At 40.7% G+C, this 130,000-nt stretch overlaps 2 protein-coding genes across 4 annotated transcripts; both read left to right on the top strand.

The window, feature by feature from the left end:
* The first annotated feature begins 43,874 nt into the window (after positions 1-43,874).
* Positions 43,875-51,877, top strand: LOC124150994 (SAGA-associated factor 29-like). Its single transcript, XM_046523214.2, has 10 exons — positions 43,875-43,927; positions 44,160-44,363; positions 45,284-45,368; positions 46,165-46,237; positions 47,111-47,175; positions 48,209-48,314; positions 48,755-48,940; positions 49,268-49,361; positions 49,597-49,665; positions 50,347-51,877. The coding sequence occupies exons 2-10, from the start codon at positions 44,208-44,210 to the stop codon at positions 50,461-50,463; spliced, it is 951 nt and encodes a 316-aa protein (XP_046379170.1). The 5' UTR covers positions 43,875-43,927; positions 44,160-44,207; the 3' UTR covers positions 50,464-51,877.
* Positions 51,878-58,678: 6,801 nt separating this feature from the next.
* Positions 58,679-117,081, top strand: LOC124150993 (spermidine synthase-like). 3 transcript variants are annotated; one of them, XM_046523211.2, is made up of 9 exons: positions 58,679-58,813; positions 68,978-69,143; positions 95,714-95,834; positions 96,218-96,310; positions 103,105-103,258; positions 104,335-104,418; positions 106,177-106,322; positions 113,432-113,554; positions 116,340-117,081. In XM_046523211.2, exons 2-9 carry the CDS (start codon positions 68,980-68,982, stop codon positions 116,364-116,366), a joined length of 912 nt encoding a protein of 303 aa, XP_046379167.2. In that variant the 5' UTR covers positions 58,679-58,813; positions 68,978-68,979; the 3' UTR covers positions 116,367-117,081. The 3 variants fall into 3 exon arrangements, with proteins under 3 accessions (XP_046379167.2, XP_046379168.2, XP_046379169.1); XM_046523212.2 differs by lacking the exon at positions 58,679-58,813 and adding an exon at positions 67,282-67,339; XM_046523213.2 differs by lacking the exons at positions 58,679-58,813; positions 68,978-69,143 and adding an exon at positions 76,218-76,624.
* The last annotated feature ends 12,919 nt before the right edge of the window (positions 117,082-130,000 follow it).

Genomic DNA, 130,000 nt, shown 5'->3' with positions numbered 1-130,000 from the left:
TTCCATGATTCAATGATTGACGTCGGTACACTCGAATCCGCCCATCGCTGTGGCTGAGGTGAAAACGAGACTCGTCAGTGAATAGAACTTGTCCCTACTGCATGGCCGTCCCCGACGACGTACGGTTTGTGAAGATATTCGTCGAAGGCCAGGGGTGCTTCTTGCAGTCACTGTTGCTGGCTGGAATCGATTTCGTAGGTGTGTTATTCGAATCCAGTTGTCTTGTCGATTATTGGTTACGCGTGGCCTACCACCCCGAGGATGGTCTCTGACTGCAATCGTCTGTTGCCAACGTTGCCATAAACCCCAAATGATGTTTCTGTTGACGTTAAATTGTCTTGCAACATCGCCACTCGATCCTGCTTCCAGCATACCAATGGCTCGCAGACGCTCATTTTCGGACAGCCGTGGAATTTCGTAATGTTGAATAATTGCGTAATTTTGTTGTTTTTCTGAGTGGTTGTTGTCAGCACGATGCTAAACAATGCATATGGAATCCCGTTAACGCACATGTTTATATACCCATTCTTGGGTAGTGAAATGCATTGGGCTTGCATTAAAGTTAACTTTTGCATGGAATGCATACTTTTCTGTAGCAGTTGCGTTTTGGTGACTGGATTCCATACATGTACTACAATATTGAAAAACAAACTTTACTTGTTTGAAATATACACTAAAATATTGCTGTCACAGGAACTTTTGTTGTTGAGTATATTCAGTATAATTTATTTTTTTCAGAAAATACTTTGCCAAACTCATCAATAATGTTTTTCATATTAAAGGTATTGTTAATGTAAATGTCTGTACGTATTTCGTCCAAACAAATTAAAGATAACATAATAAAAGTTCAGTGCTGCATATTTTATTACAACTGACAGAAGTGATTTATTGTTCCTCAGATGCCACGAATGAAATCCGAGTTAGAATGGGTCTCCAGCAACCCATGCTGTCTAAATAGAGTTGATGGCCATGCTCGGGGATTTGGATATCTAACATTGACAGCGTGCTCAGAGTATTAAGCATTGGGTTGTCTGGTCTAAATCAATTATGATTTATGCATACATGAATTATTCCTTAGTGTTGCTTTAAACAACAAATACACACATACACATTGACGCACGCACGCACTCACACACACAGACACGCACGTACGTACACACACACAACTTACGCACCAATACACTCACACGTACACAGACAAACGCACATTCAAGCACACACACACTGACACGCACATACACACAACTGACGCACACACACGCTTATGCACACTGACGCGCATGAACACATTTACAAACACACACTCACACTGACATGCATATATAAAACTAACGCACACATATACACACTGGCACACACACACACACTTAAACACACAAACAATTTTACGCACGCACACACACACACACACACACACATACACTCATTAGACAACAGACGCACACATACACATACACACACACTGACACGTACATACACACTCACATACATCCACACACACAGGCAGGCGCACGCGCACCGGGGTGCTAGAGCTGCTCTTTGGTTAAGCACGACTGTTTCGGTTCTTTTTATTCAGTTGGCTTTATCTCGGTGATAGTTTCATGCATGTTTAGGTGGACATTTATCAAGGAGAACTTAAACTGGTTTGAGGGTCAATGTTGTCATGCTGGTTCCAAACTGACTTGAACAGGAAGTGTCATTAACCCTTGTGATTATCAAATTGTGAATTCCGTCACACCGGGCAGATGGTCAGGTACTCGTCCAGAATGTTCATCCACGTGCACATGTCATCATCAAGTTCCTCGTGGAAGTAGTTTCATCCGAAACAATTATTGCTTGTATAAACTTATCATGGTAAAAATGTCCAAGTAAAAACTGTTCCATGGGAATAATTCCTCTGGAGAAAAATAGTACAAAAGAACATTTTCACTACAGTCACAAATACTTTTTAACATGCACACTCTGAGCCTCATTAAATTGTCCTGATATTGTCATGATATTGGGTGATTTATGTACATTATCTGACAGTTAAGATAATCGTTTTCTAACACCATTACTTAAACTGTCTCCACAGTGTGATCGGTACTCTACATCAAAATGGCAATGTTTAAATTGGTACATGATTTATGTGATAAATGGTAGATATGTCTTTCAAAACTACCAATATGGACTTCATACGTTAGTTGGTATAATCTACAGCATTTCTACTGCATGGTGATTGGTGTATCCCAGAAACACAATTTGGATTGGAAGAGTGTTCCTTTTGCAAATTCTTTTACGGTTACATTAGCTTGGCGACTAACATCACAGCCACTTGTCTCCACAATGGTTCTGAACACTCTCATCTTCATGATGATTCCGTCATTTATAGGTGAGGCATTTTCGTGTGTTTATATAGGTGAGGTGAGGTGAAATTGGGTTTATGTAGCGTGTGTGTGTGTGTGTGTGTGTGTGTGTGTGTGTGTGTGTGTGTGTGTGTGTGTGTGTGTGTGTGTGTGTGTCCTTGTGTGTGTGTCCTTGTGTGTGTGTGCCGACCAGTCCTTGTTTTAATACCTTAATGCCGAGCGCTAGACATGGTAAGCACAAGTACCATCTTTTATCGCCTTTTGGTATGACACTGCCGGGGATGGGACCCCGGACCTTCCGCTCTCCGGGCGGACGCTCGATCACAAGACCACGGCGGCGGTCTTATATTGATGTTATTGTCTTTTTTTGTAACTATACGGAATTGCAAAAGAAATGTCACTTGATGAAATTAAGTAAGGATTTTGTCCTACTTGTCCAAAATGTTATGCACCATTCTTTTGCACTTGTGCTTTTACTGGGAAAAATTTCTTAAGAATAAGGAAAAAGGTTTTGTCGGCTATATCTATTTTAATAAAGGAAATGTTTTTATTGCTTTCATCGTAAATGTTCCATGGCAATCTTTGATACACCTCTTCCGCTTCCCTTTTCTCTCTTCTTCTTTGAACCTATTATCACCCAGTACTTGGCACTGTCTGGCGGAACACAGTGTTCTTGTAATAACAGTTGGGCGATTTTAAGTTTCATTTCCTTTGTTACAAAACAACAATATTCCATCTTTATCACGGCGATCTGTACATAATCGAGTCTTTACCAGAAATTCCAGTGACTGATAGCATAAGCATCGATCTAGGCATTTGTAGCAAGTATGACTTCTTGCGAATATGGAAATGGTTTTCTCGCTTTTATTTTGTGCGGATGTTTTTTTTCTACTGGTTTTTTAAATTAACATAAAAATAACTAAATTCTGTCAAAGGAGTGAAAGTGTTTTTTTGGACCGTATGGTATGCCAATTGTTTAGCCTCACCACCTTTTGAGTGCTGTTTTTCATTTTGAATGTATTCCTTACAGTCATCTTGCATTTGATTGAATTTGAAACACTTCTGCATGCTCCAGATATTGCTGATATTTAACAACCCTGTGTACTTATTAACAGTGACCATTTAACAAGAATGGGTGACTTGGTGTGATCACTGATTTTAAGTGAGCCTTTCATAGAAGTTTAACGCTTTTTTGCCTTTTACGCCTAATCGAATCCGTTGCGTCAGATAGTCTCTGGTGTATACATTTCGTATGTACATACTATTCAATATTCTAATTTATGTGAAGTTTTCAATGATGTTTTATTCAGAAGAAGTCATGACAATATATTAGACGTTTCTTGTTGGAGCAATCTAAAAAACATACATGAATTTTTTTATTTAAATTATCATATCTTCATATCCAGTTATCACGTATCCTTATAAGGCAAACCTAAAATGGTTAGAAAATACATAAATATTTTAAAACTATGTGTAGTATTACGGTTCTAGCAGATTGATCACAAACTTAAAACGTTAATATCATGTTGTTTCATTTCATTTCACGAAGAATGTCATCCAAGCTGGGCAATATAAGATGTTATTAAACCTTGAAAAAGGTATTTGGACATGTTTATTCAGGAACACTTCCATGAAAGGTAGCAGTAAAAACGTCAAATGTGCCTGAATTCAAATGATAAGTTTTATGTAGTGAATAACGTGGGTTGGTTTGTTGTTTAACGCCGCAGTCAGCAATATTCCAGCTATATGACGGCGGTCTGTAAATAATCGAGTCTGGACCAGACAATCAAGTGATTAATATCATGAGCATCGATCCACGCAATTGGGATCGATGACATGTATCAACCAAGTCATCGAGCCTTTACGACAAGCATAGTCGCCTTTTACGGCAAGTATGGGTTGCTGAAGTCCAATTCTACCCCGGAATCTTCAGGGGCTGGTGAATAACGATATAACATGCAATGACTGGAGTCTGGGCTCAACTGTGGAGCTGCTAATGTGCCCGTGGATGTTCCGGACTTCATCAAAGGGATTGATACATGTCTTTCTCTCTGTAAATGTGACTGATTTGATGAAAAGAGTAATTTGGTCAGTAAATAATGAACCCTAAAAAAATAAAATTTATCCTGTCCTAATTTATCTATATCAGTGATACACTATATCCACTCTGTAAATAGTATATAATGTGTTAGCGAGGTACGCCTACACAAAATCATTAAGTTGATTGATATTAAACCGAAATTGCTCCCTCTTTTATCACTGAAGACATGACAAATGCCTATTGTCTGAGTCTTGTCACTATCCAATATTTTACAAGTTGTGATTTTTTATTATTAATTACTTGAAACTTTCCATGAATACTTAATCACAGGACAGGTCCACGCAGTGGAACAGGCAACAGCCTGGTGCAATAACCTCTCCCTTCCCACGAGAATACCAAATGGCTGGCCCCTTATGGCATGTAGATCGGATCGGAGCATAATGTGTATAAGTATTCATGATGTTAAACTGCGGTATGAGTGGGCTCTCAGTGGGTTCGCAATACAACACTAGTCCAGACTACTCCAGACTAGTACAAGCAGCCACAAGCAGCCACAAGCACACACACACACACACACACACACACACACACACACACACACACACACACACACACATTGCGTAGATTGATGTTCATGAAGTCAATCACTGGATTGTCTGATCCAGACTGAATTATTTACAGGCCGTCGTCTTATAGCTGATATGTTGCTGAGTGTGGTGTTAAACAACAACATAACAAAAAATCATATATATTTGTGAACTACAATGCTTCTCTGTTCATTTACACGCCATGATATAACTGGGCTACTGTTTAAAGCGGCGTTATACCCAACTCACTTATTCACTTACTCACTCTGTTCTTGTAGCGCCACAGTGCATGGATCCGGAGGGCATGATGGTATGCTCATCCACGGTCCATGATAAGGCAGTTTCCAAAGACTTACTGGAATGTATAAACGACTGTCTGGTTAAGCGCGGCAAACCGTGCAGATTTATACAGTGGATACCGCAAACAAAGCAATGCCTCGTCAGTTCAATGAACCTCATCTTCCAAACTGTGGGCGACTGTGCAACATTCAGGAAGACATCCTGCAACAACATCATAGGTAAAAGACTTTCATTCTTCCAACATCTGTATTCACTTGTAAGGAGGATAAGAGTAGGTGATATGGGCTTAACGTCGCTTTGAACACGATCTGTGTAAATAATCGGTTGTTTAACGCCGCACTGTTTAACTACAAACTCTTTCATAATCATTATCGTCATCATCGCCATCATCATCATCATGATCATCATCATCATCCATTGTATTACTGAAACCATTTTCTCTGTGGGAGTTTCCAATATTCTCATTAACTGATATTATTATGTTTCATATACTAAATACATGTAATCAATATATCTTGGTTGATGCATGTCATCGATACCAATTGCGTGGATCGATGTTCATGATATCAATCACGGGATTGTCTGGTCAAGACACGATTATTTACAGACCGCCGTCATATAGCTTGAATATTGCTGAGTGCGGCGTTAAACAACACTCACTCACACACTCATTACTTGTTTTGCGCGCCGGGGGCCATTTCTACAAACGACTGATTGATTATGAATTGTATCCTATGGTTCTATTAATCAGATGATGAAAGCCTTGAAGTCGATTCGGGTCACATCTTGTTTGGAGGCCTACAAATGGAGTATGTGACCAGGCTTGAAGAGTGCAAGACCATTTGTGTTATTAGCAGCACGTGTCAGGCGTACACGTGGCTCGCTGAGAGACGTCTATGTACAATTCACGATCAGTCGTGGCAAGGGACCGAACACAAACTCAAACAAGGGGATGTTCAAGTAATGAAGAAGGAAATTCGTCGAAAAGGTCACTTCTTTGTCCGGCCTTTTCTACCTGCTTGTGATTTATTACGCTTTTAGCAATTTGCTGCACATTGTGGTGTCATTTAATCAAGGGTTCGATTTCCCGATACAATGATCCGCAGCACCATATGTGGGTTCGTGGGTCTCACCAAAGTTTCAAACGCTTACGAGCTGTGTCAATCTTTACTTTCATCTGTCATTAAACTGACACGCCGCCAGAGAAATCAAATAATTTTAAACGCGGCGTTATTTTAACCCTGCATGCTTACTTCTGCTATCAAAATGTCAAGTCAATGTATGTCCTTTTCAGGAAGATGTGTCGTGTTGAACGCTGGAGGGAATTCGCCAAATGGGAGAAAAGACCAAAACGCACAAACTCTTATGAAGTGTGTTGGAAATGTCCTCAATACAACCAGAAACAATAAGGTCGATTGGGTTTTTGGTCGTAATGAGTGTTGGTTCCACGACTTCATGATCTTAGGCGAAACACATTGGAATCCAGTAGAAGATCGGATACAGCTACAGAAGGGTGTAGGGTGCAAAATGTGGCGTGGGTGTAAGTTGGTTGGTTTGGTTGGTTTGTTGTTTTACGCCAAACTCAGGAATATTCCAGCTATATGGCGGCAGTCTGTAAATAATCGAGTCTGGACCAGACAATCCGGTGATTTATGTCATGAGCATCGGTCCGAGTAATTGGGACAAGATGACATGCATCAACCAAGTCAGCGAGCCTGACAACCCGATCCCGTGAGTCGCCTCCTACGACAAGCATAATCGCCTTTTCCGGCAAGAATCGATTGCCGAAGACCTATTCTACCCCGGATCTTCTCGGTTGTAAGTAAACTGAAGGAGCGAAATTAGGCAACATACTTTTCTTGACTTCAGTCCAGTCCAGCGAACAGTTGTTGTTTTTTCTGTGAACCCTAATCAAAAGAAAATTGTCCATTATTTTCCAAAACAAATTATGTTTTTTCACGTGATTTCATTAAGAGCAGTTCATCATTGCTAGAAAGTACCCTAACTGTCTGGGTAAATAGCATTACAGACCTCCTCATGTACACTGGTTTCTGTCTTTCATTACTCCAAGATCCTTATCATATGATAACCATTATTTGTTCGTGAGCAAACGGTGAATATGTTTTAGTTGCTGATTGTGCTGGGCGATGCTCTTTGGTTGAAAGATTGAATCTTGGCATAGTGAATTACAGCCTGTATTATGCGTATGTTCGTCGATGTCAAGTAGTCAACATTTACAACTTTACTGTTAGGTGAGGTGATGAGGTGAAATAGAGTTAACCATGAAACTACCAACCTTACGCTCTCAGATCAGAAGCTCTATCCGCTTGACCACGAAGGCTGTCACGTCACTATCCTTCAAGCTCTCTCACTCGCTGTTTCCTGTAGTCATGAAACATTTATTTCAAAGCTGTCCCCCTCAAGAAACTCGAGAATAAAAAAATGACCGGTGGGCTCAAAATTAATGACCTGTCCAGAGAGGAATGTGTGGAGCTGTGTCAACTCGTCTCCAACTGTGCTGCCGTGGGGTGGTCCAGTCGAAATCATGAATGCACATTCCATCACCTAGAACTACCTGTGCACGAACAGCATGGCAACACACTGTACACAGCTGGTGGAGGAGGCATCAGTAAGTATATGATTTTATAGTTGTGCTGTGAATCTAGGGGTTTGGTGTAGGGATGGGTGGATGTGGGGGTGTAGTGATGTTGGAATAAGGGGATGTCACGGATGGCACCGTCGTTTAAGGGATAGTTTCGAATCCCAAATAGCCCAGATTTCTTGGTTTATGAGCACAATGCTCGTGCTCTCAGCCTTCATGGAAATACTAGGACTTGCACCACTTTCGGCTTTCCTCTCTCTTCAAACTGACACTATGTCATATAGCTGAAACACAGTTCAAACCGGTGTTAAACCAAACACACTCACTCGTCAGGTAGCCGTGTGAAATCCTGTCACATGTTGATAGTGAGTCAGTTTGGTTTTATCACGACGAGGCAAACGTGGCACACACACACAACACACAAGCACCGATATTCGTGAATTAATAATCGCGATATTTCGTGATAATATTTCAAGAGGTGAGGACTATAGTTATGGCTGATAACTGACTTTTCACGATACAATCTCGTGATCCAAAACTAAACGACACCAATCACCGATGCTACTATAAGGCCGCTTTCAGCAGTATTCCAGCAAAATCATGATGGGGGACACCAGAAATAGGCTTCACACATTGTACCCATATCGGCAATAGAAGCCGAGCCATCAGCGTGACGATCGAACGTTTTATCCACTAGGCTACCCTACCGCCTCAATTCTGGTAGAAGCAAGTATCCTAGGTAGACGTTGATGCTCTACCGGATAATTCTCTTATTACAACACACAAGTCCGTCTGTGGGTCCACAACGTTTATTCTTGATCTTACTATATCTATATAACTACATAGTAGTATGGCCAAGCAGGATCTCTGAGGCGTAAGAGAGCCAACCTGCCTAGCCGCTGTCCGAGGGTCAAGTCTCGACTAACAGAAAGCGTACTATCTTTAACCCTCACTGTCAGACTGCCATGTATCGTGTTACGTTACATACATGGTCAGCCTGCAGTATCCCGCACCTCATCCACAAAGTTAAGCTTCAGTGGCCAACCGGCCATTCTCTGGCATTAACTACAACCAGCTGACCCGCACATGACTCTGTGCTGCTGGCCATGGTAATGATACCCCAGCTGCTGTTATAATTTGTATTGGCAGCACTCTGTTTATTTAAATAGATATAATCAACTTACTTAATTAAGGGAATATATAAAACGTATATACACTCCCTGTTAAAACATATAGACTCCCTGTTAAAACCTATATACCCTGCCAAACTGCCTATGATATATGCCATTTCTGTAAAGAAGGACGTGTCCCACGTCCTTATAAGGAATTGGGAATGAGGTACGGTGGACAATCAATCAATATAACCACATATTTAAAACAATATGAAATGTATAAACAAGCAAAAAGTACATAAAGCAATTTTCTTTCTTTTTTTAACTGGACAAAATTTAAACTGAGAATTTAATGTAATGTACAGCATTTTGTGTGTGGACCACGATTATTATTTTTTTTTTATCTACAAACACTGCTGTCGAACTGGATACAATTTCACACAGAAATATTTCCAGTAACGACAATATGACTACATACGTACAATGAATACAGTGGTTACATCGGTGCATTGCTATCCATACAGACAAGGAAGTTACACGTTACAAATATACCAATACATGAATATGTACAATGAAAAAAAAAAAAATGAACAAAGACATTGATGCATATAAAAGCGGTTGTTCTGTCTTGTTCTTATTCCATCTTCTCGTTATTTCCACTCCTCACAAATAACGCTTTCACTTATGCTCTGCTTCACTCACTTTCTTTCATTCTATTTTTCTTGTCAGTTGGACAAACACTTCATTCACCCAATTCTACATCTGTTCTTCTCTCGCGCCTACTCTTCACCTCTCTCTGTCTCTGTTATATCCTCTCACCCACGCTATATCCTCTCACTCTGTTTCTGTTTCTCTCTCTCTCTCTCTCTCTCTCTCTCCTTTCCTTTCTCCCTCCCTCTCTCTCTCTCTCGCACCCACACTACACCTCTCTCTCTCTCTCTCTCTCTCTCTCTCTCTCTCTCTCTCGGACCCACCCTATCTACCATACATGTCAGTTTTTCTTTTGTATTCTGTCATTTCTTTGTTCATTTATCCTATCAGCAGCTATCTTACTCCTTCACTCTCTCTCTCTCCACTTTACAGTACATAAGACAAGCCTATTCTAAACCTACTTTCAACACACATTTATACTTCAAACAGGATTGACATTTTTCATAAATAGACAACAGCTCACATAGGGAATATATATGCATTCATTTTCAATGATGTATTAAGAATCACATAGGGACAGATAATCGTAACTACTCATTTCCAACCCCCGCTAGCAAAGGGCCTATAATGGGTAAGAGCAGTTACTAAGGAACACCAAATGAAAGATAATGAAAGATGATACGTCTGAACACCTGTTAATGGCTAGTAGACATGTGAACATTACATAATGATATTTGAACACTCACAAAATGATGCACTATTCCACAGTCATAATCCATATATAACGTAAAAAAATCAGACATCTTGCATAAAATACACTGTTTTTAATGATGTAATCAACTTCAACAAATCGACATCATTGTCACACACTCGCACCAAGGGTACACTTTAATACAAGAACATTAAATCCTATGAGCGTTAATAGACTGTTGATAGGTATGGGTTGAGTTTCGTTAGCACCAGGTTTACAAAAGGGTACATGGTCAAAATGAGGGTGGTGAAAATATGAGCAATACTAAGACATCGTAGCAAGAGGTTTTGATGATACCACATGAACTGGTCAAGAGAACGAGCGTTATCTTCACATTGGAATCCCATGGAGTCGTTAAAGGGCACAGATTGGGGTCCTTGATGATACATGCAAGGTCGGTATTGTGATGACCTGGGTTGATGAGTTGGGGACTGAGACCCGTGGTTCACATGTTGTGCTTGGGGATATGGTGATGGAATGGATCCTGACTGACATGAATGCTCTTTCTTTGGCCCAGTATCTGATCCTATTGCATTGACATGATGGGTGTTGAGAGTATTGACTTTAACTGTGAGTTCATTTATAGCGGTCATGGTTTCATCAGATCTGGAGTCAGTCCACCCTGACATGGCCTCGGCTATCTCCGCACTATCTGTGACCTGTTCTAAGGAGGTGAGGGGGCGTGTCAGGATGAACATGCGGATATTGGGAAGAGCATTACGGAGAATAAGATCTTTGATGTACATGTCTTCTTTTCTTTGTAGAAGCTCTGCCTCATGTCTTATGGACTGGAGGAAAGATCGGAAAGGTTCACCTTCCCTCTGTTTTCTGTCCAATAAATCATTTTGTCGAGTTACAAGACCTACTGCGGAAGGTGCATATCTCCGTAAAAAGGCTTGTCTCAACTCAGACCAAGACATAAGTGAAATATTGTTGATACCATCGTACCATTCAGCTGCGAGATCAGTTAAATAAAGGGGGAATATTTTTGTTTGGTCTTCTTCAGAATACTTTTGTACTGAAGCAAAGTTTTCAAAGCGTTTCAGCCATGAAACAGCAGCAAGGGAATCCTTGCCATCATACATTGAGAGCGGGAGGCGGGAGCAGTTAATTAGTCTTAATAAAGAGGTGCGATCATCAGTGGACGAAGGATTATCAGCGTGGGGTCTCGGGCGATTGGTCAGCTGACATGTTTGAGGTATTTCAGATTGGGAGGGGGGTGGGGAGGAGAGGGAGGTACACTGTGATGGAGGAGGCAAGTAAGATGGGGGAGTTTGTTGGGGGTCCCGGGGGTGTTGAGGCTGTGGTGAACGAGGTCGTGGTGACCCGGATGCATACAAGGTTTCCCATCGGGGAGTGAAAATAGTTTCTTGTTGGGTTGAACCATTTCTAGACTGTAAGGACTGGTATACTATGGGAGGACTCAAGACTTCGGGGGAGGCTAGGGGAAGACGTTCATTGGCATTGAGGGGTTTCAGACCGTAAAAAGTCATTCTTGTTGATTGTAATACAATATATGAAATAATGCTTACCAAAACTGTTCCTACGAATGTCACAAATATGAAGGGCTATAGCACATTAATTACAACAAATATTCACTGCAAATCACAATGCCTTTGAGGACTGTTTCTTTTGAGATAGTGGCTGGCACAAACACACAGGAATTACCGGAATGAAACAAATGTCTTGGTTAAGTGGAACTTGATGTTGTTAACACAGTGGTCGTCGATGAAAATGTCAGTCTTCGAAATCACCTCTTGATGGTTGAGGGAGGGGTGTGACGAAACAAGGAATCCTGGGTTCTTTTTCTGTTGTATCCTGGAAAAGTTGCTGGTCCCCGGGACGGCTGAAGGGGTTGGCCTTTTAGGATGGTAACAATATCTCTGAGTAAGAACAATGATGACAATAATGATGAGCACAGAATAGCTTGAGGATAGACGAACCAGAATGCTGGTTGTTGGTTGTTGTCGTGATTGTTGTGGACCCCAGACGAAATAACGATTCACTTTGTGTTGACAAACTTCTTTATCTTGTTGCATTGGGTTTGAGGTACCGAGGATCGAAGCTCCACCAATATATCCTAGGTAGACGTTGGTGCTCTACCGGATAATTCTCTTATTACAACACACAAGTCCGTCTGTGGGTCCACAACGTTTATTCTTGATCTTACTATATCTATATAACTACATAGTAGTATGGCCAAGCAGGATCTCTGAGGCGTAAGAGAGCCAACCTGCCTAGCCGCTGTCCGAGGGTCAAGTCTCGACTAACAGAAAGCGTACTATCTTTAACCCTCACTGTCAGACTGCCATGTATCGTGTTACGTTACATACATGGTCAGCCTGCAGTATCCCGCACCTCATCCACAAAGTTAAGCTTCAGTGGCCAACCGGCCATTCTCTGGCATTAACTACAACCAGCTGACCCGCACATGACTCTGTGCTGCTGGCCATGGTAATGATACCCCAGCTGCTGTTATAATTTGTATTGGCAGCACTCTGTTTATTTAAATAGATATAATCAACTTACTTAATTAAGGGAATATATAAAACGTATATACACTCCCTGTTAAAACATATAGACTCCCTGTTAAAACCTATATACCCTGCCAAACTGCCTATGATACAAGATTGTGGAAAACCAATATCGACTTATCCGACTCGTTCGTTACATGAGATCACCCGACACATTGAAATATAGGCCTTATTTTTCCGCAGATAAATGTAAAATGTAGCCGACCTTTAGTCAATTGTGATAAGATACTCGAAACAAGAACAAAATGCAGTTTTGAAGAGCGTAAACATAGCGAGTATGACGACTCGAATTGATGCAGTGCATTGTTTATTTACTTCCTTATTCTGATTTCGATCGCGCTTTAGGACACCCTCTCTGATTGGGTGATCAGTTACCACGTGACATCAGCTTTTCAGGAGTAGTGGCAGGACGAATTGGCTGATGATAACGTATGGCTGACGTTTGATCACAGCTAGATTCATTCTTCGTGGTTGGAAATACATTTATGTCTTTCATTTTTGATAAAATATCATTGTGGTTAAATAATCTGGAAAAGTAGAATTTGTCTTCGGACAAGTGATTTTTTTAATGTTTAGCTTACCAGGGAGAAGTTTAAACATTCGATCCCCGGGAAGAAGGGATACAAAGATAAAACATCAACGCCACAGAATAACTAGTCTCAATTATCTGCCAAAACAGTTCCATTTGGGCGTCAAACGCAAATAGCAGTTAAAATCAGCGATGACACCAGGTGTTCACGAAAAACGTTTTGGAATACTGATGTTGTTACTGCTAATGTCTCGATAATGTCGTAGTTAGCATTCAGCGTGGTTGTGAATATATTCATAATATGTTTTATTTATGAACCCAGCGACTTTGACTACTTCAACCACCACCGTATCCACCACCACAATCACAACGTCTACCGAGGTGATCACAACTGCATCTACGGGTAGGCACAAGTTATTTCTTATTCCGGTTGAGAAAAGAGCCTCTGTACCTTACAATTGTAGTAATAGCTGACTAGAATGGGTGTTGGGTGGTCAGCCTTGCTTGTTATCATTCCCCATGCTACGGATAGCTGCTCAGCTGTCGCTATTTTGTCTGATTCAATTCGATTATTTACAGAGCTAAATGACAAAGTTATAATGTTGCATGCTTTAAACGCGTTGCAGTAACTATATATCCATCATAGTGTAAGTAAAAGTGACAATACCCTTTTCATATTGATGAGCGACACATTGGATCAGAACCATATCATCAAGATTACCAAATGACAGTTCAATGTTTACAGCAAAATCAAAGGCTATATGATCAGCTCTAAAATATGTACATACTGATTCAAAGGTGAGGATCCTCCATTTGTATCCCTCGTGATCAGAGAATCACTGTCAACCATGTCCTTCTTGATTGTATTGGTTTTGCCGTCACAAGGGATAAGTATTTCAAAGCATCACCATTAATGGATCTTTTTTTAGAAATACCAAAAAGATAGAATTGAATAGTTCTGGTAGACACAGCACTCCTAACGTTATTTTCATTACCCTCATAACCCTCATTATCATCATCATCGTCGTCATCGTCGTCATCATCATTTTTTGTATTACTGAATAAGCCCGACAAAATCCTTTTAAACATTCATAACAAATCTCTGCCAAAAGCAGAGTCGATTGTACGATTCCGACTATATCATGAGCATGTGTTAATGAATCAAATATCAAATATCAAATTTATCAAATAGTGATGATGCGAGGTGTTCGCGAAAAGGTGAGCGAATCCTGCCCCACTGGTGGCACCCGTCACAAACTCATGCAAAGGCAAGTCAATTGTTTCCCCGAAAAAAACACCAACATGGGCACATATGGCACGAGTCAAAAGAGGGAACCGCATCAGACATCACCTGTTACCGATGTGTCAAATTTGGAAATGTAATGAACTTTTTGAAATCTTTATTGCTAGTTCAGATGGGTAAATCACCTGACGGGAATTGGCTATTTGATGGTTATTGAACGATATGAGATCATCGATACACATGAAGCTTACGTAAAACTTCCTGGGCAAATTACCCTTTTTTACTATGCCAATCCGAGCAGAAACAAATACATACATGTATTACATTAATATTTGGACATTACGCAATGTAGATTAAACATTCAGTGAGTCAAAGATCTATCACAAAACTGATTCATGAGATTTTAGGTGAACATATTGTTGACACAAGTATGTTCGATGGCAAGCCAAAAACAAAGGACCCAAAAAGGTGAAATGTGGCATCAAAGAATCAAGATCAGTTAAGCACACTCCGAGAGACAATACCAATAAGGCACACCCCCAGAAAGACCTTTGTTTTATATTGTTTTATGAATGACATGTCTGTTGCTGACTCCTCTTTGTCTTCTACCAAGGTACATTTCTGGGAACCTTCTTTGTCAGGCGAGATAAGAATCTGCTGACTTCCAAGTCCCTGCGTCGGGCTTGTCTGGAGTGTGCGTTGCTGTGTTTCCAAAGCAACCGTTCCGACTTCACGTCCACCATCTTGAATGATGACGGCACTTGCAGCATCAATGCATCCGGAACCCCTGGCAGTTCCCCGAAAAAGCTTTTCGAGTTGATAAAATTGTAGAAAATACTTTTCATTTTGAAACCGATGACATATTATGTGTTCTTCTTAATGTCCAAAGTATAATTTGCACTCAGAGTGATATTTCAGTATATGACCTATAGCCGTTTTCCAATATGCTTTTCCTAGATGTTTATTTATTAAGTTTCACACCACAGATCAGTCTGATTTACTGAAATATGCTACTCAAAGTTTGCTAAGGATAATTACTTTGAAAGGTAATACGTATTGTATGCATCTGTTAGCCAAAGACAATATTGTGTGAGGACATGCGACTAATAAGAAGTCAGGCTACCTGTCAAAATAGGAGTATCAGAAAATACTGAAACTTAACAAATCACGAAAACAAATTCATTGTCCACAGAAACAACTTACAATGGCGCGTATATAATCCACGTGATCCGATCACAGCCTGACACCGTCGTCACATGCTACAAATAAATATCTGGATGGTTCCCGAGGGAAGATTGTTCCATTCTTTAGTAAAAGCATTGCCGAGTTCCTGTAGAGTTGCCGGAAGGACTTGGCGTCGTGAGAGGGCGATCTGCAGCTTGTTCTACACGTGTTCGAGGCGTTGAGACCTGGTCCACGCGGACAATGGTCTCCTGCTCTAAGTAGGCATCAACGGGGTCGTGCGTTATCTTCCATTAGGATAAGATCCAGTCCGATTGTACCAGTATGCGACCCCACGTACACATCCCGAATGTCATCCCTGTAGCGCACACCTGTCATCGTGACATGAAGATCGTTTTTTCCAGCTCTACTGATCCCACCCCAAGTGATGATTGAGTCCCAAGCGTCCAAGCGATCTTGGTGCTATCAGTTGATGGCTGTTAGGTGGTCGTAACTGTCTTGCAGGTACACAAGGTGCGATAAGATGGGGCATGGTAATATTTCTAACCATATGGGTACTCAAGAGAGTTCAAAGCTATTATAGTTAATATTTAGCCCAAACCGAAGCCAAATCAAGCCAATACACAGGTCACAAGTGAGTTTTTTAGACACGAAAGACCCATGAATAGGAAAGATGAAATGTAAAATGAAACACCGATCAGTGTATATTTTCATACACCCTCAACCTCCTTACATCTTTTGTAAATATCTACAAATGACATTTTCCTCATTTTATTAAAAGGCTGAGACACCACCCATATCTGCTAAAAGTTTATGTAGTCGTTTGAGGTCTACTGATTGGGATTATTATTAGGGTTTATTACAGGCGCAAACAATTCCGGTCCACGTTTTGCGGCCATTACAGACCATCCCAAGATGCCTTGGGGCATGGAATGGTTACTTACTTCCGCTCCGGGGAGCATTAATTTACATCGGTTGTACGATACTTGACAGCTTAGTACAAGAACACTATGTTTGTGCTGCCGGTGGTCCCTAGCACTGGGTGACATAAGGTTCAAATAAGAAGAGGCAAGAGGAAGAGGGTGCGACTTAACGACTGCCATGGAACATTTTCAACAAAAGCAACAAAGAACATTTCCATATTCATAACAATTAAAGCAACAAAACCCTTTCCTTATTCATCAGAAATCTCTGCTAAAAGCAGAGTCGATTGTACGATTCAGACAATATCATGGACATGTGTTTGTGATTCTTTGTGAATATTGATGAAACAAGGTGTTCGGGGAAAGGTGAGCATACCCTGCCTCGTGGATCGATTGAATTTTAACTTGGAATTCAACTAGTAACAATTCAAATAACACTGCTGACAGCAATCGTTGTTGACACGTGAAACTGTTCACTACATATGAGCTACTTCCAATGGTGTGGTAATATCATGTTTAATGTGTTTTGTGTTGTTAAGTGCTTGTCATGAAAAGTCTTGAAATCACCAATATACCTTGAAAAGCATTCACCTCGTATCTAATGACATGTATTTGTTTCTAAAAGTATTTGGACAAAAATTATTTTCTGTTGTCATTCTCTTCTATTAAATATACTGTTTCAACGTCATATTCGTCACTTGGTCATTCTTGAGATCTATTTTTAATTTTAGATTAAGAGTAACTTCCCTTCAATACAAAATATATCTCAGCAAGCCATGTAAATGACGGCACTGTACAACTCCTTCTAGGGTATTCGTGTTCTAAATTTAAGAAATTATTGATTTACTTTGAATATTATCTGTGTTGTAAGAGCTCTTAAACACTAATTATAAGGCTCCATAAAGCACTGAAAAGCTTTCAATTTCAGTACTTGATATCTGTATGAACCATGCAAAGGGTGTCCTGGCCAGATGGGTGACTGGAGCATGAAATAACAGTCACTTCATATCCTTGCCAATTCTATCCACTTTATTCCAAGTGACAATACAGACTTATATCTAACTCTATAATAATATCACCATTAGATGAGAAAGGTCTGTTAAAAACTACCTCAGTAAGTCGGTCACAATGGCAGCGCGCCGGAATACATTTACATCAAGTGCAAGACTTCAAAATGGCCGACACGATAAACGTGACGGGAGAGATTTCGGAAGATGTTAATGAACCTGTGGCGGTTACCCGTTTTAGTCATCCTTGATCAATTGGCCGGTCATTCAAAGGTGTTTAAAGATGTGTCAAATAGACACTGAGGTTAATTCATAGATTGCTGAGACTGTCACTGTCAGCCTAGGATCTAGTTGATATTACGATAGTTTGGATGTGCATTTCTTCGTTTTGTTCACTAGGATCGGCTGTAGAGAGGATATTTGTGAACGATCATGCAGTCAATCTCGCTGACGTTTCTCAATGTATACACGCGTACACACACACACACACACACACACACACACACACACTGAGCCTGGCCTAGTGGCACACAAACAGCCTTATGATCTATTGAACAATTAATTATTACTGGAAGATTGTGATAACATATGTTATCCTTCTTTCTCCAAATTATCACACATTGGTATGTGCAATAACATCTGAGTGATTCAAACAGATACACATAAGATTGTCGTTCCACGTTTCTGAAAGCGATAACTGATAGCGTGTTGTTGTCACGAGAAAGTTGTGTTGCAAGTGTAAAATTTAAAAGGTGTCTTTTCTAGTTCAAGTCAGTAGGGGACAAAGAACTTTATACTCGACCAGTGCATGCAGCTCGTGCAATGTATTCGGGTGACTGTTTTACCTTTAAGAAATTGTGTACATAGATATTGATCATGTTAAAGTCCAAAACTACGTTTGGAAGTCAGATACAAAAACTATCCCCAGGCATGTTATGAGATTTAAAAAAATTCTTTTTAAAACCTCCTTACACCCCACGGATGTGTGTTTGTCAACAACGATCAATCACACAAAAAATGTTGGAAACAATTTCAAAGTAAAACTCTTCCATGGGAATAATTCCCATAGGGAAAATTGCACAAAAGAATGATTTCGGTACAGGAACATGTAATCCTTGACTTTTTATCCTCCACATCAATACCTGAAACGGGGACCCTTAATATACTGAGGGAAACAAATAAGGGAACACACGAAAATACAAGTGCTCCTTTATTATTTGTTTCCCTCAGTGTAGCGGCATTGAATGATTTCGGTACAGGAACATGTACTACTTGACTTTTTATCCTTCACATCAATACCTGAAACGGGGACCCTTAATAGCAGCATTGAATGTCAAGGATATAACGTTTTGAAATAAATATCACCAGTTGGCTTCCATGATCTACAAAGAGTTATAAACATTTAATAATATTGTCATTATGATATTGGGTATCACGTATACGAATCGTAAAACATTTAATGGTGATTGATGTTCATCGTGTTGGAGCTAAAAACAATCGTTTATTGATATGAGCACTCAAACTGTCTCTACTGTGTATTCGGTAGACTACATCAAAATGGAATTGTTTAAACTAGTACATGATGTATGTGATAAACGGTACATTAAAACTACCAAGATGGATTTCAAACGTCTCGATGGTGGAAATAATGAGTCAAATATCTAACAGGGAACCTTATCAGGCAAGATATAAGATTGTTTACACTGCAAATGTGCATTAAGTTTGTAAGTATAATCTTGCTATGAAACATATATATGCATTTCTGCTGCACGCACATTAATGTATCTAAGAAGCCTATTGATTGGAAGAGTCATCTATTGACAATTTTTTGCTACGGTTACATCAGTTTGGGAGCTTAACTTCATCACAGTAGCTTGTCTCCACTATGATTCTGAATATTTTCATCTTGGTGATGTTTCTGCCATTAATAGGTGAGACGTTTTCATGTGTTTATAGAGAGTTTTTGCTTTTACTTGTCATTTTACACTTATCTATTGAGGTGAGATTATGTGAAATGGGGTTTAACGTGGCGTTTAAGTATATCAAACTCATATTGAGATGTGCTCGTATGTGTCTGTTCCTGCTTCTACTAGTCCAAACTTAGGCATGTGTAACACCTCCGTGCACTTAGAACGACAAGCCGTGGTGGTGGCAAAGAATGGTTTCATTATTAACTCAGCAGGACTACAGAACCGGGCGATCAGTAGGTACAGAGTCGAACATGGGAAGACGACGAAGTCACGTTGACACTTGGGCAGCTGAGGGCTGGACTGGCTGGTCAGTGCTCGTCTCTCCTTGTCCCTGGTTTTCCTCTCTCTTCTATTGTGACTGCGCTCCTCCGATGGTTTGCCGGTTCTCCCTTGTTAACACAACCTGCTGCTTTTAAAGGCAGCGGACCGATCATCATTCTGCTGAGCTAGTCAGTTCTGATTAACTTGACAGTCACTATGTCAGCAATTATGCTGTTAACATAAGTACTTGACATTTACTATGTCAGCAATTAAGCTGCTTATATAAGTACGTCAGCTGACCAATTATCATTCTGCTGAGTTGGTCAATTATACAGTGCAGTTGCACAACTATTCAGTGCAGTTGTTAGGGCTCACTAAAATGCCCATGGCAAATAGTGTTACACATGGTTTTTTTCTATAGTAACTGGTTTGTTTATTTTTGACTGAAGGAGAGCGCCATTTTGGTTTCTCTAAACAAGTTGGAGTTTTTAAAAAGAAATGAGATTGACATGTTTTAAACAATCGCCTGTCAAATTCTGTGACTTTAGGCACGTTTAGTAATGTTTTGTTTTTAAAAGAGCTAACAGTGTTTAGGGGAAATATATCTCCTTTTGCTAAAGTTAACTTGTCTATATTTTGTAAGAATAAGCTATTGGGCTTTGAGCTATTATCTCCCTTAGCTATAGGCGTAGTATAGAGCTTTATCAAGCACTGACCTGGCAAAACTGTACATCGTATCTTATTCAAGTTGGATCACTGAGAGTAAGTGGTTACCTCCCTTATCCGAATAGCTCTATTGCTCACTACCTTTGCAATGTATCGTATGTTTTCATCATCACATGTATGGTGCTTGCTCTGCATAGTTGAGCACAGTATTGTTCCAAGTAGTTCACTGTATGTAATGTATGATTCATACCGTTTCTAAGGCGGTTTACGGTTCTGCATGGTTAATTGTTTTTTTTATTAACTTCCGGCGGGGATTATATGTTCTTTGCTTCTTGATACATAGGAAATCAACAGGTTGGTCTTTAGTTTGCAGTTACGTTCCTAAAAGGTAATACGGTTGCATGATATATTCACGATGTTTGGGATGAACATAGTAACATTCTTCTAAACATATTTCAAATCTAAACCGGAAGTAATCTCAACACAAACCCGTTATTAAAAAAACGGCACCGTAATGAGTGAGTGAGGGAGTTGGGTTTAACACCGCTTTGAAAAGTATTCCACTTATTTCGCAGGCTTTCTGCTTGATGTGGGAGGAAAGCTCAAAGAGATGTAGGTCTTAGACGTTCACAACTTTGGTGAAACCCACGAGCACGGGTATAGTGCTGACAACATAATCGGGGCGAACCGGAATTCAAACACACTGCCATAGGTTTTTGGCCAAGGGACACAACTCTGCATAGCGAACTACAGCGCCCTAGGCGATTTGGCCAACCGTTTTTGTTTGTTTGTTGATTAATATTGTTGCAATATTCCAGATTTATGTAAATAATGGAGTCTGGGCCAGCAAATCCAGTGAATTGCATCATGAGCATCGATCCACGGAATTGGGATCGATGGCATGCATCAAACAAGACAGCGAGTCTGACACCCCCACCCCACGAGCCGTTAGTCGCCTCTTACGACAAGCATAGTCGCTTTTAACGGCAAGCATGGGTTGCTGAGGACCTATTCCCCATATACAACTTAAGAAACAATCATGCAGCAAAGATGTTTCAGATGAGATATGTATTGCGTAACATTCCATGAAGAAACAGTGGCAATATTACACTATCACAAACTGCAAAATATATTCACAATAAGTGCAAAAAACACAGGTATATTCATCATGCAAAGGAGGTACATTATAACAATTCCATTTTAAAACAAGTGTATTATAATGATATGGAAACAATATGTAAATTGAGCAAAACTATGGGAATTTGTTTATAATTGTAGATATGATAACAGATCTAGGAATTTGTTTCTGATAACTGTTGCTAAAATTATTAAGAACTGTTCCTTTTAGCAGAGTGTACCAAAATCATGATTGGGGATTATTTGTGATTCTCTTTCTTGGTAGTACAGTAAACTACGGTTATAACGAACACGGTTATAACGAACAAACGGTTATAACGAACTAAAATTAGTAGTCCCTTTGAGTTCGTTATAACCGTAGTTTACTGTGTTTCATATAAAATGTCATCTTCTGAGCCATCTCATCTTTCACAGGTTGGTGTTTTAGTATATCTACCAGTTTCATTTTTTAGTTTGTGATTACTTAAACGAGATTCGGAAACATGTGACCTGTTTCTTTTATTGTGCTTGCCAAAGACAACTACATTAATAACAACCAACTTGTACCTTGCACCAATCCTCTCCTCCCATAGCTTACACTTCCTTCCTCTGCAAATGACATTATATGGCGGGGAACAATTGATGCACTGCAGTAATCTCTTCTTGAATGTGCTTATTTGCTGTCACACTTTGCCACAGTTTAACATTGATATCCAAGTGATACATGGAATGCTGACTCTGTCCCGGCCTGTCCTTGAGTTAGTCCCTTAATGCCGAGCACCAGGGTAACAACAGGACCATCTTTTAATGTCTTTGGGTATGACACGGTCGGTAAAGGAACCATGAACCTACCGCTTTCCGGGCAGTCACTCTGTAATCTTGAACGTGATTTCACCCCACCTCACCTTCAAGAGGACCAACGGGTAACTGTTATCACTACCATCACTTTCAAGTTAATTAAAATGGATAGGCTCAAATGTAGGTAGCAATGATCGTTTATGTCAAGACTTACAAATAGAATGGCACAATAAGGAATTTGAAGTATTAGGAATTATGTTTAATCCAAACTTCAGTGAACTCAGGGTAATCAATACAAAAAGAAAACTTGAAGAAATAAATAGATTGCTTGCAAATTACAGAAAAAGAAATCTAACGCTAATAGGAAAAAATAGTCATAAAAAATTAGTTCATATATTTTCGACACAACCTAACCCTCCTAAGGACTTTGTCTTATCACTTGTCAAAATATTTTACCTGGAATAATAAAAAAGATAAAATCAAAAGGACCACTTTGACAAGACAATATAAGGAAAGTGGATTGCGCATGGTTAACATTATAGGCTTATGTGACACACTAAAACTCTCTTCGCTCAGATTATATTGTAAAAAAACAACATACAGTAACCCTTGTAATATCACATTTAAAGATGTACTCTCTTTTGGTGCTAATCTTGACAAGCAATCTTTTGTTAAAAATCCCTACTGGAAAGGTGTATTGAAAGTTTGGAACAACGTTTGAAAAAACAATATTATTAATGTTGATAATACAGAATAAATTTGGTGCCAACCATTATGGCTAAATCACAACTACAAACAAGCAACATTCTACATTAAGCAATGGGCTAATATTGGAATTTACTCAATTAAATATATATATATATATATATATATATATATATATATATATATATATATATATATATATATATAAACTAGTGTCCAAAAGAAACGATACCACCTGTTTGCAACGACATAAAAGAAAAACTAAACAATGCAGAAGTTTAGGATTGGTGTTATGCTTTTGAGAAATCCTTTCACAACATCTGTACAAAAATTTCATTTCAATAAAATCTGTATGACAACCAATATGACAAGCCTTTAAAGATGGGTGGGGTCGAAAAATGAACAGAAACAACGGGAAATGTCACACCACACGTCTCAAAGTCAAGTCAGTAGCGGGTATGTCCACCGTGAGCATCAATACATGCCAGAACACGCCTACGGACTGATGACGTCAAACGTCTGATGACGTTGGGAGTGATGCGTTGCCATTCCTCGAGGAGACATCGTTCCAAGTCCTGGACGTTGACTGGAGGCACACGGCGACGTCGGATTTGCCGATCGAGTTGGTCCCATAAGTGCTCGATGGGATTCATGTCCGGTGAACATGCGGGCCATGGCAAAACCTGTACGTTGGCGTTGGCAAGGAAGTTCTGTGTCAATCTTGCTGTGTGTGGCCTTGCATTGTCATGTTGGAAAAGGAGTCCACGAGGCTGTTGCTGAATAAAGGTCACCACAACAGGCCGTAGGATGTCATCAAGATAACGCTGTGCATTCAGGTTTCCACGAATTACGACAAGCATCGTTTTGACGTCACCACATATGCCACCCCAAACCATTAACCCTCCACCTCCAAACGGCCGGACCTGTTGGATACAGTTAGGCGCCAAACGTTCACCAAATCGTCGGTATACAAGCTGCCGTCCATCGTTTCTGAAGATGAGGAATCTGCTCTCATCAGAGAACATAACACGTGCCCAGTCCCGCCGTTGCCAACGTCGAACTCGCCTGGCCCAGATCAGTCCGGTGTTGTTCCGGTGTCGAGGCGTCAGGAGCGGTCCGCGGTAGGGATGACGTGGCCGGATACCATACTGCCGTAGTCTCCTGTAGACGGTCTGTCGACTGATCCTGTGTCCCAGTGCTGTAGCCGCCGTGGACGTCGCTGTTACGGTGCGGTTCCTCAGGTGTAATACCCGGATGTAACGATCTTCACGGGGCGTGGTTACTCGTGGTCTTCCACTCCTGGGCCTGTCTGACGTCTGACCTGTCTGACGTAACCGCTGCATCAACCTGGTGATAGTGATGCGTGCGCAGCCCAACCTTCTGGCGACGTCGACGTGTGACGCTCCTTGTTGGACCATTCCAACGGCTCTCTCTCTCTCGATGGCTGTCAAACGTGGCATTTCTTGTGTTCTTTTTGTTGCTGTGATATCAACGTGTCTGATCAGCCGTTTTATACAGTTTTTCTGCACGTGCAGAACATGCTAGAGAGGGAAATGTCACTTTCACGAAATTTACGTTTTTTCCCGGAAGTGATCACGTGTTCCCGGTATTTTTTATCGACTATGCTGTGTTCCGGATGTGCAATACGAATTGGCATGTTTTCATACTTGACAATTTACTTTGTAAAAAACAATTTTGAAAATAAGTTGGTATCGTTTCTTTTGGAATCTAGTATATATGCAATGAAAACAGATTGATGTCATTTGAAGAACTGAAACTAAATTAACCGATAATACAATAGGTTCAATATTAGACTATAGATATGTAATCTGCAATATACCAGAATCATGGAAAACAACAATCCAGAAAACAAGAAAAGTAATTTTATAGAATTTGTATGGAAACAGTTACTTAAGTGATCTGATGAAGCCTGTTAAAGGCGCTAGACATTTATATGATAAATTAATATCAAATGAAAATAATATTAAATGGCAATCAATTTTTCACTGTGGTTTTAATTGGAAAACGATATTTACTGTTTATAGATGTAAAGTGAAGGATGTAAAACTTTTCGATTTTCAGTACAGATTTCTACATGGAATTGTCTACACAAAGAAGGAACTATTAACAATGAATCTTGTAGATAACAGTGTTTGTTGCTTTTGTAATGCTGTCAATGAGGACGTCAGCCATATCTTTTGGGAATGTAATGAAACTAAATAATTTTGGAATGATCTCGAACTTTGGCTTAACAATTATCTTCCACAAAAAATTATATTTACAAAATATCTTATTTGGTTTGGTTCTAACTACTCTAATACTTTAATCAATCATACAGTTTTATTGGGGAAAAGGCATATTCATGTAAGTGGAATTAGAGGAACTAAACCGAAATAAAATATACTTTTAAAACTGTTAAAAAACATATATTCAATCGAGAAATTTATTGCTATAAAATAGGATGACTAACAGAACTTTAACAAAAATGGTCACCTTTATTCTCAGCATTTGATTCTTAGCTCTCTGTTGATACATGCCATGTTTGAGTCTGATTGTGTGTTGCAACCGTTTTGGTTTGAAATAGGACAATGTTTGTTTCCAACCCTTTGATTTTTTAAAGAGTGTATTTTGCCATTCTATACTATCCGAAATATGCTTTGATGGAATACTGTATTAATCTTCAACTCTGGGAACAATACAAATAAAACAACAACAACAACAAAAACAATTTGTACTTTACACCAATCCTCACCTCCCATTGCTTACAATTCCTTCCTTTGCAAAAGACATTTATATGGCGGGGAACAATTGATGCACTGCAGTAATCTCTACTTGAATGTGCTAACTTGCTGTTATACTATGCCACAGTATAACATTGATAGCCAAATGACACATGGCATGCTGACGCCGGGCCGGCCTGTCCTTGTTTGTTTGTTTGTTGTTTGACGCCGCACTCAGCAATATCCCAGCTATATGACGGCGGTCTGTAAATAATCGAGTCTGGACCAGACAATCCAGTGATTGACAGCATGAACATCAATCCACGCAATTGGGATCGATGACATGAATCAACCAAGTCAGCGAGCCTGACCACCCGATCCCGTTAGTAGCCTCTTACGACAAGCATGGGTTGCAGAAGACCTATTCTACCCCGGGTCTTCACAAGATACATGTTGCTGATATGTTTCTTCTGAGTTTGGTGTTGAACAACAAATAAACAAATATATCTTTAATTATGCATTACAATGCTTCTCTGTTCTCACAGCGTCACAGTGCATGAATCCTGAAGGAATGAGGCATTGCCTGTCAATGAATCGTCATGCGGTTACCAAAGAATTGCTGGAATGTATAAACGACTGTCTGGTGAGAAACGGCCAAGTGTGCAGATCCATACAGTGGAAACCGCACACAAAGCAATGCTCTGTCAGTGAGGTTGACATCGCGGTCCGACGTAAGGGCGACTGCGCTACCTTCAGGAGGACACCCTGCGACAACATCCCAGGTAGCATTGGTTGGTTGGTTTGTTGCTTTACGCCGCACTCAGCAATATTCAAGCTATATGACGGCGGTCTGTAAATAATCGAGTCTGGACCAGACAATCCAGTGATTAATATCATAAGCATCGATCCACGCAATTGCGATCGATGACATGCATCAACCAAGTCAGCGAGCCTGACCACCCGATCCCGTTAGTCGCCTTTTACGACAAGCATAGTCGCCTTTTACGGCAAGCATGGGTTGCTGAAGACCTATTCTACCCCGGATCTTCACGGGTCCCGCGGAGAGGAACTCTCCACCATTCCAACTGAACCATCATGAGTTACCTTGGCTCATGTAACATAATTCAGTGGAACTGCAGAGGAATTTAGAATAATTTCAACAACATGCAGTTATTATTACAAGACATAAGTCTATCAGCAGTGCATATCAAGGAAACGTATTTAAAAAATACCGATCAAATTGACGTAAGAGAGTATAATTTGTATCTCACACCCACATTCGGTGGCCTCCTCCGTGGCAACTAGTAAAACCACATGTAGATCTTTCATTGACAAAGCTAAAGAAATCAGACACTAATGTATCAGCAAGAATATAATAAATTACGGAGTACCTACAATACTTAAAAATGTACATTTACAGATGTGCTGTATCCAAGAATGGTGAAGCAGTTGCTAAGCGACACTGTCATTGGGATTAAGAGCTATATCATAAGGATGACCATTGGCAGTTCCGTTTTCACAGTAGTGAGTGAGTGAGTGGGTTGGGTTTAACGCCGCTTTTAACAGTTTTCCAGTTATATCACGGCGCGTCAGCTTAATGTGGGAGGAAAGCCCGAAGTGATGCAGGTATTAGATGTTTACCACTTCGGTGAAACACACGAGCGCGGGTATGGTGCTGACAAACCTAGAAACATAATCGGGGCGAACCGGGATTCGAACCCATAATCATAGGTTTCTGGCGTGCCCAAGGGACGCAACTCTGCACAGCGAATCGCGGCGCCTTAGACGACTGGGCCACCCGTGGTCCCGTTTTCAAAGAAGAATCAAAGGCTATATTAACAGCTCTAAAATATATACATGCTCAATCTAAACTATTTATACTATTTTCTAATTTCGTTTCCTGTCTTTCAAGCCATTAAGAATATTTCCTGCCAACATCCACTTTTCCGTGAAATCATAGAATTACACAGTGATCTTGTCATTGGCCAATACGACATCGTCATTTGTTGGTTACCAAGCCTAGTTGGCATCGCTGGTAACACAATGGGTGATGCTGCACTCAACAAATTTGTTACAGACCCTCTAATCCCATACAGTGATTGTTAACCCGTGATTATATGTTACGTCAGAGATCTAATGCAAAGAGGAGGGATATCAAAGTAGGTATAAATAAATTAGATGAAATAAAACTAACTATCGGTTACGCCTTCTTGGGCTGTCAGTCCTGATTTGAAGAGGTCATTATGTGACGATGTCGTATCGACCATAGCAGATATACACATGAATATCTATTGAAAGGTGAGTATCCTCCATTTTATATTCCTTGTGACAGGAAAATCACAATCAACCATGTCCTGCTTAAGTTTTCCAAAGCATGATTATAAGACTTGCAAAAGTCTCTTAGCCAATAATTATTAGATTATATCATAAGTTCTAGTTTATGTAAATAATAAGAACGCGTTGTCCATTTAAGAGACTGGAGTCCTTACTGTCCACATATCTAGACTTGCCTATTAGGAGGATAGAATTACTACTCATCCATGGATTTTTCTTTCAGAACAGGGGGCGGTCGGGTAGCCTAGTGGTTAAAGCGTTCGCTCGTCACGCCGAAGACCCGGGTTCGATTCCCGACATGGGTACAATGTGTGAAGCCCATTTCTGGTGTCCCCCGCCGTGATATTGTTGGAATATTGCTAAAAATGGCGTAAAATCAAATTCACTCACTCACTTTCAGAACAGCCTTGAAGCAATGCTACACGATCATTAATGGACCTTTTTAGAAATACAATCATTCACTTAATCGTTGTTTTTTTCAAAAGAAATTGACTTGATTCACAAATTTTGACTATTACGTTTTGTACAAAATAAATTACTTTTCAATTGTTGGAATATAATTGTAACTAAGAGGGAAGGTAAGACCACATCATTCAAAATATGTTTTATGGCTGCCATATTGTTTATCGCATTATATTTGTGTCTCTTAATTATCGGCTAACTTGCCAACAGTTGTCAGCACCATAGGTGTAATACTAGCAAGGGAACCACGCAGGAAGCAGAAGTCTTGTAGGTCCAATGGTCCCTAGTAGGGTGCTCTTCTCTTGGTTGCTGGCTCTCTATAGTCTATGGCATGAGTTTTATATTGTGTCGTCGTTGTTTTCAAGCTAGTTCTTCACAACAATCTGTGTTACTTGATCTGGTCACAATGTGGCTGAATTAGTACAGACGTGACTTCAAATTTTGAATCACTCACTCATTATGTGACGCCCTGTATGCCCAGTCGTGATATTGCTGGAATATTGCTAAAAGCGACGTAAAGACTCACTCACTCACTCACTCACTCACTCACTCACTCACTCACTCACTCACTCACTCACTCACCCACTCACTCACTCACCTCTGAATGATTGTACAATTTACCATTTGGTGCGGCGTTAAACAAAAACAGGCGTTAATCCAAGTTTACTCACACATATTGACTACTTCTTTTTCGGGCGTGGTACAACATGCTTTATGTATAACAAACGATGGGCTGATTGTTAATTGTATCCTATGATTCTATCAATCAGATGATGAGAGTCTCAAAGTCGACTTAGGTGGCATCTTTAATGGAGGCCAACAAATGGAGTATGTGACCAGGCTTGAAGAGTGCAAGACCATTTGTGCTATTAGCAGCACTTGTAAGGCGTACACGTGGCTCGCTGAGAGACGGCTATGTACAATTCACGTTCAGTCGTGGGGCCGGTCCAAATTCAAACTCAAACAAGGGGATGTTCAAGTAATGAAGAATGGTTTACGTCGAACAGGTATACATTTGTAATGTCATGTGTAATGAGTGTCAATTCCTTGTCCGTCCTTTTCCACATGCGTCAACAACTTGCTGCACATTGTGGTGTCCCCTAATCGCGCCCGGATCCGCATATCCCCGGATCCGCTAATCCCAGGATCCGCTAATCCTCGGATCCGCTAATCCCAGGATCCGCTTATCCCCGGATCCGCTAATCCCCGGATCCGCTAATCCCCGGACCCGCTAATCCCCGGATCCGCTAATCCCCGGACCCGCTTATCCCCGGATCCGCTAATCCCCGGACCCGCTAATCCCCGGATCCGCTAATCCCCGGATCCGCAGCTGCCCGGATCCGCAGTACCATATGCGGGTTCGTGGGTCTCACCAAAGTGGTAAATGTGTCAATCTTGACTTTCCTCTGTCAATAAAACTAATACGCCGCCACAGAGTGAGTAAGTGAATATGGTTTTACGCCGCTTTTAGCAATATTCCAGCCATATCACGGCGGGGGACACCAGAAATGGGCTTCACACATTGTACCCATGTCGGGAATCGAACCCGGGTCTTCGGCGTGACGAGCGAACGCTTTAACCACTAAGCTACCCGACCGCCTAACGCCGCCACAGAAACCAAATAATGTTTATATGACGATATTTAAACACTACACGTTTACTTCCGTTTGCAGAAAGTCAAGACAATCTGTGTCAATTTTCAGGAAGATGTATCGTGTTGAATGCGGGAGGGAATTCGGTAAAAGGGAGAAAAGAGCACACACCAACTCTTATGGACTGTGTTGAAAATGTCCTCAATACAAGCCGCAATGGTAGGATCGACTGGAATTATGGTCTTAAAAAGTGTTGGTCCCACGACAACAAGCACAAATATGAAACACACTGGAATCCTGTAGAAAGGCTGATACAGCTTCAGAAGCATCAGGGATGCAAAATGTGGCGAGAAAGTAAGTATACCCAAAGAAAGAAATTATGGAACAATTTTTTCATGACTTCCAGCGAGTTCAGCCAACAATTATTTTCTTTGTGAACCCGAATCAAAACAAAATGTTCCAAATCAAACTGTAGTAAACTGCGGTTATAACGAGGTCAATGGGACCACTAATTTTTGTTCCTTATAACCGTAGTTAGTTATAAGCATATACAGCATATGTAAAGCAAAGGTCGGGACAAAACAAAAGTTTGCTATATCAGTAAGTTCGTTATAAGCGTGATCGTTATAAACGAATTTTACTGTATACGTTTTACAGTGACGTGAAATAAGGTTTAATGTCACGTTTAAGTTTACTGCACTTATATAGTGACGTGTTTGTGTGTTTGTGTGTGTCAGCTTGTACAAGTTTGGATTACTGCGTGTTTTAAAATACTAGCCCACTGACACACTGTGCTGCTCCAAACCGACCAGTGCTCGTTGTTGATGCTGTGCGCCAGGTAAGGTAACAGCAAATACCATCTTTTAACGTCTGTGGGTAAGGGGAACGAACCACCGACCTTCCACTCTCAGGGCAGACGCTCTGTCCACTCGACCACAGAGGCGGCCACGTCACTACGAGGTGAAGTGAAATTAGGTTTAACGTCGCGTCCGAGATTATTGAACTTATATAGCGACGTGCATGAATGTGTGTGTGTGTCTGCTTGTACTCGTCCGGACTGATGCCGATTTTTAGTGCTAGCTCACTGAGATACCATGCCGCAGTTTAACATGAATACCCCACTCAGTATACTGACTCCGAGCCGACCAGTCCATGTTTTAGCCCCTTAATGCCGAGCGCCAGACAGGGTTACAACAAATACCATCTGTTAACGTCTTCTGGTATGACGCGGCTGGGAATCGAACCCCGGACCTTCCGCTCTCCGGGCGGATGCTCTACCACTAGACCACGGAGGCGGTCACGTAACTACGAAGTTTTAGCCAACAGTGTGTCGTCATGCTTGGATATATTATTGATCAAGCTCTCTCACTCGCTGTTTCCTGTAGTCATGAAACATTTATTTCACAGCTACCCCCCTCAAGAAACTCGAGAATAAAAAAATGCCCGCTGGGCTGAAAATTAATGACCTGTCCAGAGAGGAATGTGTGGAGCTGTGTCAACTCGTCTCCAACTGTGCTGCCGTGGGGTGGTCCAGTCGATATCATGAGTGCACATTCCATCACCTAGAACTACCCGTGCACGAACAGCTTGGCAACACACTGTACACAGCTGGCGGAGAAGGCATCGGTAAGTATATGATTATATGGACCGCCTCCGTGGTCTTGTGGTAGAGCGTCCGCCCGGAGAGCGGAAGGTCCAGGGTTCGATCCCGGGCCGCGTCATACAAAAAGGCGTTCAAAGATTGTACTTGTTGTTACCCTGTCTGGCCCTCGGCATTAAAGGGCTAAAACAAGGACTGGTCGGCTCGGAGTCAGTATACTGTGTCTTAGTGGGGTATTCATGTTAAACTGCGGCATGGTATCTCAGTGAGCTAGCACTATAAATCGGCATCAGTCCGGACTAGTACAAGCAGCCACACACACACATACACGTGCATGAACGTCGCTATATAAGTGCAGTAATCTTGGACGCGACGTTAAACCCAATTTCACCTCACCTCACCTATATGATTATATAGTTGTGCTGTTTTCGGGGTTATGTTGATGGTGTATGGCTGTGTTAGTGTGGAAGTGTGTCGGTATCGGGTGTCACAGATTGCGTTTAAGGCGCTGCAGTTCGCTTCGCATATTTGCTAGACGTCTGTGGTCCTGGGGCCATTCCACAAAGAGATAAGCCTTTGTTGATGTATGGGTGGCAACTTTGTGGAACGGGCTCGAGTGTCAGATTCGCCATGATGTCTTCGTTCATCAACACAATACTCGTGCTCTTGGTCTTCATCGAAATAGTTGGACTGTCATCACTTTGGGCTTTCCTCCCACTTCAAACTGACACTATGTGATACAACTGAAACATCATTGTTGGTTGGTTGGTTCGTTTGTTGTTTAACGCCACTTCCAGCAACATTCCAGCTATATGACGGCGGTCTGTAAATAATCGAGTCTGAACCAGACAATCCAGTGATTAATATCATGAGCATCGATCCACGCAACTGGGATCGATGACATGCATCAACCAAGTCAGCAAGCCTGACCACCCGATCCCTTACGACAAGCATAGTCGCCTTTTACGGCAAGCATGGGTTAGTGACTATTTCAGAGGCACTAAAAGAAATGATTTGCCGTTACATACTAAGATATGTGACCCGTGAAGATTCCGGGGTAGAATAGGTCTTCAGCAACCCATACTTGCCGTAAAAGGCGATCATTGCTTGTCGTTAAAGGCGACCAACGGGATCGGGTGGTCAGACTCGCTGACTTGGTTGATGCATGTCATCGATCCCAATTGCGTGGATCGATGCTCATGTTATCAATAACTGGATTGTCTGGTCCAGACTCGATTATTTATACAGACCGCCGTCATATAGCTGGAACATTGCTGAGTGCGGCGTTAAACAACAAACCAACCAACCAACCAACTAAGATATGTAGATGACAACATAATATTTTCTTAAATGTTTTCGGAACATTTGAATCACCTCAAGGCAGTATTCCAAAAGATCAAGACACAAGACTCCCTCTAAAACCAAGCAAATGTAAATTCACGTCAAAACAAGTCGCATCTTCAGCAACGATGGCATCACGAATGATCCTTCAATAACAGATACAGTCATACAGATCCCACCCCCTAAACTACTTCATCAATTCTTTTCAAAAGAATAGGTGCAGTTCAAAGTATAATTTTGATACGTGTATTTTCTGAAAAAAAAATGTATTTACTTCTTTTAGTGCGACCACCTATTACTTAAAAAAACTACTCTTTATTTAGAGGTACAGTTTCTATACCAATAGGATAAATGCAGTGCAAAGTTTGATTCTGATAAGTGGGTTTTCTGAAAAAAAATTGCTTTTCTCATAATTTGAACTAAGAGATACGAGGGGCGTTTAATAAGTTTTGCAACTTCAATATAAGACCAAGTCGCAGAATATCTTTGGCACTTATATTTTTCAATATAATCTCCATTCACCTCAATACACTTATTCATTTGTCCTTCAAGCTTTTAATACCACTTTCATAGAAATCCGCACATTGGCCCTCTAACCACGCCTCTGTAAATTCATTTGCCTGAACAGGAAAAAGTCACTGGGGGCTTAGTCTGGGCTGTACAGTTTAATCAGACACCATACAGCCCAGACTTAATCACCAGTGGCTATTTCCTGTTCCGGCAAATGAAATCTGCCCTACGTGGAAAGCGCTTCCAGGATGACGAGGACATAAAGGCTGCAACAGAGGCGTGGTTTGAGGACCAATCTGCGGATTTTGGGAGTCGAAGTGGGGGTATTAGCGAACCCTGCTCACTTTTTGTCTTGTAATAAATACAAAACATCAGCACCACAGTATAACGAGTCTCGATTATCCACCGAAACAGTTCCATGTTGTCGTCAAACGCAAATAGGGTTGAAAATTACACGAATGGATCACTGAAAATCAAGGATGACATTCATGAAAGAGTTATTGAATACAAATGTTGTGGTTGGTTATGGTAAACTTTCAGCATGGTTGTAATTGTATTTATAATATGTTTTATTTATGAATCTAGTGACTACTACTACCACTGTATCCACCACCACCATTACAACGTCTACCGAGGTGACCACAACTGCATCTACGGGTGACGCAGGTAAGCATATGTTAGTTCCTATTCCGGATAAGAATAGGCCTACAGTACCTTATCCTTGTCGTAATAGGGTGTTGGTTGGTTGGTTTGTTGTTTAACGCCGCACTCAGCAATATTCCAGCTTTATGACGGCGGTCTGTAAATAATCGAGTCTGGACAAGACAATCCAGTGATTAATATCATGAGCATCGATCCTCGCAATTGGGATACGATGACATGCATCAACCAAGTCATCGAGTCTGACCACCCGATCCCGTTAGTTGCCTCTTACGACAAGCATAGTCGCCTTTTACAGCAAGCATGGGGGCGGTCGGGTAGCCCAGTGGTTAAAGCGTTAGCTCGTCACGCGGAAGACCCGGGTTCGATTCCCGACATGGGTACAATGTGTGAAGCCCATTTCTGGTGTCCCCGCCGTGATATTGCTGGAATATTGCTAAAAGCGGCGTAAAACCTCACTCACTCACTCACTCACTACAGCAAGCATGGGTTGCTGAAGACCTATTCTACCCCGGAATCTTCACGGGTCGACTGGAGGGCGTGGTGAAATGGGATTTGACGTCACGTTCCAGCTTATTGCACTTATATTGCGGTGTGCATGCACGTGTGTAGCTGCTTATTCTAGTCCGGTGGTAAGGATAGTTGCTCATACTTCCAGTCACCGTTTTGTCTGATTCCTATTTACAAAACGCCATGACAAACGTTTAATATTGCTGACCATGGCTTCAATGCCATAACTAGTAACTATTTATTGATCCAAGAATACAACAAATTCTTATTTTAGTAATAGTTGGACATTATACAATGTAGATCACACATGTAGGAAGTGCAAAATCTATTAAAAATTGATTCGTGAGATCACAGGTGAACATATTGTTAACACAAGTATGTTCGATTGCCAACAGAATACCTCAAAAGGTGAAATGGGGTATCAATATACCATTATCCCTTAAGCACACATCCGAGAGACAACACCAATAAAGCAAACACCAAGAAAATGTTTGTGTAATATTCCTTATACGTTGATGCAGGCTTTATAGATGACATGTCTGTTGCTGACTCCTCTTTGTCTTCTTCCAAGGTACATTTCTGGGAACCCTCTTTGTCAGGCGAGATAAGAATCTGCTGACTTCCAAGTCCCTGCGTCGGGCTTGTCTGGAGTGTGCGTTGCTATGTTTCCAAAGCAACTGTACCGACTTCACGTCCACCATCTTGAATGATGACGGCACTTGCAGCATCAGTGCATCCGAAACCCCTGGCAGTTCCCCGAAGAAGCTTGTCGAGTGGATAAAATTGTAGAAAATAGCTTTTCCTTTTTGAACCCGTGGCATATTATATGTCCTTCTTAACGGTCCAAAGTGGAATTTGAACTTGTAATGATATTTCAGTGTATGACCTATGGCCGTCTATTTGTTAAGTTTAACACCACAGATAACAAGCCTTATTCACAGATGCACCACAGATTCCAGCTACATGGCCGTGGCCTGTAAATTATTGAGTCTGGACCAGCCAATCCAGTGATTGATATTTTCAATAATTACCCACACCGTCGGAGTACGATTATTAACGCCCAAATAATACTCACAAAGTTGCCTCGTCGTTTGAAGCATTCTCCGTTATTCATAAAATGATATGCTTGATAACTGCCGTTGTATAAAAGTCGAGTTCAATGTGTGCCTAGCTATGTTTGTTTGTAGTTGGTTGGTTGGTTTGTTGTTTAACGCCGCACTCAGCAATTTTGTAGCTATATGACGACGGTCTGTAAATAATCGAGTCTGGACCAGACAATCCAGTGATTGATATCATGAGCATCGATCCACGCAATTGGGATCGATGACATGCATCAACCAAGTTACTGAGCCTGACCACCCGATCCCGTTAGTCGCCTCTTACGACAAACATAGTCGCCTTTTACGGGAAGCATAGGTTGCTGTAGACCTATTCTATCCCGGATCTTCATGGGTCCCAGGTGATTTAGCAAACCGAATCATCCTTAAATGTTGTGTTGAAAGTACAAAGAACACATCTGACTCAGCAAGGGAAATATTGCAATGTTGCTGATATTCTTCAAACAAGCGCATTTTTGCAATATCACAGCGGGACAAAACAGAAATGGTCCCCCCCCCCCCCCCCCCCCAAGTTTCCCCCCCCCCCCCCCCAAGTTTCCATTAAGAGACGTATAAGAACGTATACACCCATGTTTGATGGTGGTTAAACACTAAACAAATAGGAAATGGTTATTCCGTGGCGATGTATTTGATACGGTTATCTTAGGCTATAATTCACCTGTAGTTCGCAGTGTTACGGTGATCGTTTTCAGCCTAGTACAAATTTGATAACGTTTGTAATGATTTGGTCAAATCCAGTTTCACGTTAGAAGGCGATGTGCATATGTGCCATATGTAACATGCACATGTTAGTGCAACATAAACCTGAAACTCGTTGACTTGAAGGCATATTTTGTTATACTCTGAAGTCCCGTACGTTTGATTACAGCGGAGTTTGGTAGTTGTGAGATTCCATGTCCGGAGCATGGTTGTAGCGGCCGTCAGTGGAACGTCGGATGAGGTCTGGAGATTATCCTCTACTGACATCCTCTTGTTCCTCGCCTCCTGCACTGTAACATATAAGGTAGTAGGCATTGTAATAAGGGTTCGTGAGGGACAACTCTTCCATGTCTGGACTGGACTATCAGATAATCATTTTATATTACCCACATGCTGCCATTGACAAGTTATGATAAGGACCCTCTATGGCCCACAGGATCTGTATAATTTAAGAAATTAGCAAAAACTAAACACATTGTTGTGAAAGATTTCAGTTGTGTTCAAACATGGTCAGGTAAAACAGCACTTTGGGATATCATCCGGGCAAGTTTAGTCGGCGCCATTTTGGTACAACGCTTGATGCACATGGAACTGATAAATACTGCAAATTAACCGGGATATGTTTCTTTGAACTGTTTCTTTGTTTACTTTGATTAGGTTACTTGGAATCTTGGGTATACTGCTGTGCACACGCAGGGGTATATTTAGAACAGTCAATTTCTGGGTTGTTTGAAATGTAAAAAGTCTTTTAGGCTTTTAAAAAAAATATTTTTCCCATGGCCGATCTTACGTGTATTTTTATGACATGCCCATGCTTGTACATTTCATTGTGTGAATGTTCCTCTGTTCCGATGAATGTTTAGGTTTATTGTCACCAACGTATGTAAAAGTTTTAAATAAAACTGTTGTTTTGTGAATCAGACATCTGATGTGTAAACCACTTTTACTAGTTTTGTACGGTAAAACATCTCTCGTACCTACAGTACAAGTCCTGACAGCTTGTTGCCAGCAAAAGTACCGGACATAAAACGTTCCGATCGTAGATACGGGCGTACCCTATTTTTTACTAGATACGATATGAACGTTATCATGTTCGGTACATTTACTAACAACCAGCTGCCAGCACTTCACCGTTAAAAAATACGTGATTATTTACGTTGCACCGTAAACACGACACACGAGACCGTAAACATGTTTCATTGGAAAGTTTTCCCGGAAATATACCGCTATAGTAGCGGCAGTGACTGTAAACGAGGTTTACGGTAACATACCATCAAAACAGTACAGTAAAAGTGACGTTTGTTGTGCGGTAATTTTTACAGTGTATGAGGGAGAACTGGAAGTTATGGTCATTTCGGATCTCTAACAGCACTCAATGTATAGATAATGCTAAAATGTGTTAAAAAGAGTGATTTCAGATGTTTTCAAGAAGCGGAATATATAAACACGAGCACGCCTTCAAAAGACGTTAAAAGATGGTATTTTTTGTTACCCTGCCAAGCGGTCAGCATTGAGGGGCTAAAAAAAGGACTGGTCAGTATACTGTGTCTGAGTGGGGTATTCATGTTAAAATGCAGCATGTTATGTCAGTGGGATAGCACTATAAAATCGGCATTAGTCAGGACTAGTTCAAGAGCCACACGTACTCACACTCACACGTGCATGCACGTCACTATATAAGTCTTGAACGCGACGTTAAACCCCATTTCACCTCACCTCATCACTAAATTACTAACCTACCAACAAGGCAAGTCTTTCTATCTAGATGCTGCAAGATGTCAATGAATGCGGTGTAACTCTCTACACCGATCGGGGCGGTCGGGTAGCCTAGTGGTTAAAGCGTTCGCTCGTCACGCCGAAGACCCGGGTTCGATTCCCGACATGGGTACAATGTGTGAAGCCCATTTCTGGTGTCCCCGCCGTGATATTGCTGGAATATTGCTAAAAGCGGCGTAAAACAATACTCACTCACTCACTCACTCTACACCGATCACCCTTTCTTCATTTCCTGCGATATGACTCGGCTCCCGAGTGTCCGAGGTCTCAACAACCGCAATTGTCTTCACTCCTTCTGAACGCGCCCTCCCTGCCTCATACAGCGTCCTATGGGGGTCTTGACTCTGGCCATCAATCACCACGATGCAGACTCTTGTAACGTTGTGTCGTGCCCGTTACACCATGATGCTGATATACCTTTCCCGGTGTTGGAAGCACGCCCGGAGTTGTAGGGCATGTTGACAATGGCGTCAGCGACGTCGGTCTCAGTGGTGTACGTGCTGAAGTCAAAGGTATCTCTCTGGTGTACCTCCTGTGCGTACGGAATCGCTGCTACTCACAAATTCAGGGAGGAATATTTGTCCCACATAGAAGTTTTCCTTGTCGATACTTCTAGAGGAGTCGATTAAAAACGTCAGGTTAATAGGGGATTCAACGGCCTCCAAGAACGAAAATCTTAATCAGTCAATGTGTGAAATGACTGAAATGTTTACTCAGGCAATTTACGGACAGTAGGGGATTTTGTGTGGAGATAAGATATTTTCTTCAGCTGCAGTTGTTGAAGAGATATGTCTTCAGTCCAGCCTGAGAACAGAGGGAGAATGATAGATGATGTGAAGTCTGGACATCCGGTAGCAGTTTGTTCCAAGGTACTGCTGCAGAGAAGGGGATTTTGTAGGAGATAAGATATCATATTCTTCAGCTGCAGTTGTTGAAGAGATGTGTCTTCAGTCCAGCCTGAGAACAGAGGGAGAATGATAGATGATGTGAAGTCTGGACATCCGGTAGCAGTTTGTTCCAAGGTACTGCTGCAGAGAAGGGGATTTTGTAGGAGATAAGATATCATATTCTTCAGCTGCAGTTGTTGAAGAGATGTGTCTTCAGTCCAGCCTGAGAACAGAGGGAGAATGATAGATGATGTGAAGTCTGGACATCCGGTAGCAGTTTGTTCCAAGGTACTGCTGCAGAGAAGGGGATTTTGTAGGAGATAAGATATCATATTCTTCAGCTGCAGTTGTTGAAGAGACGTGTCTTCAGTCCAGACTGAGAACAGAGTGTTTTTTATCATAACCATCGATCCACGAAATTGGGATCGATGACATGCATCAACCATGTCAACGAGCCTGACCACCCGATCCCATTAGTCGCCTCTTACGAAAAGCCCGAACTATGGGGGATGGTGCATATCGGATATGTTAAATGTATATAATTGAGAAAGAAATACGGGGAAGTGCATCACGTACATCGGACATAAAATAAACATCACTCAGAATGAAACGCCGGGTGTTGTATATCGGACATGTTATATACATGAATCAGAATTAAAAGCGAGGAAGTGTGTATATAGAATTCGTTATATACATCATTCAGAATGAAAGGCGGATGTGTGTGTATATCAGACGTGTTATATATATCATTCAAAATGAAATCGGGGGAGTTCATATATCGGATTCAAGATTCAAGATTCCAGATATTTATTTACAGAACACTCTCAGTGGGCGAGTACAAATCTATACTACAGATATGGCATGTTTTATGACTTGTTATATGCATCACTCAGAACGAAACGCAGGGTGTTGTATATTTGACATGTTGCATACGTCATTCAAGGTGAAAGGCGACGGAATGTGTATATCGGACACGTTACATACGTCATTCGAAGTGAAAGGCGACGGAATGTGTATATCGGACACGTTACATACGTCATTCGAAGTGAAAGGCGACGGGATGTGTATATCGGACACGTTACATACATCATTCAAGGTGAAAGGCGACGGAATGTGTAATTCGGACACGTTACATACATTATTCAGACATAAAGGCGACGGAATGTGTATAACGGACACGTTACATACATCATTCCAGGTGAAAGGCGACGGAATGTGTATATCGGACACGTTACATACATCATTCCAGGTGAAAGGCGACGGAATGTGTATATCGGACACGTTACAAACAACCTACAGACATAAAGGCGACGGAATGTGTATATCGGACACGTTACATACATTATTCAGACATAAAGGCGACGGAATGTGTATATCGGACACGTTACATACATCATTCAGACATAAAGGCGACGGAATGTGTATATCGGACACGTTACATACATCATTCAGACATAAAGGCGACGGAATGTGTATATCGGACACGTTACATACATCATTCCAGGTGAAAGGCGACGGAATGTGTATATCGGACACGTTACATACATTATTCAGACATAAAGGCGACGGAATGTGTATATCGGACACGTTACATACATTATTCAGACATAAAGGCGACGAAATGTGTATATCGGACACGTTACATACATTATTCAGACATAAAGGCGACGGAATGTGTATATCGGACACGTTACATACGTCATTCAAGGTGAAAGGCGACGGAATGTGTATTTCGGACACGTTACATACATCATTCAGACATAAAGGCGACGGAATGTGTATATCGGACACGTTACATACATCATTCCAGGTGAAAGGCGACGGAATGTGTATATCGGACACGTTACATACATTATTCAAACATAAAGGCGACGGAAAGTGTATATCGGACACGTTACATACATTATTCAGACATAAAGGCGACGGAATGTATATATTGGGCACGTTACATACGTCATTCAAGGTGAAAGGCGACGGAATGTGTATATCGGACACGTTACATACATTATTCAGACATAAAGGCGAAGGAATGTGTATATCGGACACGTTACATACGTCATTCCAGGTGAAAGGCGACGGAATGTGTATATCGGACAGGTTACATACGTCATTCCAGGTGAAAGGCGACGGAATGTGTATATCGGACACGTTACATACATCATTCAGACATAAAGGCGACGGAATGTGTATATCGGACACGTTACATACATCATTCAGACATAAAGGCGACGGAATGTGTATATCGGACACGTTACATACATTATTCAGACATAAAGGCGACGGAATGTGTATATCGGACACGTTACATACATTATTCAGACATAAAGGCGACGGAATGTGTATATCGGACACGTTACATACATTATTCAGACATAAAGGCGACGGAATGTGTATATCGGACACGTTACATACATCATTCAAGGTGAAAGGCGACGGAATGTGTATATCGGACACGTTACATACATCATTCAGACATAAAGGCGACGGAATGTGTATATCGGACACGTTACATACATCATTCCAGGTGAAAGGCGACGGAATGTGTATATCGGACACGTTACATACATTATTCAAACATAAAGGCGACGGAAAGTGTATATCGGACACGTTACATACATTATTCAGACATAAAGGCGACGGAATGTGTATATTGGGCACGTTACATACGTCATTCAAGGTGAAAGGCGACGGAATGTGTATATCGGACACGTTACATACATTATTCAGACATAAAGGCGAAGGAATGTGTATATCGGACACGTTACATACATCATTCAAAGTGAAAGACGTCGGAATGTGAATATCGGACACGTTACATACATTATTCAGACATAAAGGCGAAGGATGTTGTATATCGGATATAAAATATCCATCACTCAGAACGATAGATAACGATAGAGGGTTTGTATCGAATGTATTATATTATACATACTTTAGAATGCTGTTGATGCAGACAATGTAAGCTTAGAAACATGTAAGAAGCAACATATCCAAGCTGGATGTTGACGATTGTTTCAGGGTGGCAATCTACCCTCATATGCAAGTAACTGGGAACCTACAACACCTCCTTAACACGTAGTCCTATCACATATACCTGATGCAGGGAACACAAACTCAGAAGTTTCATGTGTAAATTTAAAACCAACAGATCGAAGAGTAAGACTGGTATGACGGCTCATACACGCATCCACCAGTAAAATCTAGAGACCCTACAGAAATGCGTATAGTTACCTCAGTGTTTTAGGAAGCAGACAGCTTCAATGTGAAATTGCAGTTTGTCTTGTTTGGGAGATTTCGAAATGACATGAAAGATATATTAAGCCATGTCGATATTATATTTTTAGCCCAAAATGTGTGTATGTAAATGTAAATTTTCCTTTTGAAAAATCAGTATGACACACATATGCTCGTATAATAATCACTATGAACATATCAATCATGCATGACCTCTCTCAATATTTGCTAATAAGTTTGTAGTCCTAACCACTATCATCAGCTAAAATTAATTATAAATATTCCACAGTTTATAGATCTTAATTAAAGGTGTTATGCCACTTCTGCATGGTTTAGGGGCGGTCGGGTAGCCTAGTGGTTGAAGCTTTAGCTCGTCACGCCGAAGACCCGGGTTCGATTCCCGACATGGGTACACTGTGTGAAGCCCATTTCGCCGTGATATTGCTGAAATATTGCTAAAAGCGGCGTAAAACCATACTAACTCACTCTGCATGGCTTGATTACCGTAATACAATCATGAATAAATAATCAATAATTATCAATATCAATCTTGGACTATGACCCCTCAGTATATGCTTATAAGATTGTATTGTCAACAGCAAAAAGTATTCCTTTAATTGTACATGTGAAAGGCGTGTCCCATTTCTGGTCCAGTGGATATGAGCAATAGTAAAAAAATCTCTTTAAATTAGCAATAATGGCTCATTGTATTCAGATTCTGCTTACAACTTAGAAATGTGATGTACTATCACCAGTCAAAATAAAATCTTAACATTCCAATAATTGTAGATTTAAAGGCGTTATACCATTTCTGGTCGATGGGAGATGAGTAATATTTTTAATATCGTAGCAAATATCTGAAAATTAGCAAATTTGACCCATTACATTCAGATTCTGCTCACAAGATGCAAAAGGAAGTTCAAATGAAAAAAACAACACAAGAAGACAAGGGGATTTTTCTCTTATTAACTGTTTGTCGATTAAATACATAGTTGTATGCGACACATAACAATTCTCTTGTGTTTCTTATTCTATTTTTCATTTCGTTTAAAGCTTATTTTCCATTTTTAGCAAATTGCTGTTGGACCAATGAAAATTGCCCTTACATACACACCGTTTAGTAGTAAACTTCCGGTCTGGCTTGCGGCAAAAGGAGCCGAGGTAAGCAATCAAAGGCAGAATGCGTTAATATTAACTAACGCTTCATTGTGATTCATTTTGATTCTGCCAGTTAACTACTTTTATATTTGGGCGTTACATCGTACAGTTTTAACGACAAAATTAGCAAGTCGGAGGAATTCACTGTTGAGTAAAAAATAGAAGCACTGTCAACTACAAACCAGCGTCAGTAGTGCGGAAGACATTGCCTTATTCATTCCGTGCTTTATTTCAGAATATGGATTTTTAGAGGTTGAAACACGGATTACAAGCTCAGTTTGAGATGGGTCGGAGCAAGACCTCATCTGGCGGAGGTCCCGGGGGTGGCCCGGGTGGGAGTCCAGGACAGGAGACGCCGGGCGCAAACACAGGACAAGTGGCCGAAATCAGAATCAAGGAGCTGTTAAAAGAACTTTTTGGTCTCATACATGAAGTGCAGGTAACACTATGTGAAATAGAAACGACTTGACCTCAGTCTATCAGGTCGGTGGAACAACTGGGTGTAGTTGTTCGATAAAGTGCCAGGTATTTTCAAGAATTACAAAGTGCTGAGGCGACTAACGGGATCGGGTGGTCAGGCTCCCTGACTTGGTTGATGCATGTCATCGATCCCAAATGTATGGATTGATGCTCATGATATCAATCACTGAATTGTCTGGTCCAGACTTGATTATTTACAGACCGCCGTCATATAGCTGGAATATTGCTGAGTGCGGCGAACCAACCAAACCAACCAAAGTGCAAAAAGAATCGCGATAATTCTTACATATATCTAAACACATGGGTAAACAGTCTCTAGAAAACTTAGTGCAAGCAAACTGAGATTTGCTTGGGTACTTATCAATATTTCAATGACGTCAGAGCAGCATGTCTGGAAAATCGACACTATTTTCGTGGATAGCATTCACCATGTCAAGAAGACACACTACATTTTGTTTGTTGTTTAACACTGCACTCAGCAATGTTCCAGCTATGTGACGGCAATCTGTAAATATTTGAGTCTGTGCAAGGCAATCCTGTGATTGACATCACGGGCATCAATCTACGTAATTGCGTTACGATGACATGCATCAACCAACTCGGCAAGGCTGACCACCCGAAATATGATTAAAAAATATAATTATGCTTCAGCCTTTTGAATAAAAAGAAATTCTCTGCCACCAAAAAACTAACTGTTGCAAGATGCTTTCATGAAACAAATTGTTCAGATACATAAGTAAAAACATACTGGTGACTGGTACCTAACCCCAATGATCGTAAAGGGGTGCTTGATCTCTCTCTCTCTTCTCCCATGAGTATCATTGCAACACCATTGCCTCTGACGAAGGATTTTATGTGATACTTTGTCTTCCTTTTCAGAAAGAGCGTGACCGTAGTGAGCACAATTTGACCAATATTTCTAAAACCCATGAACGGATGCAGCAGGAACAGAGGAACAAATCATGTGAGTTCGCTGATATTGTTGACCATTTTATCTTTCACCAGATGCTTTTCATTACTTGCCAGTGGCTATTATGAGTTATGTCCCTTCTGCAGCCCAATCAGATTCTACCGATAATGTGATATGCATTTGCTTCAAACAAAATGGTAGTCAAGGCTGTCTGATCAATAATCAAGATCTATATCGTAATAGAGCGTGTCTTGCCTAGCAAAGTGCATGAAACTACTTGAGCGCCTTGAGTAAGAAAATATCCGTCAAAGCCGAGTTGACGGTACACATCTCAGCAAATCCTGCAGTCGACTGGAATCTGCTCATGGAACTGTATGTTGGTTTCAGTTCATGATATTGATTGGATGGAACTGGACCTCTTTGGTCAGTTACCTCGGGAAGATGCTGAATATTGTTTATAGTGTTAGTTAAGCTTGTCCAGTTGTTAAACATATTAAACCTGCTGTAGCTTTTTGTCATTGAGTTAAACATGTTGTACTTTTGTTAACAAGATATAACATTCAGCAGAGTAGAAAAAATAATGCTTTCAGATTAGATGTTCCCACTTTTCACCACCCCTTAGCATATGATTGTCATTATCTGGTCTGTTCGTCCATATCCGGAGCATAGATTCATAACCCATGAAAGATGTTTCATCCAAAGTGATGCCTTTTGCTATTGCGGGGGCTGGGGGGATTTGTCATCTTCTGATGACTTGTGTTATTGTCCACATTAAGTTGGTGTCACCGGAATCAGAGTTTCAAACCATACCAGATGTATTATTGTCTGTCAACTTCTCTCTGTGTTTCAGTCACTCCCTACTACAAGAACAAGCTGCGTGGTCTCTACAACACAGCCATGCAGGATGCGGAGGCTGAGGCTGAGTAAGACTGTTTACACAAGCCCCTTGAAAACACCTGGAATTTAAAAATTTATCTTGTAAACGACTTGAATTTAGATTTTGCCTTGAAAGAACTTGAAAATGAATAACCAAAAGATGTTAGGTGAGGTGAAATGGGGTTTAACGTTGCGTCCAAGATTATTGCACTTACATAGCCACGTCTGTGTGCATGAATGTGTGTGTGTGTGTGTGTGTGGCTGCTTGTACTAGTCCAGACTGATGCTGATTTATAGTGCTAGCTCACTGAGATTCCATGCCGCAGTTTAACATAACTACCCCACTCAGACACAGTATACTGACTCCGAGCCGACCAGTCCATGTTTTAGCCCCTTAATGTCGAGCGCCAGGCAGGGTAACAACAAGCACTATCTTTTAACGTCTTTTGGTAAAGACGCGGTCGGGGATCGAACCCCGGACCTTCCGCTCTCCGGGCGGACGCTCTACCACTAGACCACGGAGGCTGTCTCCAAAAGATGTTAAAAGTTTGGACTTCTTACCCTGTCCAGTTCTTGGTATTTAGGGCCTAAAACAGGTAGTGGTTGGCTCGGAGTCGGTGTACTATGTCTGAGTGGGGTATCCACCAAACTGTGGCATTGTATGTGAGTGGGCTAGCACTATGGTCTGGACTAGTACAAGCATCCACACACATGCATGCACGCAAGTTGCTATATAAGTGCAATAATCGAGGATATAATCGCAATTCACCTCATCGGGCAGATGTAAGATAATCATGGTTTATGCAATATACCTCTGTTTTCTCAGGCCCATTATTGATTGTTTACAGGCTGCTGCAATACATCGGTGTCCAACAATATTCTCTCACTGACACCTTTCCCGTTACTTGTTGTATTTCTAGGTTACTGAGAAAGGCACTGGACAAGATCAGTGAGATCAAATCCATTCAGAATGACAAAAGGCATGGTAAGAAAAGCACCCCATAGTATCACTAGAAACTGTAAAGCAAGGAGAGTATGTTTTTATGAATAAATTGCAAGTGGTTCGGTGACAATTGGTTTTGAGTTCCCATAAAACAAAAATAAAAGGGTCTCACCTGCGAACAGATTGCTGTTTCCTGATCGACTGATAATACAAGTGTGGCTTGTGTTGCATTATTGGGTTGAAGGGTTTCACAGATTTCACATTGTTGTTGACCAGAGCTCCAGATAAGCTTTTGGTGTTGTGGGTATTTTACCCATGAATTTTAAAATCATTGGGTATCAGTAATTCTACCTGCGTATTCAAATTTCTGTTACCCACTAGTTTTTACACTTGTGGGTATTTAAGTTAAATATTTAAAAACACTATTCATCTAGTCCCTGCAAACTGGTGTCATGTGGGTTCGAGAGCTTTATAGGACTAAAAAATACCACGATATTTCCACAAGAAAGTGTGATGGCAAATGATCATGATGTAACTGTCATCGTGGAGTTTGGCAAGGTTGACGGAATGCCCCTTTATAATTTCAAAATAAGTTGCTGATTTGCTAATCGAATACGCAGGGTTACTTCACAATATTTTGATGATACGCACACGTTTTATTTTTGTAGCGTATCTGTAATGTTCGTTGCGTATTTGATACTCTTGGATTATATTTTACTGTGTATTTCTGCATTTCTGATGCGTATTACACGCAGATACGCAGCTTATCTGGAGCTCTGTTGACAGTCTTTTTGTGTTCATGATTAAATAAGCAGATTTACGCAAAGTGCACATAGGTTTTCACATTTATGCTTCCATAACCCACAAAAATATTGAAGTCAAATCTTAAATAAATATTAAGGCTCTTTTGATACACACATACAGTTGATGCTCTTTTGTGTTTGCGGGTCAGTTTTCCCTGTGGTGCAGGTAGTTTTATGTGAAAAGGGGAGGTAACTCTACTATAACTGTTCTCACTGTATACTTCATAAGCGCTTACCCTGTGTAAAAGCTTTTCATGATCAATCATTTTTAGGGGATGTTGATCGACCGAAGCAGATCATGCGCCGTGGTGTTCTCATGACGATGTTGCAGCAAAACGCCGTCACTCTACCGCTGTGGGTCAGCAAGCCGGGGGAAAAGTGGGTAGTTGTAGTCACATGTTTTGTTTGTTTGTTTGTTGTTTAATGCTGCACTCAGCAATATTCCAGTCATATGACAGTGGTCCTTAAATAATCAAGTCTGGACCAGACAATGCATCACTGACATCAAGAGCATCCATCTATGCAATTGGGATACGATGACAAGCATGAAGCATGTCAGTGAGCCTGACTCCCCGATCCCGTTAGTCGCCTTCTAATGTGTGAAACATCTCTGTGTTATCATTAACTGGTAGATTGATAAACATAATTAAATTGAACTAGCAGACAAACAAAATGAGGGACTTGGCTCAAATTTGCATAGTTCTCCTTTAAATCATGAGGGTAGGGCAGTTTGATTTTTTGTTTGTCCTAAACCAATTGAACATGAACACATTTTCAGGCTGTTTTATTTGTAGCACTTCTCAAACTAAATATTTCAGACCGCCGCCTTTGTGTGGAGCTGTGTCAGCAGACAATAATTACGTTGCCAAGTCCAGCAACAAGGTGGCAGCCAGGGTCAAAGGTCAGGATGGAGAGGAAAACTGGATACTTGCCGAAGTCGTTTCATATAATTCATCTTCCAATAAATACGAAGTGGATGACATTGATGCTGAGGAGGGGAAAGAGTGAGTTGAAAAAAGTATTCTGAGAAGAACCATCATTAACTTTCTAAAACACCATAAGCGATTATGAATATAATTTTTTATTTATGGGACTATATATGTTGCATACATCATCTGAGCATGTTGTAATATTATTATTTTTGGTTACCATGGTGACATTGCATCTATGGGTTCATGCAGTCGACCACTTGTTTGTCAAAGCAATTTTACCATGTTTACAGGAGGTTGTGATAAGCAATATTGAAAACAGTAATGAGTCCAGGTTGGTGCTAGCGAACAATCTTTATTTATCTAAAGTAGTTGTCACCGAATATTACCTGTTTATTGTAGGCGTCACTCCATCAGTAGGAGGAGAGTTGTCCCCCTTCCCATCTGGAAGGCCAACCCGGAGACGGACCCTGATGCTCTGTTCCCCAAGGACACTGTGAGTGGATGTAGTTATAAGTAACGTTCACTCATCTGTTCACTGGAATCATTCTCAAAATGTATCCTGATATAACATTCGTTATTTTAAAAAAAAATCAAGGTGGAACTACCCTCCCCACCCTTGAAAATAATTACCTCAAAAGGGACCTGTGAAGAGTTTTCTACAGAAATGAACTGTGGAATGAAACAAAATTTTCTTTGTTGAAATGTACCATGTTTGTTGTCTGTTTCAGCTTGTACTGGCCTTGTATCCACAGACTACGTGTTTCTATAGAGCTCTTGTAGACACACCACCTAAAGGGGTAAGGAGATAAGTGTTGAATATGTCCTGTATCTTTAGCATTAAGCAAAGAAAACAAACCACAAGCTCTTCAAGCTGCATAAATCATTACCAGCTTATCCTGGCATAACAATCAGTGGTAAAGTACATCTTCCCGGGGCACGGGAGGTAATTGACTATAAGAGTCCAGTTTCCACCCTGCCCAACAAGGCTGGAATTTCAGGGCTCAATCATGGCGCCACCTGTGGCTATTATGAGATTCCACCTTTCATATCACTTGCATTTGCTTCAAATAAGATGGTGTCACCCAGTGAAGATGATCTGATCAATAATCAAGATCTATATTGTAATAAAACTGGTCTTTCTTTGTGAGATGCATCAAATCTCCTGAGCATCTTTATTAAAAACATGAAAAGATTTGGATATCTTTTGATGCTAAGTTGCACATGCAATCCTGCAATCGACCGAAATCTGTACGGCAGTTCTCGAACCGGATGTTGATTTCGTTACATAATTTTGATCTGACTGATGCCATTTTGTTAAAGCAAATGCAAGTGAAATGACTGGTGGCGCTACGGTCGAGCCAAGAAATTCCAGCCTAGTTCGGCAAGGGTGGAGACTGGACTTTTATAGTCAGTTAACTCAGGAAGATGATATTGACAAAGCACATAGAGTGTTTCATTGCTGTTTATCTGTGCTGCAGCCTCAAGACGACTACTCCGTGCTGTTTGAGGACACCTCCTACCATGACGGCTACTCGCCCCCGCTGATGGTGGCACAGAGATATGTGATAGCCTGCAAGGAGGACAAGAAGAAGTGAGCTACAGTGCCATTGTGACCTCCATGTGTTCAGGGCGGAACACAGCTGGAAGCTGTGTTGGACAAAGTGTCACAGTTCATTGTGGGACCGGCCTTGTACAGACCTGCTACGGTTCTCAAACAGCTTCATTTTTTGTTACATTAACAAAATGAGTTGTTTCAAGATATTGCATTTTGCTGAAATACTGCCAGGATATAATATATTTGATTGCAGGAGGGAAGATCAAAATGGCAAGCTTACTTAGTGAGGCGGGGTTAATACTGGATGTTTATACTACTCAAAAGAAGTTAGAGAACGTTTTTTCATATGACTATGTTTGATCTGTCATGCCTTCCAGTTTTGGGTGTTCCTTGACTTGTTTTCAGTAGTATACATTATAGGTTGTTTATTCTCTGCCTTCTTTTATGTACAGCCTCAAGCATATAGGTTAGTGAAAATAGTATGCACAAACAAAACTAACCACATTGGGAGGACGATTTTTCATAGATTTATGTTTTTGAAAGACAGATGAATTTTTCTTTGAATTCACTCTGGACCACTCTGTTGTATTTCATCTGTAACTGCTGGGAACAGGATAGGTCAGGCATCTATGGTGCTGAAATTCAATCCCTTGCTAGAAAAAGATGGTGGGAATCCCCCAAATAGCCTGGCGCTCGGCATATGGGGATAAAACAAGGACTGTAAGTAAATGGTTTTCATCAACACCATGCCCATGCTTATGGATGTGTCATTGCTGAATTATTTTTGGAAATGATGCATTAGTGTCACATTTTGCTGTATGGGCAGTGTCAGAACAGTGGAACACTAGGCATGATTTGGCCAGTGAACAGCAAGAAAGAAATCTATTTCTTGATATTTGAACCAAGTTTCTTCTCTTTACATGGATCTTAAAATAAGGTCCATTTGTAGGCCTGAGTGTAGCATACACATAACACTCCATACTTCATCTACATTTTCTCACATACTACTTGGAGAACAGGAGAGGCTGATCGACCACACCAAATTTTAACAATCTATGTTTGCAGAAACAGCGTTTCTTATTTTCCCACTGAAACCGTGCCAGGTCTTGCTTCAGTGTAATATATTAGTGCTATGAAAGGCCAAAATCAAATCCTGCTGACCAATGGGATCAAGTGTTCACTCGCTGATGAATGTCATATCCCAATTGCGTAGATCAATGCTCATCATGTCAATCACTTGATTGTCTGACCAGACTCGATTATTTACAGATCATCGTCATATAGCTGGAATATTGCTGAGTGCGGGGTTAAACAAGAAACAAACAAACAAAACTACACCGGATTTTCCCCACCATCCAGTCACTTCATTGAATGGCTATTTTTGCCATTTGAATAAGGGTCAAAATTAAAGTATGGTTGGAAATTGGTCCTGGATATGTATCGATAAAACAAACTGGAGATTCATTCCCTGGATGATCGAGGATGCATTAAGGCCAACTGTCAGTGATATCATCTTGAGGATTAGTTTGCAGTGGGTAATATTGGGTCATATTTATTATTTCATGGTTTTCAGGTTAAGCTAACAATTAGCTTGTGTCGATCCAAATGTATATTTTTGTAGCTCAATATTTTTCATTTTTATTTGGCAAGAGTTTGATTTGGTCTGTCAGTAAATACTGTTACTGTTTAATATTTTACAGTAAAGTATGTATTTATGTTCCTCTCTATAATCACGGTTTGCAGTTGCCTTGTTCATTTGATCTATTATTAAAGTGTCTTGCTTAATCTTGTTAATAATTACTGTTATTTTGTAACATTGTTTTCTCAATTTTTCCTAATCCATCAAAGACTGCACATTTGGGCAATATAAATAATTACTTTATGATTGTGATTCTTGGTTTTGCTCAGTGGAATCCGTACACTGAAAAAAAAGTGTAGACTTGTGTCCATGTGCACTGTTCCTTAGCGTGTTGTGCAAGAGATGATCAATGGGGTGGGTCAGACTCACGGACTTGATTGATGCATGTCATTGTACTGCAGTATCTCAAAGCTTAAGGTGTCAATCACTTGACTGGTCTTCAGCAACCCATGCTTGCCATAAAAGATGACTCTGCTTGTCGTAAAAGGCCTCTAACAGGATCGGGTGGTCAGACTCACTGACTTGGTTGATGCATGTCATTGATCCCAATTGCGTGGATCGATGCTCATGATATTAATCACTGGATTGTCTGGTCCAGACTCTATTATTTACAGACCGCCGTCATATAGGTGGAATATTGCTGAGTGCGGCGTTAAACAACAAAGCAACAACAACAAAGCAACTGGACTGTATGGTCCAGACTCGATTATTTTCAGACTGACGGCATATAGCTGAAGTATTGCTGAGTGCGACGTTAAACAACAAACAAACAAACAAACAAAGCATATGTAGTTCATTTGTCATCACCATGGTCACAGTATCTTTATGAATCCGCATGATCGCTGAGGTTGTACATTGTTCAGATGTGTTGATGTGGAATGCTACAGGGGTCATTAGGCTGCATGGTGTTAATGATCCGATACATAAGATACAGCTGTTTAACAGACAACTGATGAACATCATGATGGCTTTTTCAACTCATCCCTCCTTTTTGTATATTTGCTGTTTTGATGTGATTGAAAATCATGAAATCAAATGTATTCTTTTTGTTTAGTTACTGTGGTTACCTGTTGTATTTATGATTTCTGTACTTGCCACTAATATTTGTATGTTTTGTAGCTACATGTTGTTAATCTTTTACTCAAGGTCAAAAGAATGAATAGTTTTAATGAAGTCAGTTTCATTTTCACTTACTGAGTGAGTGAGTGAGTATGGTTTTATGCCACTTTTAGCAATATTCCAGCATTGCACGGCAGAGGACACCAGAAATGGGCTTCACACATTGTACCCTTGTCAGGAATCGAACCCGGGTCTTCGGCGTGATGAGCTAACACTTAAACCACTAGGCTACCCAACCGCCCCTTCACTTACTAATGTATTCCATGCATTGCACAGCAAGAGGCAGGATTGGCTAAGTCGGGGTGGGCTTCGAAGTCTGCCTTAATCTTGTCCGAGTCTGATGGATCATGTGTTCAAAGATTCAACCTCATTATGAGTTTTGCTAATATGAGATCGGAGTCACGTAAGAGGCAAGGGTGGCCTAGTCATCTAAGGTGCTGCAATTTGCTGTGAAGAGTTGCATCTCTTGGACATGCCAGAAACCTATGATCAAATCCCGGTTTGTCCAGTGACAAACTAGGACTAGGTCTGTTCACCAAAATGGTAAACGTTTCAGACATGCTTTACTTCGGGCTTACCTCCAACATTAAGCTGACACGCCGTTTAAAACTTGAATACTGTTTAAAGCGGCATTAAACCTAACTCACTTACTCACTCAGATACAGTGCATATTCTGTGCATATCCAGTGTTCTGTACAGACAAGCAGGGTGTACCACGTAAAGCATGTTGCTGATAAGGATTCTTCCAAAATCAAAAATATACATCAGCAAAAGAGCTAGTGTTTAAATTTTCACAATATTTCACTTCAATACATGATGGAGACATTGTAATTAACCACACCAAATTCTCATGACAGTATTAAATGGAATGTACACCGAGAAGGAGTGTTGATTGTAGGAACGCAGCAACTTTATAAAAATAGGTATCCCGTGAAACCTCGTCAGTCAGACCCTGATTGGAGCCGCTACATATGCAGCAACACAGGGAATACCACATGAGCGACTTTGCACATGGGGCAGATGGAAATCTGGACAATCGCCATCTGGACATCTTGCTGTAAACGTCTTTGAGAATGATTACTCATCATTCATAATTTGGTAAACCGGAAATTTAGTAATCTGGGCGATACGAGTTAGAAAACCATGCCAGACTGATGAGGTTTTATGTGTAAGTAGTGCCGTGAATTGGGCAGTTACTTCTGTCACAATCTCATTAAAACCAGATCTTAGTTCTCGGTTCCGCTAAACAAAGATCTGAGGACATCCCATTACGGGTCACGTCAGACCGACCTTGTGCGAACTTTGACCGACCAATGGAATGTCCAATCAGAAGGCAGCTTTCTCGTGCTTTACGGCACAAATTTCAAATTGGCGCCTACGCTTCAAAACATATTTTGACAAATTCTCGATTACACATTTTAAACCTGTACAAAAAAACCATTCTGGAATGGCTAATAGATGTTCTAGATTGTAAGGATTCAGTCGTTAAACCCATAACTATCGTTCAGAATACCCCATGTTAAAGTTTTCGAGATTGCAAGATTAGAAATCACATTCCGACTGTCACTTTCATAATCTGGTAAGCGACACACTGATTGGTCGGATGAAAGGTCGTTCTGACGTGACCCCTAATGGGATGTCTTGAGATCTTTGTTTAGTGGTAGCGAGAACTGAGGTCTGATTTTAATGAGATTGTTTCTGTCAACCTGTCCCTTGCACTTGGGTAACAATGGATCAGTTGTTGCTGAGTGTCCATCACATCCCTTGACATGCTGATGCTGTTGCTAATGTGAATAAAGAACAGCTGACCAAGGAGAAATGTTGTGTTATGTTTTAGTTGTTTGCAAATACTGTGAACCAATTCAGCAAACTGCTTGAAAAGGATTCTGAAATGAGTGACTGTGGTGTTTGGTTGTGCATTCGGCATCCATCTAGGTATTTTGTGACATGCTACACACTTCCAGGTATTCTGTGACATGCTACACACTTCCAGGTATTCTGTGACATTCTACACATTTCCAGGTTTTGTGTGACATGCCACACACTTCTAGGTATTCTGTGACATACTACACACTTCCAGGTATTCTGTGACATCCTACACATTTCCAGGTTTTGTGTGACATGCTCTACACACTTCAAGGTATTCTGTGACATTCTACACATTTCCAGGTTTTGTGTGACATGCCACACACTTCTAGGTATTCTGTGACATACTACACACTTCCAGCTATTCTGTGACATCCTACACATTTCCAGGTTTTGTGTGACATGCCACACACTTCTAGGTATTCTGTGACATACTACACACTTCCAGGTATTCTGTGACATCCTACACATTTCCAGGTTTTGTGTGACATGCTCTACACACTTCAAGGTATTCTGTGACATTCTACACATTTCCAGGTTTTGTGTGACATGCCACACACTTTTAGGTATTCTGTGACATACTACACACTTCCAGGTATTCTGTGACATCCTACACATTTCCAGGTTTTGTGTGACATGCTCTACACACTTCAAGGTATTCTGTGACATTCTACATTCAACACATTGTGAGAAATGCTATGCCCATCTTGGTTTTGTGTGACATGCTACACACTTCTAGGTATTGTGTGACATGCTACACATTTCTAGGTATTGTGTGACATGCTACACACATCTAGGTATTGTGTTACATGCTACACACATCTAGGTATTGGGTGACATGCTACACACATCTAGGTATTGTGTGACTTGCTGCACTCATATGTATTGTGTGACATGCTACACACATCACAGTATTGTGTGACATGCTACACACATCACAGTATTATGTGATATGCTACACACATCTAGGTAGTGTGTGACATGCCATGCTCATCTAGGTGTTGTGTGATATGCTACACACTTCTAGGTACTGTGTGACATGCTACACACTTATAGGTACTGTGACATTCTACGTGCATTTAGGTATTGTGTGACATGCTACACTGATCACAGTATTGTGTGAAATGCTACACACTTCTAGGTATTGTGTGACATGCTACACACATCTAGGTATTGTGTGACATGCTACACATTTCTAGGTATTGTGTTACATGCTACACATATCTAGGCATTGTGTGACATGCTACACACATTTCTCGGTATTGTGTTACATGCTAAACACATCTAGGTATTGTGTGACATGCTACACACATCTAGGTATTGTGTGACATGCTACACACATCTAGGTATTGTGTGACATGCTACACACATCTAGGTATTGTGTTACATGCTACACACATCACAGTATTATGTGACATGCTACACACATCTAGGTAGTGTGTGACATGCTACACACATCAAGGTATTGTGTGACATGCTACACACATCTAGGTGTTGTGTGACATGCTACACACTTCTAGGTATTGTGTTACATGCTACACACTTCCAGGTATTCTGTGACATGCTACACATTTCCAGGTTTTGTGTGACATGCTCTACACACTTCAAGGTATTCTGTGACATTCTACACATTTCCAGGTTTTGTGTGACATGCCACACACTTCTAGGTATTCTGTGACATCCTACACATTTCCAGGTTTTGTGTGACATGCTCTACACACTTCAAGGTATTCTGTGACATTCTACACATTTCCAGGTTTTGTGTGACATGCCACACACTTCTAGGTATTCTGTGACATACTACACACTTCCAGGTATTCTGTGACATCCTACACATTTCCAGGTTTTGTGTGACATGCTCTACACACTTCAAGGTATTCTGTGACATTCTACACATTTCCAGGTTTTGTGTGACATGCTCTACACACTTCAAGGTATTCTGTGACATTCTACATTCAACACATTGTGAGAAATGCTATGCCCATCTTGGTTTTGTGTGACATGCTACACACTTCTAGGTATTGTGTGACATGCTACACACATCTAGGTATTGTGTGACATGCTACACACATCTAGGTATTGGGTGACATGCTACACACATCCAGGTATTGTGTTACATGCTACACACATCTAGGTAGCGTGTGACATGCTACACATTTCTAGGTATTGTGTTACATGCTACACACATCTAGGTATTGTGTGACATGCTACTCACATCTAGGTATTATGGACATGCTACACACATCTAGGTATTGTGTGACATGCTACACACATCTAGGTATTGGGTGACATGCTACACACATCCAGGTAGTGTGTGACTTGCTGCACTCATATGTATTGTGTGACATGCTACACACATCACAGTATTGTGTGACATGCTACACACATCACAGTAGTGTGTGACATGCTACGCTCATCTAGGGATTGGGGGGCACGGGTGGCCCAGTTGTCTAAGGCGCCGTGATTCATTGTGCAGAGTTGCGTCCCTTGGGCACACCAGAAACCTATGATTATGGGTTCGAATCCCGGTTCGCCCCGATTATGTTTCTAGGTTTGTCAGCACCATACCCCTGCTCGTGGGTTTCACAGAAGAGGTAAACATCTGAGACCTGCATCACTTCGGGCTTTCTTCCCACATTAAGCTGACACGCCGTGATATAACTGGAATAATGTTAAAAGCGGCGTTAAACCCAATTCACTCACTCATTCACTTATCTAGGGATTGTGTGACATGCTACACACTTCCAGGTATTGTGTTAAATGCTGCACGCATATAGGTATTGTGTGACTCCTCTCATCTAGATATTGTGTGACATGCTACACACCTCTAGGTATTGTGTGACATGCTACACACTTCCAGGTATCGTGTTAAATTCTACACACATATAGGTATTGTGTGACTCCTCTCGTCTTGGTATTGTGTGACATGCTACATACGTCCAGTTATTGTGTGACATATTACACTCATCTTGGTATTGTGTGACATGCTACACTCTTCTATTTATTGTGTGACATGCTACACACATCTAGGTATTGTGTGACATGCTACACAAATCTAGGGATTGTGTGACATGCTACGCTCATCAAGAGATTGTGTGACATACGCTCATCCAGAGATTGTGTGACATGCTACACACATCTAGGTACTGTGGGACAAAATACACACTTCTATTTTTATGTGGCATTCTACACACATCCAGGTTTCGTTGAAATTGTATGTGCTTAATTTACGAAGGTTGTGTTTGAAATGCTGCACACATCTTTGCATTGTGTCACGCTACATCAATTGAGGTACTGCGGGAAATACTACATATCCTGCACACACCTAGGTTTCGAATGGTGGACTCGGTCTTGGAACTGAAGCTTCAAGATAGCCTTATTTTGACAATCCAATCAGGTATGTGACAATCTATGCAGGTGAATGTCTTTCACGTTAATGACAAATGTGAAACTCACGAGCACGGGCATGTGCTGAAAAACGAACCAACTGGAATTCGACCCCACGATACTCGGACCATGACATCCACGGCTTAGTTTCTCCGCACAGCGAATTGCTGCACTTGACAATCCGCCTCTGTGAACACACACAAAACTTAGAGAAGGTAATATGACAATGTGCTACTGACAAAACCAGAATATGAATAACAATCTAACTGAACATGTTCAGGCGTCGTTATCAGTCCGCGGCAGTTGAAGTATGCTATGAATATACTGCCAGGAAAAGAGAATAGAGTCCCATTGGCCTGCTAGGATCTCGACTGTGACAGTAAGTAATCCAGTTTTCGTCTCTTTTTTTCTTGTTAAGAGTAGCAAAAATCATGTTTAGCCCTGAGCTAATAAATACGCATGACCATGCATTCTACTTGAAAATGTCAGTCTAATTTACTTACCAGTTGTCGGACTTTCATTTTGTGGAAGCCTCGGTGGCAGAGTGGGTTAGATCGATGACTTTGTGTGCTGGCGATTAGGTGCCTCACTCTGGCAAGTGTGGGTTCGAATTCCGGACGGGACTCAACCCAAAAAAGTACGAGAATCTGTACTTTACTCAGAAAGTGTTATCCTAAATATACCATTTCTTAGTTTACTTACAAGCTGTGCACCGTCATCTGACTCTTAAATTGGATGCCAAAACAAATTATGGCGTGGGCAGATCATCATATTTGGATGTGGAGACTGTCACCGTGGATCACACTTTCTCATATCACGGTCCAGTGACGCTATGTTCCCCGACTTTATTTCCGGCGCCGCTCGGTAATATCCGGCGTCCGCTGTTGTTCAGTGTGTGTTTTCAAACACACGTTAGCTTGTTGCCCCCATCAGTTGTATTCCCCGGCGGAGGAGCAGATGTGGCCTCTCCGACGTCCGCGTGCGCTGTATATTTAAACTTTCTAGATCTCGTTTTGGACCCAAGAATCCTATCAACAACAGTGCTGGTTACGGGATCCATATCGACAGCTCCAAACCCCAAGCACATTCGGCCCGCCTGCCTGATGGTCAGTCGGTATTCACTGCTGAATTTAAGGCAATTAACCATGCACTCAATCTCATACTGGAACTACCGGAAGCAAAGGCAGTCGTCCTATCTGACTCTCTAAGTGCACTTCAAGCTATCAGAGGCTGAAACTTCAACTCCAGACCAAACACAAAGGGCAACAGGTGGAGCTGTGTTGGATTCCCTCTCACATAGATATTCATGGAAATGAAAATGCAGACACTAGCAAAGCTAGCTCTAGACAAAGCGGAGATACAGCCTATTCCCTTCAGTAAACTAGAGATAAAAGCACAATGAAAGCCCCCACAGCCCAGAGATGGCAAGCCCAGTGGGACGCAAGTAAGATCGGCAAAATTCAACCCAAGATCCACCAAAGGCCATACATTTCCACGCCTCAGACTCAGTCACAAAAAGCACTTTAACAAGGTTTGTCCATCTCGCTATCACCCCAGCCCGGGCTCAGTTAGAATAAGAATTGCAGTTAGACCCGTTATCTGTCGAAGGTCTCCTAAAGCCAAGAGATGCAATAGCGAAGGCCAGACTTACTCTATTTCTGAGAGATGGACAGCTACTCGAACGTCTATAAACAGAGCAGCCAAAGATAAAATCATTAGAGAATGGCTCCGTGACAGACACTCATGAAGCTGCACGAATTCTAATGCGTTATCTATATATATTGCATACCATATCACATAATATATTATAGCTACACGGTAAACTGCAAAGAGTAATGAAGAACGAAAGGTGGCTTATTTCACGATAAAACATTGTTCTATCATGAGATTCGAACATGCGCTCGCAACTTGATGACGTCGTATATTGGATGATCCAACTTGCATGGGATTATGAATAATCGCACACTGAACGGGTGTTGAAATATGACATATTTAATAACGAACTATCCATTTTAGTGGTGTACTAACTTCAAAACGTAAATATGTCCCTTAACATAAGGGTGCAGACAATTTGCTGGAAGGGCCTGTCAGTTAGCCCTGTTCGAGGGGTTTTCAATTTCGGTCACAGGTCATAATGGGTTTACTTTTGAAACCGTCCTTTGGGGCGCCCTTGTTCTTTATCCAGCGTACTACTCGGGGGGATCTAAAATAGCACTCAACAGGGCTCGGAATCCGGCGTACCAAAAGCGGTTTGACACTCTCTTATCTTATAAAGGTACAGGTCAGCTGGACCCAAATGAATACCATAAGTATCAGCCGTCCACTCAGCATGGGGTACTTGATGGTGATTACTGGCGCATGATGACGACAGCTAGTGACCCTTGTCTACTGAGAACGGGGGCCACATCAGGTTTTCTTTGTCATTGGGGGCTGAAAGGTTCACGTCCTTTAATATACTGATGAGAAAACCTTTATACAACTTGAAAAGTACACGAGAGGTGAGGTGAGGTGAGGTGAGGTGAGGTGAGGTGAGGTGAAACGTCGCGTTCCAAAATGGGGCTGTTTGTACTGGTCCGGTGCAATGCCGGTATTGTGCTAGTCCACTGGAGACGATGCCACTCACACGCCTAAAGCGGATCCAGGGTGGGTGAGATTAGGGTGTGTATGTGGTGGGGTGGGGTGGGGAAGGGGGGAGGATGTGTGTTGTTGTTTTTTGTATTTGTTTTTTTTTTGGGGGGGGGGGGGGGGTTGGTTTTTGTTTTTTTTGGGGGGGGGGTGTGTCATATTTTGGACCCCTCCTTTTTAAAAATGCTGGATCTGCCCTTGGACAGAGTACTCACTCCGAGCCGGCGTCCTTGTTTTATTCCATTAATGTCGAGCGCCAGGCAGAACATGTATCATCTTTTAACGACTGTTGGTATGAGGCGACCGGGGATCAAACCACTGCTCTCCTGAAAGACGCTCTGTACACTGAAGGACTGTCGGAAAAGCTTGAAAAATGCTTTCTGGCTTCATCTAATAATACGAATCAGGGAGCTATGAAAATAGCATGTATCAAATAACGCAAATCTTCCTAATCTAGCCTAACCTAACTGACGCGGTTAGCCAATAAAAGGTACTTTTACCTGTAAAATGATAAATATTCGTGTGTTGTCATGCATGTATGATACGGCCTGTAGCCGGAGATAATTACCCAACACCTGTCCCGAGGTGATGACCTCACTCCGGACCGTGCATTCTCACAGTGCAATTGTCACCCGAGTTGGGGTGGTCTCAAAATATTGGTGTTATTGTATTTGATTGCAGTTTTCAAGGGGGAATATAAATTCCATACTGTCTATGAGGTCACATTATCTCCGCACCATTCATGACTATGGCATTCAGACATTCCAGATCATTTAACTTGAAACCTGGGTGAATCATTCCACTGACGCAAATAATCAGTTAGTATTGTTGCTACGTGGTGGAACATCGTCACTGACCCGAGAAGATCCGGGGTAGAATAGGTCTTCAGCAACCCACGCTTGCTGTAAAATGCGACTATGCTTGTCGTAAGAGGCGCCTAACGGGATCGGGCGGTCAGGCTCGCTGACCTGGTTGATGCATGTCATCGATCCCAATTGCGTGGATCTATGCTGATGATATTAATCACTGGATTGTCTGGTCCAGACTCGATTATTTACAGACCCCCGTCATATAGATGGAATATTGCTGAGTGCGGCGTTAAACAACAAACAAACAAACATCGTCACTAACTAAACAATGGTCAAGTGGTAATCAGATATACTTTCATTGTCAGCTTCCTGTATAAAAGCAAGACTATTAGTCACACACACTGGTGGGCACAAAGAATTTTAATCCTCGGTCAGATTTGAACCTTCAACCTCTTGATTCGTCGTCTGTCCCCTACCACCTGTGTTCGGAGACTGTTCGTTACAAGTGTCAATTGTCCTTGGTCTTATTAGCTTGGTTTATTTGTTAATTTTTATGTTGATATTGTACCACGTGCGTTGTAAGTCTTGGAGGTATCTGCATAGGCGGATCAAGAGGGGGAGGGGTCTGTCAGGGGGTGGGGTGGAGGGTTTCCCCTATTTTGAAAACCTAATGTATTATGCTGTAGGCATTAAAATTATCTGAGAGAGGAGTTTGATATCGGGGACCTTCTATGTGTGTTATGCACGTGCCCGTGAATTTGCACATATAATTCTAATATATATTATACATCTCATTCACATTTGACTTGTAGCCTAATGATATGAACTGCATTAAACATGTTTAAATTCTGAACATGTTACAAGGTGTGGCATACATGCCATGTTTAAATGACATACAAGTCATGTTTAAATGTGTTTAAATTCTATACATGTTTAAAGCTGTTTACATTCTAAACATGCATGGATTATGGGGATGTTGTGTTTGGGAGTGTTCAGGCTATAGCTCATTTCAAGTGTTTGGTCCTAAACGTGTTTAGAAAGTACACACCAAATGGGCATACCGTTTAGGTTTGAAGCATATGTCTGGTATGTGTTAACATTCCTTACTCATTTTGTACGGTGTGGTTTAAGTAGTGAATTATACAAACTTAATAAGTGATATTTACTATATTTTCAGCATCTTCTTGCAATCTACCAGGCAAGATATTAAATTCGCTGTTTGCTAACCTTCAGATTGCTGTTACTTTTGTTTGTTGTTTAACGCCGCACTCAACAATATTCCAGCTATATGACGGCGGTCTGTAAATAATCGAGTCTGTACCAGACAATCCAGTGATTGACATCATGAGAATCGATCCACGCGAGTAGGGATACGATGACATGCATCAACCAAGTCATCGAGCCTGACCACTAGATCCCGTTAGTCGCCTCTTACGACAAGCAGAGTCGCCTTTACGGCAAGCATGGGTTGCTGAAGACCTATTCTACCCCGGATCTTCACGGGTCCTGCTGTTACTAATTAAGTTAGTAGAATTCACTTGGCTTTTTTCTCAGCGTTGGAACATCAACTACTGTCCAATCTAAACCACCCCAGTGTCACTGTCATGTGTAACGCCAGTTATCATAACGCCCGGGAACCAGATACTGTCGCGCCAACCATGAGTATATGAAGGCGACCATGGAGAAATACGTGACATCTTGCAATGTCGACTTCAGGCCATCTGAAACAAATGTTCATCAACCATGCAAGTCCAACACAGAAGTGACCGCCTCCGTGGTCTAATGGTAGAGCGTCTGCCCGGAGAGCGGAAGGTCCGGGGTTCGATCCCCAGCTGCCTCATACCAAAAGACGTTAAAAGATGGCTCGTCATTAAGGGGCTAAAACAAAGACTGGTCAATATACTGTGTCTGAGTCGGGTATTCATGTTAAACTGCGGCATGGTGTCTCAGTGTGCTAGCACTATATATCGGCATCAGTTCGGACTAGTACAAGCAGCCACACACACACATACACGTGCATGCACGTCGCTATATAAGTGCACAATCTTGGACGCGACGTTAAACCCCATTTCACCTCACCTCACCAAGACAGATGTCCCGGCGACACAGCACGGTCACGTTGTCTTACGTAAACCAGTTAGACATTGTGGGCTCAACCCTATCCAGCTTATCAGGGCCAATATCAAAGGGTTCGTGACATAAAAATCATTCAAAGGGTTGATCATCGAAGCTTTTGATAGAATCACACCAGAGGTGTGACGACAGACTGAATATTGGCGTTCTTGAAATAGAACGTCAGTACCGCCAACGTAGATATCAGCCCTGTTGCACCAGTTATCTTTGGGTGGTAGTACAGAAATCATCTTTAGAACAACGAATACTTTTGATTATATAACCCCAACCTTCCAACACTCTTCCCGTTTCATAGCTTTTAACTATGTCATCATGTTTCCAAGCAAATATACTGAACAACAAAAGTTGATCTCGTCGCGGTAGCACTGTCCATTGAGATTTCCCTCTTGTCTTGTTGTAATCCCACCCCATACCATAACGCTGCCGCCCCCGAACCGATCTTCTTCCATGACACAATGATTGACGTAACGTTCACCTCGACGTCGATACACTCGAATCCATCCATCGCTGTGGCTGAGGTGACAACGAGACTCGTCAGTGAATAGAACCTGTCCCCACTGCATGGCCGTCCAGCGTAGACGCTGTCTGCACCACTGTAGACGTGCTTGACGGTGGTTTCCTGTCAAAATGGGACGTCTGGCGGGTCTTCTGGCGACAATCCCTGCACATCTGAGGCGACGACGTACGGTTTGTGAAGATATTCGTCGAAGGCCAGGGATGCTTATTGCAGTCACTGTTGCTGGCTGGAATCGATTTCGTAGGTGTGTTGTTCGAATCCAGTTGTCTTGTCGATTATTGGTTACGCGTGACCTGCCACTCCGAGGATGGTCTCTGACTGCATTCGTCTGTTGCCAACGTTGCCATAAACACCAAATGGTGTTTCTGTGGACGTTAACTTGTCTTGCAACATCACGTTGACTCGATCCAGCTTCAAGCATACCAATGGCTCGCAGACGCACATTTTCGAACAGGCGTGGCATTTCGTAATGTTGAATAATTGCGTAATTTTGTTGTTTTTCTGAGTGGTTGTATTCCGCACGATGCTAAACAATGCATATGGAATCCCGTTAACGCACATGTTTTTATACCCATTCTTGGGTAGAAAAATGCATGGGGCTTGCATAAAAGTCAACTTTGCATGGAATGCATGCTTTTCTGTAGCAGTTGCGTTTTTGTGACTTGATTCCATACATGTTCTACAATATTGAAAACCAAACTTAATAAATATGTATACATATACTCAACACCAAAATAACGCATTGTTCTAGTCGCCAAAACGCAGCTAAGGCAAAATGAAGATAACAGACGCGCATATTCGCAAAAAACACCGCGCACACGTGCAAACCACGTGATCATTTCACGAGTCTAATCAGCACGTAAAACATTAGCATCAGCCTGAAAAAGTGCAGAGCTTTTGTTTATGCCATCTTTATCTGGGCGATTCCACAACAGCAGTGAATGAGTGAGTGAGTTTTACGCCGCTTTTAGCAATATTCCAGCAATATCACGGTGGGGGACACCAGAAATGGGCTTCACACATTGTACCCAACCACAACAGCAATCACAGCCATACCGAGAGTGGGGCAGAAAGAAACAACGATATAGGTCTCTCATCTTCCCTAGGCAAGGGAGTTAACTGATTATAAAAAGACCATCCACCCTTGCCAAAATTAGTTGGAATTTCTGGGCTCGATCGTAGCGCCACCAGTGGTTATTACGAGTTGCGTCCCTTCTATGCTCTCATATTGGCCAATCAGATTCCACCTTTTGTATCACTTGCATTTGCTTCAAACAAAATGGCGGCGCCAAGTCAAGACGATCTGATGAATAATCAAGATCTATATTGTGACAAAACGGGTCTTACATCGCAAAGTGCATCAAATCACGTGGCACCTTGATTAAAAACATGAAAACATTTGGAAAATATCTGCTGACGTCGAGTTGGCGGTGCACATCCTTTGCAAATCTTGCAAACGACCGAAAACAGCACGACAGTTTACAAACCAGATTTCGATTTCGTTCCGCGATTTTGATTGGACTATGCAGCCTCGTTCGGCAAGGATGGAAATTGGACTTTTAAAGTCACTTACTCGTAACTCACCTGCCTCGGGAAGATATGGGTCGCTTGGGAACGGGTGACTCCAGGTCGGCTTTTAGACCAATTGCGTGGATCGATGCTCATGATGTCAATCACTAGATTGTCTGGTCCAGACTCGATTATTTACAGACCGCTGTCATATAGCTGGAATATTGCTGAGTGCACTGTTAAACAACAAACAAAATGCAGCGTGTCTTCTTGACATGGTGAATGTTCACACTTTTATCCACTGATATACCCTGTGTCGATTTTCCAGATATGCTGCTCTGACGTTTTTGAAATATTGATCAGTAACCAAGTAAATCTTGTATGCCTCAGCTGAGTGCAGCGCATCTTCCCGAGTCAAGGGAGTTAACTGACTTTAAAAGTCCAGTTTCCACCCTTGCCGAACTAGGCTGGAATTACCGTCTCGATCGTAGCGCCGCCAGTGGCTATTACCAGTTACGTCCCTTTTAAGCCTCTCCTACGGACCAATCAGATTCCATCACTTGCGTTTGCTTCATACAAAATGGTGGCGCCCAGTCAGGACGATCTGATCGATAATCAAGATCTATATTGTGATAAAACGGGTCTTACATCACCGAAAAGCATCAAATCATTTAAGCACCTTGATTAAAAACATGAAAAGATTTGGAAAATATCTGCTGAAAACGAGTTGGCGGTGCACATGCTTTGCAAGTCCTGCAATCGATCGAAATCTGCACGACAGTTTACGAACCGGATTTCGATTTCGGTGCGCGATTTTGATTGGACTATGCATAGACTCGTTAGTCTAGTCCAAATGTAACTCCATAATACCAGCCTAGTTCGGCAAGGTTGGAAACTGGACTTTTATAGTTAGTTAACTCTCTTGCCCCAGGAAGATGAGAGCAGCGTTAAGCATCAAACAAACAAACTAAGGATCAGTTGGTATGGGCAAATTTGGCCAAGTTAAGTACGACGTAACTACGTAACAAGTTATTACGTGTATATATCATATGGTTTCTCCATAAAATGAGTGTCGCTTGCCATAGTAAATACTAAGGTGAGCTTCGCTGCGAAGATAAACGCACGCAACACTGCCGCGTACATCTCACGGCAGACAGACCGTAGCTCTGGCATGGGCCCCATTCCAGAATATCCCGTCTCCAAGGTACCGAAGGGAATGTCATAAACACATTCTTGCCGTAATAGTCGACTAACGGGATCGGGTGGTCAGGCTCGCTCACTTGGTTGATGCATGTCATCGTATCCTAATTGCGTACGTAGATCGATGATCAAGATGTCAATCACGGGACTGTCTGGTTCAGACTCGGTTATTTACAGTCCGCTGTCATATAGCTGGAATATTTGCCAAGTGCGGTGTTAAACAAAGAAAGAAACGAACATAATATACATGAAGCTAAATGAACAATACGCGAAACAGTTTGCGTTTGGTGGTCTTGAAAATTTTATTGAAATTATTTAGTTAATTTTATATGTTTAAATCTTTGTCTTTGGTATGCTACAAAAAGCGTGTGTGTGGCAGGAGGGGAAGTGTGTTTGGCGGAAGAGGAAGTGTGCGTGTGCGTGTGTGTGTGTGTGTGTGTGTGAGGGGGGGGGGGGGGGGGGGGGAGGGGGGAGTCTCCCGTACACCCCTATCCTCTATCCGCGTGTACCCGTACGGAGGGGCAGCCACGGAGTCTGACAATCGTTACTTAGCGGTGCAGAAGTCTCATGAGTAAGGTTTTGACGCTGTATATCAATCCCTAACACGTATTATTTAACCTGCCAGCATGTATCATTTAACCTGTTTGACGCCCAAGGCTGCATATATTGACTCACCAGGTTCAATGTGATATCATACGTTCAAACTAAATACTCTGGGAAGCCGTTAAAACCTGCGAATACCTTAGGGACTTGGGGTTAGAAATAGTCCCCAGCGACATTCACTGCTTGTATACTGGTTGTAAGTGGCGACCTATTGTACTAGGAGTTCAGGCTCAGTGAGGGCGGTCGGGTAGCCTAGAGTGGTTTAAGCGTTCGCTCGCCACGCCAAAGACCCGGGTTCGATTCCCAGCATGGTACGATGTGTGAAGCCCATTTCTGGTGTCCCTCCGCCATGATATTGCTGGAATATTGCTAAAAGCAGCATAAAACCATACTTACGCACTCACTCATTCATTGACATTTGGACGGTGGGGTAGCCTATAGTGGTTTAAGCGTTCGCTCGCCACGCCAAAGACCCGGGTTCGATTCCCAGCATGGTACGATGTGTGAAGCCCATTTCTGGTGTCCCCCGCCGTTATATTGCTGTAATCATGCTAAAAGCGGCGCCAAACCATATTCACGCACTCATTCACTCAGGGTCGGTGACTTGGTTGTAAGTGGCAATTGAAAAACCCCAAGAGATGTATATCGGATATATATTTAATTAATTTTAATATTAATTTTTATAAAAAACACCATGTGGTACTGACATGTTGTAAGAGAAATATGTCACCTCTAATTGTGGACGCCAGTGTCAAACGGTGTAGCAATACTTCTACATGGAGGGGGGCACGAGTGCCCCAGTCGTCTAAGGCTCTGCGATTCGCTGTGCAGAGTTGCGTCACGTGGACACGCCAGAAACCTATTATTGTGGGTTCGAATCCCGGTTCGCCCCAATTATGTTTCTAGGTTTGTCAGCACCATACTCCTGCTCGTGGGTTTCACCGAAGCGGTAAACGTCTGAGACCTGCATCACTTCGGGCTTTCCTCCCACATCAAGCTGACAAGCCTTGATATAACTGGAATACTGTTAAAAGAGGCGTTAAACACCACTCACTCACTCACTCACTCACTTCTACATGGAATTCACAAACGCAACTGATTAACGTTACACGAGTATAGGGCTTATTGATGCCATACGTTATTTCAGGGATGGAAGGAGAAGGACCGTACGTACTTAGCGGAAGTTCCCCGCAGTCAAAGTTGTCAGACGGGTGGTTTCATGAACGATGGAATGGATACGGAATCTGCCTTGAAAATGTAGCTATTTTGGAACAAGAAACAACAAAGTACCAAGATATCCTGGTCTTCAAAAGGTAATCTAATTTGTTTTCATTTGACGGTAAGTTATGGATATACATCAATCGATAAACATGTTCGGTCCTGTTTGTTTGTTTGTTTGTTGTTTAACGCCGCACTCAGCAATAGTCCAGCTATATGATGGCGGTCTGTAAATAATCGAGTCTGAACCAGACAATCCAGTGATTGACATCATGAGCACGCAATTGGGATACGATGACATGCATCAACCAAGTCAGCGAGCCTTACCAACAGATCCCGTTAGTCGCCTCTTACGACAAGCATGGGTTGCTGAAGACCTATTCTGTCCAGGATCTTCACGGGCCCTGAAAACGTTTTTCGAAAGGCAACAGATGTACTTCTTTGCCACGCACAGTAACGTGGTAATCTTTGCGTTTATTTTGTTTGTTGTTCAACGCCGCACTCTGCAATATTTCTGCTATATGACGGCGGTCTGTAAGTAATCGAGTCTGGACCAGAAAATCCAGTGAATGACATCATAATCATCGATATACACATGTACGCAATTGGGATAAGATGACATGCATCAACATAGTCAGCGAGCCTGACCACCTGATTCCGTTAGTCGCCTCTTACGACAAGCGTAGATTGCTGAAGACCTATTCTGACCCGAATCTTCACAGGTATATCCTTTGTGGCGATATAACATTGATTCATAACAAGGCATTGTTTGGGTGAGTGAATAAAGTTTTATTCCAGCAATATCATGCGGAGAAATCAGATATAGTTGCGCAAACAAATTAGGGTGACGAGCGAACACTTTAACCACTAGGCTACCACACCGCTCTCGGATTATTTGAAAAGGGATCTACGTTTTCGTAAATTTTGGTTTGGTTTTGGAACTAAGAAACCCAGGCTCGAAAATCAGAGAGCACAAAATGCATAGAAACCAACGATAATATTCAGGCTCACAGACTTGGTTGATGCATGTCATCGTATCTCATTTGCGTGGATGGATACTCATGATTTCAATCACTGGGTTGTCTGGTCAAGGTTAGAATATGTACAAACCGACGTCACACAGCTGGAATATTGTTGAGTGTGACGTTAAACAAGAAACAAACAAAGAAGAGAAACAGTGTTAGATTTTATGACGCTTCACTCCTGAAGCCGGTGTCATGTTAAGGCTCGAGTTCTCTACCTTCCATCATTTCAGTTTAATAAGATGGTAACTGAATTTCGTTCAGGGCGTCTGGATCGATGTGACGTTGTAACGTTGTAATGATTTATCGGTGGCCACGTATGTTAAATAAATAAATAAGTTCTTTGGAGGTGAGGTGAAATTGGGTTTAACGTCCCGTGGTCGCAATAATGATGATAATTGTTTATATTGTATATGTTATTTGCACGTGACATCTTAATAAAATATTTTCTCTTTCTCTCTCTATAAAGGCTCGTCAGCCTACACCATCGCCGAATATGCATTTAGGCCTTTTTTTCTTGCACGTATTATAATGGCTCTTCAGCCCCATCCATAATGGAATATATATTTACATCATTTATTCCATAAGCGTATTATGACGACTCGTCAGCCAACTCAGACACATACTGGTACATATATAAACCAACCCGACAGGGGCGTAACTGCTCAATGAAAATTCCAAACTTCACATCTTCGCCGATCGCGCAGTCCTTCTCGTCAGAATTGAAATTCTGCAAACAGAAACATACATAAATATTTTGCTAAATCATACATATTGATAATGGATTACAAAACTTATGTTCAGTGTTACTGCCGTGCTGACAAGGGAGAGAGACGAGCTGCTATCCACGCCCCTTATTTATACCCTTAATATACCCGGGGGCACGGTTGACCCAGTCGCCTAAGGCGCCGCGATTCGCTGTGCAAAGGTGCGTCGCTTCGGCACGCCAGAAACCTATGATTGTGGGTTCGAATCCCGGTTCGCTCCGATTATGTTTCAAGGTTTGTCAGCACCATACCCGTGCTCGTGGGTTTCACCGAAGTGGTAAACGTCCGAGACCTGCATCACTTCGGGCTTTCCTCCCACATTAAGCTGACACGCCGTGATATAACTGGAATACTGTTAAAAGCGGCGTTATTATTGATATACCCCTTGATATAAGCTAATCACCCCACTGGGCCATTGCATACTGGTGAGGAGAAAACAGTTTCTCTCTTATTCATAATGCACTCAACCGAGAGAAACATCATAAATATATAAACTTAAAGGTTGAAGACAGAGCGAGTTTTGACTGTAATAATCATATGAAGACCATGGCCCACTTGCAGAAAACGATCTTAGCGCTAAGACTATCGTGAGCCTATGTTAAAGAATGGGAGTTACGATCATCTTAGCGCTAAGATTGCTTTGTGCAAGTGGGCCCATGTCTAATTTCAATGTCCATTATACGATGATCTTTGTTTTACCTTTTTTACAAGTATTTAACGGCTAAAATGTTCAACTTTTTAAACCTGTCAATCAATGAGAAGTTGTATGACCTTTCTAAATATGATGTATATTTCACTGCTTGGTAATATTAAAACGAAGAAAGCGTTTGTTACATGGTTAAAAAGTGTGTTATCTGCATATATCATTGGATTTTTATGTTATATAAGTACTTGTGAAGCTGTATTATTACTTTTATGTATAAACTCCTATTTTATGCATGTTTTTTTTAATGATGTACAGCGGTAACACGAAATTAAAATAGAGGGTTCGTAATAGCCAAGGTACAAACTTTGAAAGCTTCAGAAACAAATACGATAATAAGTATTTAAATCTAACATTTGAAGATGAAACGGAAAAAAATGTAAATAATTGATTGAGGCAAACAAATGTAATGTCAAGCATTATATGGACAGACGAAGAGACATTGGAGTTGCCCTAGACATGGGACTTATGGAAGTGTTTAACGGCTCAGCACGGGATAATCGACTAACGCTATAAATGGCATAATAATATGTAATGAATGGCTGATTAGGACAATGACACAAATAACCGCTGTTTCGCATGAATTACAGCATGTGAGCTAGTCTAGATATCCTTAACGATATGTAACTCAACACTATGAGTGTGCTATCCGAACTCAACACTATGACTGTGCTATCCCTTCGCTCCTCGACCCGTGAAGATTCGGGGTAGAATAAGTCTTCAGCAACCCATGCTTGCCGTAAAAGGTGACTATGCTTGTCGTAAAAGGCGACTAACGGGATCGGGTGGTTAGGCTCTCTGACTTGGTTGATGCATGTCATCGGCCCCAATTGCGTGGATCAATGCTCATGATATCAACCAATGGATTGTCTTGTCTAGACTCGATTATTTACAGACCGCCGTCATATAGCTGGATTATTGCTGATTGCGGCGTAAAGCAACAGACCAACCAACCAACCTTCGCTCCTCAATCTGATTTTATATAACAGGAGCCAATGAAATCAGTTATGAGAAAAATAATGGTCTTCACATATGGTTCTTATGTTGGATCGAACCCCTAAAGTAAAATACAACAAACAAAATATTGAAATTTTAAAGACACAAAAAACAATGATTTCATTGCTATATAAATACTGTGTAATCACCCCAAACCAGCTTCTGATATACAGATTGCTAAACGAGTCCCCGTTAGGAACCGTTGTTATTTCAATGAGTGTATTTCAAAACGTATCTGACGAGCGAGTTGTAATAAAATGGTTTCCAACAGGGACGAGTGTAGTTAACTATATGTACAGCGGTGACACAAAATTAAAATACAGGGTTCGTAAAAACCAAGGTACAAACTTTGAAGGCTTCAGAAAAAATACAATTATTATTATTGAAGTCTAACAGTTGTTGTGGAAAAGCGGGAAAATGTAAATAATTGATTGAGGCAAGAAAATTTTATGTCAAGACATTGGAGTTGCCCTAGACATGGGACTTATGGAGGTGTTTAACGGTTAACGTTCGGCACAGGGAATAATCGACTAACGCTATAAATGGCATAATATTAAGTAACGAATAGCTAATTAGGACAATGACACAAATCCGATGTTAGCAAAGGATTACAGCATGTGAACTAATCTAGATATCCTTAACGAGGTGACCACCCGATCCGTCGAATTTCTGAAAATAAAATGTTTCAATTTGTAGAAAAAAAAGTGTCTGGGTTTTTCCCGATCGGTCGAATATATGCTACCACTCAACCATGACTACTCACTGGGCGCATCTACTTTCACTAATTAAGGGGTGAACGGATGGTAGCAACTAAGAGGCTTACAGTAAAAAGAATGAGTGTTTTAATTAATAAAGATCATTGATAAACGAAGATCACTTGATAAATATTTATGTTGGTGTATGGATGTTAATATGACTATTGTTAACGTTTTTATGAATAAAGATCATTGATGAATGAAGATTACTTGATAAATATTTATATTTATGATTATTTATTATGTTTGTGTATGTATGTTAACGTGGCTATTGTAAACGTTTTTATGAATAAAGATCATGAAAATTGTTAGAATCATCAAGATAAACTAAATGTTTGAATATATATATATTGATTATTTATAATGCTGTTATTGCTGTATGTATGTGAAAATGTATTTTTATATCCTTGTAACAACAGAATAAAGAATATGAAATAACCGAGTCCTCGTGTCAGGTGTCATATACTGTCCCTAACAGCGTCAAGTTCCCTATCACCCCCATGAGAAAAAATCATGGAATACTCTAACTGCAGACACGTTAAGTAAACACGAATATACTTTCCCGATCCGTAGAATAATTTTACCTACCTTAATTTCAGAATTTCGACGGATCGGGTGGACACCCCTTAACGATATGTAACTCAACAATGTACAGAAATAAAATAGTCCAGAAACACTAATTCGGGAAATGTAATGTAATTAATTAATTTACGTTGGTAAAACAGAGTGCTATTAAGTCACTCTGGATCAAATACATCACCATCGAATAATCAGTTCTTGTTTGTTTGATGTTTGTATACTCTTGTACGTTGATGTTTTTTTAGAGAAATAAAAAAATGAGACTGAAAAACCCCAACTGTTTGATGTTTTTGCCACCATTAAACATGAATGCATACTTTCTTTTGCCCGCCAGTATATTCGGCGGTATGGGTCGATTAATTAAATATAAACTTGTATTCATATACTGCATCGCCTTACGGAAACTTCGACATGCGCGACGTGTTTTCTATTGCAGTGAAAAAAACATTTAACCATTTGAGTTATTGATTGAACGTACGGCGGACACCCCAGGGTGTTGGGTGGGGTGGGGTGGGGTGGGGTTGTGTGGTGATGTCACTCATGGTACATGTGGGGTCAAACCCAGCTCTTCGACGCAATGCACGTACACTCTGATCACTGTGCTATCCCTTCGTTCCTCAATCTGATTTTATGTAACAGGAGCCAATGAAATCGGTTATAAGAAAAATAATGGTCTTACATAGGGTTCTTATGTTAGATCGAACCCCTAAAGTAAAATATAACAAACCAATTAATAATTTTGTTAAAGACACAAATAACAACGATTTCATTGCTATATAAATACTTTGTAATCATCCCAAACCAAAGTGATAGTCTATTTCAAACGTATGGGGGCGGTGGGGTAGCCTAGTGGTTTAAGCGTTCGCTCGTCACGCCGAAGAATCGGGTTCGATTCCAACATGGTTACAATGTGAGAAGCCATTTTCTGGTGTCCCCCGTTGTGATATTGCTGAAATCTGCTAGTAGCGGCGTAAAACCATACTCACTCACTCAAACGCATTTGTTCGCGATTCCTGCGATAGGTAACGACAAAAGGTACTGTAAAATATGTCAGTAATACAGTTTTGATATGTATGCGTAGTGTGTCTATATGCATCTCTCATGTTTTTGTGAAAAATTGTAGTGTCAATCGGGAGTAGATTATCCGTCTAGGAGTAGAGTAGACGCTGCAGATCACAGTTGCATATTACTATACCAACGACCAACTGATATAAAAACTAGTCCCGTTAGCACGTGATGTAAATCATGTAATTGACACTGTTACAAAAAAAACTATTGAGTGATCTCATCAATAACAAAAGATATCTCCCAGGAGATATCGCTATAATCAAATTGCATCACAATGCTTTGCAAACAATTGTGACATCATTGTTAACATGACGTCATAAACAAATAACATTACTAGTGTCTGCCACTGAAGCTAGTAGGCTGTACTTTTTTCTCCCAAGACACTGAAAAAGTTGGAAGGTTGGTTGGTTGTTTAACGCCGCACTCAGCAATATTCCAGCTATATGACGGCGGTCTGTAAAAAATCGAGTCTGGACCAGACAATCCAGTGATTGATATCATGAGCATCGATCCACGCAATTGGGACTGATGACATGCATCAACCAAGTCAGCGAGCCTGACCACCCGATCCCGTTAGTCGCCTTTTACGACAAGCATAGACACCTTTTACAGCAAGCATGGGTTGCTGAAGACCTATTCTACCCCGGAATATTCACGGGTCTTTTGTTGGAAGGATAATTTTGGAAGATGAACGGAATCTCTCCATCGTGCCTTTTGATAATAAAAATAATCAACACCCGTCCATAAACCTTTCAAACTCCACGGCAAGTCGTATATTGTATATTTGATGTTAGAAAACAAAACTCGGGTGAGATTCTCTATATATACGTTAAGGGGAATGTCGAAAAATAGTTTCATAATTTATAAATGAAAGATTTGTCATTTATTCTGTGCATTATTTAGAATTAAGACTAAAATTTAATGTTCTTAATTAAGATGTTATAAAAATGAAATGTCACGTGTAATCGCGGTACAGAAATTTGTGTGTGGATAATTTCAGATTTCATGATCGTCTTGTAAACCAAAAAAAATACAACCGGTACATTGTCCTATTATAAATCAAATATAAGACCGATTTTAATTGAATACTTCTCTCAAGTTTCCTAAAACCTCTTTAGTTTATAAAGGGCAAGAGTTTATAGACATGTTACTATTAGGGAAATGCATGCTTAAGCTGAAACACACTTATCTATGCGATGAACACACATAATTAATTGTCCAGGTGTTAACAGCGACAACGCAGCCGATTGACCTGAAAGGGAAGTAACTCTAACGGAAATCACCTTGTTGCCAAAATTAGCGCGCACATGTTGATATCGCTGAATATAACTAGGGTTGGTTGAGCTAGACGTCATATAGCATTCAGAGGTTAACTCCAGTGAACGATTCGCCTGGCATTTAAGTGCAAGTACTTCTTTTGCCATCAGCACGGAAAACCCGAGCCAAGTGACTTACAAGGACTAATTTCCCATAGCTGACATTTTGTGCATACATTTTCCGTGAACGGCAGAAGCATTTGACCGACTGATCGCGAACAACGTGCATCATGGCAACAGAGGCTCTTGTCAAAGGAAGCTGGTTTCGTGAAGTTAATGAAATGTGGTCTGGCTATGCTGTCTCGTTAGAAGTGGAAGAGGTCTTAGTTCACGAGAAGTCTGAATACCAAGACATTCTTGTTTTCAAAAGGTATTTCCATCAATTTACATAGCAACAACGCTGATTTGATACTGGCTGTTCCGTTCACCTCCCTGCTAATGTCCCCTTTTTAACGAGGTCACCCTAACCTTGTGGGCGGTCTCTCCCTCTATACCGCTTTGAGATGCCTGTTTTATGAATGTGGTTGTTTTAGAATATATTCGGGATCAAAATAGCGCACACTGAATTTAATTATTAGAGTCATTTGGCCAACACTTTGGAGAAACAACATGGCCAGACATGTTTCTTTTTTTCCTGAATTAATAATAGGCAAGTTGTTTGTGTTGGTAGTGATCACATATGCATATATTTACTTTTGTCAATGGTTTCAAATGCAATGCATTGAGATGGCTTTCGCCGAGTCATATATGTAAAAAAAATCTTGAAGGGAATTGATATTAAAAAACATGTCATCTCAGTTTCTTTTGATATATATATATATATCATGTTTTATTGAAGTTGATTAAAGTGGCAAAACTCCCAATCATATATCCCTTTTTAACAAGGTCATCCTAACCTTGTGGACAGTCTCTCCCTCTATGTCACTTTGAGATGCCCGTGTTATGAATTCTGGAAGGGAATTGATTTTTAAATACATCTTACCTCAGTGTCTTTGATATATCATGTTTTAATTAAGTTGATTAAAATAGCGAAACTCCCAATGATATACCCTCTTTTAAATGAGGTCTCCCTAACCTTGTGATCTCTGTAAATAATAAAATGTCATCATGCCCTTCAGCAGGAGGTGAAATATGTCATTGTATCCCAATTGCATGGATCAATGTTCATGATGTCAGTCACTGGTTTGTCAGCACCATACCCATGCATGTGGGTTTCTTCCATTGTATTTGACACATTTGTGATGTCATTCTTGTGTTTATCATTCTTTTGTATAAACACTCCAATATTTTTCGGGATTGGACATTTAGCTATCTAACATTCATTATCTTGAACCAATATTTGAATTGATTTACATTTTGAATAGACAGAACTATTATTGTTCTGTTCGGCTGAAGAAAACCTTCCAAATGGTGTGCTGGACTTTCTTGGGGGAATTAGTCAGCAAAGAGCCGGAGTCACAGGAGACTAATTACAATTTTATTTACAAGAACAATTAACAATGAACAATATCTTAACTATAGCTGAGGGTGCCACAGAGACTCGGTACAACCCTCTGGGCTGTGGGAGAGTGATCTGCTTGGTTAGAGCGACAAACCCCTTCTGCTTAACACTATTCATTTAGTCCCTGCAAACTGGTGTCGTGTGGGTTTCGCCAGCTTTATAGGACAAAAAAATACATGTACCACCATACTTCCACAAGAAAGTGTGATGGCAAATGATCATGATGTAACTGTCATCGTGGGGTTTGGCAAGGTTGACAGAATGCCTGTTTATAATTTCAAAATAAGTTGCTGATTTGCTAATCAAATACGCAGGGTTACTTCACAATATTTTGATGATACGCACAAGTTTTATTTTTGTAGCGTATCTGTAATGTTCATTGCGTATTTGATACGCTTGGATTTTGTTTTACTGCATATTTCTGCATATCTGATGCGTATTTTACACCGATACGCAGCTTATCTGGAGCTCTGCCTTATTGGATATTATGTCTGGGAGATGGGATCTTGATACCTTAGGCTAGTATTTATCTAAAAGCTATAAATCAATTAAACTTTATAGACATAACTTTTGTCCTATTGAATAGTATGCCTTGGAGATAATGTTCTCGTTTCCTTAGACTAGCATCTATCTAAAAAGCTATAACTGAAACTACTGATATTTTGTATATGCATTTTCCCTGCTGATATGTATCACTTGCTAAACTATTATTATATGAATGATGTATAAATATTACACCATGATATCTCATAAAAGCACTTGATGTGGATCTAATTATTATAGGAACACTTAGTATAAATGTTATATCATGATAGAACTATTGATGATCTTAAACTTTATCGGAAACGTATCACCAGTGTGCCTCAAACCCACATTGTATAACTTGAGGACGTGTAACTCAACTGTCAACTGGGCTCAGACACATGGCATTACAGTGTGATACTAACTTAAATATTTTCAAATATTTCAATGATCATGAAAAACTTAGAAAATAATATGTATTCTGTTGTGTTACCAGTATAATGTCAGATAAAAATCAGATAAACATGCAGGACTGTTTTATTTCCTATAATTCTTTTAGAAATGTGCAAGCGATTGATTAAATATGTGTTTACGACCCCATCAAACTGTAAAGAGCTGTGCATCATGCAACATATTTAGATGTCGGAGCTTGGCGCATGTGCAACATGTAAAAAATACATTACACATGCATCTTTCACTACTCGCAGAGTATTATACAGGCTACAGAGACTTCTGGTTTGTTTTCAATTTTTTTCCTCAATAGAATGTTTTTATGAAAGTGTATAAGTAAGGGAATAAGTAACTCTCAATTCCTTAAGGGGGCAGGGGTGGCCCTGTCATCTAAGGTGCAGCAATATGCTGTGCAGAGTTGCGTCCCTTGGTCATGCCAGAAACCTATGATTGTGGGTTTGAATCCCAGTTCGCCCTGATAATGTTTCTAAGTTTGTCGGCACTATACCTGTGGTCGTGGGTTACACCAAAGTGGTAAATGTCTGAGACCTGCATCACTTCGGGCTTTCCTCCCTCATTAAGCTGACACGCTGTGATATGCATGTAACTGGAATACTGTTCAAAGTGGCATTAAACCGAACTCACTTTCAATTCCTTAAAAACAATAGGCCAATAAGGAAAGGGGAGTTGCCCTCTATGGAAGTGTCTGCAGTGTCCAACCCAGAATTGAAAATCAGGAGAGACTTGTCCCCCCCATCATGTAGAAAATAGGGGGGATTTTGAAAAAGTAGGGGGGATAACTGCTTTCTTCAAAAATGTATTATTTTGTATTATGTACTGGAACATCATCATATAAAAGTGTAACAGATCAGAATAAGGAACTGCTTTTTTGAGTCACTAGGACCGGGATCGATTTCCCCTTCAGTTTGAGAAGTAATTACAGTGACTGGTTTCATCATTGTCTTTTTTAGAACATCTATTTTGATTAAAAAAGTCTGTAATTTTTGCGAGACATTTTCACTATCAAAAGATCGTCTGCAATGACAGTCGGCGATTCATATTGTGTGATTTCAGAAACGAAACTAAAACGAACTAGATGCTCAAAAATACTTCTAGAACTTTTCAATATAGAATATTTATTTGTCTTTTAACATCTTCTCAAAGGTTTTTGATTATTAAACAACAAAATACAACATAATTTTGATCAAAGTTTTGATACACTTTCTACTAAAGTAAATTAAATTTCGTTTCCTATGCAAATCCTTTCGATAATTTATTCAGCAACCCAAGGGACGTATAACTCGTGTTCGAACTTCCGGTTATTATCGATCGGTCCTCGACAGTTGTTTACAATGTTTGCTGTGAACTGTCTTTCTTCATTAATTGATTAAAGATTTAGTGAGTATTGAATCTAAAGGTAGGGATAAACAGCTGATAAAGTAATTGACTGTACAAGAAATTGCTGTGCGCGACAGATCACGCTTTGAGTTTTTTATGAGGGGTGATTTGAATTTTTTAGCGTGAATCGCGCAATCGCGCGGTCTGGGTTGGACACTGGTCTGAGACCTGCAATACTTAGAACTCTCCTTCCACATGAAGCTGACACAGCCTGATACGAGTATACCTGAAATACTGTCTGAACAAAAGCGACATTAAGCAAACCACACTCTCCCCCGTTAGCAAAATCATTCGCCTTCGAAACACAGCTGGCTCTCATTGAATAGCAAAGTATCTACTTGTGGACAACCCTATTTGTATATTTATTAATCTGAATCAGCCGATGCCTAACTTTGCATCACTAACATCTTATTGATACTAGATACACAGTCATAGTGTTTAAGGGGCGGTCGGGTAGATAGTGGTTAAAGCGTTCGCTCGTCACGCCGAAGACTCCGGGTTCGATTCCCGACATGGGTACAATGTGTGAAGCCCATTTCTGGTGTCCCCCGCCGTGATATTGCTGGAATATTGCTAAAAGCGGCGTAAAACCATACTCACTCACTCACTCACTCATAGTGTTTAAAATATTGCCTGGCTGCCATCAGGATCCACAGACTTTAGAAGCTGCGCTGCAAGTCCCAACTAAACTCATCAAACCCTCATTTAAAAAACTGCAGCTTATCGTGACAAATGAATAGACATGTAAATTTACTGCAGGCCATAAGGACCCACACAACTTGACACAAGTTCTACCTGCCTTCGACCTATGGGCATTTCGAACACTGCACAGTCATCACATGAAATTAAACAAGTACCGTATTCGACGTATTAAGCACCCCGCTTTAATAAGCGCCCACAGCGATATTTGCTAATATATTGGCTAGTGAACAATCCCAATTAGCACCCCTTCTGATTGATAAATGTACACAAGACTTATTTATTCGCGTATAATACGCACCTGTGTGTTACATGCACCTTAAATATGGGCAATTAAATTCTGGAAAAATATATCTGTCGTATATAAACATTTTAGGCTGTCAGCATAAACAACGAAATTTATCTTTCAACTCTCTTTTTTTTCACCAAAATAATATTCTAATAAGAGCCCCAATATTTCTAATTTTGAGAGCGCCCTGGGCGCTTTTTACGTCGAATACGGTACCATTATTGATGTTGGATCTCAATAATTACATGTCATGAATCTCTTGGTGTGACTTTATATTGGTTATAGTTGTTATTATAGGACAGACCCGTGAAGATCTGTGGTAGAAGATCCGTGGTAGAATAGGTCTTCATCAACCCATGCTTGCCATAAAAGGCGCCTATGCTTGTCGTAAAAGGCAACTAACGGGATCAGGTGGTCAGGCTTGCTGACTTGGTTGATGCATGTCATCAATCCCAAGTGCGTGGATCGATGCTCATGATATTAATCACCGGAATATCTGGCCCAGACTCGATTATTTACAGGCCCCTGTCATATAGCTGGAATATTGCAGCGTTTGACAACAAACCAACCAACTATTATAGGACTACTGGTATCGTGAATCACTTTTGTGTGTTTAATTTCATTTTTGAAGGCTTCACATGTGACACTTTTTGTCACCATCACTGATTGGTCGATACGAAATGGTGACTCGTCAAACTGTCCCGTATCTAAAAACTAACTAGTGATAAATTATAGTATTAGGTTAACACTGAATAATATTTTGATTATGTATGTATATTTATGACATTCAAAGTAACTAGATTTATGAGATGAGAGAAAGATTTATTCGTGGTACAATAATGACTGGAGGAGGTGGAATAAGGGCCTTCGTCGCTCCACTGGCAAAATTTGGGTTAACAATATCCAGGTTAAATCACTGAATACCATCTTTTTCATTATTCACAATTACTAAATAACAACATCAACAGCTCCTTCATCCAATAGCTTTCAACTTGAAACATAACTTAGCCAAACAGCCTACAATATGTATTATATATTTGAAATTATATAACTGAAATTTATCAACTTTTCTGAAGCGTTTCCTTCCCAGCTGAAGACTGCCATGGATAATTTAGCCAGCAACATTGTCACAAACAAATCTCAAACATCACAACTTCATTCTTATTTGATCATCAGGAATGTCATCATCCAAATTTGTTTGGATCAAAAACCAGCTGTGACACAATAGCAATCTAATTACGTGTCTTGCTTAAACATGACTTGCAAAACATGGCTACTAGCGAGCAACACTACATTAAGTATCACTCGAGGTATAGCTAGTTTTATGTGTTCCGCGTTCACAAATGGTTAGGTTTCATACCACAAGCTGGAGGCAGGACTCATAAAACAGAAAAACATGTACCCTGAGTGACTCTGCTACAACAAATTTATCTTGCCAACATGTTTTAATCTGCCGTCAAAAAAATTAGAACAGATTGAAACTTGATAGGAAAGAGCTGTTCATCTGAGCTGAAAATAACTTGTGCTTTGTCATGTTTCTTTCGTTGAGTGAGTGAGTGAGTGAGTATGGTTTTACGCCGCTTTTAGCAATATTCCAGCAATATCACGGCGGGGGACACCAGAAATGGGCTTCACACATTGTACCCATGTCGGGAATCGAACCCGGGTCTTCTGCGTGACGAACGAGCGCTTTAACCACTAGGCTACCCGACCGCCCCTTCTTTCGTTGACTATGTGCAGCTTTTTGCTTCGTAGCGGGATGCAAGAGGTGTATCGTACTGCTCAGAAATCCATGTGCAACATGTTTTCTTGGTGGCGGGTATAAGGGATTTATTTATCCTACTCAGAATTATATTTCCCTCCCTGGTAGGATACGTAGTATTTCATCAAGATCACGTGAACCAATCAGATCTCAACATCTTGACATGGAGGTAACATAAAAATGATCCCAGATTTTAACTAGGATTGCAAACTAAGTACTCTTGGCAGGCAATATTGGAGAAATCATTATATTGGGGACTCTTATAGATCCGGGGTAGAATAGGTCTTCAGCAACCCATGCTTGCCGTAACAGGCGACAATGCTTGTCATAAGAGGCAACTAACAGGATCGTGTGGTCAGGCTCGCTGACTTGGTTGATGTATGTCAGCATATCCCAATTGTGTTGACCGATGCTCATGATGTCAATCACTGGATTGTCTGGTCCAGACTTGATTATTTACAGACCCCCGCAGGGCTCGAAAAATCCACTCGTCCGCTCGTATTGACGAGTGGTAACTGATGTCGGGCAAGCTAAAATTATCAAATACTCGTCCTGACGGACGAGCAGATACTCACAGCAGTTTAATTTATATTTGTTTTGATGTGCGATATATTGACACGGAAATCACGGCCATTCAGCTGATCGATATTTATGTCGCGTATAGCATTAACAATTAGGCTGAGGTTTGTCTCTTGATGTATCTTTGCGCAGGCTTTGCGCTGAAACCAGTCTTTATTTATTGATGTAAGCGGCCGGTTGCTAACTACCGGTGATTCGGTCAAGACACACCCAATGATATAACTTTATAGGATTTTAATGCAAGGATCGTCAAAAATTGTATTTGAAATTATTTTCTTTATCAGGAATAATATATTCCAATATCTTGTTAAATTAGATGCAGCTTTTACTCAAATTATAAAAATAATAATAACCCTAAGCGAAGCAGCTGATCGCTATTGCCGGTATTATTTTTTACATGGAACCAGTCTGACCAGTCACCGTCAAGGCTCCCGTGCACGTGATCGCGAGAATTACGTGTTGACATAGAATCGTCCAACAAAAACAAATATGACTTTTAACGAGTCACAGTATGGCATTTATGATATATGTATCCGTTCTCTGTCAACTAAAGTTCGTTTCAAGTCGTCAATAGCGGTAATCTGACCGTGGTTGCTGTTAATAACGGTGAGTTGTGCGATCTTCCGATCACTTCACACACGATTTCGCCGAAATTAATTAAAACAATATTAAAAGGAATTTTGAATAAAATAAGTTACAAACATAAGTCCAGATATACAAAGAACACTTTTTATAGCCAGACAGTGTAAATTACGTGACTAATTTGCGTACTTCAGTATGGATTTGTTGACATGGTATTTCCGGTGTTACAGGCTCACGGTAATGTCTTTCCATGGGGGAAAAAACATCCAAACTCATTATTTCGTGTATAATGCGCACCCCCTTCTACACAGCTGTGTTTTTTTTATAAAAAGGTGCGCACTATACTCAAGAAAATACGGTAAACCAAAATGGCGGATATGAGAAAGATTTTCTTGTCGGAGGGTCGTGCCGACAAAAAGTTGACTGCACAGGCGGAGAAACGAAAACTTAGTCCAAAACAATATGGTTGAGTGAATTTGAATGGGCAAAATTTGACGATGATGACAGCGAGTTGTATTGCACTGTCTGTCGAAAATACCCCAAACTATCTGATCCCAAATGTGGACTCGTAACTGGTTTACATCATAATTTCAGAAAAGAAACTTTGAAATTTCACGCTAAAAGTAGGAAGCATATTCAGTGCTGTGAACATGATAAAATTTTTAACAAACCCCAGACTGCGCAGTTTGCCAAGTCAATGCAAAAAGTTGACGAAAAAAACAGTGAAGTTTATGAAAAGCTATTCACAACAGCCTACTATATTGCAATAGAAGGGGAACCATTTTCAAAATTTCCAAGTTTTTGACAGTTGCAGTATAAGAATGGTGTAATACTTCGTACAAATTATTTGAATGATCATGCTTGCAAGGCATTCACCCAATCTATAGCAGATGTGTTGAAGAAAGAAACTGCTCAGGATTTGGAAAACAGTAGGTTTGTCAGTATTTTAGCAGATGGTTCAATTTATTTACTTTGTTTTGAGTGGTTACATGGTACATGATACATGATATTGTCTGTTCAGCATTGAGCAATAGGGCAAGTGAAAATTTGGCAGGACGAGTACAAAATTAAAAGTACTTGCCCTGCAGGACAAGTAGGGTTGAACAAATTTTTCGAGCCCTGCCCCGTCATATTAACTGGAATGTTGCTGAGTGCAGCATTAAACAACAAATAACAACATTATAGTGGGACTCTTACGTTCCTAAATTCAGAGGACCCGTGAAGATTCCGGGGTAGAATAGGTCTTCAGCAACCCATGCTTGCCGTTAAAGGTGACTATGCTTGTCGTAAAAGGCAACTAACAGGATCGCATGGTCAGGCTCGTTGACTTGGTTGATGCATGTCATTGATCCCAATTGCGTAGATCGATGTTCATGATATCAATCACTGGATTGTCTGGTCCAGACCCGACTATTTACAGACTGCGGTCATATAGCTGGAATATTGCTGAATGCGGCGTTAAACAACAAACCAACCAACCAACCTAAATTCAGAGGTATTTTAACATTGTATTGTAACATTGCATTCAATGCAATAATTTTAAGCTTTATTTAAAGCCTCTTCCTCTGTGTTGATGTCCTGTTACCAGTTAAGTACAAGTCAACTCTCGAAAGCCATTATAAACATTAAGCTATAATTATAACGGCATGAATTGGGAATGTTTAATTCCAAGGGGAATTTTTTAATGACACTTGTTGCACACCTGGTGCCGAATATCAGCCTCTGAGCAGGTCTAGATGCCCTGATGATTGTTGTGGTTGTGACAGTGATCATGTTTAATCATGAGGTATCTATCTAGATGTGAGTCAGCATTATCACAGTACAAGGAGGGTCTAATCAGTGTGATAATGAACCTTTAGCATGTTTAGAGTGTGTAGATGTGCAGTGGGTCAGGGTGAAGATCTGACCTAGTGTATCACACCGACTGACCTACTGATGTGTCGATACACGCTCTGTGAAGGGAACTGTGAAGATCCGGAGTAGAATAGGTCTTCAGCAACCCACGCTTGCCGTAAAAGGCGACTTTGCTTGTCGTAAGAGGTCACAAATGGGATCGGGTGGTCAGGCTCGCTGACTTGGTTGATGCATTATCAATCCAAATTGCGTGGATCGATGCTCATGATATTAATCACTGGATTGTCTTGTCCAGACTCGATTATTTCCAGACCGCCGTCATATAGCTGGAATATTGCTGAGTGCAGCGTTAAACAACAAACCAACCAACCAATTCTGTGAAGGAAACAAAAACAATAATGTTTTGTTCTTGTTTGTTTATTTAACACTATTCTCACTGAAATGATGGCAGACAAGACAATCCATAGATCGATGTTAAGAACAACGATCAGGATACGATACACAATCCACTGTGTCAATGATTGTTTATCATTGGAAATTGATGATTTGGGTTAAAGACCAATTTCTTTATTTTCGTTATTCTTAAAAGACAATTTCATTTCCAAAGAATGAGTGTGAGAATGATCACAGAACAAGGCAGCATTCATATTTGGCGAGACTTTTGAAAAATCCTGGTTGTGAGGTGAGGTGAAATGGGGTTTAACGTCGCGTCCAAGATTATTGCACTTATATAGTGACGTGCGTGTGCGTGTGTGTGTGTGTGTGTGGCTGCTTGTACTAGTCCGGATTGATTCCGATTTATAGTGCTAGCTCACTGAGATACCATGCCACAGTGTAACATGAATACCCCACTCAGACACAGTATACTGACCCCGAGCCGACCAGTCCTTGTTTTAGCCCATTAATGCCGAGCGCCAGACAGGGTAACAAGTACCATCTTTTAACGTCTTTTTGTATGACGGGGATCGAACCCCGGACCTTCCGCTCTCCGGGCGGCCGCTCTACCACTAGACCACGGAGGCGGTTCCTGGTTGTGTGACAAAAATAATATAAATTCATGTGCTGTGTGGGCCATGTTTGTCAAGAAGTTTTTGTCTGCTGTGGGGATTCCGGGTTAGAACTGGCCCCCAAGTTAGAGGTGAAGAACGACATCTGGCGACCAGGCTCAGTAACTTGGTTGATAGAGTGTCATGATACCCAAAAGATGTGGATCGTCTCTCACATTATCAATTGATTGTCTGGTCCAGACTTGATTATTTACATTCTGCTGTTATGTAGGGGATTATTGCTGATTGCAATGTTAAACACCTTTCAAAAGCATGTCCAGTTTCCACCCTTGCCAAACTAGGCTGGAATTTCTTAGTGATATTTTAGCTGGACTAACAAGTCTATCAAAATTGTGTAACAAAATCGACATTCGGGTCATAAGCGGACATGCAGATTTCTGTCAATTGCAGGATGTGCAGAGCATGTGTTTTCCGTCAACTAGGTGTCAACAGATATTTTCCAAATCTTTTCATGTTTTCAATCAAGGGGTTAAGTCTTGTGCTTCAACCCACATGCAGTGAGTGTCCGTGAGAAAGGGAATGTGAAACTATTCTTTCATTGACTTGGTCAGATGCCTTGATTGGTCACACCTAGGGCTGGGACGGGTAACTCAGGTATCTGGGTCGGGTGGGTACTGAGTAGGACCCGGAGACCAACAGGACTACCCGGACCCATGGTTAGTCACGTGATATGTTGTTTAATGACAAAAATTATCTAGAACTCTAGGGTTCACATTTCTTCAAACTATGCACCCATTCCTTTTGATTTTTCATATGGTTGAATATAGACATAACTTAATTCAACTTCAGTGTATGAATGACCAGATTGTTTAATGCATGTATCTAAATACGTTTTGCCAGGGCTATGCTAAAATGTTCCCAATCAGACATTTTGAGACATCTCCTGAGACCTACAGTGGGTACTAGGTAGGGTCAGGTAATAGGGGGGTGGGTACCCGGGTAGTAAATTTGGACTCGTCCCAGCCCTAGTCATTACCATTTTGTTTGAAGCAAATGCAAGATATAATAGAGTCGGAATCTGACTGGTCAATAGGAGGTATATAGAAGTTACATAACTCATAATAGCCGCTGGTGGAGCTACGATCGAGCCACGAATTTGAAGCCCGGTTCGGCAAGGTTGGAAAGTGGGCTTTTATAGTCAGTTAACGCCGTTATTTGGGAAGGTGGACGTTAAACAAGAAGCAAACTTGCAGTATGTCATTCACTCTACACTTAACTTCACATTTGGTGGAGTAAACGAATTGTGCTTTTTAGATTTCTTGTTACACATCATTTGTCTTCAGCAGGTTTCAGTAAAAAAACCTGAGTATTAAACATCAGTATTTGAAACAGCCCTGTGTACCGAGTGGGCAGACCAAGCGACAGCAAAAGGCCCTAATAAACATGGTTTCACTAAGTAAATCACTACTACAACTATCGTATTGTCTTTATGAGTTTTTCTTGTGTAAGTTGGGGGGCACGGGTGGCCCAGTCGTCTAAGGCGCCATGATTCGCTGTGCAGAGTTACGTCCATTGGGCACGCCAGAAACCTATGATTGTGGGTTTGAATGCTGGTTCGCCCAGATTATGTTTCTAGGTTTGTCAGCACCATACCCGTGCTCGTGGGTTTCACCGAAGTGGTAAACGTCTAAGACCTGCATCACTCCGGGCTTTCCTCCCACATTAAGCTGACACGCCGTGATATAACTGGAATAAAGCGGCATTAAAGCCAACTCACTCACTCACTCACTCCGGTACCTGCTAAAACAAGGGAAAGATCATTTAATGGGGGATTTCAGCACGGATGGAGTAGAATATTTTTACAATCAGCGCTTCTCTGAAATGAGGACCCAAACTTCTTTTTTTCTATTCACAACGCTTTCATTTTCAGAATATCAAGCATGGCTGTACCCCCTCCCTCCTAGAATATTAAATGATCGGCCCCCATGCAGAATCTATTGACTGAGGGGTATGGCTTTTGAAGTATAAACCTGCCTGGCTCTGTCAGGGTCAATTTACATCTCGAATCCCGACAGCTGCCGACAATAAGATCACTGGGCTGTGTCCATCATCTCATCTTCATTGATGCTACCAGACGATCAGGTGCTTTGATATCCACAATATAATAATGTAGGCAATCAATTTTATCTCTTTCAATACCAGTCAAACAGAAGCTCACTGCTGTGACACCGAGCTCCCAGAGACTGGGGTGATAGATGAAGCCTACATTCATCTAGGGCATTATCTGTTTGTAAAACATCTTTGCTCCTACATGTTACACACCACTTGGAAGGGCTATTCCTACTGTTTATACATATGTAAGTTATGTTTATGACGTTATTAAAATAATGCATTTACGACTTAATCAAGTTAGTTTTTTTTATAAAAGACGTAAGCTTACACATTCCTAACGTCCAGATTAAGCACCAAGAAAGCAAAGATTTGACGATTTTCGGTAATAGTAAGATTTCATGAAATCCACTTACCTATTTCTTTTACATTTTCATTGTAATCAGAAAATGATTTTAAGAAGAACTTTCAATATTTTCTGGCATCACCCATTTCCTGATAACAGTGGCTTTCTGCTCAGCAACATGACAAAATACTGGGAAATACCTCCTTTTTTTAAGGTTTGAATGAAAAACATGTGCAACGAAAGTAACCCCTAAAAGGAGTTAAGAATTGAAAGTCAGTTTGGATGGGTTCATTGAAGTGTGAACGATTTAAAAGCGCTGGTTAAACTGTGTGAACCTCCGAGCTTGAGATCTTAGATTTTTTCCCCGATACGATAGTAAATTGGGTTTTAGTTTGGGATTGATCAGGAGCAGTCGCGTTTGCTCTTTGTCAGCGGTACATCTGAGCAGGGTACGACATTGTTTTCATTGGTGCGAGATTCCTGTCATTTCCTAAAACAAGGCATCAAAGTCAAAATCGCTCAATAAATCAATTTCGTTCACATCAGTAATTTTACAGAAATAATTTTCTTCACTTGCGTTATTAGTATTGAAAGATAGCCATCCCATATCCAAATCATCGCAAGGACAATCCATTTTGTTTCATGTAGCAGCTAGACGACATCAGTCACCAGAACCTAAGCATTTATTTATTTATAAGTCCGCTGAAATGTTACAAGGCCAGGCAAAAATACTAAATTAATTATATTGCTGATAAATGCAGGTATTAAAAAGAAAATAGAAAAACGAGTTGATGGTAAACACCGATCGAGAATTCGGGGAGACCCCAGAAAGTATTTCCGGCAAAAATTCACACGATCGATTTCACAAAAAATTGTTCACATCGTGTGAACTTTTTCTGTCCGTTCAGAAAAAAAAGTATCTATTGTTTTACCAGGAATAAGACCCAATAAGATCCGGGTTAGAATAGATCTTTTGCAATTCATGCTTGCTGTAAAAGGCGACTATGCTTGTCGTAGGAGGTGATAAACGGGATGCATGTCATCGTATCCCAACTGCGTGGATCTATGCTTATGATCTCAATCACTGGAGGGGCGGTCGAGTAGCCTAGTGGTTAAAGCGTTCGCTCGTCACGCCGAAGACCCGGGTTCAAATCCCGACATGGGTACAATGTGTGAAGCCCATTTCTGGTGTCCCCCGCCGTGATATTGCTGGAATATTGCTAAAAGCCGCGTAAAACCATACTCACTCAATCACTGGATTGTCTGTTCCAGACTTGATTATTTACAGACCGCTGTCATATGGCTGGAATATTGCTGAGTGTGGCGTTAAACAACAAAGAACAACAACCAGGAATAATATATTCTGATAACCTGATATTTTATTTGCTGGTTATACTATATATCATGATATATATTTCAAATAGTCATAACTATAACCATGGTCATATGATAGCACTTTGGTATAGTGTCGGATACTTTTTACGTATGGAACAATTTGACCAGTCACAGTTGAGGTTTTGCTTGACCCGCTAATTCAATCTCAAAAACAGTATATTGACGTATAATAGTCAAACTACAACAAATATTATTTTTAATGAGTCAAAGTATGGCAGTTATGATATGTATGTATGTCAAACAAGGCTCATTTCAAGGCCTCTAAAGCGGTAATACGATCGTGGTTATATATAAAGCAGGTATAGGTGCTGTCACGGTATGTGGTAAAGCGGACCCTTTGGAACAGGGTAAACGGATGTTGTAAGTATCGGAGGGAACACGATTTCGCTGAAATCTATGTAAACATTGTATAAAATACAATTAATAAAATAGATTACAAATTTAAGTCCAGATATACATAGAACACTTTTCTTTATTGCTATATAGTGCAACAACAGGATTAACTTGTGTAATTCAATACAGATTTGTTGATATTCTATTTCTGATGATGATTATGTCAAGAAGATAGGTTGGTGGTCTGGCTTATGTGCCGTACATACCATTTTGATACAGATTTCAGGGATCAAGTTAATGCCTCGTCATAACTATTAGATCGGCTTGTCTACTGTCATAAATGGTAGTTAAATAGGAATATGAAAGTATCAGGTGTTCTTTAACTTCTTTTGATTAGTATATGTCAGAATTCCGCCACTGCATATGCAATAATCGCAGCAACATTTTAATAGTACTCATCCTTACTATCTCTGCATGGTCCCTTCTCCTGCTTCAGAATCGTGACACGAGCATCTGAGACGTTTCTAACAATGACCTTGACATTGCGTTCTTGTATTAGACCCTGTGAGGATTCTGGGTTAAAATTGGGCCAAAGCTACTTGTGCTTGTAATAAGATGTTTAATGGATCGGGAAATTGGTTGATTGAGAGCGATATGCATGGTTAATTGATAACAGAGACATATAACCGAACTAGAATTTGTACTTTGCTAAGAAAGTTTAAATTCCGAATGGGACTCAACCCTAAAAAGTACTAGAATTTGTACTTTACTAGGAAAGTGTTATCCCAAATATATCATTTGTTACATTTGACCATTTTCTAAATGGCATTGCGTATTCATAGTACTCAAAGTATGTGATCTGGACTACCAGCTTTGTGTATTCAAGGGGCGGTCAGGTAGCCTAGTTGTTGAAGCGTTCGCTCATCACGCCGAAGAACCAGGTTCGATTCCTTACATGGATACAATGTGTGAAGCCCATTTCTGGTGTCCCCTGCCGTGATATTGCTGGAATATTGCTAGAAGCGGCGTAAAACCATACTCACTCACTCACTCACTCACTCACTCACTCACTCACTCACTCACTCACTCACTCACTCACTCACTCACTCACTCACTCACTCACTCACTCACTCACTCACTCACTCACTCACTCACTCACTCACTCACTCACTTACTTGGGTATTCAAAATGAGACATAATGCCTTTTTAACCGCTACAGAAGTGTTCATGTTTGTGTGATGCCTGCAGTAAGACAGGGGTGTGCTTCATAAGGCATTCTGTTGTGTATGGTTGTTTGAGAATGATCTGATGCCAGATGTTTCCGTCGACACGCATTGATGGTGTTTGGTTTTATGTCCACTAACAATATGAGCTGAAATATTTCAATTAATTGCTTTACAGACAACAAAGAAAATATGCTCTGAATTCCTCAATGGTCATAATATGAAATTTGAACTGAACCAGATGAGTCACATGACAACCGTGGTGTTGAGGGGTCTTGTCAAAAGTTAAATAAGCTGCTATTACTAAAAAAAATTTCTAATTTAACACACACCTATCAACAATGAAAAAAACAAAAAAATGAATGTTCCAACTAAATTTCACATGCAAATTAAAGATTGTTTACAACATTAAACGTTAAACAACCTTAGCGCTACTGTCATAAGTCAGTGTTTTGGTATGGGAGTTAAAATCACCTTAGCGCTAAGATCTCTTTGTTCTGTTTCATGACTGAGATACAGCTCCATGGATGTCTGTAGATTGTCTTATTTGTGTACTCTACGCTTCGTTTTACGAGAATGTTATGTGATTATGTTGCGATATTTAATTGGCTTACCATATTCGACGTAATAAGCTCGTGGGTTTCACCGAAGTGGTAAACATCTGAGACCTGCATCACTTCGGGCTTTCCTCCCACATTAAGCTGACACGCCGTGATATAACTGGAATACTGTTAAAAGCGGCGTTAAACCAAACTCACTCACTCACTCTACACTAGTAAATCAATGAGATGTCTACACGTTGAGGTCAGACTGGTCAACAAGGAGGGCCAGGCTTGGTTCATTGATAAACATATAACATATACAGTAAATGCTGCAACTATTAAATAACACGATATTGGAATCGCTTAAATAAAATAGTTTCAGATACAATTTTCTTCGATGATTGCATACAAATCCTTTGAAGATAAACTATCAGGTATTTTTTGACTGAATGATGGATAGATCTCGGAAAAAATGCAGCAACCGAAACATCAAGAGGAAGGCAGATCATTCAAAACGGATTTCTTTAAACCCAATTTACTCATCAAATCATTGCATGTCCATGGACATCCTCGAATATGTATATTACTCGCCCGACTTGTAAATCTCACTTGGCATGGGCATCGGGCAATGGTATTTTTTAATCCCTAAAGAGACAACCACATAGATCGGGTGGTCAGGCCCTGTGACCTGGTTGATTGTGTGCCATCTATCCCGACTGCATGTATTGATGCTCATGATGTCAATCACTGTTTTGACTGATTCAGACTCGAGTTTATAGCTGGAATATGTCTGAGTTCGAACAAACAAACATATGCATGATACAGAGACCACTGTTCAAATGTTCACTGTTTGGATAACTGTGTTTTTATCAAAATGATTTACAAATTACATCGCATTTGCGACACAGTGATTAACAGGGGCGCTTAACTTTTTTACAGGTATATATTTTGTTAAGATATGTGGAACCGCACGCTGCCATAGCTTTGTTTGTCAAGTGATGTCGCCACATTCATAGATCCTGGACTATTGCACCATGTATAGGTGTGAAATGAGTAGAGAGAGCCACACGTCCCTGCATGTTTGGACTTGTTGAATTCCATGGTAATGGGACCTGTGAAGATCCGGGGTAGAACAGGTCTTCAGCAACCCATGCCTGCCGTAAAAGGCGACTATGCTTGTTGTAAGGGGCGACTTACGGGATCTGGTTGTCAGACTCGCTGACTTGATTGAAGCATGTCAACGATCCCAATTGCGTGGATCAATGCTCATGATATCAATCACTGGATTGTCTGGTCCCGACGCGGTTATTTACAGACTGCCGTCATTTAGCTGGAATATTGCTGAGAGCGGCGTAAAACAGCAAACCAACCAACACATTTGAGATAGTGGTGGGACGATACACTGATGCATCGGCGGATCGCCATTTTTACTTCTCGATACAAGTATCGATCATAGTCACACAAATGTTTGCTTTAATAACTTTTCCACTAAGTACTAATCAGTGGTGCAAGTTAATAGTGAAAACAGAAATATTTTCATTTGTTGTGCCATACTTGACACTGCCAACTGTAAATCGTCAGTGTGGCAGTTATTTGGCCTTCCTGTCTATGAAAAAGATGGCTTATACACCACAGATAAGAGCACGTGCTACCTGATAAGCACCAGATTGCACAGTTGGTGTATTGTCCCAGCCTTAATGTGAGACGTGTTAGCGTTATGTGTGACACACTGCAACAATCACTGACGTTAAGTAGATACCATATGCTACTTGGGCTGTGTTAAACAATATCACAGGGTTGATTTTAAATGCTGGCCCGTTGGCCCATGGCCAGTAAAAATTATGAAAGACTTGCTGAAACAAAGTAGATGGCTAGTCAAAATTTCACCCCTTCTCTGTGTATGTTTAATTTTGTAATTTGACACTGCTTGTGAATTTTGTAATTTTGATGAGAAAATCTTCAGGGGGGGTCGTGTGAATGGTTAACTCAAAGATCATCATGGAAGAGTAACACAACCGGCGGCCATTTTGTAATGTTCTGCAAAACATCTTTATTTGCTCTAAATTGTCCCAAAATGAGGCAAATGGAAGCTGAGATTTAATCTCAGAGTGCAGGAAATGACATTTTAGGGATGAAGAGTTCAAACATTTTCAGGGCCCTCTGGGTAACTCAGCTGTGGCCTCCAACATTTAGTTATGGGCAGTTAGTTTGGGGAAGAGCCAGTTAGTTTGGGGAAGGGTCAGTAACTTTTGAAAGGAACAAGCCCTGCTGGCTACATATGGATTTGTTGTTAAATCTACCCGTTATCATACCGTTTATCTCTTTTCAACCCTGTGGAGATTCCAGGTTAACTTACAATATTCGACGTAATAAGCGCTCCGCTCTAAAAAGCGCCCACGGCGATATTTACAAATATATTGGCCAGTGAACAATCCCAGTTAGCACCCCTTCCGATTGATCAATGTACACAAGACTTATTAATTCGCGTATAATACGCAATCATGTGCTATATCCACCCTTAATTATGGGCAATTAAATTCTGGAAAAATATATCTGTCCTATATAAACATTTCAGGCTGTCAGCATAAACCACGAAATTTATCTCTCAATTCTGTTTTTTTCCACCAAAATAATATTCTAATAAGAGCCCCCTATTTTTAATTTTGAGAGCGCCCTGGGCGCTTATTACGTCAGATACGGTAGGCCTCGGTGCTGGTGTCATTGCTCATAATGGCAGTGACAACTTTGCCCGGTCCAGCTGTGATTATTCACAGGCCGTCGTCAAAAAGCTGAAATGTTGCTGAGTGACTGTCGTTAAACAGTAAATAAACAAAGATGTGAATCTGATGTCATCTGTTTCACTTGCAGCAAATCCTTCGGTAATGTGTTGGTGCTGGACGGAGTGATTCAGTGTACGGAGCGCGATGAGTTCACCTACCAGGAGATGATTACACACCTGCCCTTAAACAGTCATCAGAACCCCAAGAAGGTCAGATTTACAGATAAAAAGATTTGTGCACATTTGCTTTTTAGGAATCTGTGATTTTTTGGAAGCACATAATGGAAACAGTGTTTTAACTTTAAATCTCCAACTGTGTCAGTAAGTTCACTGCAACTATTTTCTTTAGTAGACAGCTATTCTTTTAGTAGACAGCTATTCTGTTTTTGTAGCGTTACACTTAAGGACTTTGTCGACAATGTGCGAAAAAGTATGAGAAACGGCAACAATAACAAATTTGCAAACCGCACATTTGCAGACATATTCTACCCCGGAACTTCACGGACTAATGAGAATGGAAATAACAGCAATTGTTCAATAAAGAAATGGAGACATTACTGCCTGGCTAATTGACAATGTCCTTTTATTTGCAGGTGCTTGTAATTGGCGGCGGGGATGGAGGTGTTGTTCGTGAAGTGTTGAAGTACCCAAGTGTAGAGCAGGTTGTCTTGTGTGAGATAGATGAGGTGAGTGGACATGGTCCGATGTGTATGTCAGGTACTTGCGGAGCCTGTTTGTATCAGCATTTTTCAATTAAGTTATTAATGAAGTATTGCTTTTGTCATTACACTACAATATATCTGTTATTGTCCATCTTCCCGAGGCAAGGGAGTTAATTGACTTTTTAAAGTCCAGTATTCACTCTTGCTGAATTTGGCTGGAATTATGGAGTTATGTTTTGGCTGGAGAAACAAGTATTTACAGAGTCCAATCCAAATTCCTTAAGGAAATCGACATCCGGTTCTTAACAGCATGGCAACCGCTGTGCCAAATTCGGTCGACTGAAGGATCATGTGTACCGTCAACTGGGCGTTGACACATATTTTCCAAATCTTTGAATGTTTTTATTCAAGGTGCTTGCGTGATATGATGCATTTCGCTAGATAAAACCTGTTTTAATACATGGGGGCCCGGGTGGCCCAGTCGTCTAAGGCGCCGCGATTCGCTGTGCAGAGTTGCGTCCCTTGGGCATGCCAGAAACCATGATTGTGGGTTTGAATCCCGGTTTGCCCCGATTATGTTTCTATGTTTGTCAGCACCATGTCCGTGCTCGTGGGTTTCACCGAAGTGATAAACGTCTGAGAGCTGCATCACTTCGGGCTTTCCTCCCACATCAAGCTGACACGCCGTGTTATAACTGGAATACGGTTAAAATCGGCGTTAAACCCAACTCACTCACTCACTCACTCACTCACACTGTTTTAATACAATAAAGATCTAAATTATCGATGAAATCATCCTGACTGGGTACTGCCGTTATGTTTGAAGCAAGTGCAAGTGATGTGAGACGTGGATCGATCTAGAGGATGGACATAGAATTAGGGAAATTACTCGTAATAGCCACTCGTGCATTGAGCCCAGAAATTCCAGTCAAGTTCGACTAGGGTTGAAACTGGACTTTTAGAGTCAGTTAACTCCATTGTCTCAGGAAGATGTTATTGTCCTATACCAGTCATGTGGATACCAGAAAATATACTGAACAAAAAAAAAATTAGTGATCATGAATATTTTTTGGGATTTATTTTTTGCAGTGAAGATTGATTTTTTTTAAAATGTGTATAGTATGTTAACATATTTCCTGATCCCTAACTTGATTTGTTCAGTATAGAGTGAATCAAGAGTAAGACATGCCCATGAGACAACTTAATGATAAGCTCCCAGATTATTCACACAACACACATGTACGCTACCAACCTTTGAAATGCATATTTTTGAAAGTCATACACATAACTGGGAGAGTTTATGATGTCAACTTCTTTATTGTGAGGAACGTGGGCATGGGTGGCCCAGTCGTCTAAGGCGCCGCGATTCGCTGTGCAGAGTTGTGTCCCTTGGGCATGCCAGAAACCTATGATTGTGGGTTCGAATCCCGGTTCGCCCCTTTTATGTTTCTAGGTTTGTCAGCACCATACCCGTGCTTGTGGGTTTCACCGAAGTGGTAAACGTCTGAGACCTGCATCACTTCTGGTTCTCCTCCCACATTAAGCTGACACGCCGCGATATGACTGGAATATTGTTAAAAGCGGCGTTAGACCCAACTCACTCACTCACTATTGTGACAAAACATTTCGGAGTATATACATACTCCTTCATCAGGTGATAAAGGAGGAAGCATATTTTCCTAAACATGTTGTTCCTCATAATAAGGAAGTTGACATCCATAATTTATCTTTCTTATACACATTAGGGGCGGTCGGGTAACCCTGTGGTTAAAAGCGTTCGCTCGTCACGCCGAAGACCCGGGTTCGATTCCCGACACGGGTACAATGTGTGAAGCCCATTTTTGGTGTCCTCCGCCATGATATTGCTGGAATATTGCTAAAAGCGGCGTAAAACCAAACTCACTCACCCACTCTTATACCCATTATACATTCGAAATAGCTGGGGACAGTAACGTTTCAATTACTGTGAGCATGGTTGGTGAATACCTGTAGTTTGCAAGCTGCCGTTTCGTTGTTGTCTGTAGGCTTCAATAGGAGCGTGATCACAATCAATTATAAAATTGTGCTGTGCTGGAGAGACACTTTAATATTTCAAGCTGTTGAACTGTGGGGCTGTCGTTGAAACTTCATGTCAATAAATTGATTTTTTTTTGTCGTCTGATACTGCATTGAAACCCCAAATGAAGATGTTGATACATATATCAATTTTTAGCTTGAACATGTTGAAAAGACTTGAGTTAATTATACGAGCATATGTGCCATATTGATTTTACAAAACGAGTGTCCGAATTCTTGTTTTTCCCAAGTGAGAGCTAGGGTAATACATGAATTTTTACATAAGTTTTGTAAAATCAGTATGACACACATGTGAGTGTAATACTTTCTTTATTACACTTTTTTTTTTATCTCCCACGCGGGGGAAGGGTGGCACAGTCGTCTAAGGCGCCGCTATTCACTGTGCAGAGTTGCGTCCCTTGGGCACGCCAGAAACCTATCATTGTGGGTTTGAATCCCGGTTCGTCCCGATTATGTTTCTAGGTTTGTCAGCACCGTACCCATGGGTTTCACTGAAGTGATAAACGTCTGAGACCTGCATCACTTCGGGTTTTTCTCACACATTAAGCTGACACTCGGCGATATAACTGGAATACTGTTAAAATCGGTGTTAAACCCAACTCACTCCCTCACTGTCATCCCGGCATGTTATGTGTGGATATATAGTCATCATATCGGCTCTGTCTCTCTGTATTTCGTTTCCGGAACATAACTTGAAAACTGTGGGAGAATTTTTATCCAAACTTGGTACATGTATTAACCAGGGGCTGAAGTGATGCCTTTTTACTGTTGTGGGGGTCGGGGAATTTGTCATCTTCTGATGACTCTTGCATTAATCCTTTTGAGCTCCTCTTTAGAAACATGCACTGATCAAAACAAGAGTTGTCGAATGACGTCAACAGTGTTCGGTTATGACATTGTTTCTTGTGTGATGTCATTTTGACCTTACGTCACAAAAAGATCTGAATGATGTCCGGATAAAGTATACAACACACTAGTGCATGTAAAGTGATATTTGTGCAAGTGCACATACATTTTTATGAACTCGGTTATTTCTATCCATCCAATTTGAAATCCTGTCTCAAATATGTTACAGTGTTCCCTCGTTATTGCACCCTTCAATATAGCGCTAACTCGGTTATAGCGCGCGGTAAAGCATGGCTCCCAAAATTTACTAACATTTTTTTAATACTCAAGTTTTCAAATGAAACGATGTTTTCCCCCCATCTCAGAAAACATTATCAGCTGATCACCACAATCACCTAACACCGGAAATACCAGTCAACAAATCTGAATTGAAGTACGCAATTTAATCCTATTATTATCATATCTGGTAATAAAAAAAATGTTCATCTGGACTAATGTTTGCAATATATAATGTTTAATTATATTCAAAATCTCATTCAATAATTATAATAATGTTTACAATAATTTCAGCGAAATCGTATGCGAAGTGATCGATAGATCGCACAACTCACTGTTATTAACTGCAACTTGTGTCAGATTACCGGTATTGACGCCTTGAAACAAACTTTAGTTGCAAGAGAATAAATGCCGTAGCAAGACTCGCTAAAAGTCATCTTTGAGCCAGTTTGACTATTAAATACAGTGAGGTGAAATGGATTTTATAGGCACATTCAAGATTATTGTTTTTGCGTTGCATGTTTGTGCTTTGGCCCATCAGTCCTTGTGTTGTCCCCTAACTGGCAAGCACCAGGTATGTTTTAAAATCGGTTGCTATAAACCAGCCTATAATTGGACCACCGACCTTCCTCCCTTCAGGGACCGCCTCCGTGGTCTTGTGGTAGAGCGTCCGCCTGGAGAGCGGAAAGTCCAGGGTTCGATCCCGGGCCGCGTCATACAAAAAGACGTTAAAAGATTGTACTTGTTGTTACCCTGTCTGACGCTCGGCATTAAGGGGCTTAAACAAGGACTGGTCGGCTCGGAGTCAGTATACTGTGTCTGAGTGGGGTATTCGTGTTAAACTGCGGCATGGTATCTCAGTGAGCTAGCACTATAAATCGGCATCAGTCCGGACTAGTACAAGCAGCCACACACACACATACACGTACATGCACGTCGCTATATAAGTGCAACAATCTTGGACGCGACGTTAAACCCAATTTCACCTCACCTCACCTCCTCCCTTCAGGCGAACGCTCTTTCCATGCACTGGTTGATTAAGCAATACACTGTCTCATGATTCTGTCTGAATATCATTGATTGCCCAGGTCAGTGGGAAGTCAAGTCTTTTCAGGTAAAATCCTGATTTGTATTGAATCTGTCACAGCTGGCCAACCACATGTGTAGAGGGTGACAGCTGAGGTTGTTCTGTTTAACAGTTGAAAGCTGTTGTCAATATAACTCAGATGTGTCGAATCCCCAGTTGTCTCAATTTATGGTCCCAAGATAGGTTTGTTTGTTTGTTGTTTAACGCCGCACTCAGCAATATTCCAGCTATATGACAGCGGTCTGTAAATAATCAAGTCTGGACCAGACAATCCAGTGATTAATATCATGAGCATCGATCCACACAATTGGGATATGATGACATGATTCAACCAAGTCAGCGGGTCTGACCACCCGATCCCGTTAGTCGCCTCTTACGACAAACATAGTCACCTTTTACGGCAAGCATTGGTTGCTGAAGACCTATTCTACCCCGGATCTTCACGGGTCTATAGTCCCAAGAGTTAGAAATAAGAGATCATGAAAGTGACAGTTGGAATGTGATTTCTCATCATGCAGCCTCGAAAACTTTAAAACGGAGTATTCCGAACGATAGTTACGGGCTTAACGACCGAATCTATACAATCTAGACCATATATTTGCCATTCGAGAATGTTCTTTTGTTCTGGTTTCAATTTTTTTTAGCAAGAACTTGTCAAATTATGTTTCGAAGCGTAGTCATCGATTTGAAATTAGTGCCGTAAAGCACGAGAAAGCTGCCTTCTGATTGGCTAATGTCGACTTCTTGTCAGTAATTCCATTGGTCGGTCAGAGTTCGCGAAAGGTCGGTCTGATGTGACCTGTAATGAGATGTCCTCAGATCTTTGTTTAGCGGCAGCAAGGACTAAGATCTGATTTTAATGAGATTGGTCAGTTCATTATAAGTGTGTTCGTTATAAACGAAGTTAACTGTGTCCGAGGGGTTGTTGGTGTGTCCCAGTTCAAGTGAGAGAGTGAAACACTGTTTAGAGTTACAAACGGCTGTTTATACCAGGAAGCACCACTCCAAGTGGAATAGTTTGGCATGGATCTTTGCAAGATATAAATATTGCAAGTGTTTACAAGTCATTCATTTGCTTACCAATAAATAGGGTTCCATAAACCAGAACAAATTTGCCACACCCACTCCTGGGCTAGTGTTTCATTATTGGCTGATATCAGAATGATGAGGCTTGTGTTGCGTTACTTGGCTAGGCATTATCATTGATTTCATATAGTTGTCTACATTTTGTTTATAACAGTGTTCAAATAAGAAGTCTGTGAAGGTTGACATTTATTCCTAAGAAGGGACTTCAATATATTTCTGGGTTCAGGAAGGTATTAACATTAAACTGGTGTAGATACCTCCACAAAAGAGGTCACACTGGTTTTATATATATCTCCATAAATGCACAAAATATTGAAGTCCGTTAGAGACTTTAGAGAATAGTTAAATAGAGATAAAGCTTGCTCTGCTTCTTTTTTTAGTACTAAAGCTTTCAACCTTTACCTACCAAACTGAAGTGGGTTATGTCCTTCTTTCAAGTAGAGTCCTGATACGGGGTGACTGATAACCCTGCTCTGACTCTAGGTAAAGATTGGGCAGCTGCAGCCTGCGTGTCCCAGTTCTCCTTGTACTGCCCTAGTATTGCCCAATTTCTAGTACTGCCCCAGTTCTCCTAGTACTGCCCTAGTACTGCCCCAGTTCTCCTAGAACTGTCCTAGTTCTCCTAGTACTGCCCCATTTCTCCTAGTGCTGCCCTAGTACTGCCCCAGTTCTCCTTGTACTGCCCTCGTACTGCCCCAGTTCTCCTAATACTACCCTAGTACTGCCCCCATTCTCCTAGTACTGCCCTCGTACTGCCTAAGTTCTCCTAGTACTGCCCTAGTATTGCCCAAGTTCTAGTACTGCCCCAGTTCTCCTAGTTCTTCTCTAGTACTGCCCCAGTTCTCCTAATACTACCCTAGTACTGCCCCCATTCTCCTAGTACTGCCCCAGTTCTCCTAGTTCTTCTCTAGTACTGCCCCAGTTCTCCTAATACTACCCTAGTACTGCCCCCATTCTCCTAGTACTGCCCCAGTTCTCCTAGTACTTCCCTAGTACTGCCCCAGTTCTCCTAATACTACCCTAGTACTGCCCCCATTCTCCTAGTACTGCCCCAGTTCTCCTAGTTCTTCTCTAGTACTGCCCCAGTTCTCCTAATACTACCCTAGTACTGCCCCCATTCTCCTAGTACTGCCCCAGTTCTCCTAGTACTTCCCTAGTACTGCCCCAGTTCTCCTAATACTACCCTAGTACTGCCCCCATTCTCCTAGTACTGCCCCAGTTCTCCTAGTACTTCCCTAGTACTGCCCCAGTTCTCCTAATACTACCCTAGTACTGCCCCCATTCTCCAAGTACTGCCCCAGTTCTCCTAGTTCTTCTCTAGTACTGCCCCAGTTCTCCTTATACTACCCTAGTACTGCCCCCAATTCTCCTAGTACTGCCCAACTACTGCTCCAGTTCTCCCCAGTGGTCTGCTATTACCGATACATGTATGTTGTGATCCTTTCAGAGAGTGGTGGAAGTATGCAAACAACACCTCCCGAGTATGGCGTCGTGTCTGTCAAACCCACGCGCTGTTCTCCACATCGGCGATGGCATCAAGTATCTACAGCAACACAAAGGAGAGTTTGATGTGATAATTACTGATGCCCCTGACCCCATAGGTGAGACGATGTGTTCAACTAGGTTCATTTGATCCTTTTGTGACAACCACTAAATGCGGCGTGAAACAATACTCCCTCACTCTGCTAATGACGGCAATGAATGGGTATGGGTAGCCTCATTGTCCAAGGTGCCAGAGTTTGTTGAACAGAGTTGCATCCCTTGGTCAAAGCAGGATCTGCAGATTATGGGTTTGAGTCCCAGATTCAGTGTTGGTTGCCCTATGGCATCTTTTCAGACTTGCCTCCCTCATTAGGACGATGCAATATGATATACAGTAACTGAAATATGGTTTTAAGCTGGGTTTAAGCCAACACACTACCTCACTCACTGGAGGTTAGGGAAATCTTAGCTTTTCAAAGGTCAGGGCCCCATTCCACAAGGCAATCTTAGCATTACGACTGTTATAAGTCTTTGTTAACATAGGGGAGTTTTGATAATCTTAGCGCTACGACTGTCATATGTCTATGTTAAAGTATGGGAGTTACGATTGTCTTAGCGCTACAACTGTCGGAAGTCTATGTTAAAGTTTGGGTGTTACGATCGTCTTAACGCTATGACTGTCAGAAGTCTATGTTAAAGTATGGGAGTTTTGATCATCTTAGGGCTATGACTGTCATATGTCTATGTTAAAGTATGGGAGTTACGATCGTCTTAGCGCTACAACTGTCGGAAGTCTATGTTAAAGTTTGGGTGTTACGATCGTCTTAACGCTATGACTGTCAGAAGTCTATGTTTAAGTATGGGAGTTTTGATCATCTTAGGGCTATGACTGTCGTATGTCTATGTTAAAGTATGGGAGTTACGATCGTCTTAGCACTACAACTGTTGGAAGTCTCTGTTAAAGTTTGGGTGTTACGATCGTCTTAGCGCTACAACTGTCGGAAGTCTATGTTAAAGTTTGGGTGTTACGATCGTCTTAACGCTATGACTGTCGGAAGTATATTAGTTTCAACTGTCTTAACGCTAGGATCGCTTTGTGAAACGGGGCGAAGGGATGGAAGGGGAGGCCACTGTGGTATAGCATCAATATTTGATGACTGCATTCAATAACATTTACTCACTTGCTCCACGACAGGTCCTGCTGAAGGCTTATACCAGAAGGAATATTATGAAAACCTGAAGAAGTCACTGAAACCTAATGGAATCATCTCTTGCCAAGGTAAGAGCCAAAACTGGCAAGGAGCAATCTTATTAAAAAGACATTTTTTCACTTCGATACAGTACCTCTGCATGAAGGTCTGACAACCACTGCATTGGAGGTCAGACCCGTGAAGAGTCCGGGGTAGAATAGGTCTTCAGCAACCCATACTTGCCGTAAAAGGTGACTATGCTTGTCGTAAAAGGCGACTAACGGGATCGGGTGGTCAGGCTCGCTGACTTGGTTGATGCATGTCATCGATCCCAATTGCGTGGATCGATGCTCATGATGTTAATCACTGGATTGTCTGGTCCAGACTCGATTATTTACAGACCGCCGTCATATAGCTGGAATATTGCTGAGTGTGGCGTTAAACAACAAACCAACCAACATTGGAGGTCACGTCAGCTAAACTTTCTAATCAGTTAATCAGCATCAAGGCTCTGTATGAGTGAGTGTGACATTTTGACCAGCATATGTGATTTCTGTATCTTGGCCAGTTCTGAATGTAAATAATTAAGGCAATACCTGATATATTTGTGGATATCTGAAAGCCATGGCGTCTACACCCAAAGGGGAGTACCATCAAAGGAATATTTGTGTTCTGGGTGGCTTTTCTTTTGTTAAAACTGAAATTTCTTAATCAAATTGGTAATAAAATGAAGCTGAAATGTTATTTTAAGCTGACATCTGATTGGCTCAAGTACCTGCACATCCTTCATTTTGATTGGGCAGTATGGGTTACTCTAGGTTAACCTGACCTGGGGTCACCTTGATGGGGGATATCAGATCTTCACAAGGAGAGGTATCATATCGGAGCAAGGGTCTGATTTTAATGAGAGATGTCTTGTTCTTACATCAACAATATCTCTGTAACTCATGGTATCCATGTCTTACTAAATTTTGATGGATGTAAAATATGGAATTTCTCCATTTGCAGCACGGAATTGACTTATGTTAGTCATGAATTAGCAGAGATGCCAACCTTTACGATTTTGAGCCTAAATTTACGCCATTATTCTTGTCATCCCCAAATTATGATTTTTGACATTTTTTTCACGAATGATTTACATGCATAACATATCAAAGAGATCGAATTGTTACTGCACCAGTCATGTGACGCATTCTACAGGGCATAAAATATCACATGCCTTGACTATGTGTTTCGGCAAGAATGCAGTGTAACAGACATGTCTAACACCTTCCGCAAGTTTGTGTGATGCCTTTTTTTTGTCACTTTGCTTCAATAACAGGAGGGTTATGGGTCTTGACCCCTCATAACAGCTTGAATTAAATGCTTTACAAATTTATACAAGATACTAGATGTTTTCTTAAGATGGCCCATTAAGCGGCTAAATGACGGACTGGTCGGCTCGGAGTCAGTATACTGTGTCTGAGTGGGGTATTCATGTTAAACTGCTAGCACTATAAAATCGGCATTAGTCAGGACTAGTATGAACAGACAAACACACGCACACATGCAGGCATGCACCTCACTATGTAAGTGCAATGTAAGGGCAGAAGGTTATGTTAAATGCATGCTCTGACATCTGCACAAGAGACTATAACACACTCAAACCCAGTGACATACACATAAATAAATAGAATTAAATTTGTGTAAACAGATGACATTGATGATGATGTTAATGATGATGATGATGATGATGATGTTAATGATGATGATAATGATGTTAATGATGTTGATGATGATGATGATGATGATGATGATGATGATGATAAATTGTTTGGTTAAAAAAAAGTACAATGACTTCTTTTCAGGTGAAACCCTGTGGTTTGATCTTCCTCTCATTAAGAAAATGATTGGGTACTGTCGCGAGGTATTCCCCAACGTGGCATATGCGTCGGGGAACACGCCCACCTATCCCGGGGGTCACATGGGCTTCTTGCTGTGTAGTACCAACCCAGTGAGTATATACACTGATTTATCCACACCAGATCTGCAGCAAATGTCAGTAAAATTCCCAAGATAAGAATTCACCGTCCCTAAAACTTTTGAGATACAATCGAGCATGGTCTTTCCATGAAGATTTGAAAGAGCAACATAAGACTCTGGCTAAAATGTTTTGTGGGAGACATGTGGACGACATTTCCAAATTTGACGCATCAGTGACAAAAATGATGTCCGATGCAATTCCCTATTTTGACTTGTACCATATGTACCCCAGTTTGTTTTGGTAATTAATTTCTTTGCATATGTTTGTAATGGGTGCTACTGTGGGACAGGATACGCTCACCTTTTCACTAAGACCAGGTATCGTCACTGTTTGAAAGTCATTCATAAACACATGCTCATGATTTATTGTATGACTATGTTATCACAGGCTCTATATTATCACGATATCTGTACAATTCGTAATTCACATCCCCTGTCGACTGTTTACTAATGCAAATCTAAGCATGATATTTCATGGCTTGATCGAATACAGGACTCGTTGGAGTATATCTTTGTTACTTGTAAGTATACACGTTAACTTTTTTTATGATAGTTTCTGGAATGTTTTTGAAGTGGAATTACCCCTACTTCCGTTCGAAATTGGTTAGAAAAGAACTCATTTGTTTAGGCAAAGTCACTTGGTGGTATGCATAGTGATTATGCATAATCCAAAACAGGAAGTGATGTAAAGCATATAGCGTATATATATACACGTATCACACCACAAAATAGCCATACTGTGATATATAGAGTTGCCTGCCCTTGGTAATGAAAATCAGCTTCGATCAATCAGCATCTAGTTGATGTGTCATAAAAATTGAACAAAGATGAGAACAAGAAACATTTTGTGCAAGACATATTTGATAGGTTAGTAAGCAATCTCCATTCTGATCCATTATAAATTAACAAAAGTGATAATATCGCATACCATGCTTGTCAGAAGCATACAATCAACGCTGCTTTTAGCAGATATTTCACATGAGTATGATTTGTTTGTTTGTTTGTTTGTTTGTTGTTTAACGCCGCACTCAGTAATATTCTAGCTATATGATGGTAGTCTGTAGATAAACGAATATGGATCAGCAAATCCAGTGATTGACATCATGAGACTCAATCTGTGCAATTGGGATACAATGACATTAATCAACCAAGTCAGCGAGCCTGACCACTCAATCCCATTAGTCGCGTCTTACGATATGCATAGTCGCCTTTTACGGGAAGTATGGGTTGCTAAAGACCTATTCTACCCCGGATCTTCAGGGGTCAGGGAAAGGGTTCTGGCGCACGGGGGGCGAAAACTGGTTTTGAATGATTTTTCTCGCCGTGTTGGTTGCAATCGCGATAAATCGAAAGAGAAAAGCATTTCAAAAGCATTTTTATCTACATTTTATATGAATGCGTGAGAATTTCTCAACCTTGCGTGTGAGCGTGACATAGGTGATAAATACATGAGAATCACGCGAGATGCGTGAGAGTTGACAGGTATGTTGTTATAAAAAAAAAATGAATATAAACTGTGATGTACATCAATGTGTAGGCTCATGTAGGGTATATAATGATGCATCTATTTTGGTGAACCCCGAATTATTTACACTTTGCTTTAAAGATGACCACCCTCTTAATCCGAATTAAGCAAGACACTTGCATTACTTATTTCCTTGCAGTAGGGGATTAATGAAAAATCATTTGGTCACCATCCTACGAATGCACCATGTGCAATGACCCCATTTTTTTTTCAATTTTTAGTTTTTTATTATCTTGTGTTTCCATGGCAACAATTTGGACTTTGTCTCAAACAACTAGAGTTTGTTTCACGCCAAAACTCAACAGCTAAAGAATATTTCCGCATGAAACCATTATCATTCCTGGCTATAATTTGCTATTATTGTTTTCGGATTCGCAAACACATTCAAAGAAACAACTAGAATTAATGTACGAAAAAATGGAGTAGGGGAGACATGTGTTTGAGTTAAAACACATTCTAGTAATTTATTTCTTTTAAAATTTATATTAGTTTATCTGTTGCAATATCCAGTTTCATATTATCAAATATAAGTTGTATGGGTCTTATTCTGTAGGTATGTTTCAGTCAGGCGACATCAAGGAATGTCGGATCGTGTATAGAGTTGGGTCCCCTAATGTGTCTTTGATGTCCCCTCTGGGTGCAGATTACCTTTCAACCTTGACATGTTGATGGGTTGTGGGAAGAATTGGGTCACGGAGGTGGGTCATGGAACTGGGTCAGTTCGACCTGGATGGCATTAACATATGCATGATATGGGGCTGGGTCTGCTGACTGTTAGACAAGCACATTCAGACCTGATTTGTTTCGCCACATGGGGTCACCTCACTGTGCCCTCACTCATTGTTCTGGTTAGAACTGCAGTCAGCCATGGTAATGAGCTATAGTCTGTTGCAGAATACCAGGTATATGTTTTTTCGTTTATACCTGATACACAAATGCAGTGTTTTATGCATATATCCTAACAGTGAAATAGATTGTCTTATCACTAACTTTGTTAAACAATTATGAATATTTTTAACTTTGTTAAAAAAAAATATGAAGAAGTTATATTTTGTTCTGAAACAATTATGACTGTTTTACTTTGTTTTAAAAAAAAATATGAAGAAGTTATATTTTGTTCTAATCAAATATGACTGTTTTACTGTGTTCTGAGTTTACAACAAGTTTACTTCTAAAACAATTGAATAAGTTTTCATTCTAAAACAATTATTAATACCGGTAAACTAAGAGTGCAGCTGACTGTAAGTCTTACCTAACTTGGTCCAGCCATTGAGACTCATTATTAGCAATTGTGCTGAAATGTCGTATACCGTATTCGACGTAACAAGCGCCCAGGGTGCTCTCAAAATTAGCATATTCTTTTGGTGAAAAAAAAACAGAGTTGAAAGATCGTAAATTTCGTGGTTTATGCTGACAGCCTGAAATGTATATATACAACAGATATATTTTTCCAGAATTTAATTGCCCATAATTAAGGGTGCATATAACACACGAGTGCATATTATACACAAATAAATAAGTCTTGTGTACCTTTGTCAATTGGAAGGGGTGCTAATTGGGATTGTTCACTAGCCAATATATTAGCTAATATCACCGTGGGTGCTTATAAGAGCAGGGCGCTTACTACGTCGAATACGGTATTCATGACCTTGTCATAATACTAGATTACTGATGTTATTTAAAATATAAACACACGCTGATCAGGAAAATGTTTTGAATTTTCTTTTGGAATAGGCTTTATTCTACGAGACAGCCATCTTTAAACAACAAGAGACTGCAGCCATATTGAAATGTCTATTTATGGCCATTTTCATGACTGCTCAGCCATTTTTGTACAAAATGTGATGAAATTTTGAGTATGATTAATTCACAAGCTTACAGGAGGGTCTTGTTGTTTTATTTTGTGCCTTGTCTCATTTAGTCTTGACACAATCTTATGATCTAGCTAGAGTAAATTGTGATTTTTATATAGTTCTACCAAGGTTCCGTCCGTCTGTCCGTCCGTCCGAAAACTTTGTCAGTGCGATTTCTCTTAAACTGTTCAGTGGATTCATCTCAAACTTAGTACATATATAATCTGTGTCATATGGAGGGGTGCAGTCAAAAGAAAAAAAATTGTTATTATTAATTTTCCATTTTTTTATGAATTTTTCAAACCCTAACCCTATCCTAGCTTTTTAATTTGAAACTACTGACACACTAGGCGGGTCGGGGGTATTAGTGAGCCACGCTCACTTTTCCCCTTGTTCTTTTGTGTAATGCTGATATTTTAGGTCAGTGAATGTTTGGGGTTAGTTTTCCCTTAACAGAAACACCCACGATTTTGACAAACAAATTCCTAAAACAGATCAGTGCAGCTGTGCTAGTTTTTAGGGCAGGTGCACCTGTGCTAGTTTTTAGGGCAGGTGCACCTGTGAGGTGTGTGTCACATCAGGTTACTGTGGTGGCCATGGTTGATTGCTGCCTCACAGCAGTGTTTCAAGCTGTCAATAGCAGGCCCTTCTATCTATTGGAATGCAAAGAAGCATCGCAATCAGAGCTACAGATAAGCTGGGTATTTGCGTAAAATAACCCCAAAAAACATTCAAAACCCAATTACTTTCAATAAACTTGCGTACAGAAACGCATGCATTAAATGAAAAACTCAAATGTATAAGAACATCATTCGTAAATATCCAATGAAGCTTTTTCAGCATGCGTTCAATGGAGCTAATTTCCAAAACCGAATTACGAGCTAATTTACTTTCCGAGTCAAGCCTTTAGTTGGAACCCTTATATATACATCTACAACATAATTTTATTGTTTTTAAAATCTCAATATGTTAGCTCATTTGGGGGGAAAAAACAAGAGTGATGAATAGATGAGTGAAAAAATATTGGTTACCAAATGAAAAATGTAATAATCCAATTAAAACAGAAACCTTCAAGTAAAAACTCAATTGCTCAAAAGTTATCTGGAGCTCTGATCGGAATTAATATAAGCATAATCGTGTTTATAGCTGGCAAGTGTGAAGGAATAGTTTCAAATGTGATATAAATGTAGTAGCTAACATCCTAACAGCTGCTGTTGGAACCAACAGCATCGGTAACCGAACACATTCGGTCATAACCGTTAAATTCCACATTTCTCCAAACTACAACACTTACTGTCGCTACAACGTGCAAGTCCCGTGAAGATTCCGGGGTAGAATAGGTCTTCAGCAACCCATACTTACCGTAAAAGGCGACCATGCTTGTCGTAAAAGGCGACTAACGGGATCGGGTGGTCAGGCTCACTGACTTGGTTGATACATGTCATCGATTCCAATTGCGTGGATCGATGCTCATGATGTCAATCCCTGGATTGTCTGGTCCAGACTCGATTATTTTACAGACCACCGTCATATAGCTGGAATATTGCTGAGTGCGGCGTTAAACAACAAACAAACAAACAACATGCAAAACATGGCTGACAGTAGGAGAGAAGAGAAACAGGGAAGTGTTTCAACCAACACTTACTTCCAGTGAATGTAATTCTTATAAAGAAGTTTATTCACATTGAACGTAAATTATAATTTGCCTTCGATACAGATTGTTTATTTTTAGCAAAAAATGTATTTTGAGAGTATTAGAAGAAAACATGTCTCCAAATTTAGATAACAAATTCTGATGCATGTGAATACTAGTCGCCCAATGCCATGGATTTTATGCTTTATAGTCCAGACTTCGCGTCAGACAAACCAAAAGAAATTACTTCACTTGTTGCTTGTTTGTTTATCACCGCCATTATTAGCACACTGTTTTTCTGGAAAAGGTGTTGTCAATTAACTACGATTGGCTATTTACGGATACAGCCAAAGTTATTCTGCTGCATTTGGCAAGTTTCCCATTGCGGCTGTGCACATTTTCTGCTAACGACCGCTGTCAGATACGATGGTGTTTCTTTTTGTACGCATTATACATGCATTGGGTTCCAATACGCCTTCATTCTAAAACCATTCAACGTTTTTTATCCAAATAGATAGGAGGGCCTGAATAGGTCAGTTGGTAGAGATGTCTTTGTGGTGCCTAACGATGAAGATGTCTCTTGTTAGGTAAACAGCAGGTTGAACTTGTTTGTAAATTGTTTGTTGTTTAACACTGCACTGAGCAGTATTCGAGCTATATCTTGGCTGTCTGTAAATAATCAAGTCAGGACCATGCAATCAAGTGATTGATGTCATGAGCATCAATCTATCTGTTTAGTATGTATTTATTTATTTTTTCAGCCTTGTCTAGTTTCTTACAATACAGAGATGGTTTGATGGCAGGTGATGGTTTGATCACTTCTATGCTTCTCCTGGCCCTTCATTCAGAATCGTCCGTGAACAATCACATTTCTTCTCTGTATCAAGTTACTGTTTATTATCCCAGAATGCAATATTTTTTCTACAGAGCATGCTCAGTACTACGGATGTGATGTCATTTTGTTTTGAGGCAATCATTCTGTAAACTATCATTATATGGCTTGCGGCCCCCAAAGTATTTTCATTTTCACTCATACCTGCAGGGTATCACCCTTTCTACATATTTTCATTTTACCTTTTTAGATCTACCCGCAGGGTTCTAAATCATTTTCATATATATTTCAAATTTACTTATGCAACCGGCACGGCTGCCTTTTTATACTACTTACCTGCAGCGTAAGTTACCTTTCCAACACCGAGTCAGCCCCCGAATCTCTCATTCACCTGTTCTTATGATTCAACTTTTTTTTATCTCTTTCAGTAGTCATATGATGTCAGTCTCAGATAGTTATAGATGTACAAAATATTCAGTTGTTTTGCATAATGTGGTCCAGTGCTTGATATTGCTATGTCAAACATGCATGTTTAAACCCGTGAAGATTTGGGTGAGAATAGGTCTTCAGCAACCCATGCTTCTCCTAACATGTGACTAACAGAATTTGGTGGTCAGGCTTGCTGACTTGGGTGATGGAGGTCATCACATCCCAATTGCCTGGATCAATGCTCAATATGTCAATCACTGGATTGTCTGGTCCAGACACGATTATTTACAGACTGCCTTCATATAGCTGAAAAAGATTGATGGATGCGGCGTTTAACATTAAGCAACAAAACAAACAAAACAAACAAAACATGCATGTTTTGCTTCCTAAATTAAACCATGTAAACGTTAGGTGTGTTTTTGAGTTTTCTTTAAAAACATTTTTCTATCATATGCTGATAGACTGCAGGTTTCATTTTTGTCCTAACATTATGCTAACATTTTGTGCACTGAACATTGGTGTATTTGTTCAAAAGGCCCCCTTTGCATTGAGGTTAATGATGCACAACATCTTTATGAGTCATAAATTGTCGATGTGTTCTATGCCACTCTCCACACTAGGCTGGTTCAAGAACATCACAAAGCGTCAGTGTGCGTTATAATTGCATTTCCAGCCAACCGTTGACTGCACCACGCAAGCTGTGCATTCACACAACAGTTACATGCAGCTTGGTTTCACGCCTGTTCTGTTAAAGAAGCACAACCCTTGCTGTGACAAGTCAGTTCAAGTGTTTTGTTTTGTTGCACAGAGTCTGGACTTGAAGAAGCCCCAGCAGAACTTCACCTCCGATCAGCTGGACAGCATGGCTCTCAAGTACTACAGCCCCGAGATCCACCGCGCTGCCTTCGCCCTGCCCCACCATGCCAGAAAAGTAGGCCTTGTAACACCTCAGTATGCGTGTGCACCTGCTGCACAGTTGTACAGTTGGTAGTAAATATGCAGTTTGTCTTGGTAATAGGTTTCCACTGTTGCCCTGGTAACAAGTATGCACTGTTGACCAGGTTACAAGTTTGCACTGCTGCCAAGGTGGAAACTGGTTAATGTTTCTCCTGGTAACAAGTGTAAATAGTTGCCCTGGTAACATGTATGCGCTGTTGCCCAGGTTACAAGTTTGCACTGTTGCCCAGGTTACAAGTATTCACTGTTGCCCAGGTTACAAGTATGCACTGTTGCCCAGGTTACAAGTATGCACTGTTGCCCAGGTTACAAGTATGCGCTGTTACCCAGGTAACAAGTATGCACAGCTGCCATGGTGGAAACTGATTAACGTTTCTCCTGGTAACAAGTGTGAATTGTTGCCCTGGTAACAAGTATGCACTGCTGCCATGGTGGAAACTGGTTAATGTTTCTCCTGGTAACAAGTGTGAATTGCTAACAGGCATCCACCGTTGCCCTGTTAACAAGTATGCGCTTTTGCCCTTGTAGAAAGTATCCACTGTTGCCCTGGTAAGACATATGCCCTGTTGCCCTGGTAAGACATCTGCATTGTTGCCCTGGTAAGACATATGCACTGTTGCCCTGGTAAGACATATCCACTGTTGCCCTGGTAAGACATCGGCACTGTTGCCCTTAAACTGATACCATCCCTGTGCAGTTGTAAACTTTTTCTCAAGAAAGAGTTTATTCTTTGAAGAGTTAGCCATGTGTTTCTTGACAGGAAACAGCTGAAGGACATTAAGAGATTTTATGAACAAAATTCAACTCTCAGGCGGTATATATACCAGAGTTACAGATAAGCTGCGTATTTGCGTAAATATATCCCCCCAAAATATTCAAAACCCAATTACTTTCAATTAACATGCGTACAGAAATGCATGCATTAAATGAAAAACTAAAATGTATAAAAACAGCATGTGTACAACAGAGCTAATTTCCGAAACACAATTACGAGCTAATTTACATTCAGAATCAGGCCTATATTTAGAACCGTTATATACATCTGAAACATCATTTCAGTTTTTTGAAACCTTTAAATGTTAACTCATTTTTGGAAAAACCCAATAGAGATGAATGTATGAGTGAATAAACTATTGGTTACCCAATGAAAAATGTAATAACTGAAATAAAGTAGAAAAGGATAGCAAGGATATACCTATATAATATAGTAACATAAATTGCATCATTGTTCGAGTCACAAATAACAAGAATCAAGTACAGTTTTCACTTATATACAATAGTAGTTATTTGATTAAAAATAATTTCAAATGCTTTTGGCTACCAACACTATTGGCCTGACTTTATTGGCCCAAAAACTTTGAGGCCTGGCCGTACATAATGGATATGTAAAGGGATTTCTAGTGGAACTCAATGATGCCTATGCTTGACACTTTGGACAGGAACTTCGCTAATAAATGCCGAAACTATTTGAACAAATTTGGAACAGATTTCTACATAAAATTCACAAAGGAACAAAGTTCAACACTCCTCAGTTTTTTTAATTAAGATGATGGAACTTTGGGGACTGACCTATATTACAAAGACACAGACACGTATCAATTCCAAGGCTTTCATTCATGTCACCTTACCACACTAAGCATAGTATTCCATATTGTCTAGACAGGAGAGTATGTTCTATTGTGTCTAGGGGCGGTCGGGTAGCCTAGTGGTTAAAGCGTTCGCTCGTCACGCCGAAGACCCGAGCTCGATTCCCGACATGGGTACAATGTGTGAAGCCCATTTCTGGTGTCCCACGCCGTGATATTCCTGGAATATTGTTAAAAGCAGCATAAAACCATACTCACTTATTCAACTGAGTGATGTGGTGATTCACGCTGCTGCATGTAAAAGTAATTGAAGGATGATCTGTGCACATAAAAATGATAAGGCAATTTCTGCTATAAAAAATCTGAAAATTGTAATTATTTTATAGGTTATTATAAGTAATTATAAGTATTTTGGAAAAAAGGGAAGTACCCATGAATTTGCACAGCATGGAAACAGCGATTTACAGTTATGAACAAGCTTAATATTGACATGGATAAGTTGTTACAAAATAAAGAAAACAGGTTCATTAGTCTGTTTTTGCTGAAGTTAAATTCTTGAGTATAAAACGTCATGATTATTGGAGCTGTAAGTGCTCATCTTTAGAATGATAATAAAATGAAGCGGCATACATCATATAAGGTATGTTAGATTTACAGGAAGTGTAGCTAATGCAACAACAGACCGCCTACATGGTCTAGTGGTAGAGCGTCCGCCCGGAGATCGGAAGGTCCGGGGTTCGATCCCCAGCCGCATCATACCTAAAGACGTTAAAAGATGGTACTTGTTGTTACCCTGTCTAGCGCTCGGCGTCAAGGGGCTAAAACAAGGACTGGTTGGCTCGGAGTCAGTATACTGTGTCTGAGTGGGGTATTCATGTTAACCTGCCGCATAGTATCTCAGTGAGCTAGCACTATAAATCCGCATCAGTCCGGACTAGTACAAGCAGCCACACACACACGTGCATGCATGTCGCTATATAAGTGCAATAATCTTGGACGCGAGGTTAACCCATTTCACCTCACCTAATGCAACAACATCGTTGAAATATTAAAGCCTATCTCTCATCATTTCTGGGCCTCCATTACCCGCCATGTTTGGAACCTCGTTCAAAGAATAAGCACCCCGCGATGAGAGGAAATAGGGTATTTCATGTGATCTTTTGTTTCTTGCAGGCCCTGCAGGAAGTGCTTGACACATGAGGAACTTGGCACATCCCAGGAACCGGTTGCTATGGTGATTGAGCATACACATGTTGGTGTAATACTGCTTTAACAGCTTCGGCAAGGCATCACAATCCCACTGCAGCCATTTGTGCAACTTAATATTTCCCTTGCTTACATAAATGTTTACTAAATGTTTACTGAATATTTGTTTACTAAATGTTTCTTTTAGTGACACACATGTCTCACTTAATATAGAAATTAATTCTGGGGTTTTATTGAAGTTTTATTGATCATATGATGACAAGTGGGTGTGAGGCTCTTGTGATTTACTGCACAGCTATTTATTATGGTTGCCATGGAAATCCATAGCTGACTGTTCAGAATGTTCTAAAAGTGGTGCGATCATATGAGTTATTATGAACTGATATCTTTAATGCACATTGATATTATATGTTCAGTCCCATATATGTTCCCCAGGATAAGTGTATCATGGAATGAGTGTGTAATCTAGCTCTGTCCTGTGTCCATAATAAACCTATTCACACGATTGAGATGGCATCGTTAACAGAGCAAGTAAAAAAGCAGGAGGCGGATTTAGTGCAGTAAAAGCCTACTTTTCAAATGGTAATTACCGTATTTGACGTAATAAGCGCCCGGGGCGCTCTCAAAATTAGAAATAGGGAGCTTTTATTAGAATATTATTTTGAAAGAGTTGAAAGATAAATTTTGTGGTTTATGCTGACAGCCTGAAATGTTTATATATGAGAGATACATTTTTCAAGAATTTAAATGCCCATAATTAAGGGTGCATATAACACACAAGTATGTATTATACGCGAATAAATAAGTGTTGTGTACATTGATCAATCGGAAGGGGTGCTAATTGGTATTGTTCACTAGCCAATATGTTAGCAAATATCGCCGTGGGCGCTTATTAGAGCAGGGCGCTTATTACGTCGAATACGGTAAGTGTTGGCATATTGAGATGTTGGGACTTGAGATGAGGGTTAGTCAAGAATTGGAGGGGAGGAGGGGCAGATGCTCAGTACCAAAGGAAGTTCCTTAGTTTGATAAGGTCCATTATAGTTATTATACAGATTACCGAGAACTTGTGACTGAAATGAGTGAAAAACGTGTCTATCCTCATTCCTATGCAAGCTCATCTTCCCAAGGCAAGGGAGTTAACTGACTGTAAAAGTCCAGTTTCCAACCTTGCCGAACAAGCCTGCATTTCTGGAATTATATTTGGGCTGCACTAACAGGTCTATGCTTTGTCCAATCAAAACCATGTTACTACTCATAGGCCAGTTCGTAAACAACATGGCGAGTTTCGGTCTTTATGATTTGGAGAGCATGAGTACTGTCACCTTGGCATCCATAGATGTTTCTCAAATCTTTTCATGTTTTTAATCAAGCTGCTCAAGTGATATGATGCACTAAGTGAGGTAAGACTTGTTTATGGTTTTATTACAATAAAGATTTTTATTATCAATGAAATCTTCTTCACTGCCGCCATTTTGTTTGAAGCAAATGCAAGTGATATGAGAGATGGAATCTGATTGGTCAATAGGAGGGACATAGAAGGGACGTAACTTGTAATAGCCATTGGTGGCACTACGTTTCAGCCTAAGTATTCCAGCCTAGTTCAGCAAGCATGGAAACTGGACTTTTATAGTCAGTGGCGCCCTTTCCTCAGGAAGATGGTGCAAGCGGGGAGGATATTCACTTGGAGTTATGATAGTGTCAAGAATAGCATCATTCATTTGCCTGGTTAAATGGCCAGATCAAACACACTGCCAGAAGTACATGTACCATATTCAGTGCCTATGGAGGTAGAGGGTTCAGCAAGAAGGTTCGGGGTGTGTAGAGCAGGCTGTGTAGAGCAGGCTGGGGGACTGGGGGTGAGTGTTGTTGCATCTCACAATGAAGCTGGGATGAAGAATGGTGTTGTCCTGTGTCAGTTAGCAGCCACTGAAATCATCTGGAGAATTTTTCCAAGGTTCAGAATACCAGGGTTTCAGAAAATGTATTAGGCCTTTTAGAATATAACTACATCTTATGATTCACAGGGGGCGGTCGGGTAGCCTAGTGGTTAAAGCGTTCGCTCCGGGTTCGATTCCCGACATGGGTACAATGTGTGGAGCCCATTTCTGGTGTCCCCCGCCATGATATTGCTGAAATATTGCTAAAAGCGGCGTAAAACCATACTCACTCACTCACTCACTCACTCACTATGATTCACATTGGGTATTTGATTGTTTTATTTTGGTATTGAATATTTAACTCCCTTGGATCCAGTCTATTGGAATTTTTAAACCAATCAGTAGACATCTTACTGCTAATGATAATTCTGCTTAAAATGCTTTTTCTGGTAACTTCTAGTTTTCTTCTGTTCGTGTACTGCCCCAAATGTAACTGATGTCACCTAGCTCACAACAGCCATACAAGAGTCAGTTGTATATTGATGCAGGGTGATGCCTTCATTTGATCAGTAAACAAAGTAAAGATATTTATGTACGCAAGCTTAAAGGGCTACTTTGGGTGATTCCACACAGCATTGTTTTACTATTGGGTTTTATTATATTGTTCCAGCATATTTGTATGCAAGAAACTCCAAATTATTAGGGTTTTGGTGATTTATTATGCATATTTTAAGGAAATACACAGCTTATCTGGAGATCTGGAATACTTCTGGGTCAAATAGTCCTTTAGTTTGAGTAGTGTTAATCACTGTAACAATTTTCATACCCTCATTGCTTACCTTGTTCCATGATATGTGTATCGTTTGATCAAGTGATGTATTGATACAGTATTATAATAATACATTTATGTATCATTGAAATGTTGGTGCATTGTATAACTTTGTACCAGGATAATTGTATCTTTTGATCCAGTGATGTACGGATACAGTATAATACATCTATGTATCACTGCAATGTTGGTGCATTGTACAACTTTGTTCCAGAATAATTGTATCGTTTGATAAAGTGATGTATCGATACAGTATTATAATAATACATTTATGTATCATTGGAATGTTGGTGCATTGTATAACTTTGTACCAGGATAATTGTATCTTTTGATCCAGTGATGTACGGATACAGTATAATACATCTATGTATCACTGCAATGTAGGTGCATTGTACAACTTTGTTCCAGAATAATTGTATCGTTTGATCAAGTGATGTATCGATACAGTATTATAATAATAAATTTATGTATCATTGGAATGTTGGTGCATTGTATAACTTTGTACCAGGATAATTGTATCGTTTGATCCAGTGATGTACGGATACAGTATAATACATCTATGTATCACTGGAATGTTGGTGATTTGTATTACCTTGTTCAATGATATGTGTATCGTTTTATCAGATGATGTACCGATACAAGATGATACATGAATGTCAAAGTGGGACTAGTTGTAGAGTACTGTATGATTTGTAAAATGTTCAATGGTATATACAAAACCTATCTAGCAGCTGTTCAGTTGACATCTGTGAAGTACTTATTGGCACATCTATCATATTGTGCATTATATCATGACCTTACTATCGAGATAAACATCATATTGCATCAATATTACCATTAGGGGCTTGGATATTGGTGAAATTATATTCAGTGTTCTCTCTTAGCATCATAAAGCATTAGGGGGCACGGGTGGCCCAGTCGTCTAAGGCGCAGCAAATCACTGTGCAGAGTTGCGTCCCTTAGGCACGCCAGAAACCTATGATTGTGGGTTCGAATCCCCATAGACCCCGATTATGTTTCTAGGGTTGCCAGCACCACACCCGTGCTCGTGGGTTTCACTGAAGTGGTAAACGTCTGAGACCTGCATCACTTCGGGCTTTCCTCCCACATTAAGCTGACACGCCGTGATATAACTGGAATACTGTTAAAAGCGGCGTTAAATCCAACGCGCTCACTCACTCACTCACTCACTCACTCACTCACTCACTCACTACCATTGGTCCATTGTTTTCATTGTTTGCAAGAGGCCCGTAACACAGTGACGTCTTATCAGTACATAGTCAGAAACAATTGAAGATGTCATCCGTTGTTCTTAACATCATGACAAAAATATTATGTGACACTGCTCCAACAAGAGACAGGCCGACCAAAGAAAACCTGTAGAGAGCAACCAAACTATGGAATATGTGCCCACTTTAAATAGAATAGCCACACAAATTACAACAAGACACAATCCCCATGTCGTATGTCATGATTGAGTATGGGAGTTACGGACGTCTTAGCGCTACGATTGTCGTATGTCATGGTTGAGTATGGGAGTTACGGATGTCTTAGCGCTACGATTGTCGTATGTCATGGTTGAGTATGCAAGTTATGGACGTCTAGTGCTACCATTGTCGTATGTCATGGTTGAGTATGGGAGTTATGGACGTCTTAGTGATACAGCTGTCGTATTTCATAGTTGAGTATGTGAGTTATGGACATCTTAGGGCTACGACTGTCGTATGTCATTGTTGAGTATTGGAGCTATTGATGTCTTAGCGATATGACAGTTGTATATCATAATTGAGCATGGATGTAACAGACGTCTTAGCACTATGACTGTCGTTTGTCATAGTTGAGTATGGGAGTTACAGACGTCTTAGCGCTACGACTGTCGTATGTCATAGTTGAGAATGGGAGTTCAGGACGTCTTAGTGTTATGACAGTTGTGTGTCATAGTTAAGTATGGAAGTTACAGACATCTTTAAAGCTACGACTGTCGTATGTCACAGTCGAGTATGGGACTTACGGTTGTCCTAGTGCTAAGATGTCTTTATGGAACTGGGCTGTGGCTCTATAACAATAATAATAATAATAATGTGCATATTTATAATGCACCAAATCAACACCCTTGGGCATGCTCAAAATTCTACATTCTACCCCGGTCAATGAATCAGTGTGCACTCGATTTTCATTCTCATTCCCCTGAGGAGTATACAATCATGAGGTGGAATACCGAGTGAAATGCTGTTTACCAAATGTGATAGTTGGAATGTTTTGAAGATGGTCTGGTTTGTGACATATCCCTGTGCAGATGTCCAGACATCAATGTTATTCAATTCAGATCTTTCACTCCTTTACATTGCCTCTCTGCATGAAGATCTGACAACACATTCATGGGAGATCTAGTCAGGTGAACCTTCTAATCAGCCTATCTATGTTAAGGAAGCATCCAGAACAGCATATTTCAATTCCTGATCTCGAAAAAATGAACTTAAAGGACCAGTTCCAAGTATTAATAATAAAGGCAGTGCCTATAATATTGTGAATATTTTATACGCCCTGTTGTTTCTGAGAGCCATGACATCTACACTGAAATGGAAGTACCATCAAATGAATGTTTGTGTTCTGTATGAATATTGTTTTGTTAAAATCGATTTTTCTGAATTCATGTGGCGAAGATCGACAAATAGCAGAATTGGTTTAGAAATCTGAGATCCGCTCAAGAACACACACATCCTGCATTTAGATTTGGCAGTCTACGTTTTCTCAGGGTTTAGATGACACGACCTTCCATGAAAGTATCTTCTGGTCTTCATGCACTGACGTATCGTAAAGATATTGAGTGTTAATGGTTTATAACATGAGCAATCTCATTAAAATCAGATCATAGTTCTCGCTACCGCTAAACAAAGATCTGAGAATACCCCATAACACGTCACGTCAGACCCACCTTGCGCGAACTTTGACTGACCAATGGAATGACTGACAAGAAGTCGACTAAACCAATCAGAAGGCAGATTTCTTGTGCTTTACAGCACTAATTTCAAATTGGCGACTTCGCTTGGGAACATATTTTGACAAATTCTCGATTAAAAATTTGAAACCTGAACAAAAGAACATTCTGGGATGGCTAATAGATGGTCTAGTTTGTATGGATTGTCGTTAAGCCCGTAACTATCGTTCGGAATACCTTGTGTTAAGGTTTTCGAGGTTGCATGATTAGAAATCACATTCCGACTGTCACTTTCATGATCTGGTAAGCGATGCTCTGATTGGTCGGATTAAAGGACATTCTGACGTAACCCCTAATGGGATGTCCTCTTTGTTTAGCGGTAGCGAGAACTAGGATCCGATTTTAATGAGATTGTAACATGAGAGATCTTTGGAATAATTGTTCATGCAATGTCAGCAAAACATGCCTGCATGTTTATGTTGTATAACTCTTGTTATGGATTTTTCTCAAACTGCTTTTAACATTGTTGACCTGTTGAGATGTAAGGCGTATGATTTGGTCGAAAAATTTGAAGCTTGCCGACTGCGTGTCATGATATATGCTCTGTTATTTTGTGATTTACAAATGTATTTTATTTCAATTTTTAAGGCAATACCCTTTTAGCTGTTTAAGATGTGTGTAAATTTACCTGTATTCTCACTGTTGTGACAAGTACATCGTCATGATGTAGGAGTTTGTGTTGTTGGGTTTCTTGTTGCTATGTTCATAATAATCAGCGAGATTTCTCATACACTTTTGTTTCATATCTGTTTCCGATATGTTTTCACTGTGAAAAATATGCGACCATTTTTATACATTGTCTTCGTTAAAACAATTGATTTAATGGTTTTTTTTTCAATTTTGAATACAGCAGTTGGTACTGTTTACAATTTTGAATAATGACTGTGTCCATATGCCTATTGTACGGAGATAATTAAACAATAAAAATCATCCATATTTATCGTTGTACCAGCCTTTGAATATTTTCCAGATGAACTCCTTAATTGTCCAGGGCCCCGTTCCACAAAGCGATCTTAGGGCTAAGTTGATTGTAACTCACTAAGTATGCGATCTTAAATTTTTGTTACGATCAGCCGCCCGTTCCACAAAGCAATCCTAACTAAGAGAGTTGTAAGTTAAGATCAAAATGCTAAGTTGCTCCGGACCAACTTAGGATTGCTAAAATCGATCTTAAATATTGTACCATAACAACAAAGATGGCGACTTTTATTATGGTGTGCAAGGAAATGCGTCGTCTGCTAAACATGACCAAGGGAGGCCACTCCAAGGGAAAATTTCGTATCTTTATGGCTGAAGATTCCGATCTTTGTTAAGTTACAATCACCCTAAGATTGCTTTGTGGAACGGGGCCCAGGGCATTGTGGTAAATAACTTGCCACCACAGATTCGTTTTGAGTCTGGTTTGAATGACACGATGCTACAAGTAACCATCAAATCAAATTATACAGTTTTGTCAAGGATGCGACCATATCACTGGAATTGATTTGGGCTTGTCTCCACGACAAGTGGGAATGCATGGTAGCAAAAGGACTTCTCTTCCTTGCCTTAATACTCAGGATACCATCTTTTCCAACATAAGGTTAATTTAGAAATTCTTCTGATTATTTTCGGGGGAGCCTTGTGGTTAACGCACTCCCTCGTCATACTGAAGACCTGGGTTTGATTCCCTCATTGGTACCATATGTGAAGCCCAATTCTCTGATTTTGCTGGAATATTGCTAGAAGTCAATAAAACCTCACCCACTCACTCACTCTGATTCTTTGCATCACATTTACTTTTACTAGGTCTGTTGATGTAGATTATGCTGAATTTCAGAAGACTTCATTCTGATTAGGTGTAGAATTCAAATTCTTTCAGAAGACTTATTTTGTTTGGTTGTTGAATTCAAGTTCATGAAATTCTGTTGGAAATGAGAAACTCTGTGCTAAGTTGGTGATAACTTTGCTAACTGGAGATGGTGTCGTTACTTCGAAACCTGGTGGGGGCTGGTTGGCCCAGTTGGCTAAAGCGCCGCGATTCGCTGTGCAGAGTTGCATCCCTTGGGCACGCCGGAAACCTATGATTGTGGGTTCGAATCCCGGTTTGCCCCGATTATGTTTCTAAGTTTTTTCAGCCTGAATCACTTCGGGCTTTCCTCCCACATTAAGCTGACACGCCGCGATATAACTGGAATACTGTTAAAAGCGGTGTTAAAACAAACTCACTCACTCTCCTATGGTAACTGAATCTAGGGATGCCTTATACCTTTAAGTTTTATCTTAGGGTTATGACAAAGACCCCTTGACGTACCTACTTAAGTTAAGATACTGCACCTGCTTGATCATTGTGGATCTATCTCTGTGCAGTGATAGGAGAATGGAGATTGAAACACTTATTTCTTCAGTGTGTGCATACTATGCCCTATTTCTTTGTACAAAGGGCACATTTTTCTTTTGTCATGGTTTGTTAATCAGCTGACCCTAAACTTTGAGAAATTTAATAAAACAAAAAACATTGTGTTTATTCCCAGTTTTCATCATCATCGATGTAAGAGGTTGCCAAGCAATTACCGTAAATGTTTTTGCCCTCACCCTTAACTGAGAAGTATTTCAATGCATTTTAATTTTTTAAACTTTCCACACTGAGGTTATTTTTTACCCCAAGACCCCGTTTATTCGTTAACCAAGATGAAATAATAAAGGCTTGAGCTTGAGTCTTACATTCCAGGTCCTGAGTGTGTGCATGTGTTATATACTATTTCTAATGTGGGCATTTGCAAACCTTTTCTCACCAGTCAATTTTAAATCCTGTATATTTGTCACATGTATTACTGGTCTTACAACTACCTATATGTATGATTCATTTGTCATCAATATATCTGTTTTGGTTTTTTTCTCTGAAAACAGAGAAATGGTGTATGTCAATGTTTTCAGACGAAGACATGTATTTGTGTTGTGCCTGAAAGGTTATAAACAGATAACACGATCAATAAAAGTCATATTTTTAAACTTATCCTATCTCATACTGCATTTCTTCCTTCTTTCGAATCTTATGTGGAAATGTGCTTGAACAAAGTTTCCAGCCAGGAACATTTGCGGATTTCGGTGATCGTCTTCAAACTGTACATAGAACACACTCATGCTGATCCTGACATCCTCGTGCCACATCTAGAGTTTATACAACAGCTTCTACATCAGCTAGGTTGGTTGTCAAAGTTCCAAAGTCCCAAGACGATTTCCACTCAACGACTCTATTTGACACCAGACTGAGCATGACGTAGTTCTTCTGGACAGGTGTCGAAGATACAATGTTTCGTACTGTTGGCACTCAATCAGCACCTTCTTCTACACTCTACACCAATGGAAACAGCTGCCAGGTCTTCTGACGTCGACACAAGCATTCGCTCAGAGAGTTCAACTTTAGTGGCTGAAGGTTGATTCCGGCCGCCCACTTGGGATCTTAACGTCATCCCCCGCCTTGTGTCCTCTGCAGAGTATGAACCACTTGCTGGGAGGACTTTGAGCTGACCACACTCAAGACTGTCTTTCTCACTGCTGCTATAGTGAGTTACATGCACGCACTTGATGTTAACAGGGTCTAGGTTTACAGAATACAGAATAGGGTCTTCCCGGGCCTGGGACTTCATCGCGAGATGCAGCTGGCTCACTTGTTTACCATGTTGTTGTTGGCGTCCATCCTGAGCCCAGTTGATCTTGAGATATCTCCATATGCCCGGTTACAGCGCTCCGTACCTACCTTGAGACTCTGTGGCCACTTCATCCCACATTTGGGGCGGTTGGGGAGCCTAGTGGTTAAAGCGTTCGCTCGTCACGCCAAAGACCCGGGTTCAAATCCTGACATGGGTACAATGAGTGAAGCCCATTTCTGGTGTTCCCCGCCGTGATATTGCTGGAATATTGCTAAAGTAGGTGTAAAACCAAACTCACTCATCCCACATTTCTACTGCGGCCACCACGAAAGTCTCCCGCACCTCTTCGACCATCCTGCGAGCCTACACCTTCGCTGGGTTGCCTGCCCCTGTGACGTCCAATCCACATTGACTAGAGCCAACACCTCGACCATGGCCTTACGCAGCAGTTGCACCCTGTCTGCCATCATTGAGGGTTTTTGTCATTACATTAAATTTTATATAATGTAATTATAATTGTATATACTTATCCTATCTCACATGCTTTATGCCCACCCAACCCCTGCATCACAGCTTTTCTAGCCTGTCAGCTCTAAGAAAGAGTGAGTGAGTGAGTTTGTTTTTGGGCGCTTTTAGCAATATTCCAGCAATATCACGGTGGGGGACAGCAGAAATGGGCTTCACACATTGTACCCATGTCGGGAATCGAACCCGGGTCTTCGGCGAGACGAGTGAACGCTTTAACCACTAGGCTACCCGACAGCCCTCTAGGAAAGAGAAAGATGTGGCAGGGGTGGTCATATCGTGTAAGGTCACAACACCCCGGATTACAGTGTGATACCCATTTGTTGGAGTGGTGACCATGTTGATGCTGGGATGTGTTTTTAGAAGCTGGGAACTTTGTTCAAGCACGTTCCACATAAGGATCGAAAGAAGAAGGATGAAATGCATAGTGTGAGGTAGGATAAGTGTATAAATATACAATTTCTTGTAAAATTTACAATATTTTTACAAGGATAAATATATAGTCTTCAGTAAGTGTTAGATGGTATACTTACATCCCCTGTAATGTAACCAATCTTTGCACACGCATTATTCAAGAGTTTCTATAATCTTAAATGTATTTCATTTCATCCTGTCCTACATTTCATAAAAAATCCTAAAACGACTGAAAACACCGTGTTCTATTAAACATATACTTATTAAAATCCCCATACTTAAAAACAAAAAATGAATAACCTCAAAATCAAATTTGGTGGTGTGTCTACCAAACATTTTTAACTAAGAACTACCCTAGAACTCGCTTTCACATGCTTATTTGAGGTGTGCCGGGAGCTGTGAATATAACTTGTATAATCCTCCTTGTTGCGAAAGGATGACCAGAATTCAGTCTGGTTCACCACAGCGAGTGAAGTGGATTGCTGTTTCAACATCCATCTGTAGTGCAGAGGATGGTGGGGGTAGCCCTGGTTCCATCCCCCAAATACATTGTGTGGAGAGTTTTCTCATCTCACCCACATATTGCTGGAACATTGCTTAAAGGAGCAGCATCGGGTACTGGTGACACCAACATACAATCCAGTACTAGTGACACCAGTATACTATCCGGTATTGATGACAGCAGCATACGTTCGGGTATTGATGACAGTAGAATACCACCCAGTACTAGTGACAACAGCATACCACCCTGTACTGGTGACATCAGCATACCATCCAGTACTAGTGACACCAGCATACCACCCGCTAATGGTGACACCAACATACGTTCGAGTATTGATGACAGTAGAATACCACCCAGTACTAGTGACAGCAGCATACCATCGGGTGTTGGTGAGACTAGCATACCACCCGCTATTGGTGACACCAACATACAATCAGCTACTGGTGACACTAACATACAATCCGGTACTGGTGACACCAGCATACGTTCGAGTATTGATGACAGTAGAATACCACCCAGTACTAGTGACAGCAGCATACCATCGGGTGTTGGTGAGACCAGAATACCACCCGCTACTGGGGACACCAGCATATCATCCGGTCCTGGTGACAGCATACCAACATTCAATCCAGGAATGTTTACACTTTAATCATGTTTTATTCTATAGTGTTTGCCATCAAGACTATGTTAAAGCGTTATGTGTTTGTATCTGGATATCCATCCACCCTTTCGTATCCCACCTTTGTGTTTACGTCACTTTGGCATGTACCTGGTTCGTAGGATTTACAGGTGTATCCTCTGACTATTTTATTGCAATAAACCTGCTACAATCAGTGCATATCTTGGATGTCTATTGAATCTACTGCTGTTGGCACCTCCAGGCCGGTGTGTCCTCACTACCACCTGCTTGTCAATGTTTGGCACTGATCAATATGCGTCAGTCGTCCTCAAGACCAGCAGATACTACTGTTTCAAATGCGTGAACAGGATTGGACGCCCTCTCTAAAACATATTTTCAACGAAAGATCCTCTCCAAAACACATCCACAAACAATATACGAAATTGCAACAATACTTAGGGAAGTAAATGGCGGCAAAGCATAGAATAATAATAGTTAACACTATTAGCTTTATAAAATCTTTTTATTCTTGATATATGTCTATGTACAATTATGAATACAGCTTTCTTCTCTTTCATTGGGGGCGGTCGGGTAGCCAGGTGGTTAAAGCGTTCGCTCGTCACGCCGAAGACCCGGGTTCGATTCCCGACATGGGTACAATGTGTGAAGCCCATTTCTGGTGTCCCCCGCCGTGATATTGCTGGAATATTGCCAAAAGCGGCGTAAAACCAAACTCACTCTCTCACTCACTCTTTTATTGTTAACAGTGCATTTGTTTTTGTCATAATTTAATAAGGTTATACGAAGGGTCGCTGAAAGTCTCACTTGGATGGTTTGTTAATTATTTTTTACAAAATAATCTCCGAGGTCCATGTACTTCTGCCAACGATGCTGGAGTGTCCGGACCCCAATGGTGTAGAAGGCTTCCTCCGTTTGGATGCGTGCCAGACAGTTCTTTCTTAAATTTTGTAAGAAGGTGGAATCTGATGGTGTCAAAACTAGTGAACATGGATGATGTTCAATGAGTTCAAAGTCACAGTCATACATTGCAGCCATGGCGACAACAGATTTGTGTACAGGTGCGTTGTCCTGGTGGCATTTAGCCTTGATATTCTCACGAAGATGCTTAAGCAGATTAGCATAATATTGGCCATTAATTGTCGGACCTTTCGGGAGGTAGTCCACTAGTAGGGTTTGGAATCACAGAAAAAAACACCGAAGTTTGCCTTATTCGACGGAGGAGACGTTAGATGTTTCCACTGCTTTGACTATTGTTTAGTCTCTGGCTGATAGTGGTGAACCAACCCCATCCCCACCCCCATAATTACAAATCGCTCAAGAGAATCAGCTGGGTTTGCTTCAAAAGGACGTAAACTCGCACAAGTGATGATGAACCTGAACTGTTCTGAACAAGAGTCTGAAGTCTGAAAAATGTTCTCAACTCACTCATAAGAGAATAAGAGATCCGGGGTAGAATAGATCTTCAGTAACCCATGCGTGCCGTAAAAGGCGACTATGCTTGCCTTCAGAGGCGACTAACGGGTCGGGTGGTCAGGCTCCCTAACCTGGTTGATGCATTTCATCGTATCCCAAATGCGTGGATCGATGCTCATGATGTCAGTCATTGGATTGTCTGGCGTTAAACAACAAACAAACAAACAAACACTCATAAGAGATGTCTCCGGGATGGTCAATGTGACGTGTCGTCGGTCATCCATAGTCATGTCATTTATTTTTTTCCATATAAGTTTCCATAGTGGTGGGAGTTTAAAGTCTTCCTGATCCTGGATCATCGTCAAGGCTATCTCTTCACCGCCCAGCCCTTAAACAGGGGCAAAGGAAGGAGCGTCATCCCCAAAGTTGACACCATGTTCGCCCTTTCAGTTGAATATACTTGACGACAGTACAGTAGCCAATGTGGTCCATTTCCATCAACAGACTAAAAGTTGTCCTGTAGAAATATGCTGCCGTATAGTTGGTTCAAATGTAGCATGTAAGCATGGAATGTATTGCACTGAATGCATGAAAACTGATAAGGGTGCACCATTCATCCTTCGTAGTTTTTACCTGCCTGGCGCTCGGCATTAAGTGGCTATAACAGGACTGGTAGGCTCGGAGCCATTATACTGTGTCTGAGTGGGGTATTCATGTTAAACTTAGACTTGGTATCTCAGTGGGCTAGTACCATAAAGTCGGCATTAGTTCAGACTAGTACAAGCGGCCACACACACA

This window comes from Haliotis rufescens, unplaced genomic scaffold (assembly GCF_023055435.1).
Source record: "Haliotis rufescens isolate VD_foot unplaced genomic scaffold, xgHalRufe1.0.p SCAF_15, whole genome shotgun sequence".
In the NCBI taxonomy this organism is placed as follows: domain Eukaryota; kingdom Metazoa; phylum Mollusca; class Gastropoda; order Lepetellida; family Haliotidae; genus Haliotis; species Haliotis rufescens.
The sequence above is the reverse complement of the archived record's forward strand: the minus strand, read 5'-3'. Positions and strand labels throughout refer to the sequence as shown.

What these genes read in the sequence shown, in the direction of transcription:
- LOC124150994 (XM_046523214.2), top strand. Translation starts at nt 44,208, where the DNA reads ATGGGTCGGAGCAAGACCTCATCTGGCGGAGGTCCCGGGGGTGGCCCG. An exon ending in TCAGAATGACAAAAGGCATG is followed by an intron (nt 47,176 to 48,208) that starts GTAAGAAAAGCA and finishes AATCATTTTTAG; the next exon opens with GGGATGTTGATCGACCGAAG. An exon ending in TAGACACACCACCTAAAGGG is followed by an intron (nt 49,666 to 50,346) that starts GTAAGGAGATAA and finishes TCTGTGCTGCAG; the next exon opens with CCTCAAGACGACTACTCCGT.
- LOC124150993 (XM_046523211.2), top strand. Translation starts at nt 68,980, where the DNA reads ATGGAAGGAGAAGGACCGTACGTACTTAGCGGAAGTTCCCCGCAGTCA. An exon ending in TCTTGTGTGAGATAGATGAG is followed by an intron (nt 96,311 to 103,104) that starts GTGAGTGGACAT and finishes TGATCCTTTCAG; the next exon opens with AGAGTGGTGGAAGTATGCAA. An exon ending in TGCCCCACCATGCCAGAAAA is followed by an intron (nt 113,555 to 116,339) that starts GTAGGCCTTGTA and finishes TGTTTCTTGCAG; the next exon opens with GCCCTGCAGGAAGTGCTTGA.